This window comes from Aquarana catesbeiana, linkage group LG04 (genome assembly GCF_042186555.1).
Source record: "Aquarana catesbeiana isolate 2022-GZ linkage group LG04, ASM4218655v1, whole genome shotgun sequence".
NCBI lineage: Eukaryota > Metazoa > Chordata > Amphibia > Anura > Ranidae > Aquarana > Aquarana catesbeiana.
This window is the reverse complement of record NC_133327.1, coordinates 578,251,236-578,395,414: the sequence shown is the minus strand read 5'-3', so window position 1 is coordinate 578,395,414 and position 144,179 is coordinate 578,251,236.

Here is a 144,179-nt window from a genome sequence, read left to right as displayed (position 1 = left end):
TAGGTGTTGGTGTTGCCACATTACTGTAAGCCCTCACAGGGCCCTGCTGTGAAATATTAGATCAAGAATTGTAATTACATGCCCCTGTTGAACAGGGGCAGAAAAATTGGGCCTTTGGTGATGGTGGTGGTGGTGCTGGTGCCACAACACTGTAATTCCTCACAGTTACTCTTGGTGGGCACTGGAACAGGCCCTGCTGTGAAATATTAGATCAAGAATTGTAATTACATGCCCCTGTTGAACAGGGGCAGAAAAATTGGGCCTTTGGTGATGGTGGTGGTGGTGCTGGTGCCACAACACTGTAATTCCTCACAGTTACTTTTGGTGGGCACTGGAACGGGCCCTGCTGTGAAAAATTAGATCAAGAATTGTAATTACATGCCCCTGTTGAACAGGGGCAGAAAAATTGGGCCTTTGGTGATGGTGGTGGTGGTGCTGGTGCCACAACACTGTAAGTCCTCACAGTTACTCTTGGTGGGCACTGGAACGGGCCCTGCTGTGAAATATTATATCAAGAATTGTAATTACATGCCCCTGTTAAACAGGGGCAGAAAAATTGGGCCTTTGGTGATGGTGGTGCTGGTGCCACAAAACTGTAAGTCCTCACAGTTACTCTTGGTGGGCGCAGAAACAGGCCCTGCTGTGAAATATTAGATCAAGAATTCTACTTACATGACTCTGTTGTACAGGAGCAGAAAAATTGGGCCTTAGGCACTGGTGCTGGTGCCACAACACTGCAACTTTTGTAATAAAGCACAGAGACAGCAGCGCCCTGCACATGCGGAGCTCTGCCGTGTGATGCAGTCAGTGTGCTGCCCTTAGGCTGGCCCCTGGAGGGCATCCTGCCTCGTTGGTGATGTGCCTCCTCCTCCTCTTCTCTCTTATCAGGCACCCATGTTGAGTCAGTGACCTCATCATTCCCTCCCTCCTCATCACTGGAGCAAACCTGGCTGTATGCTGCAGCAGGGGGAACATGACTGCCAGATTGCTGTCCTTTTGGGCTCCCCCTCTGTCCGTGCTCACGTTACTGCCTTTATCTAGTTCAGTATCATCATCAGAGCCTTCAAAACGCTAGGCATCCTCCTGGAGCATGTACCCAACACTGTGGTCAAACAGTTCAAGGGACTCCTCAGGAGGACATGGTGGGGCTAGGGAAGTAGTCACTGATGCCATTGAGCCGAGGGAAGAGGCCGCGTTGGCAGCTGCTTTGCCAGACAAAGTACCCTGAGCCTGGGTGAGAGAGGATGAGGAGGATGAGCAGGATGAGGAGGATGAGGACGGCTTGGTCATCCACTCGACCAAGTCTTCCGCATGTTGCCGCTCAACATGGCCAGCTGCTGAAAAAAAGGCCAATCATGTCCCATGGCCACATGCTGATGAAGATGCACCGTGTCCATGACCAGCACTGTTGCCTCTAGACACAGAGCCTGCTTGCCCTCTTTTATTGGTTTGCGACTGTCTGCCTCTCTTTGTTGGCCTTCCGGACATACTATTGGCCTGCAGTAAGCTGCACAAGACTCGGATATATATATATATATATATATATATATATATATATATATATACAACACCTGGGATGCCTATATATACACAATACACTGTAACTGCAGCTAGCTGACTCGACATGCCTACTCTATCTAACTTAAATCAAATGACACTGTCTGTCTCTCTCTCTCTCTATCTCTCTATCTGAACGCCGGAACACACTACACAGGTTTGCCATGAAGGCGGCCTTATATATTGTGGGGCGTGTACTAAAGCCCCTTAGCCATAATTGACCAAAGCCTCCTTGGCTTTGGTCAATTACGGCTCTCTTTTCAGACGGCACTGTGATTGGCCAAGCATGCAAGTCATAGTGCATGCTTAGCCAATCATCAGCCAGCAATGCACTGCGATGCCGCAGTTAATTATGGGCCATGACACGCCATTCGAATTTGGCACGAACAGCCCATATCGTTCGTAATTCGGCGAACGACCGAACACACGATGTGGTTCGACTCGAACACGAAGCTCATCCCTAATCTAGACTCTAATAGACCCCAAAATAAAAAAAAGAGTACCTGTCAATACTAGGGATGAGCTTCAAGTTCGAGTCAAACTCATGTTCGACTCGAACATTGGCTGTTCGCCAGTTCGCTGAACAGCGAACAATTTGGGGTATTCACGGCAAATTTGAAAGCTGCGGAACACCCTTTAAAAGTCTATGGGAGAAATCAAAAGTGCTCATTTTAAAGGCTTATATGCAAGTTATTGTCATAAAAAGTGTTTGGGGACCTGGGTCCTGCCCCAGGGGACATGGATCAATGCAAAAAAAAGTTTTAAAAAAGGATGTTTTTTCAGGAGCAGTGATATTAATAATGCTTAAAGTGAAACAATAAAAGTGTAATATCCCTTTAAATTTCGTACCTGGGGGGTGTCTATAGTATGCCTGTAAAGGGGCACATGTTTACCGTGTTAATGACATTTCAAAGGAAAAAAGTCATTTAAAACTACTCGCGGCTATTAATGAATTGCCGGTCCAACAATACACATACAAGTTCATTGATAAAAACGGCATGGGAATTCCCCACAGGGGAACCCCGAACCAAAATTGAAAAAAAATGACGTGTGGGCCCCCCTAAATTCTATACCAGACCCTTATCTGAGCATGCAACCTGGCAGGCTGCAGGAAAAGAGGGGAGGATGAGAGAGCGCCCCCCCTGAACCGTACCAGGCCACATGCCCTCAACATTGGGAGAGTGCTTTGGGGTAGCCCCCCAAAACACCTTGTCCCCATGTTGATGGGGATAAGGGCCTCATCCCCACAACCCTTGCCCGGTGATTGTGGGGTCTGTGGGTGGGGGGCTTTTCAGAATCTGGAAGCCCCCTCTAACAAGGGGACCCCCAGATCCCGGTTTTCCCCCCTGTGTGAAATGGTAAGGGGGTACAAAAGTACCCCTACCATTTCACAAAAAAAGTGTCAAAAATGTTAAAAATGACAAGAGACAGTTTTTGACAATTTCTTTATTTAAATGCTTCTCCTTTCTTCTATCTTCTATCTTCCTTCAGTTTCTTCCTCCATCTTCTTCTTCTTCTGGTTCTTCTGGTTCTTCCTCCGGTGTTCTTGTCCGGCATCTTCCTCTGCGACGCCGGCATCTTCTTCCCTTCGTCTTCTGGGCCATTCCACATCCAGCATGCTAAAATGGGAGGCTCCCGCTGTGTGACGCTTCTCCTCTTCTGACGGTTCTTATCTAACGGAGGGCAGGGCCACCCCATTTGAGCCAAGCATAGGGATGAGGACCACCTGGTCTGTAAAGAAAGTCAGCAATGGTTCCTTATGACCCAAGGACCCGATCTCAGAGACCCTCTTGGTTGATGTGATGGCCATGAGGAAAGTAACTTTTGTGGAAAGATCTCTGATAGAAACCGGAACGGTTCCCGTGGTACTAAGTCCAGCCAGTGAGTCAAGAACAAGAGGGAGATCCTACTTGGGCAATCTTGGCCGCCCCTTGGAAGATCTGTTGGATTAGAGGGTGAACAGTCCATGATGTTCCAGAGAAGGCCGACAGGGCTGAGACTTGGACCCTGAGGGTGCTGATGGACAGAGCCAGATCTAGACCAGATTGTAAGAATTCCAGGATGTCTTGGATTCCGGCATCTCTGTATTATCTTCCCATAGAGGATGAAAATTCCACAAACTTGGCCCATATTCTCCCATAGATCTTATTTGTGCTTGCCCTTCTCGAACTCATGAAAGTGGAAATTACACCTGATGCACAGCCAAGGGTTTCCAGCCTCCCCCTCTCAAGAACCATACCATCAGTCTTAATAGCACCGGACAAGGGTGAAGGACTTCCCCCTGAGATAGAAGGTCCAGCCTGAAGGGAAGAGGTACCGGGTCTCAAAAGCTGAGCTGGTTCAGGAGGGGAAACCATGGCCTGTTTGGCCAGTAAGGAACTATCACCACCATCTCGACTGCTTCCGCTCTGAGTCTCTACAGAAATCTGAGAATGACCGGGAACGGGGGAAGGTGTATGACCTGCTGAAGCTCCACCGATCTGTCAGAGCATCTACCCTGAAGGTTTGGGTGCAACAGCCCTGGGTGTAATACTTCTTGATCTTGAAGTTGCAGGGGGATGCGAATAGGTCCACTTTGGGATTGACTCCCAAGGACAGGATCCACCTAAATGTCTCAGTGTGAAGGAACCATTCGTTGTAGTCTAGTTGCACAGTAAGTCCGCCTGGACATTCTGGTTTCTGGGAACAAAAACTGCCAAGATATTGGCCAGGTTTTTCTGGGCCCATGACATGATAGGCTCGATTTCTTGGAGCAAGGTGGAGCTCCAAGTCACCTCTTGTCACTTCACATAGGAGACTGCTGTGGTGTTGTCAGTTCTCAATAAAACTGATTCCCCTTTCAGGAGATGACGGAAGGCCTGAAGGGCACACCAGGCTGCCCGCAGTTTCAGGACATTCGAGCACGGGTTGTGGAGACAGGCATCCCACCTGCCTTGTGCCAGCTCTGACACCGCTGGCATCGGTCGTGACCGTGACCCACAAGGCTCGGGGCAATAGAGTGGCATGTGAGCAGGTTCCTGCATTGTAGCCACCAGAAGAGGCTGTTCCTCATTACTGTTGTTATGTGAATCAGCTGGTTGCTGTCTCCTGAATCTCATTGCTGGAGAAACCCTGTCTGGAAAGGGCGTAGCCTCCACAGAGACCCGTGACACTCTTTCTCGTATGACCTGGATATTCTCCACTGGCAGAGAAATGGTAATTTCACAGTGTCAATCTGGGCCTCTAGGCCCCTACCTGGCAATGTACTGGTTCCAGATGGCTTTTCTCTAGGTTTAGCAACCAACCAAACTCAAACAGTGGGGTGATGACCTGAGCTCTGTGGATCAACAGCTGCTCCTTGTCTTGAGACAGCAAGATGGTCGAGATAGTGGTACAGCCATATTCCTTTTGTTCTGATGAAGGCTTCCATGGCCAGAAGAACTTTCAAAAAGACTCGAGGTGAGGCAGGTAAACTGCAGATTTTCTTGCCCAACTGAAAACCAGAGGTATTTGCAAAATTATTATGCTACAGGCACGTGGAAATAGGCATCTTTTAAGCAGATTGAGACTAGTCAGTTGCCTTATTGCATGGCCTGCTGAATGGTAGAGTTTCCATCTTAAATCTTTTGTGATTTGTTTAAGTAGATTAAGTCTATCACGGGGCGCCAAGAGCCATTTTTCTTTGATACTATAGGAAAAGATGGGAGCAAATCCCTTGGGATTCTTCTCCTTTTGGAACAGGTACCACGGCTCCCTGCATCGACATTTAATCCACATAGGACAGTAGCACCTGCTTCTTTACTTCTGACCGTGGTAGCAGGGTAGGAGTAAACCTGAGGGGGGGAGTGTTGGTGAAGGATCATGTGTGGCCTCTGGAGACAGTCTTGATGGTCCAGTAGTCTGAGAGTGAGGCTGCCCAAACGTGCCAGAAGAGAAGCAAACGTGCCCCCACCCGACGCACCTGGACGTTCCCGATCTCAAAACTATTTAGTGGGCTCGCACCCACCAGACAACTGGTTTATGGTGGACTTCTGAAAGGATGTCTGACCCTTCTTCCAAATTTTTCTGAAGTCTCTGCCCAGCCAGTAAGAGCGTGCTTCCCTGGAACACTATGTGCTGCTTCTTCTCCGCTGAGGCCTTTTTTGGGCGAACAGGCGCCTATCATGGAGCAGGAAACCAGACTTCCCACCTGTGGCCCAGGCTATGGCACTATGGAGCATGTTAGCAAATAACAAGGGCCCCTCAAAGGGGATCCTACATCACGCTTGCTTGGATGCCAGGTCAGCCAGCCAACGGCGCAAACATAAGGCCCACTTAGCCGTGACCGAGGATAGCATAGTTCGGGCCAACAGGTGGATAAGGTCGATTGAAACCTCTCCCAGGAAGGCAGTTGCCAGTTTCAATTCCTGAATGGCTGAGCCTCTGGCCAGTTTTTCCAAAACACCTCTGAGCACTGAATCCACATTCTCTGTCCAGGCTTCTATTGCCTTGAACATGGCCACAAGGGCCAAGGCAGGCTTGCAGGCCATACCGGCCAGCCCGTAGATTCTCTTAAGATCCTGATCTATTCTCCTCTCGAGGCCATCTTTGAAGGACACAGTGTTCCCCAGAGGAGGAGTAACGTGTTTAGCCAGATGCATCAGTGCTACCAGGGGAGCATTTTCCAAGTGCTTCACATCATCTGCCTTGAAGGGGTAGAGTCTTGAGATTTTATTTGACAAAGAATTCTTCTTGTCCACTTTACCCCATCCTCATCTTTCAGCTCTGATAGGAGTGGAAAATTAGGGCGCTCCTTCTCCAAATGCTTAAAGAAGTTTCTATGATTAGTTGGGGGAGGGGAAGGGTCTTCCCACTTGATAGCCTTTTTAACTGCTCTAATGAGTGGTGAGACCAGGGCAAAGTCAAAGCCTTTGAGAAACTCATCTCCCTCCACTTCGCTGTCTGAAGATCCGGGAGATGCATCCTATAGCTGGGATAGGCCTGGATCCTCTTGGGCCTCATCAGCCAGGGAGCCTGATATAGTGGTGGACTGACGTGGGACGTACTCCACTTCTTCAGGGACTGCTGCACCACACGCTTCACTAGAAACTCCATTTTTTGATTTTCAGTCTCTTTTTCCCCAACTGCAGGGCAAAGCATGGATTGCATAAGGATTTGCCCTCCAGGACTCGTGCTCCACATCCCCAACAGGCTCTGTGATCAGAGCAGCTGTCATGGCAGTGGGAGTGGTGTCCGGAGGAGGAATGAGAGCTTCTCCTCTTCTGGTGGGTCCTAGATGGGGAGTCACATCTGGACCTGGATGATGAATGCTGATGTTGCGGCCTGGCAAGGTCTCTGTCGTCTCGAGCCATAACTTGGAGATCTAACCTGGAAAGGCTAAAAAAGGAAAAGATGAAAGGTAAAGGGCTAAAAAAGGAAAAGGTAAAAGGTAAAAAAAAATGCAGGGGGTGGCATTAGTATTGACCCATCAAGAGCTATCCCGGCCTCTCCCCCACACGTACCTAGTGCGTGAGGGCTGGCCACATGAAGGTGGTGACCTGTCCATGGCACCTTGGGGGAAGGTCAGTCAAAGGTCTCATGGCCTACGGGTAGCACCCCAGTGACCTAGGGGAAAAAAAAAAACAGGAAAGAGACAAATGACACAACCAAATGGTTGACACGTCCCCTTTAAAAAGGTCACTCTCCAGTGACCCCAGTCCCAGGCTAGAGCTTCACCTGGTGCTGAAAGTCTGAGGCTCGGGAAGCTGCCACACACTGCCCGCAGGATTTTCCCATCGAGACAGGGGCTGGTCAGCTTTTGAAATCCCCGCCAGACTGACTTCACCTCCTCCCCCTGTGCCTGGGACACAGAGAGTGACCGTACGGTGCCTGCGTGGCCGCTGGGACCTCCGCTGAACTGCGCATAAGTAAACCAAGCCTTAAGTTCGCTCATGGCTTTGCACATGCGCAGACACTCGTCGTGGCCATAACTCGGAAGTATGCGATGACCTGGAACGCAGGAGCACTCCAGGCGCCATGAGAGACCGATCACTAGAGTCAGGGAAAAAGGAGGCAAACAAAAAGACAAAGGACACAAAAAAGCACATAATCTGCTGCCATGAGGAGGACATTAGCTGATTCGAGACCTTGCTGGCTGACTGCACCTGATGGACATCCCGTCCTGGGCATACACAGGCAGCCCCCCCACTGAAGCTGAGGCATCACTGAGGCATCCATGCCTGAAGCCACTCACCCACCCATGGCTTGGCCCTGAGCTTACACCGCTTGATTGGTATGCCCGACACCGGCCCTTCAGGGCATATTCATCTGGACTGGATGCCATAAGAGCAAACGTAAGTGCATATCTTGTAGGTCCATACGAGGAGGACAAAAAAGGAACTCAGTATCTAGCTGGGAGCTCAAATTTACGGGAATTGGATCCTATAGCATTGACAAGGAGGCTGGGGTAACCCACACATAGGCTGCCATGGAGTCTGTCAGGAAAGTGTGTTTTTGTGCATTAAAGCAGAGTTCCAATTAAAAAAATAAATTAAAAGTCAGCAGCTATAAATACTGCAGCTGCTGACTTTTAAAAATCGGACGCTTATCTGTCCCAGGGTCCAGCGATGTGGGGGAACAAAGCCCTGCTCATCTCTCCCTCCTCTCTGTGGCCCCGGCATTGTCACTGTGGGCCCCCAGCTGTGGTTTCACAGCCGGACATGCACTGCGCATGCGTGAGCCGCGCTGCATGCTATGACTGGTTGGGCAGTCATCTTGGACCTGTGACGTGTCCCAGATGATTGCCTAGAGGGAGGGGGGAGAGGTGATTTTCCTTCTGGTGCCGCTATAACTTTTGCACAAACCAATCAATATATGCTTATTGCGATTTTTATTACCAACAATATGTAGAAGAATACATATCTGCCTAAACTGAGAAACAATTAGCTTTTAAAAAGAGAAATGGGGATATTTATTATAGCAAAAAGTACAAAATATTGTGTTTATTCACGGTTTCAGAGGCCATGAAATGCCAAGATAGCACAAAACACCCCAAATGACCCCATTTTGGAAAGTAGACACCCCAAGCTATTTGCTGAGAGGCATGTTGAGTCCATGGAATATTTTATATTTTTTCACAAGTTTCGGGAATCATACAAAATTTTTATTTATTTTTACAAAGTTGTCACTAAATGATATATTGCTCACACATGCCATGTGTAAATGTGAAAGTACACCCCAAAATACATTCTGCTGCTTCTCCTGAGTATGGGTATACCTCATGTGTGAGACATTTTTAAAGCCTAGGGTACAGGACCCCGAAAACCAATCACCACCTTCAGACTTTCTAAGGGCGTACATTGTTGATTTCAGTCCTCATTACCTATCACAGAGGCCATGAAAATGTGACTGAAAATTTTTTATTTTTTTGGCATTTTTCAATCTCTTGTGACAAAAAATAAAATATTCAATAGACTCAACATGCCTCTCAGCAAATTCTTCGGGGTGTTTACTTTCCAAAAAGGGGTAATTTTGAGGGGTTTTATACTGTCCTGCCATTTTAGCACATCAAGAAATGACATGAGAAATTAAATGACAAGAAATGAAATGAGATAGGCAGTGAAAAACTAAAATCTGTTTAAATTCCAGTAAAAACTGAAGATATACAGGTACAAACAACGTCGCCCCAGACCTGTATTTCCACCTCTGCGCTATACTTTATAAATGTCAAACCCCTACCGAAGCTGCCACTTTATAATAAAGTATATATGAAAACCGAATTCACCAAAGGAATATTTAGGATGAATAGTGGCGCTGATCCCCAGGTGGTGGGGAGATGTCAAACACTCCTATACAGCCAGTGAACTGATTATAGACGTGACTGAATCAACTAATACTAAATGGGGAAGATTGACATATTATAAATCAATAATCCCTAGTGCCCAAAAAAATTTATATTAATATGAGCTAGTGAAAAAAAGTATACATATACACAACATATTATACATATTATACATCAATAATCCCCAGTGCCCAAAAAAATTTATATTAATATGAGCTAGTGAAAAAAAGTATACATATACAAAACACCTTGTGAAAGTGGTATACAAATATATAAATCCAGAAAAAAATATATGTTTAAATAAAAAAAATAAACAAATCAATCGTGAAACAAAAAAAGAAGAAAGTCGAAGGAAAAGTGAGGGTGACTCCAAAACTGCTCAGCTGTGTTTCAAAACATCCACCACACCTCTGTGACGTGATTCCACTCCCTTCTGTAATTCAAACTCACCAGCTTTTAAGGCCTCTCACTCTCGTGTTTGGCCTGACAGAGCTTCTAACCCACCATCATGGGGGTCAATATGCGAACATACACATCCACTGCTCCATAGGACAACCGCTTTTCTTATGTTGGTAGTGTGACATATAAATAAAAGGAAGCTCCAATAGTGTAATCCCGTTTAAAAGGTTTAATCACACATAAAAACACTTTCAATTAACTCACATTTGAAATAAAAACAATGGGCAAATCACTTCACAGCAAATGGAAATATCTCACGGCAAAGCATGCGATGGCAACTGAAATAACAACAGGCGGCCACAATGTATAGCGCTTCTCTTCATTCTGGATTATGGTTCTGTACTGAATATATTTCAATCAATATTTTAAAGGTGAATCCGTGGCAATCAGCTAACAATATTCCTCCCCTTTACATTAGGACACTGCCCATCATACAGAGGGATTATTTACTTCCCAAATGTTTCTATATAATATTTTCATATTAATATAATTTTTTTTGGGCACTAGGGATTATTGATGTATAATATGTCAATCTTCCCCATTTAGTATTAGTTGATTCAGTCACATCTATAATCAGTTCACTGGCTGTATAGGAGTGTTTGACATCTCCCCACCACCTGGGGATAAGCGCCACTATTCATCCTAAATATTCCTTTGGTGAATTTGGTTTTCATAAATTCCAGTAAAGTATGCTATAACTTTTGCGCAAACAGATAAATATACGTTTATTGAATTTTTTTTACCCAAGACATGTGGCTAAATACATTTTGGCCTAAATGTATGATTTTTTTCCTTTATATCACAAAAAATAAAAATTCCAGAGGTGATCAAATACCACCAAAAGAAAGCTCTATTTCTGGGAAAAAAAGGACGCAAATTTAATTTGTGTACAGCATTGCATGACCGCACAATTACCAGTTAAAGCAGTGCAGTGCCAAATTGCAAAAAGTGCTCTGGTCATTAAGGGGGGAAAACCTTCCGGGGCTGAAGTGGTTAAAGACCAACTATATACTGTAGGTCATCACCCTCTGGAGGGATAAATATTGTTGCTCTTTTGCAGAAAGCTTTTTTGGACTTTGTTTTGTGATTAAACATTTGCCTTAAACTATTGGCATCTTATGATAACTTTTATGCCTTCGTACACACGGTCGGATTTTCGGTCAACAAATGTTCGATAGGAGCCTGTTGTCGGAAATTTCAACCGTGTGTAGGCTCCATTGGACATTTTCCATCGGAATTTCCGACAAACAAAATTTGAGAGCGACATGTCAAATTTTCCGACAACAAAATCTGTTCTCGTAAATTCCGATCATGTGTACGCAATTCCGATGCACAAAGTTCCACGCATGCTTGTAATCAATTACGAGACGGAAGCGATTGGTCTGTTAAAACTAGCGTTCATAATGGAGATAGCACATTTGTCACACTGCAAATTTTAAATTCTTTTAATGCAGCGCATTCTCTTCTTATTTATAATGCTGTAATAATGAAGTTGTTTTGCTGCTGATATTCTGACAGCCTGATTTCTTTATTATTTCTCGTGATTGCAGGAATATTTTTTTTTTTCATCAGATCTCCCTAATAATGTTTAGAATTTTTGTTTATAGTGTTTTTTTTTTTTTTTTTATCCAGATCTATTTTTTTTTTATAGTGATCTCCATAATTTTTTATTTCGTTTTGTGTCAAGTTACCACAACACTATTATTATCTTGTATTTTTTAACCTCAAGGAGGTTAGTGTTGGTGTCCCTTGCTAATTTGACATTGTATTTTTGAAATGTACCTGCCTACTCACAAACAAACTGTCCTTTTTGAAGTTAAACACATAGGCAAGTGTTTGTGAAAAATAAATAGCCATTTATTATGGGTCATAACAAAATAAAGAGGAAGGCAACGCTGGAGAAACTGGTGAAATTTGCAAAGCCTTTGTACCCCAGGGCAGACATCAATTATTTTACTGTCAAAATTGTGGCCTGAGGAGTCCTTATAATAGTGAGCACAATCCGCTCCAGGACTACAAGAGATCAGGAACAGCAGCAGATGACATATCTGTCCCCAGCCTGTGGTCTTACAACAGCCTGCATCTTTTGTCAGACCAGACAGAACTCAGGCCATCACTCTCTTGTCTTCCTTTCACGCTTGCTTCCAGGCTGTGGCTCTGGTGTTGTAGTTGTGGCAGAAGGTGGAGGAGGAGGACCATGGTTCAGCTCACAAACGTGGCTTTGACTTGTGAGTTTGCCCCTCAAACCCTTATTTAGGGCTTGTAACATAACTTCCTCACATAAGAGGCATTGGCCCTCTTCCATTTCCTGCATTTTGCAGGCTGCCATGTAGGCATAGTCATCTTGATTATTGGGAGGGTTCTGAGGGCTGCAGTAGCCTTCCAAATTAGGCCAAGTGCTGCCTCCTCCAGGTTACTCCTCTTCCTGGGACTTTTTTTTGGAAGGCGGAGGGGAGGTACCTGGTTTTCAGGCAGGCTACTGGGCCTGGCCACCTCCTGGCTGCCACTTTCCATGGCCTCCTCCTGGCTGAGACTTTCCTGTGTGTGAAAAAGGGACATAGTTTTAGTTTTTGGTTCATCAATCACACACAATATTCAGCTCATGACTGTTGCAAATTGAATGTTAATAAATAGAAATGACTATCATTCTAAACCCCAGCATTTTTCATTCTTGTCTCAATCATTTGTGGCTACTACTGTCTATTGATATGTAAAATACTTTGTAAAATCAGAAATTACTGATCAATAATAACATCTAGTTAACATCATTAATTATTTAACTAGAAATATGTTGAACAATGCTATACCTGGCTCAAGCTGGGCTCCTCCACTTCTTCCTGGCTGGAAGGCCCAGGTTGGACGTTTGGAAGCCTCAGCTGAGGTGGAAGGAAGCCTTGAAGAGATTGGAGAGTGCTGGCCTGGGTTCAGTATGGCCTGCCAGAAAATGCAGTCTGTCATAATACCACAGCCTGGGTACCTAAATGTCATCTGCTGCAGCTCCTGATCTCTGGGAATTGTGGACCTTCTTGTGCTCCCTATTATAAGTGCTCCTCATGCCACCAATTAGGGCCTTCAAATAGGGGATGTCTGCCATGGGGATCACCAGCTTTACAAATTTCAGCAATTGATCCAGCGCTGCCTTCCTCTTTGGTTTATTGATAAAAAGGGGTGGTTTACCTATCACAGACAGGGCAGTTCCCTGCACATAGCAATGAATTTGGGGATAAAGTCCTCATCATTGAATAGATCCATTTTCTCCGCAAGACACAACACAAGACAAACCCTAATGTCAGGCTAAACTCTCCTAATCTTGTCCTAATATAGGCCTCAATCTAGAGGCAGTATAGGCCACTGATGCACCAAGTTAAAATCGTATCTTTGTTCTAATGATCAGCACTTCCGATACTCTTTCCTTGCTTTGCTTTATATACACTGTGCATGTGTGAAACTCCTCCCGCCCCTGACGTTCTATCTAGTTTATTCCCCGCCTCTTGTCTTTTGGCACAGTGGGAGAGCACATGGCGGAGAAAGAGCAAGTGCATGCAGACAGCAACAGCAGCAATGACGAAAGACAGGAGCCACGAACGTCCTTAACCCAGAGGGGATTAAATGCTTGAATATGTCCTTTATAGAGATGGTGGACATCTTGAAGAGGGCCGACTATGACGGGAAGCATGGACCTTACCCAAACCCAAATGTGAGAAAAGGCCAAGATCATGACTAAAGTTGTGAAAAGTCTGCACAGGAATTTTGGGGTACGGCGATCAAAGGATCAACTGAGGAAACGCTGGTCAGACCTGAAATTGAGGGAGCACGATCAGTACAGAAAGATTAAGAGAGTTCTTCAAAAAAGTAAGTAGCTGTCATGTTTTCCTATTATTATTATTACTTGCATGCTGCTCCATGTGCTTTTCTTTACTGTTGTGCAGTTTAAAATGGCAAGTTTCAAGTTCACTGGCACAGTAATCGTTCATAGTAAACATCGTGCGTTCGCCCACTAATACAATGTTTTTGGCAGATCCAGGTTAACTACATTTGTTCAGGCCTATTTGTATTAAAAGAAGTTTGTTGTCTAGATCGGTTTGTAACTATAATGAAATGCTAACTTGATACAGTGTAAGGAGAGGACACTCAGCAGCTGTTTACACATCTGGATGCAGGAGCACTAGTGTGGGACACCAGAACAATGTTTCATATTACTATTTCTCCCATCAAGTATCTGTGTGCTAAATATACCTTTTTTTATTCACGTAGGGGAGAAAAGACTTGGGACATCTGAGGACACGAGGGACCCCCCACCTTCTAAAGAAAAGGAAATCCCCACACCACAACCAGAAGATGTGGAGGAAGGAGAGGTTTATGAAGTGGGCGAAATAGTGACCACAACAGGTGAATGTCTGAGACCACAGCTTCAGGTAATAGATGGATGCCTGTATATTTATAATACATGGTGTGTTTTTTTATTTTAGGTGATGTGGATGTTGTGGAAGAAGAATCTCATTTCACAAGTGCAAGTGCACACGTCCTCATCAGGGAGATCATAGTGTGCAATCGGGATTTACAGAAGACAGGAAGACATCAATGATGTGGAAAAAAGACTCAAAAACATCATTGATGTTTTAGGCAGAATCTAAAACACCCCAAAATTCTTCTAGTTTGTTTGTATTTTTATTATTTTCACACATTTTAAATATTTTTTAGAAAGCCAAATTTTGAAGATGCACACAGTTTGTCAACATGTGCTATCTGCCATCATGGAATATCAAAGTACGTAGGTGCAGTATCAAACTTTACTGCATTTAAATGATGCGATTTGAATCACTTTTAAACAGTATGAACTTTTAAATAAATTATTGGAATTACACCATGCGAGTTCATCTTTCTCTGGTCTTATGAGGACACCAGGAGCTGGCACGTTGGGAAAGCAGCAACGAAGTACTGCTACAAGATCTGGACAGTGGACCGGGAGCCCAGCAGTCTAAGTGGAGGAGCAACAGCCACACCGAGAGGAAACCAACATACTCACTTTTGCCCACTACCCCTGCAGGGGTACCTGGATCTGGTGAGTGGGGTATCATAGGGGGAGCACAAAAGTCACCCTGACCTGTACACTTGAGGATAAAATCTACATAGGACATCGAGAATAAGCACATATGTCATTTTTTGGAAGACCTAGTGAAAACAAAGTTTTCCCATTTCCATTTATCGTATGAATATTGGATACTGCTGCTGAACTCATATCTACCCAGTATCAATTTCCCTTGTGACTTTATCCCACTTGTTGACTTTTCCTATATAATTTTTTGTTTTGTTTTGGCACACACAGAACACAATTATTTACTTTGTATTTTTTGCTCACAGGTGTCTGACTGTAGGACACTTATGCTACTACACTATATGTCTTTCAGGTTGATGTTTATTTATTTTGATGTTTAACACATGGTGTTTAACTATTGGGTTGCAGTATTGGATACCATTTAATGCACTTTAGGGTTAATAGCACCCATTGCAGGTGACACCTGGCCTCAAGTGCACTTTAGGATGTATAATTAACCCTAGAATATAAATCACTCATTTTAAGGTGACACTAGTTTGGATAACTTTTTTAGGTTATTTATCACAAATTTGCTAACTCACCCATAGCAGTAATTACTTATTGTACACACATCCCCTGTTTGCTGACCCCTGGGAAGAGCGACCCAAATGTGATTCGCTCTTCATAGGTGGCATAAAGCAACGGGTTCAACCTGACACAATTATTAAATACAATTTTACCACTTTGGAGGGTTCACTATCACTTTGGATATAATCACCCAATAGGGAGAGGATTTTAAAATCACCCAATAGGGAGTGTATTCTAACTAATAATCACAGCATCACAAGTTAAACTATAGTAGGACATAAATACATCTCTACCCACATTATTATCTAATTGGAGTGCAGTGCCATCTACCCCAACACCAAACATACTTTATTACTAAAATATGTTGGTTGGTTTGGTTATTTACTAAAGGCAAATCCACTTTGCACTACAAGTGCACTTTCAGTGCAGTTTCAAGTGAAGTTTCATGTGTACTTTTGCAGTGCACTTGTAGTGCAAAGTGGATTTTCCTTTAGTAAATAACTCCCACAGTGCTTTATAATTTGCCACAATCATACCATTTTCTGGACTCACCTAAATTCATTCATGGTGCTGAAAATTATGTATATTTTTATCAGTAATGCATTACATACATTAACAACAAAAACAAGGTGTGTGTGTGTAGCAGACCCACAACATAATAATAGTTCGCTAAAGAAGAGATTGTCACCTCATGTATCAAATAAATAACATTTCCACTATTGAAGAAAAAAAAAAGAAAAGCCCATTGGAGAACCTAGGAGACAGCTAAAAGAAACACAAGCAGTGAATCTTATTTCAGTTTAAGTAAAAAATGTATTTTTAAAATGTTTCTTAAACATTTTCTTGCATATCAATAGCCCCCCTACCCGCAAAGTACTCAACATACCTCTGTCTTACTTCGCGGGTGCTTTGGGGGGCAAGCCAGGACGGCCAGCTTCAAGCGCCGTCAGGGTTTTTTCTTGAAGTCCGGCCTCAGGCCCAACTAAGAAGACATAGTTCATTGAATTTCTCCTTAAATAGTTGTGGAGAATGCAGCATGCAAGGATTATATGGTTAAGTTTATATTCCGCCATGTTGATCACCATAAGGTATAGGTAGAACCAGCTGGCCATTATCCTGAAAGTGTCTCCCACCACTTTTCTGGCTCTGGCCAGCTGGTAGTTAAAAACCCTCTGGTCCGGGTTGAGGGTCCTCATGGCTTCAAAACGGTCGGCTGGTCAGAACGAACTAACAGAAAGCACTGAAAAACGGAAAGGCCTGAGAAGAGCAAGCTGAAAATCAGAAACGAGCGGACAAGAACGCACTGGGAATCAAATACGTACTATAAAATACACACTGAAGTACAAATGCGAACTGACTACACACACTGAACACCAGATACGAACCCACAAGCACAAACTGAAGAGCAGTAAAAAGCATGAGGCTGAAAAGCACGAATTTCCCTTTTCTAATGCCGTCATACACGTTGTATGTCACCGCATTCTTGTTCGGAATTTCCGACAAGATTTGTGTGACCATGTGTATGCAAGACAAGTTTGAGCCAACATCCATCAGAAAAAAAACATGGTTTTTCTTGTCGGAATGTGCGATCGTGTGTACGCGCCAATAGTGTTCATCTTAAAGATGATGTATGACTATATAAAGTAACAACAACAAACAAAAAAACGAGCAGGTAGTAACGAAGGGGTGCAGCTGCCAAAGGTATGGTAGTGCTGCATAGAAAAGTTAGGGGATAAGTTTAAACAGCCAATACGAGTTGGCTGGCTGCTCCAAATAGGGGTTACTGCTTAGCAGGAGCGGCATAAGGTGTACGTTTGGTGAGATCACTTGGATCTGTGGCAGTAGTGGTCGATGGGGGTTTGCCAAGTTGGTGTGACTTTACCCAGATTTTTATGGGGTTCTGTGATAGGGGATGGCTCGGGGAATTATATCCCAGGTGTGAAGTAATGCATGACCTTCTTCCATAGAAATGATGGAGTGGGAGGACCCATTGTGTTTGACCACTAACTTGGAAGGCTGTTTCCACTTGTAATCAATCTTGTGGTTGCGGAGTGTTTTTGTGATGGTATTCAGTTGTCGTCTGATGTCTAGAGTGTAATTAGATTAGCAAAAATGTGGATGTTATTGTAAGGATTCTGCAGATTTCCCATGGTGCGAGCTTTGTGAAGAATTTGCTCTTTTATATGGTAGAAGTGAATTCTCATTATTATATTGCGGGGAATAGTGTTTGGAAGGTAGGGTGGCTTAGGGACCCAATGAATATGGTCAATTGTCAATTCAATTGGTGATGTCTCAGGTAATAGTACCATAAACAAGTCAGTGGTGAATTTTTTGATGTCTGCTGCCTGTACCAATTCAGGCACCCCCCTGAGCTTGAGGTTATTTTGCCTTGAGCGATCTTCAAGTGAGTTTAGCCTTGATACACTTGTGTTCCCCACATCCCTCATCGTGGGCCTCAACAAGGTCATTTATGTTGGTGGTCATTCCTTCCATTGTATTTTCAATGTAATGGACCCTGGTGCCAAAGAATGTAATTCAGTGTAATTTCAATGTAATTCAAATTGTTTTAAAGATTTTTGTAAACTCAGATTGAAGTGAGTGATGTAAAGACAGCAGCATATCTTTAAGTAGTGTGTCCACGACAGGCTGTTTATAGGTTGGAAAGGATGCAATAGAAGACTGCATGAAAGAGCTGAGTGGCAAAGAGTGTTCCCCCTTACTCACCTCTGTCACAGACAGGAGGAGATGTGGCGGAAGATAAAGATTTCATGGGGTACCCTTCAGTTGCGGCCAGATCATCAGACAGGTCTGTGTAATGTCTGTCACTGTGCTATGAGGATGCAGGGGCTGGGGCTTCGGCGCCATTTTGGCTGCTGCCTTGTGCTGGCTGAAGGAAAAAAGCAGTCAGTTTCTTAGGCTTTCTGTCTTCCTACTGTTTTGGAGACATTGTTGGCAGGCTCTGGAGAGGTTCCCCGGGTGCTAGGCTACAAAACTGCTTCTACGGAGTGCTGGAACTAGTTTCCCCCTAAAAGAGCCAGAGCTCCACTCTTAGGCTCCCATGCAGACCGCGCACTGGCCACTGTCATGTGATTAATTCAATCTTCTGCAGTGATCCCTCTTCCTAGGCTGCATCTTTTGAAATAGAAAGAAGACAGGTATAGTCACATGACTTGGCGTTAGAGAACAGCTTTGTGGCAAGGTCTTTATATTGGTGCCTTGACTTCCACTTTTAACTATATCTACAGCTACATCTATTTATACAATTATTTACATTAATAAATGATCACCACCCATTAAATGTACAAATAAAATGTTCATACTGTATGTGCACAGCAAGTTTGTTATTTCTTTGCTAGTACAGACAGCAAATAATAAAATTACTAGTCTTAAGTTTAAATGCACAATCTTTTATTCACTGTAAATATACATACCTGTATACAAATATTTGTCATATTTATTGCTATTTTTATACACTAATGACTGCAAAAAGGGCGAGTGTGAAAAAAGAAGATATAGCTTGCTCCTGATTTGTTATATTTATGTTCATGAGTGCACATCAAAATATTCTTGTTTACATAAGCAACAAAAAAAGAAAATGATATCTCTTTTTACAGTAGAAGTTTCTATGAAGACAATTTATTATTCCTTGAATAGTAATAAAAGTTCTTCTCAGTCTACAGATGCCTTTGTCTCAGGAGAAAACATTATAAACTTAGGTGCATTTATTCAAAATCTGCAAAGTATGAAAAAAATGATTTGTCAGCACATTTTCTTTTAGAAACAAGGGTCATATTTTATAGGCACTTAAACCATGCAATCACAAACTGTCCATGTCTTGTCCAAAGACTACAGACATCAGCATCCTTATTTCCATACAAATCTAGGTCAAGGCAATAGCTGTATGTTAAAAAGCTGGAATATCATTGACAAAGCAAGAAACGGCCAGAAAAATACCATGGCACCCAAAATGCAAACCTTTTCAAATCATACTTCATAAATCGAATTGACATTTACGAACTAGCAATCACATACCAAATTATTCTGTGAGTGACCATGTAATTATAGATTGAATAATTATTTAATTAACGCTTGAATATTCCTTTTTATATTTTTATTTGATTTCAGCATATTTAAACTAAGGTTTTATTCAAAATATAATAGATATGATCTCAACATTTTGTGCTTTTATATTTTTTCCTGTTTTTTTATGTAAGCCTTGACACATATATCTAGCCAATTATTGCCTTTTGTGACATCCCTGTACCAAGTTACGTTTGTTTATGACCTAGTTTTAAATAACGACTGTGTCTGTTTGCTAAATAGATTGTGCAATCTTTTGGCTTTAAGGGGATTTGCAATTTGTAGAAAGATTCCATGTTCAAGATTATTTTCTTGGCCCACATGCAACGCATTTTGTTCTCTTTCCCCCCATTCCTGCAGTTTAATGATCTTTGATTGGGCGGTAGAGATAGTCTGGCCCCTCCACTGATACAGGAGTTCTATCAGTTTATCTATTGCCCCTATTACATTAAGGAACACATTAGACGTAAGGAGGGAGACATAGTGCATTTCAGTATTGTGATTCATTCCCCATATCATCACCACAATGACATAATTGTAAATTGTTGCTTACATGTACAATATTATTATGTGAATATGTTGTTGAGCTACATAAGGCAAAGATGCTTTTATTGGTGCTGTATTGGTGTTGTAATGTTTCTTTTACCAATCCTGTAAAATCTATTTCACAAATCAAAGCTATAGTATCTTGAAGAAACACAGATCAAGATACTTTAATGCATCCAGAGGTATTTGCTTTAAAGTTCAATGGCCAGTTTATCAACATTTAAGACAGAACACACTTAGGTAAATGTCACCATAGTTGTTTCTGACCCTTTTGAATTTTGACATGCACATCCAGTATTTAGTGTTTTTGATGATCAGTAAGCAGAGAAAAATAGCTGATCAATTTTCGTGATATTGTGTGATGCCAGCTATGGTTTCACATCGAATGTGTAGGTTGCAGTGTCAGACCAAATTGTTCGAGTTATGTGGAAATGTCTTCTTGTATATGGCCACCCTAAATTACTGTGATAATTGTGAGACCCTCCACTGATTGATAGAGTACAGGAGAAAAACCTGTTCAATTCCTATAAGTCTATATGTTTGAAGTGTAGGAAATCCTTACACTGACCTACAGTAGCTGCAGAGTATACACGTGATGTCAATGGGTGGTAGTTGTGTAATGACTAAAACATACAGTTGCACAACTGGGTTATTTGTCTTCATTAGATAGGAATGTAGTGTACAGTAAACCTGTTTCAGAGGATGTGGCCTCTTACATCTTCAGGGCTAAAGCTGATTGGTTTCTATGCAGAGCTGCACCAGATTTTGCACTGTTCAGCTTTAGTAAGTCGACCCCATAGTTACTTAGTTAGAGTAATGGGTGAAGATTCTGCGCTCAGGAGTGGCTATGTTAGGAGTAGCTCCCAGCACATAAAGGTCTTGATATAATACCCAAACTAAATATTTGTAAAAAAAGTGCAGAGCTTCAAAAGCAAATTCTAAATAAATTCATATAATCACATAAATATCATATAAGAGTCAATAAAAAACTATGACCATCCAGAAAAGAATAATAAAAACTAAACCTCCACAGAAAGGTGAAAAAAAATATACAGAATCTGAGTTCATATGTGTATTAAGTCAATGCAGATGAAATCTTAATAAGAAACTCTAATGAGCAGTGAATGAGCAAGAACAGATTCCTTTCTCACAAACAAAGTTTAATAAAGCCTCCACAACAAACGTGCTATGGTAAACAAGTGCACCTTACCTGACCACCTATTACAGATGGCCAAACAGACTTTGTGTATAATCCATTTGTGTGGATTATTTGTGTATAATTTGTGTATAATCAATATAGCACAGTAAAAACGTCAGACCTCCAGGGAAAACACTCTCCTAGTAGTCACTCAGAAGTGTCCATTAAAATCAGGGAAGAATGGAAGAAACACTCTCATGGTGTAGTATTTAGTCAAACCGGTTTAATATAGAAGGTTAAAAATTCTCACAAAGCCAGCAAGTAAAACAAGTGGTATATTAACCACTTGCCGACCAGCCGCCGTAGTTTTACTGTGGCAGAACGGCACGGCACGGCTGGGTGAAACAACGTTATGTAACATCGCTTCGCTCTGTGGCCACTAGGAGGGCGCGCCCACTGCTCGCCCCCCCAGGGGATGTGAGTGCCCGCCGGGCTCCTGCCGATGCCAGTGCCTGCCAGGCTCCCGCCGGGCTCCCACGATCGCTCGAGACACACCGAGAACCGGGATCTGTGTGTGTAAACACACAGATCCCGGTTCTCTGAGGGGAGAAGGGACTGATCGTGTGTTCATACAAAGTATGAACAGTGATCTGTTATCTCCCCTAGACAGTCCCATCCCCCTTCAGTTAGAACACAGAGAGGGAACACAGTTAACCCCTTGATCATCCCCTAGTGTTAACCCCTTCCCTGCCAGTGTCATTTTTACAGAAATCAGTGCATTTTTATAGCACTGATTGCTGTATAAATGCCAATGGTCCCAAAAAGTGTCCGATGTGTCCGCCATAATGTCGCAGTCCCAATAAAAATCCTAGATAGCCGTCATTACTAGTAAAAAAAAAATAATAATAAAAATGCTATAAATCTATCCCCTATTTTGTAGATGCTATAACTTTTGCGCAAACCAATCAATATATGCTTATTGTGATTTTTATTACCAAAAATATGTAGAAGAATACATATATGCCTAAACTGAGAAACAATTAGCTTTTTTTTAAAAAAAAGGGAATATTTATTATAGCAAAAAGTACAAAATATTCTGTTTATTCACAGTTTCAGAGGCCATGAAATGTCCAGATAGCACAAAACACCCCAAATGACCCCATTTTGGAAAGTAGACACCCAAAGCTATTTTCTGAGAGGCACGTTGAGTCCATGGAAAATGTTATATTTTGCCACAAGTTTCGGGAAAATTACAATATTTTTTTTTTCACAAAGCTGTCACTAAATGATATATTGCTCAAACATGCCACGGACATGTGTGAAATTACACCCCAAAATACATTCTGCTGCTTCTCCTGAGTATGGGGATACCACATGTGTAGGACTTTTTGGGAGCCTAGCTACGTACAGGACCCCGAAACCAAGCACCGCCTTCAGGCTTTCTAATGGTGTAAAATGGTGATTTCACTCCTATCTACCAATCACAATTTCGGAAGCCCTGAAATGTCAAGCTAGCACAACCCCCCCCAAATGACCCCATTTTGTAAAGTAGACAACCCAAGCTATTTGCTGAGAGGCAAGGTGTGTATTTTGCAGCTCTCATTTGCTTTGGAAAATGAAGAAAAAAAAGGAAAATATATATTTTTTTATTTTTTAAATTTTCAAAACTTTGTGACAAAAAGTGAGATCTGCAAAATACTCAACGTGCCTCTCAGCAAATAGCTTGGGGTGTCTACTTTACAAAATGGTGTTTTTGATATCTGGGCATTTCATGGCCTCTGAAACTGTGATAGGTAGTGAGGAGTGAAATCACCATTTTATGCCATTAGAAAGCCTGAAGGCGGTGCTTGGTTTTCGGGGTCCTGTACGCAGCTAGACTGCCAAAAACTCCCACACATGTGGTATCCTCGTACTCAGAAGAAGCAGCAGAATGTATTTTGGGGTGTCATTTCACATATACCCATGGTATGTGTAACGAGCCCATGCTCGCTCAGTTCCACTCTCCCGACACTCCTCTGCAGCTATAGAATCAGATTGCAGATCGCACTTCTGATGGTTCAGTCATCCGATGCTCCGAGATTAGAACTACAGCTATGTGCTGTTCTAATCCAGTTGTGTAGCTCAGAACAAACACCAGGCAGGCTGTATGTAAGTTCAACCAGGAATCTCTTTTATTGAAAAATACAGGCTCTTTTATACAGTAAAAGAGGAGGTGTATACCTCCTGCTCATATTTAAGAAAAAAGAAAGTCGCGCTAATAAAAAGTGTGGTGAAAACTTAAAGGTTAAGTGCCACGAACAGTAATAATGATATTGAATGTTGAATATAGTGTTAAGATACAAAATATAAAACTGAAAATATCCAAAACAATTGTAATCAAACAAACGTGCAGGCGTGAAAAAAGTTCTATTCAAAAATGTCCATACATTGGATGCAAAGAAGAGTGAACTTAAATATATAATAAATAATAAATAGGAAAATCCATGTTGTAAAAGGCAAATCCCAAAGTGATATGTAGTGAAAATTCACACTGTAGAGACATGTGCATTGATGAGACCTCCTCCACAGGGAAACACTGCCGTTTACCAGAAAGCAATGGTCCCTTATTATAGGGGACCAAGCTGAGCAGATGGCTGTAACCCCAGCCCGGGATTTCACAGGCAGGCACTGGATACCACAGCGTCAGTGGGGATCGTCACCATAGATCACAGCAGAGTGATGTATTCACCAGAAAAAAACACACAAAGTACTCCACATAGCGTAAATCCTTTCACATTTAATGAAATAAATAAAAGCCAAATGAACACTTACAAATCAGCGAAATGGTAAAAGCAAAATAGTATGGGAAAGCCGGCCAGCTTCAGATCAGCCCGTAGCTTCTGGGACTGGACGTGCAGCGGTGACGTCAGGACATGGCGCCTCCTCCCTACGTTGTTTTGTCACTAGCGGACGTGGTCACGGGATACGGGTGGCGTCCTGACGTACCGCTTATGTACAGAAAAAACCCTGCCTCACTCAGGAGAGACACACTGGGCGCCATCCCACTTGAGGGAAAAACTAAGGGCAACTAGATCAATACACCTCAGAGCCCATATTAGAAATGAAAACCTAAATCAAAATTAGCACATAAAGAGCCGCAAACACATCAGCATTGAATGAGTGTCTGAAAAGCATTAAATGTGTAACTCATAAAAATAAAAGACAAAATTATAAACTATAAATGGGAAAAACATAATTATAAAATTATTTAAAAAAGGCCCTCCAACAATGCAGATACATCGTAAATAGGGGTCCCTGAAAGGTATAGACGCAATTAAAAATGGCTAGGTCAACCAAACCAAATCATTTATTATATAATTAAATAAGTAAAATTATGCACCTTAAGGGCTCAATTACCATAATGTACGATAATAAAAATGTCTAAAAGTTGGGAAAATTGGAGAGATATATAAAAATATAATATCAGTATCTCCCCAAAATGGAAAAGCGCCCCCTATCTGTCTCAGAACCCTAAAAAGGGCTACAAAGTAAAATGGGATTGAATTGTATTATCAATGTCAGATAACATGCCATCACATAGCACTAGCAATGAAAATCAAAAACAGTAGATAGTTAAGGTAGATATTGCAAGGACAATATAAGTACTCCATAAGTAATAGGGAAAAACAAAAAAACACAAACACAATTCAAGTGCACAGGCATAATAATAAAAATGGAATAAGAACAAATAATGGTACAGAATAACTAGGAGTTGTCAATGAAAGAATTGACATCAACTTCAATGTTGAGGCCAAAGGGGGTATAAGTTTTTATCTTATGAACCCAAGCCATCTCCCATCATGAGATGCTTCTGACCAGAACACTACCCCTCCAATGGGGCCTAAATCTATCGATCCCCAGAAAGATGGTACCTGAAGGATCTCTTCCGTGGGAGGTGAGATAATGTTTTGATACTGAGTGCTTGGTAAATCCCCTCCGTATGTTATTAATATGCTCATTTAATCGCACCTGCAGAGGTCTCTTAGTCTGGCCCACATACTGCAGGCCACACGGGCACTGCAGCTTGTAGACGACCCCAGATGTAGAGCAGGTGATAAAAGGCTCAATGGTAAAGGATTTTAAGGTACAGGTAGAGGCAAAATTGACAGACCTTCTGGTCCTGCACCCATTGATTGAACAGACCTGGCACCTCCTACATTGGTAGTACCCGGTTAGTTCAAAGAAAAAACTGGACCTAGGGATAGGAGGGTCAAGTATGTTGGGTGCCACTTTATCTTTAAGTGATGGTGCACCCCTAAAAACCACCTGAGGTTTGTCCGGTAAGATAGATGTCAGCACCCTATCATTTTTAAGAATGTGCCAATACTTGTTGATGATATGTTTAACCCTAGAGTGCTGGCAGGAGTAATCAATGATAAAGGGACAACGATAGGAGGCATCAACTGGACCCTCAGCTTGCACAGTAAGTAGGTATTTACGATCCACCTTACTCACTTGGTCCAAGGTACTAGCCACAAAAAAAGAAAGTCTATGTATTTGCCCACCCGGGAAGTGATGGAATCGATCCCACTCACTATGGGACGTCCCGGGGGGCAAATAAGGCTCTTGTGTATCTTAGGAAGATAATATATTATCGGGATCCTAGGCGCTTTAGGAACCAGAAATGCTCTTTCTTTTTTATTCAGGATACCAAGATTAAAACCTCTAGTAACCAAACCCTCTTGTTCAGTCCTATACTGGTCGTTGGGATTGGAGTGCAATCGGGTGTATGTGGTGTTATCCCCCAAAATACGATACATTTCCTGCATATAGTCATCCTTATTAAGGATGACTACCCCGCCCCCTTTATCCGCGGGGCAGATGACAAGTTGTTTGTTAGCACAAAGGGATTCTATACCCAACTCTATATCCCTCTTGTTCTTAACAAACTTGACCTCCATATCTTCTAGATCCCTCAGGGCCAGGTCCCTAAAAACTTTTAGTGAGGGGGATAGATGGCCAGGAGGGTTGAACAAGGATGCATTAGATAAACCTGAATGTACGAAACCGGCACAAGATGTCCTAGAGGGGTTAAATGGATTTTAATCCATATATCTCTGGATGTTAAGTTTACGGACATATTTCTGAATGTCCATATATGTCTGAAATTTACTGATGTTACGGGGTGGGGAGAATTTTAAACCCTTGTCCAAAACCCTAACTTCAGATTTAGTCAGGGCCTGAGAACTAAGGTTGAAAATGCCAGTGCCATCTACGTCCTTGGTCTTTTTGGACTTAATGCGCCTCCCCCCTCTAGTTCCTCTCTTAGTTCTACCAACCTTTTTGTTCCCTGATTGGGTCTGGGAAAACCCCAGTTGAATTGTCCAGGGTCATTTACATTGCTTGTCCCAACATAACCCGCATGATTGGGTGCATAATGACCCCCGGAGTTACCACTAACATCCCTTATCGCAGGGGATGGTTGGTAAAAGCCATCCTCAGGGCCCTGTATATCTCCTAGGGGTAAAAAGCTGTTCTGAACTCGTACATTATAACCGGTAGCATAGTCTTCCTCATAGTGTACCACATGTTGTTCACTATACGTATTAGGGTGAACATAACCAGGACCCCGAAGGTGGGATGGAACGGGCGCACAATGGTCAAAATAACCACTATGGGGATGGCCACTATTAGGATAGCAATTATTAAAGTTGCGTGCAGAGCCCCGCCCACAAGTGGGAGGTGGTCCCCGCATCCAACCTCTTCCACGGCCCCGCTGAGAGCTGCGGTAAGGTGAGCTGTGTTTATAAATCTGTGGAAATAAGGACCCATCATAGGGTCGATTTCCACCATGAATAGAATTATCAGGATGGGAATAAGGAACAGGAGGGCGTTTGCCACTCACGCTCTGTGGTTGTGGCTGCGCCCCCACCACAGTGGGGCAAACATGCTGGGGCAACGCTGGGCCATGGGTGATATTAATGGCAGGACCTCCCTGAGTGGGAATCGTAGACTGATTCACCACACAGGGGACAGTATCCATAGGTTGAATGGCCTCACCAGCCTGTTCAGCAAGTATTTTCTTCTGCCATTCAAACACCGTATGCGTTTCATAGTCTGCTACATCCCTGTTGAACTTCTTCCTTTTCTTAAACTTTTGCTCCCTTTCTTCTTTTTCTAAGTAGGTTTTTTGATCTAGCAAGATACTCCTCTCCCGATTGGAAAGGAGTCAGTTTATCTTTAATCTGCCTGATTTCTTCATCTAACCTAGCCAATTTGCTGGCTTTCCTTTCAAGCAAAAATTTAAGAAGGCTGATACCAGCCTCATTGAAGTGTTTGTACCAGCCTTCCAAATCAACCTCCCCTTTCTGCACCCAACTTTAATAATGGCTATCCTAATAGTGGCCATCCCCATAGTGGTTATTTTGACCATCGTTCTCCCGTTCCATCCCACCTTCGGAGTCCTGATTATGTTCACCCTAATACGTACGGTGAACAACATGTGGTGCACTATGAGGAAGACTATGCTACCGGTTATAATGTACCAGTTCAGAACAGCTTTTTACCCCTAGGAGATACACAGGGCCCTGAGGAGGGCTTTTACCAACCACCCCCTGCGATAAGGAATGTTAGTAGTAACTCCGGGGGTCATTATGCACCCAATCATGCGGGTTATGTTGGGACAAGCAATGTAAATGACCCTGGACTATCCAACTGGGGTTTTCCCAGACCCAATCAGGGAACAAAGAGGTTGGTAGAACTAAGAGAGGAACTAGAGGGGGAGGCGCATTAAGTCCAAAAAGACCGTAAAAAAAAGGACGTAGATGGCACTGGCATTTTCAACCTTAGTTCTCAGGCTGACTGAATCTGAAGTTAGGGTTTTGGACAAGGGTTTAAAATTCTCCCCACCCCGTAACATCAGTAAATTTCAGACATATATGGACATTCATAAATATGTCCGTAAACTTAACATCCAGAGATATATGGTTTCAAATCCATTTAACCCCTCTAGGACATCTTGTGCTGATTTCGTACATTCAGGTTTATCGAATGCGTCCCTGTTCAACCCTCCTGGCCATCTATCCCCCTCACTAAAAGTTTTTAGGGACCTGGCCCTGAGGGATCTAGAAGATATGGAGGTCAAGTTTGTTAAGAACAAGAGGGATATAGAGTTGGGTATAGAATCCCTTTGTGCTAACAAACAACTTGTCATCCGCCCCGCAGATAAAGGGGGCAGTATAGTCATCCTTAATAAGGATGACTATATGCAGGAAATGTATCGTATTTTGGGAAATAACACCACATACACCCGATTGCACTCCAATCCCAACGACCAGTATAGACCTGAACTAGAGGGTTTGGTTACTAGAGGTTTTAATCTTGGTATCCTAATAAAAAAGAAAGAGCATTTCTGGTTCTTAAAGCGCCTAGGATCCCGATAATATATTATCTTCCTAAGATACACAAGAGCCTTATTTGCCCCCTGGGACGTCCCATAATGAGTGGGATCGATTCCATCACTTTCCGGGTGGGCAAATACATAGACTTCTTTTTACAGCCTTTAGTACGAGCAATGTGGTCCTATATTAAAGATACTCGGGATGTCATCAATCTTCTCTCTAATCTTAAGCCCAATGAAGGGACTAGATTGGTGACAGCAGACGTCACTTCCCTATACATCCCTCACCAGTTGGGTTTAGAGGCCGTTTCTTTACATCTTAATCAGTCTTCCAATCTCCCTGAGGAATAAATTGGATTTATTATGGCTATGTTAGAATATGCAGCCACTCATAATTTCTTTTGGTTCGACGGTCACTATTACTGTCAGGACAAGGGGGTTGCTATGGGGGCTAAGTACGCCCCTAGCCTGGCAAATTTATTCATGGCCAAGTGGGAGGAGGATGTTGTCTATGCCCAGCCAAGGCCTCGGGTGGCCTTGTGGGTTTGCTACATAGACGACATCCTCCTCCTGTGGGATGGCACTGATTCCGACCTATCTGAATTCATGCGTTTTCTTAATAATAACAATAGAGGCATTCAGCTCAATTATGAGGCCAGCCCAGAGGAGATTCACTTTTTGGACCTTACAATTTCTATAAGTAACAACGAGTTTGTCACCTCCACATACTTTAAACCGATGGATAGAAATTCATTTATTCCCAAAGATAGTTGTCATCACTCCTCATGGCTTAGATCTGTGCCCAAAAGCCAGTTTCTCAGACTAAAACGCAACTGTACTGATACTGCTACTTTCCAGACTCAGGCACAAATCTTAACCCAGAGGTTTTTGGCCAAGGGTTATTCCCTGGATTTTGTGGCTAGTACCTTGGACCAAGTGAGTAAGGTGGATCGTAAATACCTACTTACTGTGCGAGCTGAGGGTCCAGTTAATGCCTCCTATAGCTGTCCCTTTATCACTGATTACTCTTGCCAGCACTCTAGGGTTAAACATATCATCAAGTATTGGCACATTCTTAAAAACGATAGGGTGCTGACATCTATCTTACCGGACAAACCTCAGGTGGTTTTTAGGGGTGCACCGTCACTTAAAGATAAAGTGGCACCCAACATACTTGACCCTCCTATCCCTAGGTCCAGTTTTTTCTTTGAACTAACCGGGTGCTATCAATGTAGGAGGTGCCAGGTCTGTTCAATCAATGGGTGCAGGACCAGAAGGTCTGTCAATTTTACCTCTACCTGTACCTTAAAATCCTTTACCATTGAGCCTTTTATCACCTGCTCTATGTCTGGGGTCGTCTACATGCTGCAGTGCCCGTGTGGCCTGCAGTATGTGGGCCGGACTAGGAGACCTCTGCAGGTGCGATTAAATGAGCATATTAATAACATATGGAGGGGATTTACCAAGCACTCAGTATCAAATCATTACCTCACCATCCACGGAAGAGATCCTTCAGGTACCATCTTTCTGGGGATCGATAGATTTAGGCCCCATTAGAGGGGTAGTGTTCTGGTCAGAAGCATCTCACGATTGGAGATGGCTTGGGTTCATAAGATAAAAACTTATACCCCCCTTGGCCTCAACATTGAAGTTGATGTAAATTCTTTCATTGACAACTCCTAGTTATTCTGTACCATTATTTATTCTTATTCCATTTTTATTATTATGCCTGTGCACTTGAATTGTGTTTGTGTTTTTTTGTTTTTCCCTATTACTTATGGAATACTTATATTGTCCTTGCAATATCTACCTTAACTATCTACTGTTTTTTATTTTCATTGCTAGTGCTATGTGATGGCATGCTATCTGACAGTGATAATACAATTCGATTCCATTTTACTTTGTAGCCCTTTTTAGGGTTCTGAGACAGATGGGGGTGCTTTTCCATTTTGGCGAGATACTGATATTATATTTTTATATATCTCTCCAATTTTCCCAACTTTTAGACATTTTTATTATCGTACATTATGGTAATTGAGCCCTTAAGGTGCATAATTTTACTTATTTAATTATATAATAAATGATTTGGTTTGGTTGACCTAGCCATTTTTAATTGCATCTATACCTTTCAGGAACCGCTATTTACGATGTATCTGCATTGTTGGTGGGTCTTCTTTTAATAATTTTCTAATTATGTTTTTCCCATTTATAGTTTATAATTTTGTCTTTTATTTTTATGAGTTACACATTTGATGCTTTTCAGACACTCATTCAATGCTGATGTGTTTGCGGCTCTTCATGTGCTAATTTTGATTTAGGTTTTCATTTCTAATATGAGCTCTGAGGTGTATTGATCTAGTTGCCCTTAGTTTTTCCCTCAAGTGGGATGGCGCCCAGTGTGTCTCTCCTGAGTGCTTTTTTTGCTTTTTGCTATTTTGCTTTTACCATTTCGCTGATTTGTAAGTGTTCATTTGGCTTTTATTTATTTCATTAAATGTGAAAGGATTTAAGCTATGTGGAGCACTTTGTGTGTTTTTTTCTGGTGAATACATCACTCTTCTGCGATCTATGGTGACGATCCCCACTGACGCTGTGGTATCCAGTGCCTGCCTGTGAGATCCCGGGCTGGGTTTACAGCCATCTGCTCAGCGTGGTCCCCTATAATAATGGACCATTGCTTTCTGGTAAGCGGCAGTGTTTCCCTGTGGTGGAGGTCTCATCAATGCACTTGTCTCTACAGTGTGAATTTTCACTACATATCACTTTGGGATTTGCCTTTTACAACATGGACTTTCCTATTTATTATTTATTATATATTTAAGTTCACTCTTCTTTGCATCCAATGTATGGACATTTTTGAATAGAACTTTTTTCACGCCTGCACGTTTGTTTGATTACAATTGTTTTGGATATTTTCAGTTTTATATTTTGCATCTTAACACTATATTCAACATTCAATATCATTATTACTGTTCGTGGCACTTAACCTTTAAGTTTTCACCACACATTTTATTAGCGCGACTTTCTTTTTTCTTAATTCTGATTGGTGTCGTATAACACCCTATAGTTGCAGCTCCACTCATATACGATAACTGTTAGCGCAGTATCCTACATATACATATCCTGCTCATATTACTCTGAACATACACCTGTGACCAGAAACCTAATTAACATGGGCTAATTAACTAATCCCTTTAGACAGCCTAGATGACTCAGACATGACCTTTAGGCCAGACTGGCTATCTTGTAGCTCAGAAAACCCAATCAACATTATCACAATAGCAGAGTTAATTAACACAAACAATAATGGGGATCTAATGACTCTTAGATCCCATACTAGAGACTTATTTACAATACACATTCTAGCAGGCAACAGACAGACAGGTGGCTGGAATTGACATCAGCATCTCCTAACAGTATTTGTCCCAGCATTATGACTCAGCCACTATTTCTAATATGGCAAATCCAGGGTCCCCAGAGTCTGTGTGTCCTGGGGGACCAGGACCCGAATCCACAGTAATAACACCTCAAGGGTCCCCAGGCCTACAGCTCACAAAGAGCACCATTCCCCCAAATGCCATGGCCCGCGATTAATCTGCAAGAGGCTAGCATTCAGTCCCCTCCAAAAGTCTCTCTCCCGGCTAGGTCTGTCACGTTCCTCCCCTTTCGGCAGGAGACTAACACAAGAGGAGACCCCAGACGGGTCGACTCCAAAGTTAGTCAGGAGTTCCAGTCCTCTAATACCTGTACCCACACAGTACCCCAAACAAATTGTTCCAAACAAAGCAATACTCACCCAGCCAACCTCTTCCTCTCTCAGAGAACATATCTGCCACTGGGGAGAGGCCTGGACTGGCCCTTCTCCCTGGAGTCCTTTCTGCCGCTGTAGAGAAGACAGGGTGTCTGGGCTCACTCCGTTATGCTGTTGGGGATCTGGGCCGACTGCCCAGCATCCCTGGGGTATACAGGTGGAGACTAAAGTCCCATCCACCTTCACAGGAAATCCATCCTCTGTTAGTTGAGGGCAGAGGCCAGCAGTACTCTGCCCTGTTGCCAGCCCCTCTGCTGGAAACCCCACACCATCTGCTCTGGCTAACTGTTGGGGAGGAAGGCCGACTGCCCTGCCTCCCTGGAACTCTGTAGTTGTTGCCGGTGCTGGGCAGAGGTTGTTAGCACTCTGCCCTGTTGCCAGCACTTCTGCTGGGGACTCCACATCCTCCACTCCAGCTAACCTTTGGGACAGGAGGCTGGCTTCCTCCACACCCAAACTGTGTAGCTGTCGTTGGGGAGGTGAGCCGGCTGCTTCCATTTCCATTCCCTCATCTGGATGTTGGGACGATATGTCTGCGGTACTGTCTCCCAGGTGCAGAGATCTTTGCTGGGGAGGAAAGGCCACTTCCTCCACCCTGGCCAACTGTTGGGGAGGGACAACGAACACCTCCTCTCCCTTCTCCCCCTGTATCCTGATCTGCTGCTGGGAAGTGACCACCTCCTTCTCAACCAGAGCCTCCGGAACGGCCGCAGGTGTAGGGCAGAGATCTTGGACCCTCTGTCCGGTTGCCAGCGCTTCAGCTGGGGAAGTTCCTTGTAACTTCCCAGATACTTCTGTTGGTGCTGGGCAGAGCACAGTGAAGTTTGGCCCTAATAACAGCTCTTCTTCTGCTGGAGGCTCACCAGGTTGTTCTTCCTCAGCAGAAAAGTCTATCAAATCCCCTGTCTCTGCAACTGGTGTCTGGGGATAACGGTTCATCATCTCCTGTCCCTGGAACCCAGAAGATGCTATCAGTGCTGAGCAGAGGTTAGCAGAGCTCTGCCCCGTTGTCAGCACTTCAGCTTTGGGAATAGTGATCTCCAGATTTTCCACTGCCGATTCTCCGGCATTCTGCTGGACAGGCACATTCCTCCATCCAAGATCATCCAATGCAGAAACAGGTTCATCAAGGTCAGTCAGCACTTGCTGCATCTGCCATAAGACCTCCGCCTCCATAGCTGCAGGGGCAGGATGGCAAAGCACACTGTTACTCTGCCACATTGTCAACTCTTCAGCCAGGATTTCAGAGTTGTCAACTGGTATTTCCTGATAGTCCCAGGCAAAGGGAGCCCCACCCTGCTGCTGAGCAGAGTCTAGCAGATGTCTGTAGGCAATATCAAGCTCCCATTCCTGAATGGCCAGAAACTCCAAATCTTCCTGTGCCCAGTGCACTTTTGAGACATTCAGTCTTCGCTCTCTGTGCTCCATTATTTCCTCCAAACGCCACTCCCAATCACTGCCAAAGTCAGGGTCCCAGGACAGCCTCCAGTATAACAATCCCAGGCCATCGTAGTCAAAGCCTTCCGTGGGGCTGTCATCCGCTGTCCACGGGCACACTTGGGCTACATACCACCGGAGGGCTCTGTAGCTCTCGTCCAACCGCATTTCTGCCAGATCAGCCTGCTTAACTCGGCTGTCCACTCCTGGTTTGGCTGTTCCTCCAATAAAAGCATTTGCACTTCATACTGCGACCAGTACCTTACATGGATGGAGGGGAGAACTTTTCCCTGGTTTCGCTGCTCATGGGCTAGTGCTTCCTTCCAGAGTTCGCAGCGGATAGAATCAAACCATCCTAGCAGGACCTGCTCTGATACTGGTCCTCTGTGCTGTATCTGCATCTCTCGCAACCTCCTTCTGAATTCCTTTTCCATGGTGGCTGGTATCTGTACCTCTCCTCTCCTGCTATCTGGACCTTGGATCCAGGTGATGGTTTGGATGTGTTCACGGCAAGGAAGCACGATCCCACCATTCCCTATACAGCTCTCAAGTAAGTCTTTCAGCGTGACTCTCCTGCAGGCTGGTTTGGAGTGTCCCAGTAACTTAAGAGCAAATCCCACCGCTGCCAACCAATGTAACGAGCCCCTGCTCGCTCGGTTCCACTCTCCCGACACTCCTCTGCAGCTATAGAATCAGATTGCAGATCGCACGTCTGATGGTTCAGTCATCCGATGCTCTGGGACTAGAACTACAGCTATGTGCCGTTCTAATCCAGTTGTGTAGCTCAGAACAAACACCAGGCAGGCTGTATGTAAGTTCAACCAGTAATCTCTTTTATTGAAAAATACAGGCTCTTTTATACAGTAAAAGAGGAGGTGTATACCTCTTGCTCATATTACTCTGAACATACACCTGTGACCAGAAACATAATTAACATGGGCTAATTAACTAATCCCTTTAGACAGCCTAGATGACTCAGACATGACCTTTAGGCCAGACTGGCCGTCTTGTAGCTCAGAAAACCCAATCAACATTATCACAATAGCAGAGTTAATTAACACAAACAACAATGGGGATCTAATGACTCTTAGATCCCATACTAGAGACTTATTTACAATACACATTCTAGCAGGCAACAGACAGACAGGTGGCTGGAATTGATATCAGCATCTCCTAACAGTATTTGTCCCAGCATTATGACTCAGCCACTATTTCTAATATGGCAAATCTAGGGTCCCCAGAGTCTGTGTGTCCTGGGGGACCAGGACCCGAATCCACAGTAATACTACCTCAAGGGTCCCCAGGTCTACAGCTCACAAAGAGCACCATTCCCCCAAATGCCAGGGCCGTGATCAATTGGCAAGAGACAAGCATTCAGTCCCCTCCAAAAGTCTCTCTCCCGGCTAGATCTGTCACAGTATGTTTGAGCAATATATCATTTATTAACCACTTTCTGGGAAAAAATAATTATTGTAATTTTTCCAAAACTTGTGGCAAAATATAACATTTTCCATGGACTCAACATGCCTCAGCAAATAGCTTGGGGTGTATACTTTCCAAAATGGGGTCATTTGGGGTGTTTGTGCTATCTGGGCATTTCATGGCCTCTGAAACTGTGATAGGTAGTGAGGAGTGAAATCAAAAATGTACACCCTTAGAAATCAAGAAGGAGGTGCTTGGCATAGCATGTTTGAGCAATATATCAATTCAATGACAACTTTGTGTACATTTTTTTTGTCATTTTTCAATCACTTGTGACAAAAAATAAAATATTCAATGTGCTCAACAAGCCTCTCAGCAAATTCCTTGGTGTGTCTACTTTCCAAAATGGGGTCATTTGGGGGGAAGGGATTGTACTGCCCTGCCATTTTAGCACCTCAAGAAATTAGATAGGCAGTCATAAGCTAAAAGCTGCGTAAATTCCAGAAAATTCCAGTTTGTAGATGCTATAACTTTTGTGCAAACCAATTAATATACGCTTATTGATTTTTTTTTACCCAAGACATGTGGCTGAATGCTTTGCACCACTATGCTTGATTGTAGGAAAGACACACTTGTCTTTATACTCCTCACCTGGTTGCTGCCACACACGCTTGACACCATCTGAACTAAATAGTGGGAGGTTTTCACATGTAGCAGCTCTGTGACTTAGAGGTTAGAACTTCTGTTTAGCAACTCTGAGGGTCTGGATTTTAATCCCAAACATGTAGAGAAGTTGTCTCATCTCCCAGGTCTAAATGTAGTATTTATGTGTAGGAGGGTTCCACCACCATTGTAAATCTTGCCAGATAGACGATCTAGCCAAAAGTATTGGGACACTTGCCTTTACACACACATGAACTTTAATGGCAGCCCAGGCTTTGTCTGTAGGTTTACATTTTGATTTGGCCCACCCTTTGCAGCTATAACAGCTTTTGGGAAGGCTGGGAAGGATGTCTACAAGGTTTAGTGTGTCTATGGGAATGTTTGACCATTCTTCCAGAAGCTCATTTGTGAGGCCAGACACTGATGTTGGATGAGAAGGCCTGGCTCGCAGTCTCTGCTCTAATTCAGCCAAAATGTGTTCTATCAGGTTGAGGTCAGGACTCTGTGCAGGCCAATCAAGTTCCTCCACCCCAAACTCCCTCATCCATGTCTTTATGGACCTTTATGTCTTTAAAGCCATTACTTTCAGCAAAAAACAAAACGGCACATTTTGAGTTTTCGAAAAGGCATGTGGGAGACTCCCAAAATGTATAGAGGAAGGTGCTCTGGTCTGATGAGACTAAAATTGAACTTTTTGGCTATCAAAGAAATTGCTATGTCTGGTGCAAACCCAACACATCACATCACCCAAAGAACACCATCCCCACAGTGAAACATGGAACCATTCCCAGTTGGGACCAGGAAACTGGTCATAGTTGAGGGAAAGATGGATGGTGCCAAATACAGGGATATTCTTGAGCAAAACCTGTACCACTCTGTGTATGATTTGAGGCTAGGACAGAGGTTCACCTTCCAACAGGACAATGACCCCAACGCACACTGCTAAAGCAACACTTGAGTGGTTTAAGGGGAAACATGTAAATGTGTTAGAATGGCCTAGTCAGAGCCCAGACCTCAATCCAATAGAAAATCTGTGGTCAGACTTAAAGATTGCTGTTCACAAGCAGAAACCATCCAACTTGAAGGAGCTGGAGCAGTTTTGCAAGGAGGAATGGACAAAAATCCCAGTGGTAAGATGTGGCAAGCTCATAGAGACTTATCCAAAGCGACTTGGAGCTGTGATAGCTGCAAAAGGTGGCTCTACAAAGTATTGACTTTAGGGGGGTGAACAGTTATGCACATTGACTTTTTCTTTTATTTTGTCCTATTTGTTTGCTTTGTCCTGCTCTGTGTATGTTAACTGCATATAATTCAAAGAAATTATTGTTTCAATATGTAAAAATATAGCACAAGACTTTTTCTGTTATTTTGTCCTATTTGTTGTTTACTTCACAATAATAAAAAAAAAAATAAAGAACATCTTCAAAGTTGTGGGCATGTTCTGCAAAATAAATGATGCAAATCCTCAAACAATCCATGTTAATTCCAGGTTGTGAGGCAACAAAACACTGCTGGCAAAATAAAAGTACATTATTGAGCTTGCTTGTTGTTCTCTTTTTTTTTTCTTCTTTTTAATTAGTTTTGGGAGTGGTGGTTTTGGGGAAGTACAATATCTTACTTATACCCATAGAAATTATAAAATATAATTGCACCAAAAAAACGAATCTCTTCAGCACACCTACAACTAAATGATAAAGGTGTTTAGGTGTGGCGCTGTAATTTCCAAAAGTAGTTTCTGTACAACTTTTCACGACTTCAAAGTGTGATTTCCATTGACATCTGTGCAGAAGCTCGCACAGATGTCTCTGAAATCCCTCCTGCGGTCGGGACTGACATGTGGGAATGGAATTGTGTGAGTTTAGCTGAACTCGCACAATTTCCTCACACTGTCAGTGTGAACCAGGGCTCAAACTGGGCCTTTGTCTTTGTAATTCACCTGCTGCAATCCCAGGGACACCATTTCTTATCAAACTCCCTTAAGTTTGCCTTCAAATACGTTATATGTAGAAATACAGATTTGCATATCTGCAAATAAACAAAAATAAAAAATACTAATCGTGGTTGTGATCAAAAGAGCGTGGTTTCACCTTCTGACCCGGAAATGAGTCATTGTAATTACCCAGAAGTGCCTGTGCTGGTCAGGATTTCCATTTAGGTGGACATGGTGGGGTCCCTCTTTATCAAATAGGCGGTGTTGCTCATTTGCCGGGTAAGTGTAGGATATGTACTTGTGCTTATTCAATATAGGGGTGGACGTGGTAGTTAGATTTGGTGTGGGTGGGGTTCATTGATTTGTTTGGCATCACCACACATTTGCTTCCAGCCCATGTGCACACATCCCTTCCTGCATCTGTTCTGCTTATGTAAATCAGTAAGGACTATGCAAATATAAATGAGAGCTCCTTTTATAAATATATATATATATATATATATATATATATATATATATATATATATATATATATATATATATATATATATATATTATAAGGCTTGTTTCACACTTGGGTGACTTCCAGCAAATTTGGACCTCTGAGTTGTATGACAAGTTGTACCCCATGATTCTCAATGATAACCATTCATATCTGTACTACTTCAAGTCGCACCAACTTCAAAGTAATCTCTGTACTACTTTGGTGTGACTTTCATGTGACTTGAGGTACATAGGTCGTGATATTACACAGGCATTCCCAGAAGTTGGGGCCAAGTTGCAACGGCAAAGTGGCAGCAAAATAGTGTGACTTTCAGGTTGCAGCAGTGTGAATGAGATTCAAGGATAATACCTTTGAATCTGGCCCTATTGTCACTTTGTGCATCCTGAAAGTCGGGCAAATTGGTCCCTGCAATACCTTGGTTTGACTTTGACGCGATTTGAGGTCAATACACCACAAGATTACACAGGCTTTGCTTCTCATCAATGGAAAGCTGTGCAATTTTAAGGTCGCACAAGTGCAAATAGGGCCTAATTCAAAGGTTTTATCAACTAATCTCATTAGGTTACTTTCACACTTGGGTGACTTTTCATGCAGCTTTGGACCTCAGAATCTTTGAAAAGTTGCCCCCCATGATTTCCATTCATATCTATGCAACTTCACCCATGTTCACATAGCTCTGAACATGTCAAATTGCAGGCCAAATCAGCGCCTATTGACGGCAATGGAACTGTCCAAATTGGTGCGACTTTGCACAGATTCCCAAAAGTAGTTCCTGCTCTACTTTGGGTGACTTCAGGGGGTGATTTCTTACCTGACCAACTTTTTGAGATGGGTATAAGGGATACCTACTAGCAAAAGTATGTAGGCATAGGAAACACCCCCTAAAACACCTCCTTAAAGAAGAATAATTGAAAAAAAAAAATTATTAGTAGACAAATTTGAAAAAATTCTACTGCATTCATAAATATTTGATCAAATTTGAAAAAGTAAACTATATTTAATCATTTTGCAAAATTTGAATTTCATATAGAATGAAATCGAATTCCAATAGAAAAGATTAGAATAGAATAGAAAATAAGAATAGCATAGAAAAGCAATAGAACAGAATAGAAAAAAATATAATACATTCTATTCTAATCTTTTCTATTCAAATTCGAATTCATTCTGTACCAAATTCCAATTCCGGAAGATGTTTATATATATATATATATATATATATATATATATATATATATATATATATATATATATATATATATATATATATATATATATATATATATATATATATATATATATACAGTTGCAATAAAAAAATAAAAAGTATGTGAACCCTTTTGGAATTATATGGATTTCTGCAAAAATTGGTCATAAAATGTGATCTGATCTTCATCTAAGTCCCAACAATAGACAATCACAGTCTGCTTAAACTAATAACACACAAAGAATTAAATGTCACCATGTTTTTATTAAACACACCATGTAAACATTCACAGTGCCGGTGGAAAAAGTATGTGAACCCTTGGATTTAATAACTGGTTGAACCTCCTTTGGCAGCAATAACTTGTCGGTTATAAGATTCTGGAAACCCCCTTTAACAAGGGGGCCTCCAGATCCTGCCCCCCTATGTGAATGGGTAGGGGTACATTGTACCCCTACCCATTCACCAAAAAAAGCAGTGAAATGTAAAAAAAAAGTTTTTGATAAGTCCTTTATTGTAAAATAGCTCCAAGCTGTCTTCTTCCCTGAGCCATCTTCTCCTGACGCTGTCTCTCCCTCCTTCATTTTCTCCCCTAGCTGTCTCCCCCCAGAGCCGTCTCTCCTGCCACCGCCGTCTTCTCCATCTGCTGTATTCTTCTGCACTGCCGGTTACCCGCAAATTAAACAAAAGCCGCTCTTCTTCTGTGGCGGTCTTCCTGTGTTGTCACCCGCTGTGTGGTGTCTCCTACATAGCCATGGGGTGGGCTCTCCACAATTACGTCATTGTATGGCCACAGAAGGCTGCCACAGAAGAAGAGTGGCTTTTTTTTATTAGCAGGTAACTGGCTGCATGGAAGAACACAGCAGTGGGAGAAGACGGCAGCGGCAGGAGAGACGGCTCAGGGAGAAGACAGCTCGGGGAGAAGAAACATTAAACACTAGTAAATGTATTTTCAATGGTTGCTTGTGCTATGTCCAATAGCCTAGTGGTCAGCACTTCTACCTTGAAAAACTCAGGCTTTGAATGACTCATGGGTTCAAATCCCACAGAGAGATACTAAAAGATTTAATTGGTGAAAAAAAAGATGAATGTCAATTAGCCAAAGCAGCATATGCTGAAATATGCCAATGCACTTTAATTTGGCTGATTCTATTATATTAACTCTTCAAATGCATGCAAAGGTATGTTAGTATTCAATAATATTATGGTGTGGAATTCCAAACACCCCACACTAGCAAACAGGCAGTTTACATTTCTTTGTTTGATTATTTTAATTTGCTTGTGCACTGAAAAAAAAACACAGCTGGTAGATGGTCTGGGATTTGAACTCACGCCATGACTGTTGTGGAGACATCTGAGCAGACCACCAAACCGTTGTGTTAAATACACTGAGACCTGCATAATAGTGTAGTATGATTAAAGAATGAACATAAATAATTACCACTTCATAGTCACCTACATAAAAAAATGAAAAAAAACATGAAATAACAACATACAACAAATAGGTAACCTAAATGTTCAATACATGTAACTTTACAGAATAGCAGACATTACTCTGTAATAATAATTTATAACTGCATTCGTTAGCAAAAGAAGGAAAAAAACTAGGAATACTAATTGCAATATACATCAATAGATGCACACAAGGTAGAGCACATCTCACATAAAAATGTTTCTTTCACATACAAGGATCATGCTTGCAGTGCAGTGCTGTATAATAACTTAGTAGAAATTGGCATTTTCATATACGCGGAATCGTTAATTAGCGCTGATTTACAAATTTACTGTATGTTTGCCACTAATAGCACTCTTTTTCATTCGCGTGTTCGCCTGTTGAAATCTTAAATGCCTAAAATGGGCGCTATTATATGCAATAGTGCCTAGTACTTTGCAATGCTATAGTAAATGACCCCCTTCAAAAAAATCATATTTTATAGGTATGTACCTTGCATCTACTCCTGAGGAAGTGGACAGTAATGAATTGCTGGTTGCAATATGTTATACAATCATGCTCTAATATTTGTAAAATAATACTATGAATATCATGACCAACAATGAATTTATATTGTCACAATGTTTATTTATTACATACTATGAATCAGCTCACCATTATCCTTTTTTAGTTAGATTTTTTTCTGTTTATTTATTGAACAATAAAAATTGTAATCATGTGTACTAACTACGCCATATTTTCTATGTGATGTGCCTCATTTGAAGTCCCAGGACCATTGTATTGGAAATAGCAATCTCTCTCAAATCTAAACCTCTTAATAAAAGAAAGTATTTTGCTAGCCTGTTCTTTGATCCAGATTGTTTGCACCAAAATAAGATATCTAGGGGGTAAGGCGAGAGATCAGCATCATTTGTGCTAGCCATTGGGGTGGGACATAAGGTTAAAGCCTTAAAATCTCAAAAAAGAAAGCAGAGTAGGAAGTGAAACTCCAACAGTTGTGCATAATTGTGAATCTAAATGCTTACCGGTATTTCATGCACTATGCACATTCTTTGTAAGCATATAAACAGTAGTAGATTTATAATCTAAGAATAATAGAAAATCTTCATACCTTTACAATCCATGTTTTACCTTTGTTGTGTATTTTTGTTGACAGCCTGCGCACTGGGATCCTTTGAAGTCAATATTATAACCATAATGGTACTAGAAATGCAAGTCAATCATCTTAACAGTACTTCCGCTTGAATTTCACCAGTACCAACAGAGTTAAGCATCTTGACTCTTAAATTCCTCAGGATCCCATCCATATTTATTTGTTCCAAGTGTTCATGAAAGCAGCACCAATATGCTCCCTCTGCTAATATATTTTTGAGCTTTCATTTTTATCCATAGGAAAATGGGTTAGAATATAAATACGTGGCATATGTCAAAGAACATTTACCTGTTCGGAAATTCCTGTAACCTGCAGGCAATTAAACCACTGTCACTAGAATTCAAATGACCAATTATAATGTTAACAAAATGCCCTCAAAATCACCTACAAGTTAGGACGATGAGGCTGCATGGAATATTGAAACCGAGCCTGTATAATTTTGATGGACTGATTTAGTAACTAAGTAAGGCGAAGTCAGTACTGTAAAACTGAAGTTTTTATGAGATGCTTTCATTGTCATTAAAGAAAATCCCACCTTAGCCCTTTGCCTAACAAGCCAATCTTGCAGTAGTCATTATGGGACGTGATCCTTGCTTGTCGTCAAGAGAAAAACAGCTTGCTAGGTCAATGAGGATTACACCAAGTTCATCTGAAGGATGTAAGGCACACACTTTGGTAGCTATAAGCCAGGTACGAAAAGAGAACAACCAAAATGATTTTTTTCATGTGATCTTGATATATTTTTCATCAAAAAGTAAAAAAAAATCAAATACATGAACATTTGGTTAGCAGCTCAATTATAAAAATGAGCTAAATCCCTAAAAGACTTTCATACATTAAAATGATCTTGGGGTTTTCAACATGTTTTTGTTTCATAATAAATGTGAGTGAATCAAGTACATTGTGATCAGCTTATATAGTCAGAAAGAAATATAATATAGTACCTACATCTAGGTAATACTGTGTTTCTTACCACTGCAATGAAGACAATGCTGCAAACTAAGCAAGATGCAAGAAACTGAGCATTTGGTGGTAACCTAGGAATAGACATTCATGGACCACTTCTTAGGATGACAAAGAAAAGGGTAACACAAAAGGACAACTTACTTGATTTACTATGGTTGATCACAGGGTTTTTAAGACCAACACAGCACAGATTCCTTACTGTAATTTACAAGAGGTGGAAACAATGCATGGGAGCAAGAGTGTAAAATCCGGTACCTTGCAAAAGTATTCACCCCCCTTGGCTTTTTACCTATTTTGTTACATTACAGCCTTTAGTTCATTGTTTTTTTAATCTGAATTATATGTGATGGATCAGAACACAATAGTCTAAGTTGGTGAGGTAAAATTAGAAAAATATATACAGAAAACTATTTTTCAGAAATAAAAGACTGATAATTGGCATGTGCGTATGTATTCACCCCCTTTGTTATGAGGCTCATAAAAAGTTCTGGTGCAACCAATTACCTTCAAAAGTCACATAATTAGTGAAATGATGTCCACCTGTGTGCAATCTAAGTGTCACATGACCTGTCATTACATATACACACATTTTTGAAAGGCCCCAGAGACTCATGCAACACCTAAGCAAGAGGCACCACAAACCAAACACTGCCATGAATACCAAGGAACTCTCCAAACAAGTAAGGGACAATGTTGTTGAGAAGTACAAGTCAGGGTTAGGTTATAAAAAAATATCCAAATCCTTGATGATCCCTAGGAGCACCATCAAATCTATCATAACCAAATGGAAAGAACATGGCACAACAGCAAACCTGCCAAGAGATGGCTGCACACCAAAACACACGGACAGGGCAAGGAGGGCATTAATCAGAGAGGCAGCACAGAGACCTAAGGTAACCCTGGAGGAGCTGGATAGTTCCACAGCAGAGACTGGAGTATCTGTACATAGGGCGGCAATAAGCTCCATAAAATGGGGCTTTATGGCAGAGTGGCCAGAAGAAAGCCATTACTTTCAGCAAAAATAAAATGGCACGTTTTGAGTTTGTGAAAAGGCAAACACAACACATCACATCACCCAAAGGACACCATCCCCACAGTGAAACATGGTGGGGGCAGCATCATGCTGTGAGGAGGTTTTTCAGCAGTCGGGACTGGGAAGATGTCAGAGTTGAGGGAAAGATGGATGGTGCTAAATATAGGGATATTCTTGAGCAAAACCTGTACCACTCTGTGTGTGATTTGAGGCTAGGATGGAGGTTCACCTTCCAGCAGGACAATGACCCCAAACACACTGCTAAAGCAACACTTGAGTGGTTTAAGAGGAAACATGTAAATGTGTTGGAATGGCCTAGTCAAAGCCCACACCTCAATCCAATAGAAAATCTGTGGTCAGACTTAAAGATTGCTGTTCAGAAGGGCAAACCATTCAACTTGAAGGAGCTTGAACAGTTTTCCAAGGAGCAATAGGCAAAAATCCCAGTGGTAAGATGTGCCAAACTCATAGAGACTTATCCAAAGTGACTTGGAGCTGTGATAGCTGCAAAAGGTGGCTCTACAAAGTATTGACTTTAGGGGGGTGAACAGTTATGCACATTGACTTTTTCTTTTATTTTGTCGTATTTGTTTGCTTTGTCCTGCTCTGTGTATGTTAACTGCATATAATTCAAAGAAATTATTGTTTCAATATGTAAAAATATAGCACAAGCTTAAAATAACGGTTCTTTAGGTTTGGGCAACAAAAGCCTGGCAATGTTAGTATTTGGCATAGGTTATTCTGTGTTGAAAAAAAAATAATTATAAAGTGCTTACATGCTCGAACCTCAAACCTGAAGGCTGACTGCAATAACCAAACCCTAAACTTTAACCTGGTCCCTAAATTTAAAGCGGGGGTCCACCTATCTATCGTTTTTTTTTTTTGGGAGTTCATTCACAAACTTTTCTTCTCATGATTATCTACTCACATGTTCTGTGTAATAAGTCCGCCTGTGTCCGATTTCGTTGTAAAGAATAACTTATAAAATTCACTGAAGGCAGTTTCCATCTTCATTGTGGGCATTTGAAGCCCACAAGCATGTATTTCCTGGATGCGGTGAATGCTGTGCTCCCAGCATTCACCGAGATGTTGTGATGACGCTGTTGCACAATGCATGCTGGGAAGCCTGTGACTAGCTCCCAGGGGACTGTGGGAGGTCTGGGAGAGGCTAGAAACACGCCTACTCCCATGGGAGGAAAACCAGGAAGTGCTAAGAAGATTAGAAAAAAAAAGGTAATTATTGCGATTTAAATTTTTTTACACAGCATGTCAGCATCTAGGCAAGGAAGAGAATGCATAGAGATAATGTTCAAAATTTGGGTGGAACCCCGCTTTAAGCCTTAACATGAATCAATGCGATTTTTTTTTTTTAAAACGGATGTTTTTTCGGGAGCAGTGATTTTTTTTAATGCTTAAAGTGACACAGAAAAAATGAAATATTCCTTTAAATATCATGCCTGGGGGATGTCTATAGTATGCCTGCAAAGTGGCGCATTTTTCCCGTGTTTAGAACAGTACTGCAGCAAAATTACATTTCTAAAGGAAAAATTGTCATTCAAAACTGATTGCGGCTGTAATGAATTGTCAGGTCTTATATAACTGAGGGCGGGGCCAGTCGGTGACGTAAACGGGTGACACCGGTTCCCTGTGGCGTCAGAGGGAGGTAGGGTTATCCGTTTACATCACCGGGTGGCCCCGCCCTCAGTTATATGAGGACTGTCACAGAGAAGATGCGTCAGTCGCCGGGAGCCTCCCATGGAGGCGGATCGGTTGTGGCTTTTTTTCTTTTCGGTCCGTCAGACGGCATGAAATTACATCTTGGGACATTTTTATTTTTTTATTTTTTAATAAAAAACTTGTCCCAAGCTGTCTCTTGTCTTTTTTTTTACCATCTTTGACACTTTTTTTGTGAAATGGTAGGGGTATGATGTACCCCATTACCAATTCACACAAGTGGGAAGCTGGGATTTGGGGGTCCCCTTGTTAAAGGGGGCTTCCAGATTCCAATAAGCCCCCCACCCGCATACCCCCACAACCACCGAGCAAGGGTTGTGGGGATGAGGCCCTTGTCCCCATCAACATGGGGACAAGGTGCTTTGGGGTCAGACCCCAAAGCACCCTCCCCATGTTGAGGGCATGTGGCCTGGTACGGTTCAGGAGGGGGAGGCGCTCTCTCGTCCCCCCCTTTTCCTGTGGCCTGCCAGGTTGCGTGCTCGGATAAGGGTCTGGTATGGATTTTGGGGGACCCCATGCCATTTGTTTTTTTAATTTTGACACAGGGTTCCCCTTAAAATCCATACCAGACCTGGAGGGTCTGGTATGAATTTTAGGGGGGACCCCTACACCATTTTTTTTTATTTGGCGCAGGGTTCCCCTTAATTTCCATATCAGACATGAAGGGCCTGGTATGGATTTTAGGGGGACCCCCACACAATTTTTTTTAAATTTTGGTTCGGGGTTTTCCTTAATATTCATACCAGACACAAAGAGCCTGGTAGTGGACTGGGCGGGATGATTCCATGCTCTGTTATTCAATGAGTTTTATCTATATTGCCGAGACCCACGTTTTAAATGACAATTTTTCCTTTAGAAATGTCATTTTGCTGTGGTACTGGCCTAAACATGGGAAAAATGCACCACTTTGCAAGCATACTATAGACACCCCCCAGGCACAATATTTAAAGGAATATTTCATTTTTATTGTTTCACTTTAAACATTAAAAAAATCACAGCTCCTGAAAAAACGGTTGTTTAAAAAAAAAAAATTTGCATTGATACATGTCCCCTGGGGCAGGACCCAGGTCCCCAAACGCTTTTTATGACAATAACTTGCATACAAGCCTTTAAAATTTGCACTTTTGATTTTACATGTTAGTGTCCCATAGACTTTAATGGTGTTCCGGCAGCTTTCGAATTTGCCGCGAACACCGCATATTGTTCTCTGTTCGGCGAACAGGCGAACACCCAATGTTCGAGTCGAACTTACATTTGACTCGAACATCGGGCTCATCCCTAGTCCCCAGCAGTAATCCAACTTTGTCGCTCCTCACTGTCCCAGGGCCATGACTTCACCAGAGTATTGTTCCCAGAATTCCACGAGGCTGCATCACCCAGCAGGGAGGAGGGATGTGAGGCTGCATTATCTGGTCCCCTTTCCTCTTGCAGACACTCTGAGCTGGGGGGGAGGTAGAGGAGCACACACAGCCATTCCTATGCACACAGCACAGCGGTGGGGGTGGGGGGTACAAGCAGAGAGTAGGCACTGCAAAGCACTCCTCTAGCCAGTAGAGCACCCAGTTACATAAAAGAGCCCTCTAATGCCCCGTACACATGGTTGGATTTTCCGATGCAAAATGTTTGATGGGAGCTTGTTGTCGGAAATTCCGACCGTGTGTAGGCTCCATTGGACATTTTCCATTGGAATTTCCGCCACACAAAATTTGAGATCTGGATCTCACATTTTCCGACAACAAAATCTGTTGTCGTAAATTCCAATTGTGTGTACACAATTCCAGCGCACAAAGTTCCACGCATGCTCGGAATCAAGCAGAAGAGCCGCACTGGCTATTGAACTTCAGTTTTCTCAGGTCGTCGTATGTGTTGTATGTCGCCGCGTTCTTGACGTTCGGAATTTCCGACAAGATTTGTGTGACTGTGTGTATACAACACAGGTTTAGCCAACATCCGTCGGAAAAAATCCATGGATTTTGTTGTCGGAATGTCCGACTGTGTGTACCGGGCATTAATGTGTGTGTGTGTTGTGTGTGTTTAACAAAGAATATGCCAAAATAGGTATCACTCAATGAGGTATATGCCCATCAAACCTGAATTTAGGCCAGGATAAATAGATTCCAATGCCTGTGTTGTAAACTTTAAAAATTATTTTCTAAGGGAAAGCCCCGTTCCCTAGCTGGATGCATCTAGAATGAGCTCCACTCAGAGTTTATAGGATCCAACTTAATCCTGCAGATAGATTGCACATCTGTTCTATGCAGTCATTGTGCAGGATCCTCAATACTATCCGACATGAGTAGAGACTGGCAACAATTGGCAGCAGAACCTCTCTGGAAGTTAGCTTGGCAGGACCGGCAGGAAGGAGGCCGCATACCCCTGAGTAATGCAAAGATGGCTCCATACATGCAGAAACCACCTGGGGCCCAGGCCAACAGACCACAGAAACTACAAGTAACCCACTGATGTCAACGGAATAAGAAATGTCAGACAGCAGAGCAGGCAGACTGTGGTAGCCTTTGACAAGTTTTTTTTTTTTTTGGGTGCGGTGGTGTGGCAGGCATCATGCTTTACCATGGCTCTACACCAGGGGATATTTTTTTTTTGTAAAGCAATTGTCAAAAACTTTTGTTGTGTCTTTACTTACTTTTTACACTTTTTTGGTGAATTGGTGGGGTTACTATATACCCCATACTCATTCACAGGGGGGGCAGCATGTCGGGGCCCCCTTGTTAAAGGGTGCTTCCAGATACCAATAGGCCCCCCACCCGCAGACCCCCACAAACACCGCACAGGGTTGTGGGGAAGAAGCCCTTGTCCCTATCAACATGAAGACAAGGTTCTTTGGGGTGGGGGGAGAGCCCCTCCACCCCAATGCACCCCCGCATGTTGAGGGTATGTGGCCTGATATGGTTCAGGAGGGGCGGTGCACTCACTCACCCCCCCTTCCCGTCCTGCCAGGCTGCATGCTCAGATAAGAGTCTGGTATGTTTTTTTCGGGGGGCCCTATGCTGTTTTTTAGCTGAATTTTTCATTCCTGTGATTCTTTTGTTCATTTCAGTTCTCAGCGGGGAATCCCGCTGACAGCTGATAAGTCAACGGTTGTTAACCACTTCAATACTGGCCACTTATACACACATATATTCCTGCCCAGACCAATTTTCAGCTTTCAGCGCTTTCGCACTTTGAATGACAATTGCGCGGTCATGCTACACTGTACCCAAACAACATTTTTATCATTTTGTTCCCACAAATAGATCTTTCTTTTGGTGGTATTTGATCACCTCTGGGATTTTTTTTCTGCTAAACTAATAAAAAAAAGACCGAACATTTTGAAAAAAATGTTTTTTTTTGTTTCTGTTACAAAACTTTGTAAATAAGTATTTTTTTCTCCTTCACTGATGCGCACTGATGGGGCTGCATTGACGGGTACTAATGAGGTGGCACTGATGGGCACAGATGAGGTGGCACTGATGAGGTGGCACTGATGGGCACTGATGATGGGCACTAATATGTGGCACTGATGGGGCACTGATAGGTGGCACTGATATGCAGCACTGATGGGCACTGAAAGGCAGCACAGACGGGCACTGATAGGCGGCACCAATGGGCACTGATAGACAGCACGGATGGGCACTGATAGGCGGCACAAATGGGCACTGATAGGCGGCATGGATGGGCGCTGATAGGCAGCACAGATGGGCACTGATAGGTGGCACAGATGGGCATGGATGGGCACTGATAGGTGGCACTGTACACTAATAAATGTTACTGATGGATGCCAATCAGTGCCAAACAATAATGCCTGCCAATCAGTGATGCCCATTGTGGGCACTGATTGGCATCCATTGTGGGCACTGATTGGCATCCCTGGTGGTGATTAGTGGTGGCATCCCTGGTGGTCCTAGTGGCATCCCTGGTGGTCCAGTGTGGGCATCCTCGGGGGGCTGCACTGATAATCGATCAGCACAGACCCCCCCTGTCACAGCAGCAGCCGATCGGCTCTCCTCTACTCGTGTCTGACAGACGCGAGTGAGGAAAAGACGATCACCGGCTCTTCCTGTTTACACTGTGATCAGCTGTGATTGGACAAGGCTGATCACGTGGTAAAGAGTCTCTGTCAGGGACTCTTTACCTAGATCGGTGTTGCGGGGTGTCATACTGACACCCCACAACAATGATCGCTGCGATGCGAGCCCTGGGGGCACGCAGTGGCTTGATATCCTGCTGGGCATCAAATGACGTTCAGTCAGGATATTGAAATCACTTTGCTGCCGTCATTTTGCTATACGGCAGGCGGCAAGTGATTAAGGACATGGCGGCCGGCTTCCCAGCCCACTCCTTAACAACCAGCTATTCTTCACACAGAATTTGAATCGGTTGATCATTTCTGACCGATCCGCATTAGAATCTTTCAGAAAATTTGGAATTCATTAGAAAATGAATATACAAAACAAAATTAAACAAATATATAGCTCCATTAATTTCCACAGTGATTTTACTGGCTGTAGGCAGGACTGACAAGCAGGGAATGCTCACCAGGATAGCCACTGTGGATTGATGAGTGCTGACAATTATCCGACAGCTGAGCAGCCTGAGCACAGAGAAGGAAGCTGCTGAGAGTCAAACCCTGACACATACTTGGGTCAATTTAGATGGGAGCCAATTAACCTACCAGCATGTCTTTTGAGTATAGGATGAAACTAGAGTTCCCAGAGGAAACCCACGTAGGTACAGGGAGAACATGCAAACTCCAGGCAGGTAGTGTCGTGGTTGGATTCAAACCAACAACCCTAGTGTTGCTAGGCAGAAGTGCTAACTACTTAGCCACGTGTCATTTTTATAACCTCCAGATACACAGGGATGGGCATATAGGCTCAAGGCTCCTTGAATTACCTTCATAAATGCATTCAGAGTATGCAGGTAATGTAATGCCCCTTTTACTTTATTTGTGCAGCAGTCCTGGGTAACATACTATTTATGACATGTCTCAACACCACCTTTTGGCTCAGACTAGGACCTTTTGGTGGGCCTGATAGCATCACTCTACCATTTACTACCTCCGCTTGATTGGATATTAATGGCTGAAAAGTTTACTACTTGTCCTGGAATGTCAGAGGAATGGGAACCTCTATTAAGCCTACATTAAGCTTACATTAGTTCAACAAATGAAGGCTAATATTTGCTAAAAACAAAAACTCAAAAATATCACCTTCATTATTTGAAAAAAAGTGAATGAAGTGGTCTAGCCACTCCTGCCATATTACTTACTCAAGAGGGGTGTCTCTGCTGATCTACCTCTCTGAGTTGTGGGAATGTATCCATACGTGATGTCACTCTGGGGCCCCATTCAAACCTGGGCATTTTTGTAGCTTGAAGCTCAAAACTTCAAACACAACATAATTCGACATCCAAAATCCGATAGTTTTCATTTGTGCCTTTTCACATCTGAGTGTAGTTTACTTGAAGCTTGGAGCATCTTTTGTGCTACAAGCTTCGATCATTTTTGACCTCAATAGATTTCAATAAGAGCTCATGAAAAGAACACGAACACACAGAAAAACACACATACCATACATTTTTTTCTCTTGGTAGCTTTCACTCAGCTTAAAATAATTTGAAAAAATATTAAAACCTCAGATTTCCACAAAAATACATGTAAAAAATTCCTGTACAAACTCTCAAAAAAAATTGCAGAACAGCTAAAGACGCTCAGCTCATGTGTGAATGCCCTTTGATTGATGATTTGTTTTTGTATATACTAAACTCTACTATTTATCATTGGCAATAATTGGTATCCACCCCCAGCCCAATTAAATGTGGTAAAGCCACAATTGGATTTCTAGCCAACCACTCATATGTCTTCTGTATGAGGTATTTAAATTTATTGCAAGATCTGATGATGATAATTATAGGGGCCACAATCATTCAACTGACATTTATATTAAAAGTTTCCAACAACTTATTATAGAAGTAGGATGGACATATCGATGGCAGTAGTCTTTTGCAGATACTAGGTCTTAGTTCTGAAATCAAAGTACAGTGCAACCACAATAAATCTACAAAAACATGAGTGTATTCCTGTAAAAAAAAATATTAAAACAATATAGATCATACATATAGTATTGCACAAAAGTGAATACACCCCTCACACTTTAAATTTTCTATTGTATATCATTTCATGTGACAACACTGAAGAAATTACACTTTGCTACAATGTAAAGCAGTGAGTGCACAGTTTGTTTAACAGTGTAAATTTGCTGTCCCCTCAAAATAACTCAACACACAGCCGTTATTGTCTAAACTGCTGGCAACAAAAGTGAGTACACTCTTAAGTGAAAATGTCCAAATTGGGCCCATATGTCAATACTTTGTGTGGCCACCATTATATTCCAGCACTGCCTTAACCCTCTTGGGCATGGAGTTCACCAGAGCTTCACAGGTTGCCACTGGAGTCCCTTTCCACTCCTCCACAATGACATCACGGAGCTGGTGGATGTTAGAGACCTTGCACTCCACCACCTTCCATTTGAGGATGCCCCACAGATGCTCAATAGGGTTTAGGTCTGGAGACATGCTTGGCTAGTCCATTACCTTTACCCTCAGCTTCTTTAGCAAGGCAGCAGTCATCTTGGAGGTGTGTTTGGGGTCGTTATCATGTTGGAATACTGCCCTGTGGCCCAGTCTCTGGAGGGAGGGGCTCATGCTCTGCTTCAGTATGTCACAGTACATGTTGGCATTCATGGTTCCCTCAGTGAACTGTAGCTCCCTAGTGCCGGCAGCACTCATACAACTCCAGACCATGACACTCCCACCACCATGCTTGACAGTAGGCAAGACAAACTTGTCTTTGTACTCCTCACCTGGTTGCCGCTAAACATGCTTGACACCATCTGAACCAAATACATTTATCTTGGTCTCATCAGACCACAGGACATGGTTCCAGTAATCCATGTCCTTAGTCTGCTTGTCATCAGCAAACTGTTTCCAGGCTTTCTTGTGCATCATCTTTAGAAGAGGCTTCTTTCTGGGACAACAGCCATGCAGACCAATTTGATGCAGTGTGTGGAGTATGGTCTGAGCACTGACAGACTGACCCCCACCCCTTCAAAGACAACCTCTGGATATAACGGTGAGCACATGCACTCAACTTCTTTGGTCGTCCATGGTGAGGCCTGTTCTGAGTGCAACCTGTCCTGTTAAACCGCTGTATGGTCTTGGCCACCATTCTGCAGCTCAGTTTCAGGGTCTTGGCAATCTTCTTATAGCTTAGGCCATCTTTATGTAGAGCAACAATTCTTTTTTTCAGATCATCAGATAGTTCTTTGCCATGAGGTGCCATGTTGAACTTCCAGTGACCAGTATGAGAGATTGAGAGTGATAACACCAAATTTAACACACCTGCTCCTCATTCACACCTGAGACTTTGTAACAGTAACGAGTCGCATGACACCAGGGAGGGAAAATGGCTAGTTGGGCCCAATTTGGACATTTTCATTTAGGGGTGTACTCACTTTTGTTTCCAGCGGATTAACATTAATGGCTGTGTTGAGTTATTTTGAGGAGATAGCAAATTTACACTGTTATACAAGCTGTACACTCACTACTTTACATTGTAGCAAAGTGTCATTTCTTCAGTGTTGTCACATGAAAAGGTATAATAAAATATTTACAAAAGTGTGAGGGGTGTACTCACTTTTGTGAGATACTGTATAAGGCTCTGGCAAGATATAAAGTACAAAGCAGTCCATATACATGTAAGGAAATATATATATAAAAGAAGAAATATAAACAATCTCCCAATAAGTGTCCATTGTGCTTCATTCTCAAAGTTATATATACAAAATGATCTTGCATGTAAAAATGTACGGTACTCCAAATTTAATATAAAAAATAATCTTGCTTGAAGAAAGTTCTCCAAACAGTATCTATCTTGCACCACGGCGCAACTCTCACTGTGGTCCATACCTCAAAGTTAGACCTACACAAAGATTAGGTATAAAAATGCTTGTCCCAGTAACTGGGTAGTATTCCACAGGTATCTTCAGACCCACTTGTATTATGTAATATATCACTTAAATGGCCAGAATCTAATCAACGTAAGTGCATGAAAGAAACAGAGAGACTATCATGGTGCAGTAAAAAACAAAGAAGAGAGCAGCACCATCTAAGTGTGATAAAAACATTTTAATATAGGACAGACTATTTTAAACTCACAAGATTGTAGAGATTACAGTGCATGTGAAATGGTATAGGAAGTTCATCCACTCCTGGGGGAAGGCAGTCGCCTCCTGGTTCTCAGATTCGGGTCAGGGGTGGCTGGACACGTCACTTCCGGATGGTCAGAGAGTGGGGTGGAGCGAGCATTCGGAGCATGCATGCTCCTTCATCAGGCAATAGTTTTGGCCATGTTTGGAGAGGTTTTATAGTCCATTCAGCCAGGGGATGTTGATATGGTGCCATGGCAACCGCTCGTGGGAAGGGCTTCTGATTACAGAATGGGCACTGGTGTGTCAGACTGGATTGGACTGATCAAGCTCATGTGAACAAAGATGAGATTTTTTTTACATAGCAATGGAGATAATGCAGAAAAGAGGGGGGGGGGGCATTGATGAAATACTTTTTTATATATAAAACAAGAAAGAATTAAAAATTCTATGATCTGGAAGCAGCTGAAGTGGGAGATAGGTGAATTGAGGTAAAGAAAGCGAATGGGAAGCGCTCTTACTATTTTTGGATGTCTAGGAGGGGAAACCCGTAAGGGTTATGGACCTAAAATGATTATGACATATTATGCCATATTATGACAAATCATAATATATGTTAGGCAACGAACAAAACAGGATTTCAAAAAAGAGAGAGAACAAAAAAATGTATATATCTAAACAAGCATGTGTAAAAATCAGATAAGGAATATGTTTTTCCTTTAGGGTGGAATTCTTTTTGTATTTGGGTGACATGTGAGCAGGTCAGGCATATGGGGCTTACGGCATTAGTACATGCCTCGGATATTGAAAAACTTAAATGGAGCACTAGTTGTGGGTGGATTTGATTTCATTTTGCTGGGGGCAATTCTGGGTTTTAGGTTCCTGGCATGAGATGAGGGGTCGTGCTGTGATGGTAGATTAGAGGTGTGGGTCTTCTTGTAAAATGGACCAATGTTTTTGGAAGATTCGTTCCATATTTTTGAATTTGGTGTGGAAGTTGATTGTGAATCTCAACGGTTGTGTGGGAGGGTTAGTCTTATTATATTTGTCTATTATGTTATGTTGTCTGTAAACCATGAATGCTTCATCTATGAGGATGGTTGGGTAATCTTTCTCTAGGAATTTTTGTTTGAGAAGTTGGCCATGTGTGGCGTAGTCTTCATCTCTGGTACAATTATGTTTACCATGTGCTGAGAGGTCGGATGGCCTTGGAGACAGAACAGTGGGCCGTGAGTGTGATTCCTTCTACCACCTTGGACTGGAAATACCATCACAAAGCATCATTGTGGAACTGATTACATTCACGAGATCAGGGCCTACTGCCAACATCATTCGTACCGGGGCCAGGCTGACAGGGCTTTGCTGGCGATCCCCTTCCTGGATATGGTATGAGGTGACAATCCGGAATTCCTGGGAGAGAGGCCATTCCATCTCAGCAACCACGGGATACCGGATAAGAGGACGGCTTTAGGATTCTAGAGTGTCTGTCACCCCTGCAGGGGTAGTGGAAGCTGGTGAGTGGGGAGCCAAAAGGGGAGCACAGAAGTCACGGATTTACCTCTGCGGGCACCAAAGTCACTAAGCTGTTGGAACTTTTTTTGCTGCTATTTAAAACTGGGACGCATCACTTGAGATTATACTTTCTTCTGTTTTTTGCAATTTTGATGCCATCTACAGTTTTTTTGGTTTTTTTGGACTTGATTGCACTATATTGCACTTTATTGCACAGTTATATGGTGGATTGCACGGTCATATATATACGTATGTGTGACATATATGTTTCTACATTGGTATATGTATATGTCACTAAATTTGCATACATATAAGTTGGATTTATTACATTAGCTGCTCAGCAGCAGCACCTAGTGGCACCTTTTGACACTATCTGTTACACAGAGTTATATGCAATTTAATAGGGGGTGCATATACATATACATATATTTTTAGGGTTTTTTTGATTTATAAATTATGGGTTCACCGAGCAAGAATTTCACAGTCTTTACTTTTTGTGTTTGGAACACTATGTAACCTATCTGGTTTAGTCACTGTCAAACGCACATATAATTAACTAGCCTACATTTCATAAGGAAGCGCCATACCCCCATACCACCTATAATCCATTACATGTTAGTCCTTTTGAGGACTTAACTCGGGGAGGCAGCACACCTTACAAATTTCTTTTCTTCCTTTCCCCTTCCCCCCTCCCATCCCTTTTCTATCTGCATCACTACTTGTCTATCATCATTACTCTTCTCCCCCCCCCCCCTTTTTTTCTGATATAGGTCCTAAGCGCAGAGATTTGGAGGCTTGAACAATTATGTTTAAGACCACAGTATTGGCTTTTGGGGATGTTTTTAATCCAGCGTGGATGGTGACAGCTTTTGTAGTGTAGGTATGAGTTTCCTGCGGTGGGTTTTGTGTAATTTTGTGATTGTATGATTCCATTATCATGACTAAGGGTGAGGTCAAGAAAAGCTAGGGAATTTTCTTCATAGACTGAGGTGAATGAGAGACCCGTGTCGTTGGCATTACAATGAGCTACGAATTGTTGGACTAGGAGTTTCAGACCGTCCCAGATGATGATGACATGATCAATGTAGCGACCATAAAAATCAGGTGTGAAGGGAAAGGATTATTATTCCAGATGTATTGGTTCTCCCACAGGTCCATTCTGAGGTTGGCATAGCTGGGGGCAAAATTTTCCCCCATTGCTGTGCCATGGGTCTGTAGGTAGAAGTCACCATTGAATTCAAAATAATTGTGTGTGAGACAGAATTTTGTGACTTCCAGTATAAATTGGGCCTGGCTGGTGTTAATCATGGGATCATCATTAAGAGATTGTAGTACGGCTCTTAGGCCTATCTCGTGTGGTATGGAGGTGTATAATAAGGCTACATCCAAAGAGAGCCATAAAAAGGATGGTTCCCAGGAGTAGTTTTGTAGGGTTTGTAATAAATGTATACTATCTTTAATATAAGAGGGTAACTGTTGCGCTAATGGGTGTTAAAAAATAGTCTATGTAGATGGACAAATAGCTGGTGATGCTCTCCATGGCGGCCACGATTGGTCTACCTGGAGGATGTGTGGAATCTTTATGGATTAGTTTGTGGGCTTCTACAATGAATGATGAGAGTGGATCTTTGCATAATTTTGTATATGTGTTGGCATCAGAGAGTAGTCGTAAAGACTCCTATAGATAATCAGATTTGTTCTGAATTACTAGGCTGCCACCTTTATCCGCTGTTTTAATGATTAGGTTGGAGTTTTTTGTGAGATCATTGAGTGCCGTGAGTTCAGAGGGGGTATTGGCATTATGTTGACACAGGAGGCGTATGTCTGCATACACTACTTGGTAGAAAGTAGTGTATGCATTAAAAACATGATTAAAAACATTCCCAAAAGCCAATACTGTCATCTTAAACATAATTGTACCAGTGATGAAGACTACGCCAAACATGGCCAACTTCTCAAACAAAAATTCCTAGAGAAAGGTTACCCACCCACCCTCATAGATGAAGTATTCATGTTTTACAGACAATATAACAGACAAATATAATAAGACTCCCATACACCCGTTGAGATTTACAACCAACTTTCACACCAAATTCAAAAATATGGAACGAATCTTCCAAAAACATTGGTCCATTTTACAAGAAGACCCACACCTCAAATCTACCATCACAGCACGACCCCTCCTCTCATATAGATGTGCCAGGAACCTAAAAACCAGAATTGCGACCAGCAAAATGAAATCAAATCCACCCACCACTAGTGCTCCATTTAAAGTTTTTTAATGTCCGAGGCATGTACTAATGCCGTAAGCCCCTGTGCCTGACTCACATGTCACTCACAGACAAAAAGAATTCCACTCTAAAGGAAAAACATATTCCCTATCTGATTTTTACACATACTCATCTGCGTTTGTGATATATTGCCTGTCCTGTGCATGTGGCCTATTATATGTAGGTCGAACGATCCGTATACTACGAAAAAGATTTGGGGAACACAGGCGTTTAGTGGACGAGGGGTCAGATAAACATAGTGTCCCCAAACATTTCCTAATTCATCATTAACATTCCTCTCATGATCTTAAAGTTTAGGTAACCAAAGCCATACCCAATACGTTTCCAGCAGCAGAACGCTACAAATGCCTGTGCGCACAGGAATCCTACTGGATTTACAGACTAGATGTTCTTACCCTTAGTGGGTTGAACGAGGAGCTGGAAATTAACCCTTTACTCTAAATTCTTGTTCAGCAAGCATTCTTCCTTCCCTCTCAAAAAGACAAGTAACAATTAGATATGTACATTTTTTTGTTCTCTCTCTTTTTTGAAATACTGTTTTGTTCGTTGCCTAACATATGTTTATGATTTGTCACTAATCATTTTAGGTCCATGACCCTTACAGTCTTTCCCCTCTTAGACATCCATCAATAGTAAGTACGCTTCCCATCTACCCCCCCCCACCCTCCCTTTCCCCCACCCCCCCTTTCCCCCACCCCCTCTCCCTTCATCCCAAGCATGTCTCCCTCATCATAGCTCCAGCCTCTCTTATTTCCCCCTCCACTACCCCCACCCACCCCCCCCCCCCTTCCCCACCTTGACATCCCCCCTTCCCCCTCTCATCATTTATTTGCTTTAAACCTCTTTCCTAGTTCTATCATTATGTATTTCACAAAAAGAAAAATTAAATCTCATCCTTACATCCATTTATATTACCCTCTGTTTCTCGCTCTTCCCTTTTCACTTTATCTTACCCCATTTCTTTTACTTCTCTCTCTCTCTCACTCTTTTCTTTCTCATTTTTTCCTTACCATTATTATTTCATTTGAAAATAATCTCTTCACATACATATATATTTTTCCCATTACTGTTCCACTTCATTGTCTGCATCATTATTTATTCCTTAACTCGTTTCATTTTCAATTTTTTTTATTTCAACTTAATTTTTATTTTTATTTTTACTTTTATTTTTATTTTAATTTTATTTTAATCCTTTATCTTCATGTCCATTTTTATTTTTAATTTTAACCTTTACTCATTTAGTTATATACTTTTTTCTTTACCTCAGTTCACCTATCTCCCACTTCAGCTGCTTCCAGATCATAGAATTTTAAATTCTTTCTTGATATATATATATATATATATATATATATATATATATATATATATATATGTATTTCATCACCCCCCCCTTCTTTTCTGCATTATCTCCATTGCTATGTAAAAAAAAAGCTTGTCTTTGTTCACATGAGCTTGATCAGTCCAATCCAGCCTGACACACCAGTGCCAATTCTGTAATCAGAAGCCCTTCCTACAAGCGGTTGCCATGGCACCATATCAACATCCCTGGCTGAATGGACTATAAAAACCTCTCCAAACATGGCCACAAATATTGCCTGATGAAGGAGCACGCATGCTCCGAACGCGTGCTCCTCCCCACTCTCTTACCATCCGGAAGTGATGTGTCCAGCTGTCCCTGAGTCAAATCTGAGAACCAGGAAGTGTTGGGAGCCACCAGCACAGCCAGGAACATCAGCTGCCTCTCCATATGCGAGCCGACCGCCTTCCCCCAGGAGTGGATGAACTTCCTATACCATTTCACATGCACTGTAATCTCTACAATCTTGTGAGTTTAAAATCATCTGTCCTATATTAAAATGTTTTTATCACTTAGATGGCACTGCTCTCTTCTTTGTTTTTTACTGTCTACAGAGCCCCTTCTAGCATGTTATGAGCCGGCAGCCATCCAGACTCAGCCCATCTGTGACCATCTGTGACCATCTACACACCTCTTGCTGCATTTGAACTCTCATGCATGGACTTCTCATTATAAAGAGTAGATTAATCGCCCATTTCTCTCTATTTGAGCTGACAGAGTGCACATGAACATATGTATTCTATTTCATGGTGCAGTAGGTAACACAATGTATTAAAATAGTTAAATTACTCACAAATATAGTGCACTACTAACATCCACTGCACCAGATTATTCTCATGCGGCATAGATGAAAATGACCATGGCCCCTTTAACCACTTGCCCACTGGGCACTTATACCCTCTTCCTAACGAGGGCAATTTTCAGCTTTCAGTGCTCACACATTTTGAATGATGACTACTCAGTCATGCAACACTGTACCCATATGACATTTTTTGTCCTTTTTTCACACAAATAGAGCTTTCTTTTGGTGGCATTTAATCACCACAGGTTTTTTAGTTTGTTTCTGTTATAAAATTTTGCAAGTTAGTAATTATTCGACATGAAGATTTGACGAAGCAGTCACCGCGAGCAGACAGTTATGGTCAACTGCTCTGCCCATAGGATATAGAAGAATTCTAATGTTGGTTGACTAGTAATAATAATTAATAAATATAATTATTACTAGTGTCATACAGCATTAGAATTCTACTATAGCTTGTAGGCAGAACATTTGACCGGAAATGTATGATTGTGGCATTGTACAGTTTAGCTGCTCCGTCGAATCTTCTTAGAACATTCGACAGACACAATAAACCTTCAATGACAGATACGACCTTAATTATTTTGGATTTTCGGATGAATGCATTTTTTACCGTAACTAAATAAATAAAAATGAATTTCGGGAGTAACTAAATAAATGTATTTTTCGGACGAAAACGAAATTCCGAAACAAAATATTTCAGTGTGCACATGTCTATCTGCTACTCCTCCTGAATATGGCAACACCACATGTGTGAGTCTTTTTCACAGCCAGGCCACATACAGAAGCCCAACATGTAGGGAGCATCGTCAGGCGTTCTAGGAGCATAAATCACATTTAATTTCTTGACTACCTATTACACTTTGGAAGGCCCTGGGGCACCAGGACAATGCAAACACCCACAAAATGACTCCATTTTGGAAAGCAAACACCCCAATATATAATCTAGGAGTCATAATCAAGGCAGACTTTTACACAGCCTGGCAACATACAGAGGCCCAACATGAAGAGAGCTGCCGTCAGGATGAGCATTGATTTGGCATGGATGAGGCATGGATGAACACTGATGTGGCATGGATGTGACACAGATGAGCACTGATGTGGCATGGATGTGACACGGATGAGCACTGATGTGGCATGGGTGGGCATGTATGAGGCATGGATGAGGCACAGATGAAGCACAGATGGGCATATATGAGGCAGGGATGGGCATGGATGGACATGGATGAGGCATGGATGGGCAGGGATGAGGCATAAATGGGCATAAATGAGGCATGGATGGGCAGGAATGAGGCTAGAATGGGCATGTATGAGGCATGGATGAGGCACAGGTGGGCATGTATGAGGCATGGATGGGTTATGGATTGGGCATGGATGAGGCATGGATGGGCATGTATGAGGTATTGATGAGGCACGGATGGGCATTTATGAGGCATTGATGTGCATGGATGAGGCACAGATGGGCACGATGAGGTACTGATGGCCATGTATGAGGCATGGGTGGGCCTGTATGAGGCATGTATGAGGCACGGATGGGCATGGATGAGGCATGGATGGGCATATAAGAGGCATGGATTGGCATGGCTGGGCACGTATGAGGCACAGATGGGCATGTATGAGGCACAGATGGGCATGTATGAGACACAGATGGGAATGTATGCGGCACAGATGGGCATGGATGGGCATATATGAGGCACATATGGGAATGTATGAGGCACGGATGGGCATGTATGGGGCATGGATGGACATCCATGAGGCACAGGTGGGCATGTATGTGGCACAGATGGGCATGGATGGGCATGTATGAGGCACAGTTTGGCATGTATGAGGCACAGATGGGCATGTATGAGGCACAGATGGGCATGTATGCGGCACAGATGGGTATGTATGAGGCACGGATGGGCATAGATGGGCATGTATGAGGCACAGATGGGCATGTATGAGGCACAGATGGGCATGGATGAGGTACAAATGGGCACGGATGGCATGTATGAGGCACGGATGGGCATGTATGATGCATGGATGAGGCATGAATGGGCATGTGTGAGGCATGGATGAGGCACTGATGGTCATGTATGAGGCATGGGTGGGCCTGTATGAGGCATGTATGAGACACGGATGGGCATGGATGAGGCATGGATGGGCATATAAAAGGCACGGATTGGCATGGCTGGGCACGTATGAGGCACAGATGGGCATGTATGAGACACAGATGGGAGTGTATGCGGCACAGATGGGCATGGATGGGCATATATGAGGCACATATGGGAATGTATGAGGCACAGATGGGTATGTATGGGGCATGGATGGACATGCAGGAGGCACAGGTGGGCATGTATGTGGCACAGATGGGCATGGATGGGCATGTATGAGGCACAGATGGGCATGTATGGGGCATGGATGGGCATGCATGAGGCACAGGTGGGCATGTATGTGGCACAGATGGGCGCGTATGAGGCACAGGTGGGCATGGATGGGCATGTATGAGGCACAGATGGGCATGTATGAGGCACAGATGGGCATGGATGTGGTATGGATGGGCACGGATGGCATGTATGAGGCACGGATGGGCATGTATGAGGCATGGATGAGGCACGGATGGGTATGTGTGAGGCACGGATGGGCATGAATGGGCATATATGAGGCACAGATGGGCATGTATGAGGCATTGATGGGCATGGAGGGGCATTATGAGGCACAGATGGGCATGTATGAGGTACAGATGGGCATGTATGAGGCATGGATGGGCATAGATGGGCATGTATGAGGCACAGATGGGCATGCATGGGCATATATAAAGGCACGGATGGGCATGGCTGGGTATGTATGAGACACAGATGGGCATATATGAGGCACAGATGGGCATGTATGAGGCAAGGATGGGCATGTATGAGACACAGATGGGAATGTATGCAACACGGATGGGCATATATGAGGCACATATGGGAATGTATGAGGCACAGATGGGCATGTATGGGGCATGGATGGGCATGCATGAGGCACAGGTGGGCATGTATGTGGCACAGATGGGCGCGTATGAGGCACAGGTGGGCATGGATGGGCATGTATGAGGCACAGATGGGCATGTATGAGGCACAGATGGGCATGGATGTGGTATGGATGGGCACGGATGGCATGTATAAGGCACGGATGGGCATGTATGAGGCATGGATGAGGCACGGATGGGTATGTGTGAGGCACGGATGGGCATGAATGGGCATATATGAGGCACAGATGGGCATGTATGAGGCATTGATGGGCATGGAGGGGCATTATGAGGCACAGATGGGCATGTATGAGGTACAGATGGGCATGTATGAGGCATGGATGGGCATAGATGGGCATGTATGAGGCACAGATGGGCATGCATGGGCATATATAAAGGCACGGATGGGCATGGCTGGGTACGTATGAGACACATATGGGCATATATGAGGCACAGATGGGCATGTATGAGGCAAGGATGGGCATGTATGAGACACAGATGGGAATGTATGCAACACGGATGGGCATATATGAGGCACATATGGGAATGTATGAGGCACAGATGGGCATGTATGGGGCATGGATGGGCATGCATGAGGCACAGGTGGGCATGTATGTGGCACAGATGGGCATGTATGAGGCACAGGTGGGCATGGATGGGCATGTATGAGGCACAGATTGGCATGCATGAGGCACAGATGGGCATGTATGCGCCACTTATGGGCATGTATGAGGCGCGGATGGGCATAGATGGGCATTTATGAGGCACAGATGGGCATGGATGAGGCACAGATGTATGCAGGAATGTATGCAGCACAGATGGGCATGGATGGGCATATATGAGGCACATATGGGAATGTATGAGGCACAGATGGGCATGTATGGGGCATGGATGGGCATGCATGAGGCACAGGTGGGCATGTATGTGGCACAGATGGGCATGTATGAGGCACAGGTGAGCATGGGTGGGCATGTATGAGGCACAGATTGGCATCTATGAGGCACGGATGGGCATGTATGAGGCACAGATAGGCATGCACGAGGCACAGATGGGCATGTATGCGGCACAGATGGGCATGTATGAGGCACGGATGGGCATAGATGGGCATTTATGAGGCACAGATGGGCATGGATGAGGCACAGATGAGCATGGATGAGGTACAGATGGACACGAATGGGCATGTATTAGGCACAGATGGGCATGTATGAGGCATGTATGCGCCATGGATGGGCATGTATGAGGCATGGATGGGCATGTATGAGGCATGGATGGGCATGTATGAGGCACAGTTGGGCATGTATGAGGCACAGATGGGCATGTATGTGGCACAGATGGGCATGTATGAGGCACAGGTGGGCATGGATGGGCATGTATGAGGCACAGATTGGCATGTATGAGGCAGGAATGGGCATGTATGAGGCACAGATAGGCATGTATGAGGCACAGATGGGCATGTATGCGCCACTTATGGGCATGTATGAGGCGCGGATGGGCATAGATGGGCATTTATGAGGCACAGATGGGCATGGATGAGGCACAGATGTATGCAGGAATGTATGCAGCACAGATGGGCATGGATGGGCATATATGAGGCACATATGGGAATGTATGAGGCACAGATGGGCATGTATGGGGCATGGATGGGCATGCATGAGGCACAGGTGGGCATGTATGTGGCACAGATGGGCATGTATGAGGCACAGGTGGGCATGGGTGGGCATGTATGAGGCACAGATTGGCATCTATGAGGCACAGATGGGCATGTATGAGGCACAGATAGGCATGCACGAGGCACAGATGGGCATGTATGCGGCACAGATGGGCATGTATGAGGCACGGATGGGCATAGATGGGCATTTATGAGGCACAGATGGGCATGGATGAGGCACAGATAAGCATGGATGAGGTACAGATGGACACGGATGGGCATGTATTAGGCACAGATGGGCATGTATGAGGCATGGATGGGCATGGGGGGCATGTATGAGGCACAGTTGGGCATGTATGAGGCACAGATGGGCATGTATGAGGCACAGATGGACATGTATGAGGCACAGATGGACATATATGAGGCGTGGATGGGCATGCATGAGACACAGATGGGCATGTATGAGGCACGGGTAGGCATATACGAGGCACGGATGGGCATGGATGGGCACGTATGAGACACAGATGGGCATGTATAAGTGGATGGTGTGACGGGAGTCACTGTTGGGCACAGGGTGACCAAGAAAAGAATGAACCCTGAGAATATGATTGGATTACTTCAAATGGGACAGTAATATTCATTAACAATATCTCTCAAGAATATATGTAAAGACTATTCTTGGGTTGTTTGATTCTGAACTCAACATGTTAGTTGAGAGAGCTGATCACATTAGCCTCTAGAACTGGGTAGGAGCCAGACAGTCTACTCCTACTATAGTTTGTTGCCTACTAGGCTGAGGAGGAGAGGAGATCACTGTTTGTATTGTTAATTGTAATTAGCTCCTGCTATTGTGTGAAGGTGTCCTGTGTTATACTTATGACAATGTTGATTGTGTCTTCTGAGCTAAAAGATGGCAAGTCTGTCCTAAAGGTCATGTCTCTAAGTCACCTAGTCTGGGTAAATGAGTTAGTAAATTAGCTCATGTTAATTAGGTTTCTGGTTACAGGTGTATTGTTAGAGTAATATGAGCAGGAGGTAGGAACCTCCTCTTTAACTGTATATAACGACTTGTAATTTTGGTTCTAAGAAAGAGTCTGATTCCTGTTTGACCCTCCGTACAGAGCCTCGTCTCATACTTGGGGGGGAAGAATTATTGGGTTTCTTGTTTAGCTGATTGGAGTGTTCGGTAGCTGCCTTGGTGTTCGGAAATGGAATGTCCTAAAGTGCTTTAACCCCTTTCATACTCGGGGTATCGTTACAGATGGGCATGTATGAGGCATAAATGGGCATGTATGAGGCACGGATGGGCATGTATGAGGCACAGATGAGCATGCATGAGGCACAGATAGGTATGTATGAGGCACGGATGGGCATGGGCGTGCATGTATGAGGCACAGTTGGGCATGAATTAGGCATAGATGGGCATGTATGAGACACAGATGGGAATGTATGCAGCACGGATGGGCATGGATGGGCATATATGAGGCACGGATCGGCATGAATGAGGCATGTATGAGGCACGGATGGGTATGTGTGAGGCACGGATGGGCATGAATGGGCATATATGAGGCACAGATGGGCATGTATGAGGCATTGATGGGCATGGAGGGGCATTATGAGGCACAGATGGGCATGTATGAGGTACAGATGGGCATGTATGAGGCATGGATGGGCATAGATGGGCATGTATGAGGCACAGATGGGCATGCATGGGCATATATAAAGGCACGGATGGGCATGGCTGGGTACGTATGAGACACATATGAGCATGCATGAGGCACAGATAGGTATGTATGAGGCACGGATGGGCATGGGCGTGCACGTATGAGGCACAGATGGGCATGTATGAGACACAGATGGGAGTGTATGCGGCACAGATGGGCATGGATGGGCATATATGAGGCACATATGGGAATGTATGAGGCACAGATGGGTATGTATGGGGCATGGATGGACATGCAGGAGGCACAGGTGGGCATGTATGTGGCACAGATGGGCATGGATGGGCATGTATGAGGCACAGATGGGCATGTATGGGGCATGGATGGGCATGCATGAGGCACAGGTGGGCATGTATGTGGCACAGATGGGCGCGTATGAGGCACAGGTGGGCATGGATGGGCATGTATGAGGCACAGATGGGCATGTATGAGGCACAGATGGGCATGGATGTGGTATGGATGGGCACGGATGGCATGTATGAGGCACGGATGGGCATGTATGAGGCATGGATGAGGCACGGATAGGTATGTGTGAGGCACGGATGGGCATGAATGGGCATATATGAGGCACAGATGGGCATGTATGAGGCATTGATGGGCATGGAGGGGCATTATGAGGCACAGATGGGCATGTATGAGGTACAGATGGGCATGTATGAGGCATGGATGGGCATAGATGGGCATGTATGAGGCACAGATGGGCATGCATGGGCATATATAAAGGCACGGATGGGCATGGCTGGGTATGTATGAGACACAGATGGGCATATATGAGGCACAGATGGGCATGTATGAGGCAAGGATGGGCATGTATGAGACACAGATGGGAATGTATGCAACACAGATGGGCATATATGAGGCACATATGGGAATGTATGAGGCACAGATGGGCATGTATGGGGCATGGATGGGCATGCATGAGGCACAGGTGGGCATGTATGTGGCACAGATGGGCGCGTATGAGGCACAGGTGGGCATGGATGGGCATGTATGAGGCACAGATGGGCATGTATGAGGCACAGATGGGCATGGATGTGGTACGGATGGGCACGGATGGCATGTATGAGGCACGGATGGGCATGTATGAGGCATGGATGAGGCACGGATGGGTATGTGTGAGGCACGGATGGGCATGAATGGGCATATATGAGGCACAGATGGGCATGTATGAGGCATTGATGGGCATGGAGGGGCATTATGAGGCACAGATGGGCATGTATGAGGTACAGATGGGCATGTATGAGGCATGGATGGGCATAGATGGGCATGTATGAGGCACAGATGGGCATGCATGGGCATATATAAAGGCACGGATGGGCATGGCTGGGTACGTATGAGACACATATGGGCATATATGAGGCACAGATGGGCATGTATGAGGCAAGGATGGGCATGTATGAGACACAGATGGGAATGTATGCAACACGGATGGGCATATATGAGGCACATATGGGAATGTATGAGGCACAGATGGGCATGTATGGGGCATGGATGGGCATGCATGAGGCACAGGTGGGCATGTATGTGGCACAGATGGGCATGTATGAGGCACAGGTGGGCATGGATGGGCATGTATGAGGCACATATTGGCATGCATGAGGCACAGATGGGCATGTATGCGCCACTTATGGGCATGTATGAGGCGCGGATGGGCATAGATGGGCATTTATGAGGCACAGATGGGCATGGATGAGGCACAGATGTATGCAGGAATGTATGCAGCACAGATGGGCATGGATGGGCATATATGAGGCACATATGGGAATGTATGAGGCACAGATGGGCATGTATGGGGCATGGATGGGCATGCATGAGGCACAGGTGGGCATGTATGTGGCACAGATGGGCATGTATGAGGCACAGGTGGGCATGGGTGGGCATGTATGAGGCACAGATTGGCATCTATGAGGCACAGATGGGCATGTATGAGGCACAGATAGGCATGCACGAGGCACAGATGGGCATGTATGCGGCACAGATGGGCATGTATGAGGCACGGATGGGCATAGATGGGCATTTATGAGGCACAGATAGGCATGGATGAGGCACAGATAAGCATGGATGAGGTACAGATGGACACGGATGGGCATGTATTAGGCACAGATGGGCATGTATGAGGCATGGATGGGCATGGGGGGCATGTATGAGGCACAGTTGGGCATGTATGAGGCACAGATGGGCATGTATGAGGCACAGATGGACATGTATGAGGCACAGATGGGCATATATGAGGCGTGGATGGGCATGCATGAGACACAGATGGGCATGTATGAGGCACGGGTAGGCATATACGAGGCACGGATGGGCATGGATGGGCACGTATGAGACACAGATGGGCATGTATAAGTGGATGGTGTGACGGGAGTCACTGTTGGGCACAGGGTGACCAAGAAAAGAATGAACCCTGAGAATATGATTGGATTACTTCAAATGGGACAGTAATATTCATTAACAATATCTCTCAAGAATATATGTAAAGACTATTCTTGGGTTGTTTGATTCTGAACTCAACATGTTAGTTGAGAGAGCTGATCACATTAGCCTCTAGAACTGGGTAGGAGCCAGACAGTCTACTCCTACTATAGTTTGTTGCCTACTAGGCTGAGGAGGAGAGGAGATCACTGTTTGTATTGTTAATTGTAATTAGCTCCTGCTAATGTGTGAAGGTGTCCTGTGTTATACTTATGACAATGTTGATTGTGTCTTCTGAGCTAAAAGATGGCAAGTCTGTCCTAAAGGTCATGTCTCTAAGTCACCTAGTCTGGGTAAATGAGTTAGTAAATTAGCTCATGTTAATTAGGTTTCTGGTTACAGGTGTATTGTTAGAGTAATATGAGCAGGAGGTAGGAACCTCCTCTTTAACTGTATATGACGACTTGTAATTTTGGTTCTAAGAAAGAGTCTGATTCCTGTTTGACCCTCCGTACAGAGCCTCGTCTCATACTTGGGGGGGAAGAATTATTGGGTTTCTTGTTTGGCTGATTGGAGTGTTCGGTAGCTGCCTTGGTGTTCGGAAATGGAATGTCCTAAAGTGCTTTAACCCCTTTCATACTCGGGGTATCGTTACAGATGGGCATGTATGAGGCATAAATGGGCATGTATGAGGCACGGATGGGCATGTATGAGGCACAGATGAGCATGCATGAGGCACAGATAGGTATGTATGAGGCACGGATGGGCATGGGCGTGCATGTATGAGGCACAGTTGGGCATGAATTAGGCATAGATGGGCATGTATGAGACACAGATGGGAATGTATGCAGCACGGATGGGCATGGATGGGCATATATGAGGCACGGATCGGCATGAATGAGGCATGTATGAGGCTCGGATGGGCATGTATGAGGCACGGATGAGGCATGAATGGGCACAGATCAGCGCTGTGGACACTTCAGATCCAGCTGCTGCACTGGCCCCTTCTCCTCACATGCTGTACCAATCAGTGTGAGGAGAGGAGAGAGCTCAACCCGACATACATTTGTTAGTTTTGCTGGTTGGTTAACAACTGGTCATTGGACGGAGTGATCTTGTGGTAAAGGGCGGCTGTCATCGGCCCTTTACTCCAGTTCGTGATCATGGATGCTTCTTGGTGTGCGCCCCAGGGGATGCGCAGGAAGCATGAGTTCGGGAGGACATCCCTGGATGCCCTCCCAGAACTAGCCGACCGCGCTGTAGCTGTCATTGGGCTATGGCCTGGTTGGCAAGTGGTTAAGGATGAGTGCTCCTGGATGAATGTTGGAGATGGCCGAATAGCACACAAACTGGCATAATGATGTCACGTGGCCCTATCCCCTGATGTATTTTGTCACGTGACAGTGACATAATCATAGGACAGGAGGCGGGGCCTGTGACATCATTAGGCCCATTTGTCTGTATTTCTTGAAGAACATGGGGTGCTTGTGATGAAGGCATATTTTGGGAAACTTTCAATGCGTTTTTACACATATCCTATATATAAATATCTTCCAGGAAGGTTGGTGAAGAGCTGGCCAAAGCATATGCAACAGCAGAATCTGAATATATAGCAAACCCCACAGAATCTACCCATCTGATCTAGAAAGACATGTCTCGGCTCTATATGAACAAAATGCATAGAAATGCTAAGTGAAAATTATTTTTCATTAAACAAAAATGTTTTAAATATGTCAACCAATCTAGAAGATTGCTAGCTCATATAGCTAGACAACAGCAGCCTAGTGCTACTATCTCCAAAGGGAGCAATAGCTCTGGTAACCGAGTTATACCAGTATGTAATATTATTTTATGCTTTTATGATTTATATATTGAAATGTATGCTTCCACACTCACCAGATCAGTTGTAGATATAGAGGTTGCAGATATTAACCCCTTCCCGCCGACCGTACGCAGATATGCGTACTCGGCTTTCCGGGGTTATACCGGGATGATGCCCGCAGCTGCAGGCATCATCCCGGTACCGTTGTTTACAGCGGGCGATCGGCTACCCATGTATAACAACCGATGCAGCTAAAAGCCGCTCGGCTGTTATACCGGAGGAGCGAGAGGGAACATCCCCCCTCCCGCCGCCTCCCGCCGCTGTTACCAGGCCTCCCGTGCGATCGGGAGGCCCGGTGTCCATTCGGCTGCCTTCAGCGGCTGGGGGCGGGCTGGGACGAAGCTGTGAGCGGCTTCGTTCCAGCCTTCTCATTGTAAACGCGGAAGCGACGTCATGACGTCACTTCCCGTTTACTCGGCTGCCAATGGCGCAGAATTTAAAAAAGTACACAGTATTCAGAATCGCCGTTTTCGGCGATCTGAATACTTTGAAGTGTAAAGGAGGGATGGGGGTCTTTTAGACCCCCCATCCCTACATAAAGAGTACCTGTCACCACCTATTACTGTCACAAGGGATGTTTACATTGCTTGTGACAGCAATAAAAGTAAAAAAAAAAAAAAAAAAAAAAAAAAAAATTTAAACACAATTTATAAAGTACAAAAATAAATAAAATAAATTAAAAAAAAAAAAAAATTTTTAAAGTGCCCCTGTCCCCGCGAGCTCGTGCAGCGAAGAAAATGCATACGGAAGTCGCGCCCGCATATGTAAACGGTGTTCAAACCACACATGTGAGGTATCGCCACGATCGTCAGAGCGAGAGCAATAATTCTAGCCCTAGACCTCCTCTGTAGCTCAAACCTGGTAACCGTAAACATTTTTTTAAAGCGTCGCCTATGGAAATTCATAGGTACCATAGTTCGTCGCCATTCCACGAGTGCGTGCAATTATAAAGGGTGACATGTTTGGTATCTATTTACTCGGCGTAACATCATCTTTCACATTATACAAAAAAATTGGGGTAACTTTACTGTTTGGATTTTTTAAAATTCATGAAAGTGTCACTTTTCCAAAAATTTGCGTTTAAAACACCGCTGCACAAATACCGTGTGATAAAAAATATTGCAACAATCACCATTTTATTCTCTAGATTCTCTGCTAAAAAAATATATATAATGTTTGGTGGTTCTAAGTAATTTTCTAGCAAAAAATACGGATTTTAACTTGTAAACACCAAATTTCAAAAATAGGCTTAGTCATGAAAGGAAATAGATTGTGCACTTTGCAAAGTGCAGTTGCACTCTGCAAGAGCAGTTGCCCCAGAGCCTAGTAAATGAGCAGACGCTATGCTGACTTCCATTATCCAATCATGTGCAAGCAAAAATGCAATTTTATTTTATTTTCCTTGCACGTGATTGGGTGCTTTTTGCAAAATGAAGCTTTACCTCATTTACTAAACTGTGAGGCAACTGCCCTTGCAGAGTGCGAATGCACTTTGCAAAGTGCAGTTTATTTGCCTTTAGTAAATCAACCATAGAGACTAGTACCTGTCCAATCTGATGTTTCCTTAGCTGACAGATGCTCAAGTGGCAATGCTGGAGAAGGCAATAGCCAAAGACATTGTCAAAGCAGCCACTGTGACACTAGCAATCTAGGCCTTGGAGCCTGATGGTCTACCCCTAGAAGTGTACAGCCAGTACCTGAATACAATGGCCCCTGTGCTGGTGCATGTGTATACAGAAGCATTTAAGTTAAGAGAGTTGTATGAAGACAAAGTCATTTTATTTCTCAAGCCAGATATAAATCTAACTGACTGTTTGTCCTCTCCCCTAGTGAGTAACTTGTGTTTATATTTTTGCCACCCAAATGCATTACAGGCATACCCCATTTTTAAGTACACAATGGGGTTTATTTACTAAAGCTGGAAAGTACGAAATCAGGCTCACTTCTACATAGAAACCAATGAGCTTCCAGGTTTTATTACCAAAACTTAATTGAACAAGCTGGGGTTAGAAGCTCATTGGTTTCTATGCAGAAGTGAGCCTGATTTCGCACTTTCCAGCTTTAGTAAATAAACCCCATTGCATACTTAAAAGTGGGATATGCCTGTACCTTACATTTTTCAACATTAACCACTTCCCGAACTCTGCACGGTGATATATGCCGGCAGAATTGCATGGGTGCGCAAAAGGGAGTACAGGTACGTCCCCTTCAAGAAGCGGCACTGCAGGTGCACCCGCCACGTTCTCCGTGACCGTGACCACAGGTCCTGTGGACTCGATGTCCATTGGGTGCCCGCGATCGTGTCACGGAGAGGTAAAATTGGGAGATGCCTTTGAAGAACAAAGCATTTCCCCGTTTTGCCTAGTGTCATGACAGAGATCACTGCTCTTTGTCATCGAGAGCAGTGATCGCTGTCATGTGTGTTGAAGCCCATCCCCCCCACAGTTAGAATCACTCTCTAGGACAAACTTAACCCCTTCATTGCCCCCTAGTGGTTAACCTCTTCACTGCCTGTGTCATTTACACAGTAATCAGTGCATTTTTATAGCACTGATCGCTGTATAAATGGTCCCAAAATAGTGTCAAATGTGTCCGATGTGTCCGCCATAATGTCGCAGTCATGATAAAAAAATCACAGATCGCCGCCATTACTAATAAAAAAAATTAATAATAAAAATGCCATAAAACTATCCCCTATTTTGTAGACGTTATAAATTTTGCGCAAACCAATCAGTATATGCTTATTGCGATTTTTTTACCAAAAAAAGTAGAAGAATACATATCAGCCTAAACTGAGGAAAAACATTGTTTTTTATATATTTTTGGGGGATATTTATTATAGCAAAAAGTAAAAAATATTGTGTTTTTTTCAAAATTGTCCCACTTTTTTTGTTTATAGCGCAAAAATTAAAAAATGCGCAGAGGCGATCAAATACCACCAAAAGTAAAGCTCTATTTGTGGGAAAAAAAGGATGTCAATTTTGTTTGGGTACAACGTCGTATGACTGCGCAATTGTCAGTTAAAGCGACGCAGTGCCGAATCGCAAAAAGTGCTCTGGTCAGGGGCAAATCCTTCCGTGGCTGAAGTGGTTAACCCTCATTTGCCATGTAGTTGCCCACTCCATAATTTTACTTAGGTCTTCTTGTAAGGATTCCACATCCTGCGCGGAAGTTATAGCCCTGCTTAGCTTTGTATCATCCGCAAATACTGAGATTGTGCTATTTATCCCATTCTCTATATCATTAATGAATAAATTAAACAGAATTGGCCCCCGGACAGATCCTTTGGGGACCCCACTTACCACACTGGACCATTCCCAGTACTCACCATTTATCACTACCCTTTGGACAAGCCCCTGTAACTAGTTTTCTATCCAATTACATACCCTATGGTCCATGCCAGAGGACCTCAGTTTGTAAAGTAAACGTTTGTGGGGAACTGTATAAATGCCTTTGCAAAATTCAGATACACCACATCCACAGGCCTTAATTTATCAAGATGGCAGCTCACTTCTTCATAGAATGTTAATAGATTGTTCTGGCAAGAACAATCCTTTATGAATCCATGCTGATTACTACTAATGATACTGTTTTCATTTCTAAAATCTTGGATATAATCCCTTATCGTCCTCTCCAATAGCTGACAGACTATTGATGTTAGACTGACTGGCCTGTAGTTTCCAGGGATATATTTCTGCCCTTTTTTAAATACTGGTACCACGTTGGCTTTTCTCCAAATAGCTGGTACCGTTCCAGTCAGTATACTGTCAATAAAAATTGGGAAGAACGGTCTAGCTATTGCCTGATTGAGTTCCTTAAGGACCCTTGGGTGTAAGCCATCTGGTCCTGGTGACTTAATTGTGTTAATTTGTTCAAGTCTATTTCTGACACTGACTTCAGTTAGCCACAAGGGTACATTCTGTGATGTGTTAATAACATTAAATTCTTGGTTACTCTATCCCTCTTTTTCTTTGTGAAAACTGAGAAGAATACCTTTGCCTTCTCCTTGTCTTTAGTAATCAAATTCCCTTAACCACTTGCCGACCGCCTCACGCCTATATACGTGAGCAGAATGGCACGGGCAGGCAAAATCACATACCTGATACGTGATGCCTTCCCACGGGCGGGGGGTCCGATCGGACCCCCCCCCGGTGCCATAGGCGGTCGGCTCTTGTTCGCGGGCGATGAGAGGTCAGGAGGAGGCCATCCATTGATGGCCACCCCCTCCCGATCGCTCCCAGCGAATCAAATGCTTCCTCTCCCTCTGTAATGTAAACAGAGGGAGAGGAAGTGATGTCATCTCTCCTCGAGCCGGTCTTTTCGATTCGGCGCCGAGGAGAGAAGACATCCAAGTAAGTTGCACCAACACCACACTTCCAGTAGAACACGCAGGCACACTTTTCACCCCCCTTCACCCCCCCGATCACCCCCCGATCACCCCCCCTGTACCCCCTGTCACACTGACACCAATAGCAGTTTTTTTTTTTTTTTTTTTGCATTGGTGTCAGTTTGTGACAGTTATACGTGTTAGGGCAGTTAGGTTAGCCCCCTTTAGGTCTGGGGTACCCCCCTTTAGGTCCAGGGTACCCCCCTAACCCCCCCTAATAAAGGTTAACCCCGTGATCACCCCCCGTCACCAGTGTCGCTAAACGATCGTTTTTCTGATCGCTGTATTAGTGACACAGGTGACGCTAGTTAGGGAGGTAAGTATATAGGTTCGCTGTCAGTGTTTTAGAGCGACAGGGACCCCCATATACTACCTGCTAAAGGTTTTAACCCCCTGATTGCCCCCTAGTTAACCCTTTCACCAGCGATCACCGTATAACTGTTACGGGTGACGCTGGTTAGTTAGTTTATTTTTTTATAGTTTATTATAGTTTATTATAGTTTTTTATTACCTTATAAAGGTTTAACCCCCTAATTGCCCGGCGGTGATAAAAGTTACGTTTTTAGGGTCAGATAAGGTCTGCGTCGCCCCAGGCAGCGTCAGGTTAGCGCCAGTACCGCTAAAACCCACGCACGCAGCATACACCTCCCTTAGTGCTATAGTATCTGAGCGGATCGATATCTGATCCGATCAGATCTATACTCCCCAGCAGTTTAGGGTTCCCTGAAACGCAGTGTTAGCGGGATCAGCCCAGATACCTGCTAGCACCTGCGTTTTGCTCCTCGGCCCAGCCCAGCCCAGCCCACCCAAGTGCAGTATCGATCGATAACTGTCACTTACAAAACACTAAGCACACATAACTGCAGCGTTCGCAGAGTCAGGCCTGATCCCTGCGATCGCTAACAGTTTTTTGGTAGCATTTTGAATCAGTCGCTAACAGTCAGGAGCTTTTTTGCCTGTGAGTCTCACTAGTGTACCCCTAAATTTAGAGCCCAAAATGGCAAATCGAAGGTACACTAGTGAAGAGGCCTACACGTTTCTGAGCATGACAGATAGTGAAGAGGAAGTCACTCATCTGTCAGATTCAGGCTCAGAATACGATCCTGTAGAGGACAGCGGCTCCATGACAGATAGCTCTGACGACGGAGTTGTGGTCCCTGCTAAGGTCAGGCGTACCAGACCCCGAACTTCTTCTGTTCTTGAAGTGCAAGAACCACAGGGCTCTCGTATGGAGCAGAGAAGTACTAGTGCCGCTATTCCTTCTGGTGAACTGGCAAGCACCAGTGGCCTAGTACACCCTGGTCGTACATCCAGCACTGCAGTAACACTTGGTGACGTGGCGAGTCCCATAAGTGCAGTTCAAGCTGGCAAGCACAAGTAGTGTCCCGCTGCCACCAAGAAGACGAACACAGGCCCATCGTGCCCATAGTGCCCTTCCTGCTGCACTCGCCAATCCGAATTGGGTACCCACCACTTCTGCAGCACCCGTACTTCCCCCTTTCACTGGCCAACCCGGAATTCAGGTGGAAACAGTTGACTTTATGCCACTGGATTTTTATTCGCTGTTTTTCACCGAAGATCTCTATAGATCAATTGTGGACCAAAGCAATTTATACGCTGGTCAGCACATCGCCACTAATCCCCAGTCCTCCCTTGCCAGAGATTGGAAACCAATTACAGTTTCCGAATTTAAGATCTTTCTGGGCCTTTCCCTCCTCATGGGCTTGAATAAAAAGAGTGAGTTGCGGTCATATTGGTCCACTGACCCAATTTACCATTCGCCCTTGTTCTCTGCTTCCATGGCCAGGGCACAATACGAGCAGATTTTGCGGTTCATGCACTTCAACGACAATGAACTCTGTCGTCCTCGTGGAGACCCTGGATACGATCGGCTCTACAAAATTCGGCCCCTCGTAAACCACTTCAACCAACGTTTTGCAGAATTGTTTACTCCCCATCAAGTTGTCTGCGTTGATGAGTCCCTGGTTAAGTTTTCTGGCCGCTTGTTATTCAAACAGTACCTTCCCAGCAAGCGTGCCAGATACGGGGTCAAGATGTATAAGCTCTGTGACAGGGCCACAGGCTATACATGTAGTTTTATGGTTTACGAGGGCAAAGATAGTCACTTAGAGCCGACAAACTGCCCTGACTACATAGGAAGTGCTGGCAAGATAGTGTGGGACTTGGTGTCACCCTTATTCGGAAAGGGGTACCACTTGTACGTGGACAATTATTATACGAGCGTGCCACTTTTTAGCCACCTTTTTGATCATCAGATTGGAGCATGTGGCACCGTGCGACCTAATCGCTGGGGCTTTCCCCAGCAGCTTGTAGATTCCCGTCTTAGGGTGGGGGAGAGAGCCTGCTTGCAGTGTAATAACTTGCTCGCTATGAAGTGGAGGGACAATAAGAATGTTTTCGTTCTTACCTTCCTTCATGCAGACACAACGGTCCAAATTCCTACGGCAACTGGTGTTGTGGAGAAACCCCTCTGTGTCCATGAATATAACCTTAATATGGGAGGGGTGGACTTCAACGACCAGTTGTTGGCGCCGTACCTAATTGCCCGTAAGGCCAGACGCTGGTACAAAAAAGTGTCTGTTTATTTATTTCAATTGGCTTTGCTGAACGCTCATGTGCTATACAGAGCTTCAGGACAGACTGGATCCTTCCTTAAATTCCAGGAAGAGATCGTCAGAGCCCTTCTGTTTCCAGACGGTGCTCCACCTCACCTTCCCCAACCAAATGCAGTAAGCCGGCTGCACGAGAGGCATTTTCTTTATGCCCTCCCGAGTACCCCTACCCAACGAACCCCTCAAAAAAGATGTCGTGTCTGCAGCAAGCGCGGATTTAGGCATGACACCCGGTATTATTGTCCCCTCTGTCCTGGCAACCCTGGTCTTTGCATTGGTGAATGTTTTGAATGCTACCATACATTAGTGGAGTATTAGCGTAGGGTACAGCACTGCACAGACTAGGACACACTTTCACAGGGTCTCCCAAGATGCTGTCGCATTTTGAGAGACCCAAACCTGGTACCAGTTAAAAAAGTTAAAGTTACAAAAAAAAGTGTAAAAAAAACAAAAAAAAGTAAAAAAAAAGAATAAAACACAAAAAAAATATAAAATAAAAAAACCAAAAATAGTTGTTGTTTTATTGTTCTCTCTCTATTCTCTCTCTATTGTTCTGCATTCTATACTGCAATGTTTTATTGTTATGTTTTTATCATGTTTGCTTTATAGGTATGCAATTTTTTTATACTTTGTTTTTTTATTGTTAACCACTTTTTTGTTTTCAGGTACGCCATTCAGCTGCAGAGCGGATTTATTTATCTTGACAGCAACAGCGTTTGCTCCCATGATACATAAAGCCGTGACTCCAGCACTGTCAGAGGTGATTTCACCACCACAGTTACATACTTCAGCATATATGCCAAAGCGTGAGGGGCAGCAGTGGGTGGAGGAGCGATTTGCTCCTGCCTTTTGCGGGAGGATGCCCCCATGCTTCGGCATATATATATTTTAGGTAGGCACAGGTTGCGTTAAATGTTTTATTTTTTACTATGTTTTTTTTTGTATTTTGCTTTGCAGGTATGGTAAGTATTACTGTTATACTGTAATGTTACTTTGTTTTTTTGTTAACCATCATTTGCTTAGCAGGTACGCCATTCAGTTGCAGCACGGATTTATTTATCTTGACAGCAACAGCGTTTGCTCCCACGATACATAAAGCCGTGACTCAAGCGCTGTCGGAGGTGATTTCACCACCACAGTTACATACTTCAGCATGTATGCCGGAGCGTGGGGGCAGCAGTGGGTGGAGGAGCGATTTGCTCCTGCCTTTTGCGGGAGGATGCCCCCATGCTTCGGCATATATATACGGTGCATGTATGCCCATCATTAGAAGTGGGTGGATGAAGGGAGGTATTCTAATGGTGGGCATACCCACCGATCAATATCTTTTTTTCGTTCAGCCCACAGGCTGCATGAAAAAAAAGTTTACAATGTATGCCCAACAAGGACCAGCAACGTACTGGTATGTTGCTGGACTTTGAGTGGTTATACCAGAATGATGCCTGCAGGTTTAGGTATCATCTTGGTATCATTCTTTTCAGCCAGCAGTCGGCTTTCATGTAAAAGCAATCCTAGCAGCTAATTAGCCTCTAGACTGCTTTTACAAGCAGTGGGAAGGAATGCCCCTCCCCACCATCTTCCATGTTTTTCTCTGGCTCTCCTGTCCCAACAGGGAACCTGAGAATGCAGCCGGTGATTCAGCCAGCTGACCATAGAGCTGATCAGAGACCAGAATGGCTCCAAACATCTCTATGGCCTAAGAAACTGGAAGCTACGAGCATTTCATGACTTAGATTTCGCCGGATGTAAACAGCGCCATTGGGAAATTGGGAAAGCATTTTATCACACCGATCTTGGTGTGGTCAGATGCTTTGAGGGCAGAGGAGAGATCTAGGGTCTAATAGACCCCAATTTTTTCTAAAAAGAGTACCTGTCACTACCTATTGCTGTCATAGGGGATATTTACATTCCCTGAGATAACAATAAAAATGATTAAAAAAAATAAAAATGAAAGGAACAGTTTAAAAAAGCAAAAAAATAATAAAAAAAAAAAAAAGCACCCCTGTCCCCCCCTGCTCTCGCACAAAGGCGAACGCAAGCGTCGGTCTGGCATCAAATGTAAACAGCAATTGCACCATGCATGTGAGGTATCACCGCGAAGGTCAGATCGAGGGCAGTAATTTTAGCAGTAGACCTCCTCTGTAAATCTAAAGTGGTAACCTGTAAAGGCTTTTAAAGGCTTTTAAAAATGTATTTAGTTTGTCGCCACTGCACGTTTGTGCGCAATTTTAAAGCATGTCATGTTTGGTATCCATATACTCGGCCTAAGATCATCTTTTTTATTTCATCAAACATTTGGGCAATATAGTGTGTTTTAGTGTATTAAAAATTAAAAAAGTGTGTTTTTTCCCCAAAAAATGCGTTTGAAAAATCACTGTGCAAATACTGTTTAAAAAAAAATGAAACACCCACCATTTTAATCTGTAGGGCATTTGCTTTAAAAAAATATATAATGTTTGGGGGTTCAAAGTAATTTTTTTGCAAAAAAAAATAATTTTTTCATGTACACAAAAAGTGTCAGAAAGGGCTTTGTCTTCAAGTGGTTAGAAGAGTGGGTGATGTGTGACATAAGCTTCTAAATGTTGTGCATAAAATGCCAGGACAGTTCAAAACCCCCCAAATGACCTCATTTTGGAAAGTAGACACCCCAAGCTATTTGCTGAGAGGCATGTCGAGTCCATGGAATATTTTATATTGTCACACAAGTTGCGGGAAAAAGACAATTTTTTTTTTTTTTTTGCACAAAGTTGTCACTAAATGATATATTGCTCAAACATGCCATGGGAATATGTGAAATTACACCCCAAAATACATTCTGTTGCTTCTCCTTAGTACGGGGATACCACATGTGTGAGACTTTTTGGGAGCCTAGCCGCGTACGGGACCCCAAAACCAAGCACCGCCTTCAGGCTTTCTAAGGGCGTAAATTTTGGATTTCACTCTTCACTGCCTATCACAGTTTCGGAGGCCATGGAATGCCCAGATGGCACAACCCCCCCCCCCCCAAATGACCCCATTTTGGAAAATAGACACCCAAAGCTATTTGCTGAGAGGTATAGTGAGTATTTTGCAGACCTCACTTTTTGTCACAAACTTTTGAAAATTGAAAAAAGAAAAAAAAAAAAGTTTTTCTTGTCTTTCTTCATTTTCAAAAACAAATGGGAGCTGCAAAATACTCACCATGCCTCTCAGCAAATAGCTTGGGGTGTCTACTTTCCAAAATGGGGTCATTTTGGGGGGTTTTGTGCTATCTTGGCATTTTATGGCCTTCGAAACTGTGATGGGTAGTGAGGAGTGAAATCAAAAATTTACGCCCTTAGAAATCCTGAAGGCGGTGATTGGATTTCGGGGCCCCGTATGAAGCTAGACTCCCAAAAAGTGCCACTCATGTGGTATCCCCATACTCAGGAGAAGCAGCAGAATGTATTTTGTGGTGTAATTCCACATATGCCCATGGCATGTTTGAGCAATATATCATTTAGTGACAACTTTGTGCAAAAAAAATAAATAAATAAAAAAATTGTCACTTTCCCGCAACTTGTGTCAAAATATAAAATATTCCATGGACTCAACATGCCTCTCAGCAAATAGCTTGGGGTTTCTACTTTCCAAAATGGGGTCATTTGGGGGGGGGGGGTTGTGCCATCTGGGCATTTTATGGCCTTCAAAAATGTGATAGGTAGTGAGGAGTGAAATCACAACTTTACGCCCTTAGAAATCCTGAAGGCGGTGCTGGGTTTTTGGGGCCCCGTACGCAGCTAGGCTCCCAAAAAGTCCCACACATGTGGTATCCCCGTACTCAGGAGAATCAGCAGAATGTATTTTGGGGTGCAATTCCACATATGCCCATGGCCTGCGTGAGCAATATATCATTTAGTGACAACTTTGTGCAAAAAAAAAAAAAATTGTCACTTTCCCGCAACTTGTGTCAAAAAATAAAATATTCCATGGACTCAACATGCCTCTCAGCAAATAGCTTGGGGTGTCTACTTTCCAAAATGGGGACATTTGGGTGGGGTTTGTGCCATCTTGGCATTTCATGGCCTTCAAAACTGTGATAGGTAGTGAGGAGTGAAATCAAAAATTTATGCCCTTAGAAATCCTGAAGGCGGTACTTGGTTTTCGGGGCCCCGTACGCGGCTAGGCTCCCAAAAAGTCCCACATATGTGGTATCCCCGTACTCAGGAGAAGCAGCAGAATGTATTTTGGGGTGTAATTCCACATATGCCCATGGCATGTTTGAGCAATATATCATTTAGTGACAACTTTGTGCAAAAAAAAAAAAAAATTGTCACTTTCCCGCAACTTGTGTCAAAATATAAAATATTCCATGGACTCAACATGCCTCTCAGCAAATAGCTTGGGGTGTCTACATTCCAAAATTGGGTCATTTGGGGGGTTTTGTGCCATCTTGACATTTTATGGCCTTCAAAACTGTGATAGGTAGTGAAGAGTGAAATCAAAAATTTATGCCCTTAGAAATCCTGAAGGCGGTGCTTGGTTTTCGGGGCCCCGTACGAGGCTAGGCTCCCAAAAAGTCCCACACATGTGGTATCCCCGTACTCAGGAGAAGCAGCTGAATGTATTTTGGGGTGCAATTCCACATATTCCCATGGCCTGTGTGAGCAATATATCATTTAGTGACAACTTTTTGTAAATTTTTTTTTTTTTGTCATTCAATCACTTGGGACAAAAAAAAAAATATTCAATGGGTTCAACATGCCTCTCAGCAATTTCCTTGGAGTGTCTACTTTCCAAAATGGGGTCATTTGGGGGGGTTGTACTGCCCTGCCATTTTAGCACCTCAAGAAAAGGCAGTCATAAACTAAAAGCTGTGTAAATTCCAGAAAATGTACCCTAGTTTGTAGACGCTATAACTTTTGCGCAAACCAATAAATATACGCTTATTGACATTTTTTTTACCAAAGACATGTGGCCAAATACATTTTGGCCTAAATGTATGACTAAAATTGAGTTTATTGGATTTTTTTATAACAAAAAGTAGAAAATATCATTTTTTTTCAAACTTTTCGGTCTTTTTCCATTTATAGCGCAAAAAATAAAAATGGTAGAGGTGATCAAATACCATCAAAAGAAAGCTCTATTTGTGGGAAGAAAAGGACGCAAATTTCGTTTGGGTACAGCATTGCATGGCCGCGCAATTAGCAGTTAAAGCGATGCAGTGCCAAATTGTAAAAAGTGCTCTGGTCAGGAAGGGGGTAAATCCTTCCGGGGCTGAAGTGGTTAATCATCCTTTATGGGGCCAATATGATCTGACCTCACTTTCTTACTGTTAATGTATTTAAAACATTTATTGGGCTTTTTTTTACTCTCCTTTGCTATGTGCCTTTCGTGGTCTATTTTAGCTGCCCTGATTGCGCTCTTACATGTGTTATTGCATTCCTTGTGTTGTTGGAATGCTGACACAGACCCCTCAGCCTTAGATTTTTTGAAGGCCTTTTCTTTTGCTTTTATATGCATTTTTACATTAGACTTTAGCCACCAAGGTTTAATTTGAGCTCTTTTATACTCATTGCCCATTTGCAAAGTGCACCGTTTATTTACCTTAAGTAAATCAACCCTAGAGACTTGTACCTGTCCAATCTGATGTTTCCTTAGCTGACAGATGCTCAAGTGGCAACGCTGGAGAAGGCAATTGCCAAAGACATTGTCAAAGCAGCCACTGTGACACTAGCAATCTAGGCCTCGGGGCCTGATGGTCTACCCCTAGAAGTGTACAGCCAGTACCTGAATATAATGGCCCCTGTGCTGGTGCATGTGCATACAGAAGCATTTAAGTGAGGAGAGTTGTATGAAGCCAAAGTCATTTTATTTCTCAATCCAGATATAAATGTAACTGATTGTTTGTCCTCTCCCTAGTGAGTAACTTGTGTTTATATTTTTGCCACCCAAATGCATTACCTTACATTTTTCAACATTAACCGCTTCCCGAATGCTGCACGACGATATACGACGGCAGAATGGCACGGATGCGCAAAAGGGCGTACAGGTACGTCCTCCTTCAAGAAGCGGCACTGCAGGTGTGCCCGCCGCGTTCTCCATGACCGTGACCACAGGTCCTGCGGACTCGATGTCCGTTGGGTGCCCGCGATCGTGTCACAGAGAGGTAAAACCGGGAGATGCCTTTGAAGAAAGCATTTCCCCGTTTTGCCTAGTGTCATGACAGAGATCACTACTAAATAAAGGCCAATACCTTTATTTAGTATGCTCTTAAAGCACTCCCATTTTTCCTCAGTGTTCCTTGTTCATAGGATTTTATCCCATTTGGTCTCGTGTAACATAGAGTGCAGTTTAGGGAAGTTGGCTCTTTTGAAAATCAGCATACTTGTATTACCCTTGTGCTTTTTATTTCTGGGATTTGTATTGTTTGTAATCAGTACAGTAGGTCTAGTAATGCGTTATCTCCTGTTGGTGCGTTCACCAACTGACCCGTGAAATTATCCTCCAAGACATTTAGTAAATAGTATATGCGCACTATTAATTTCCCATTATTTTCCTTCCTTTGGAGCTCCACCCACAAGGATTCCACCTCCTCCCTTCCTCCATTAGTAATGTCATCCCTCACGTTCACTTGCAAAATCATTTTTGATATACAGGCATACCCCTCCCCCTTTCCTACCCTGCCTGTCCCTATGATATAGGGAATACTCCTGAATGGTTGTGCAATCATGTGCAATTTGGATTTACCAACTCACATCTATTCATGAGGAAAACAAATCCTCATGCATACGTTGTACTTGTCTATCTGCAGCCCTCTCTACATTTATTTAAAGTGCTGAATTGTAAAGCTTGTCTGAAAATGTTGAAAAAGGGGGGCAGAGAGCTGAAGTTACACTCTGCAGAGCTCGGCAAGGAGAACTCAGCTGTTTAGAGGGAAGGGACCCTCCCCTGCACAAAGCCCACAGAAACAGAGCTGAGGCTGTTAATCAGCTAGAGGTCCCTTATCTGTCACTATTTTTCTCTTGGTGTCAAAAGTTGTTGATGCTGCAGAGGAACAAAGAAGCAGACAAAAGTGACACTTAGTGCTCTTAATTTAGATAAGTACACACTATAGATGGATATGCTTGGTTTATATTTCATGTCTGAGGTTTACAAGTAATTTAAAGTAACCAGTTTCCTATCCATGTACATAAAATTTCATCAACTCCAACAGACCTTATTTTTTGGATAAAACACTTATGATACAGTATCAAATGTTTTAGAATATAGAGTCCCTTACCATACACTTAAATGCTTTAAATGCTATTGATGTTAGGCTGACTGTATTTTCCTAGTGAACATCTCAATTCTTTGTTGCAATTTGTTATCACCTTTATTCTACACTAATCAGTTGGTACCATTTCATTCAGTAAGGTGTCATTAAAAACTAGAAATAGCAGCTCAGCTATAACTGGACCTGGTGATTTATTAACATAAAGTTTCTCTAGTCTCTTTTGTACATGGTTTTCTGTTAGCCATTGGAGTTCCTTTGATGAAACTTCATTAGCAATACTATTACGACTATCAAATGTGCTTTTTTATCTGTAAAAAGTTGAAGAAATATACATATGCCTTTTCCCTGTCATTTGTGACCAACTTCCAATGTTCATCTGCTTTCATAACATTTTTACCAGTGATAAACTTGAAAACCTTTTTTGAATTTGTTTTACTTGCTGTAGCAATGTATTTTTTGTATTCTCTATTAGCCACCCTGAGTGTTGCCTTGCATTTCTTGTCTTGCCTGTAAATCTGGAATGCAGACTGGGTCCCTTCTACTTTATACTTTTTACTGGTCTCTTTTTTCTCATTTATTTGCTTTTTTTAACAGTGGAATTTAGACACATAGATTTTAACTTTGTTAACAGCTGTAATAGCTTCAACTCTTCTGGGAAGGATGTCCACAAGGTTTAGAAGTGTGTCTATTTGAATGTTTGACCATTCCTCCAGAAACGTATTTGTGAGGTCAGGCACTGATGTTGGATGAGAAGGCCTGGCTCCCAGTCTCTGCTGTAATTAATCCCAAAAGTGTTCTATCGGATTGAGATTAGGACTCTGTGCAGGCCAGTCAAGTTCCTCCACCCCAAACTAGCTCATCCATGTCTTTATGGCCCTTGCTTTGTGCACGGGTAGGCAGTCATGTTGGAACAGGAAGGGGCCATCCCCAAACTGTTCCCACAAAGTTGGGAGCATTAAATTGTCCAAAATGTCTTGGTATGCTGATGCCTTAAGAGTTCCCTTCAGTGGAACTAAGGGGCTAAACACAACTCCTGAAAAACAACCCCACACCATAACCCCCCAAATGATTTGGAGGGGTGGCCCAATACTTTTGGCAATATAGTGTGGATGAACTTGTTTGAGGTGGGAGGACTTGACTGGCCTGCACCTCAACCCGATAGAACACCTTTGGGATAATTTAGAGCGGAGACTGCGAGCCAGGCCTTCTCGTCCAACATCAGTGCCTGACCTCACAAATGCGATTCTGAAAGAATGGTCAAACATTCCCATAGACACACTCCTAAACCTTGTGAACAGCCTTCCCAAAAGAGTTGAAGCTATTATAGCTTCAAAGGGTGGGCCAACTCAATGTTGAACCCTACGGACTAATGCCCTGTACACACGATCGGACATTGATCGGACATTCCGACAACAAAATCCATGGGATTTTTTCCTACGTATGTTGGCTCAAACTTGTCTTGCATACACACGGTCGCACAAAGTTGTCAGAATTTCCGAACGTCAAGAACGCGGTGACATACACCACATATGATGGGACTATAAAAGGGCAGTTCAACACCAAGCGCCACCCTTTGAGCTCCTTTTGTTAATCTCGTGTTAGTAAAAGTTTGGTGAGAGACGATTCACGCTTTTCAGACTCATAGTTTTCAGATCGTTTTTCTACTGTTCAGTTTGTGCTTGTGGGTTTGTATCTGGTCTTCAGTGCGTGTAGTGAGTTTGCATTGATTTATCAGTGTGTTCTTGTCCGCTCATTGCTGATTTTCAGGTCGCTCTTCACAGGCCTTGCTGTTCTTCAGTGCGTTCTGTTACTTCGTTCTGACCAGCCGACCGTTTTGAAGCCATGTTGCTTGTACGTACTCATCATAGAGTTTGTGCTGTGTGGGGGCTTGATGTTGGGGTTCTTACTTTGACACAAGCCCAGTCCATGAACAGGGTTGGGAGGAATTCATGGACCAAGAATTGGTTGCTCCAGCATGACCAATTCTGTCACATGCCTTTGCTCCGTGAGATCCATGAGAATAATCCTGATGATTTCAGGAACTTTCTCAGGATGACGGACCCCGTTTTTCACTGTTTGTTGGATTTGCTGACCCCTTATATCAGCAGGCAGGATACCTGCCTGTGGCAAGTCATCACTCCAGAGCAGAGACTAGTCACCACGTTGCGGTACTTGGCGATGGGGAGAAGCCTGCAGGACCTCAAGTTCTCGACAGGCATCTCCCCCAGGCTCTGGGGATCATTATCCCAGAGACCTGTTCTGCCATCATCCAGGTCCTGCAGAAGGACTATATTAAGGTAAGATTTTTATCCTTTAACATCACATTTTATTGTATTTAATCTTTGCTAATGTATTGTATTTCTTTCATCATTCCCTAATTACCATGATTGTAATATGCTGTGAATGTCCCTTTTATCCTCATGCATGCTGGAATTTTTTAGTTTGTTTTTTGTCCCTCATGCATATTTGCCTTCACTTACCTCCCTAGCATGCTATCCTGGGCCCATATCCACCTCACCTAGTCACTTAACAATGTATTTTTTCAGCATAGTAGTGCTTTACCCTAAATACCCCTAAAATGTGTACAAATGTTATTTGTGTCCTTAAATTCAGGCAGAATGCCAGAGGCTTTTTTTGGGGGTCCCAAAATCATTTGGAACCCTCCTTCCCCCCAACCGCTAACTCAGCTGATACCAATCCTCTATCTGTTGACTTTGCCAAACCCATACACACTATACCTACCTCTTTTGTGTTCATATTTATGGATCAATTCACCAAAGCATGTAATGTAAGGCCTGTCTGAATACTTTCAAATGGTACAGTTTAAAGTTTTTGTATCTTATTATTATCTTGATAGGTAATTTCAGAATGTAAAAATGTGCTTTGATTTGTACAGTCCGTATTCATATTTTTGTATTATGATACTTCTTACCTGTCCAGTGGGCTGCCAATAGTGTAAGGAAGGAGGGGCTGGGAAAAGTAACACATATTATTTATGCATTCATCTCTCAATGAAGTGGAGAGGGTTACCTGTCCAAAACATCTCCCCCCCTAAATTTTTTTCAATGGGCCATCAGAGGGGGTGAGGAATCTGATAGGTGGACCTTATACTTTTGTCTTTAAATACTCCCTAAAATAAATGTTATAGTGATTTTGGTCAAGAATATTTGTGTCTAATCTGCTTTCAATGCTTCTGTGCAAAATGAATATTTTTTTTTTCTTGTTTGACTCTACAGTTTCCTTCCATGCCACAGAAATGGCAGACTGTGGCCTCCCACTTTGCCCAGCGGTGGGACTTTCCCAACTGCAGAGGGGCAATTGATGAGAAACACATCCACATCATTCCACCCCCCAACTCGGGGTCATACTATTACAACTACAAGGGGTTCAATAGTATTGTGATGTTGTTGGTGGTGTCGGCTACTTACGTGTTCCTGTATGTGGACGTGGGGAAGAATGGCCGGATGTTGGATGGTGGAATTATCGCCCAGACCGAGTTCTACAGGTGTCTCCAGAATGGCAGTTTGGGCTTGCCACCTTCAGAAAACAATGCAGAAGGACTTCCATTCGTCTTCATTGCAGATGAAGCGTTTGCATGGGGGACCATCTTATGCGGCCATTCCCTATGAGGACCCTCACCCCAGACCAGAGGGTTTTTAATTACCGGTTGGCCAGAGCCAGAAGAGTGGTGGAGAACATGTTTGGAATAATGGCCAACCAGTTCTGCCTATTTCTTACACCGATACACATGGCGGAATATAAACTCAATCACATCATCCTGTCTTGCTGTGTTCCACACAATTTTTTAAGGAGAAATTCTGTGAACTGTGCTGCCTCAGTTGGGCCTGAGGCCGGAATTCTGAATGAACTAACCCTGACGGTGCTGGAAACTGGCTGTCCTGGCTTGCCCCCCCCAGAGTGCCCACGAGGTCCATTTAAGATACCTGGAATACTTTGCAGGTAGGGGGGCCCATCGATATGCCAGAAAATGTCTGAGACAATTTTAAAATAAAAATATATTTGAAACTGAACAAATATTTGCTTTGAAAAATTTGTTTGAGACATGAGGTGACAATCTCTTCTTCAGCTAACTATTATTATTATGTTGTGGGTCTGCTACACACACACCTTGTTTTTGTTGTTAATGTATGTAATGCATTACTGACAAAAATATTCATCATTTTCAGCACCATGACCAAAATTTGGGGAGTCCTGAAAACGGCTTGATTGTGTAAAATTATAAAGCACTGTTGGGTGTTATTTACTAAAGGCAAATCCACTTTGCACTACAAGTGCACTTGAGACTGCACTGAAACGTCACTTGTAGTGCAAAGTGGATTTGCCTTTAGTAAATAACACCCATTGCCACAGAAAAAAAACAAGTTTACTCCAAAAAATGCTTTTGAGCATTGAAAGAAGAAGCCACACATTGTTGATTAACAAAATTTTTACTGAAAGCACAGTCACATGTGCGTTTATAAAAGGGTTTTTGAACAAACCAACATGTTTGTTGTATAACATTTTTTTAGGTCACATTAAGTAGAAATCGCCTTTTATAGGTAAAACAGGCATGTTTAAAACCTCAAAACAATACACAACTCTGGAACTTACAGAGTTCAACTTTGATAAAGTGAAGGCAATATCAGACATGAGTATGTACAAACTGTGCTTGATATTGCCTTCATCAGATGGGGTGATGTCACCCCTGTAAAAGCCAGATTTTGAATATGCACACAATTTGGGATTCTAAATGGAGATTTTCCTCCTGATCCCATGCCTAATGTCAACATGTGCTAGCTCCCATCATGGGGGAACAATGGACATGTTTTGGTGGTGCAACCCCTTCCTCTCACCTACTTTATTATCAAGGAAGGGGTTGCACCCACAAAACGCGTACATTGATCTTCCGTGATGGCAGATAGCACATGTTGACACACTGTGTGCATCTTCAAAATTTGGCTTTTCAAATATGTAAAAAAAATAGTCATAAAAAAAAAAATTATACGAGAACAAAGTTAGGGATTTCTGGGTGTTTTAGATTCTCCCTAAAACATCAGTGATGTTCTTCATTTTGTTTTGAACGTCATTGATGTTTTGCTTTAGGTTTTCTAAATCCCTGTTGCACCCCATTATCTCCCCGATGAGGATCTGGGCACTTTCACTGCTGAAATGACCTTCTTCCCCATCGCCTAAAAAAAAAACCACACCATGTATTATAAATATGCAGGCATCCATCTCTTACCTGAAGCTGTGGTCGCAGACACTCACCTGTTGTGGTGACAATTTTGCCAATTTCAACAACGTCTCCCTCCTCCTCCTCCTCTGGTTGGGTTTGGGGGATTTCCCCTTCTTCCTGAGGTGGGGAGTCCCTGGTCTCCTCTGATGAGTGGTGTCCTTCGAGTATTTTCTCCCGTATGTGAAAAAAAATAGGTATACTTAACACACAGATATTTGAGGGCAGAAATAGGAATATGAAACATTGCTTGGAAGTGTTGTACAATTGTCTGTTTTGGCAGAGTTCCAAGCTGAAGACTTTATTTTTTACCTTTGTAAAGCTGGAATACTTACCTGTTTTGTGCAAGCTTCACAGATGGAGACACCCCATTATTATTCACTGGAGCACCTGTGTGGGACACCCTAATAAAAAGTTTGTTCTGGTATCCCACACGATGTGTAAACAGCTGCTGAGTGTCCTCTCCTTACACAGAATCTAGTTTGCATTTCATTCTAGTTACAAACCCATCTAGACAACAAACTTTTTTTAATAGAAGTAGGCCAGAAAAAACGTATTGAACTGCATCTGGCCAAAACATTGTATTTTAGTGGGCGAACGAACAATGTTTCCTACGAATGATTAATGTGCCCATGAACATGAAAGTTGCCATTTTAAACTGTACTAAAGTAATAAAGAAAACCACATGGAGCAGCACGAACGTAATAAAAAGAAAGAATAGGAACACAGGACAACTACTTACTTTTTTGCAGCACTCTCCTGATCCTTCTATACTGATCATGCTCCCTTAATTTGAGGTCTGACCACCGTTTCCTCAGTTGATCCTTGGATCGTTGTACCCCAAAATTCTGGCGCAGACTCTTCACAACTTTAGCCATGATCTTGGCCTTTCTCACATTTGGGTTGGGGTAAGGTCCATACTTCCCATCATAGTCGGCCCTTTTCAAGATGTCCACCATCTCCACCATCTCTACAAAGGCCATATTTGAGGCCTTAAATCACCTGCAGGATCGTGACGTTTCTGGCTCCGGGCTTTCCTCCTCCTCGTTGCTGCTATTATCATGCACCAGCTGTTTCTCCGCCATGTGCTCTCCCCCACTGTGCCGAAGGAGAAGGGGCGGGGAATAGACTAGAAAGAAAGTCAGGGGCGGGTGGAGTTTCACACATGCACAGTGTATATAAAGCGTAACACGTGTACAATCTGTAAGCAGAGGAAGGAGTATCAGAAGCGCCGATCATGATAACAAAGGTACAATTTTCAACTTGGGCCTATACTGCTTATAGATTGAGGCCTATATTGTGTCAAGATTAGGAGAGTTTGGCCTGATATTAGGGTTTGTCTTGTGTTGTGTCTTGCAGAGAAAATGGATCTAGTCGATGATCATGACTTTATGCCAATATTCATTGATTTGTTCACAGAGCTGTCCTGTCTGTGGCAGGTAAACCACCCCGATTATAAGAATCAAACAAAGAGGAAGGCAGTGCTGGATCAATTGCTGGAATTTGTGAAGCCGGTGATCCCCACGGCAGACATTCCCTATTTATAGGCCCTAATTGGTGGCATAAGGAGTACTTATCTTAGGGAGCGCAAGAAGGTCCAGGATTCCCTGAGATCAGCAGCTGCAGCAGATGACATTTATCTCCCCAGGCTGTGGTACTATGAGAGACTTCATTTTCTGGCAGACCAGAGAGAACCCAGGCCAGCACTCACCAGTCTTCCTTCAAGGCTTCCCTTCACCTCAGCTGAGGCTTCTGATGCCCAACCTGGGCCTTCCAGGCAGCAACATGTGGAGGAGCCCAGCTTGAGTCAGGTATAGCATTGTTCTAAATATTTCTGTTTGTCAAATTATTGATGTTAAATATATGTTACCTTTGATAACTAATTTCTGATTTCACAGAGTGTTTTACATATCAATAGACAGTAGTGGCCACAAATGATAGTGACAAGAATGAAAAATGCTGGGGTCAGAATGATAGTCTATTTATTAACATTCAATTTGCAACAGTCATGAGCTGAAAATTGTGTGTGATTGATGAACAAAAAACTAAAACTATGTCCCTTTTTCATACACAGGAAAGTCTCAGCCAGGAGGTGGCGGGGGTAAGTGGCAGCCAGGAGGTGGCCGGGCCCAGTAGCCTGCCAGATACCCAGGTCCCTCCCCTCTGCCTTCCACAAAAAAGTGACAGGAAAAGGAGTAACGTGAAGGAGGCAGCAATTGGCCTATTTATGAAGGCTACTGCGGCCCTCAGAACCCCCAACAGTGTTCAAGAGGACTTTGCCTACATTACAGCCAGCAAAATGCTGGAAATGGAGGAGGGACAACGCCTAATATGTGAGTATCTCATCTTACAAGCCCTAAATAAGGGGTTGAGGGGCCAACTCACAAGCCAAAGCCAAGTTTGTGAGTTCAACCATGGTCTTCCTCCTCCTCCTCCAGGTCCTCCTCCATCTCCTGCCACACCTCCAACACCAGAGCCACAGCCTGGAAGGAAGTGTCTAAGGAAGGCAAGAGAGAGATGGCCTGGGTTCAGTCTGGTCTGGCAAAAGATGCAGGCTGTTGTAGTACCACAGCCTGGGGACATAGATGTCATCTGCTGCTGTTCCTGATCTCTTGTAGTCTTGGACCGGATTGTGCTCACTATTATAAGGACTCCTCAGGCCAGCAATTTCCACTGTAAAATTATTGATGTCTGCCCTGGGGTATAAAGACTTGGCAAATTTCACCAGTTTATCCACCGTTGCCTTCCTATTTATTTTCTTAGAATAAATGGCTATTTATTTTTCACAAATACTTGCCTATGTGTTTTATTTCAAAAAGGACAGTTTTATTTGTGAGTAGGCAGGTACATTTCCAAAAGACAATGTAAAATTAACAAGGGAGACCAACCAACCTCCTTGAGATTCAAAAATACAAGATAATAATGGTGTTGTGGTAACTTGACACACAAAACCCACAAAAATAAATATGGAGATCACCAAAAAAAATTAACAAAAACAGGAGATCTTGATTAAAAAAACAAACAACAAATTATAAAAAATATAAATACATAAAACTAAAAAAATTATTCAGTAGATCTGACTAATACAAATATTATATTCATGAAATCACGAGAAATAAAGAAAGAAGTTTGTGAGAAGTCTGTGTGAATATGAGAAGCAAAACAACTTCGTTCTTCTAGCATTTTAAAGAAGAAGAGAGTGTGCTGCATTAAACAATTTAAAACATTGCAGCCTGATGAAAGTGCTATATCCATTCCGAACGCTAATTTTACCAGACCGAGAAGTTCTGTCTCAGAATTTATTTTTGAGCATGCGTGGCACTTTGTGCGTCAGAATTGTCTACACACGGTCGGAATTTATGTGAACAGATTTTGTTGTTGGAAAATTTTATAGCCAGCTCTCAAACTTAGTGTGTTGGAAATTCCGATGGAAAAAGTCCGATGGAGCCCACACACGGTCGGAATTTCTGACAACAAGCTCCGATCGCACATTTTCCATCGGAAAGTCTGACCGTGTGTACAGGGCAAAAGACTGGGATGCCATTAAAGTTCATCTGCATTTAAAGGCAGGTATCCCAACACTTTTGACAATAAAGTGTATATGCATACCCCTCCACATTCTGCCAATTCTGTCCCTCCAAAATATAGTGTACCCCTCTATATTAGCAACCCAGTCATTTACACTGTTCAACTAGATTTCCAGTTTTCCCATAAAGTCCTCCTTGAATAACAGAAGTTCTAGTTTATCAATCTATCCAGGCATCTTGCATTTGTGAACATACAGTTTCATTTTAAATTAACAACCAATATTCTATTATTACAAATTTTTAAGCTATAACTTGATTCTAATAATCTTTTTTTCTTGAATCCTAGTATGAATCCTACTCCTACAGATCTTCCAGAACTGTGGACCTTTTTTTCTGGAATGTTCAGCACCTGTACATTCCAGGAAATTATTTTAGTTGGGCTTTTGTCCCTTAACCATGGAGACACTTTGGAGAGGGCTAAGGTATTGGCGGGCGAGGACAGAAGAGAAGTGGGAAAATAAGCAGGAAAATGAGCTTGACAGATATTGTGCTAGAATAATAAAGCTATGAGAAGGCTGGAAAAGACCATAGTCGGTAGGTGGGGATGAAACAGGAATACTGGAGGTTAGAGGGAACTGTTCTAAGAGCAATAGAAGGAGATAGCTAAAGTGGCTGAAAATACAGCCTTGTATCTTCTCCATAAACCAATATTAGGCAGGACCCAGTAAGGAATACAGTCCTACATGACAAAGTTAGACAGCTAAGCAGCATATGACCAGAGATGTGCCAGCTGGCTCATGGTGGACAGTAACATATACAACCAGTATTCAAGCTATAGAAGTAAAACAGCAAATTTATACCAAGAAGACTTGAAAATTCAAATAGGCAAGATCAAAATATATGTTAAGAACATATATTAGGTTAACAATACAGAGGTAAAGAGCACATAAAATATGTTCAATACATTTACCCAGCTGCAGTCATGATCCTTTTATCAAACATTTTTGGTGACAATGTTTTTTTGTAAAAGTGATCAGAGAGGCTATGCAGCTGCCCAATCACTTGTACAAGAAATAGAAGAGGACCCCCTTTCCATATGAGCCTGTGGACATACCTCTGCATTGGGCAATACAATCAATACAGCACCCACAGTCTTGAAAATAGGAATTGTTTTTAAGATCCCATATGTGGCCTCCTTAGTGGGTTTCATAGATAATAAAGCATTAATCAAAGGGCACCAAGTATAATCCAAGGATGACAACATTGAAGCTGCTTTGGCTTGTTAGAATTGGTCTAAAAGTAGGCAGAATCCAGATTGTGAGAGGTGAATTTAACACCTAGCATTACAAACATCCATAGTAAATCCCTTGCACATATGAGGTTAACAATACAGAGGTAAAGAGCACATACAATATGTTAAATACATTTACCCAGCTGCAGCCATGATCCTTTTATCAAAAATTTTCGGTGACAATTTTTTTTGTAAAAGTGATCAGAGAGGCTATGCAGCTGCCCAATCACCAAATAGAAGAGGACCCCCTTCCTGCCATCATCTGCTGCTGTTCCCAGGATCTCCCGTCCCACTGGGGAGCCTGAGGCCACTCTGGGTGGTCAGGTTGGCTTATCATACAGAAGAATGAGGAACATCCATTACCCAATCTTCTCTATGGTGTATTAAACCGGTGGTGACTAGGATTTTGTCACTTCCAGTTTCTGTTGTTTGTTTACTAGCCATTACTGGCTAGTTTACTACCTGATCAAACCAAGATCAGTTTAATTGGCTGCTTTACTAATCATTACTGGCTAGTAAAGCATCCAATCAAAATGATCTCGCTTTGATCAGCTGCTTTGGAGGGCAGAGGAGAGATTTCGGGTCTAGTAGATCCCAGATCTCTCCATAAAGAGTAACTGTCACTGCCCTAGCTATCACTTGGAATGTTGTTCATTCCTTGTGATAACAAACACGAAAAAAAGAAAGAAAAAAAGAAACAATGTAAAGAAAAATTAATAAAAATAAATAATAAAATATAAAAAATGTTTAAAGAGTCCCTGTCCTCCTCACACGCAAATACGAATGCACACGTACAGTATCTCACAAAAGTGAGTACATCCCTCACATTTTTGTAAATATTTTATTATACCTTTTCATGTGACAACACTGAAGAAATGACACTTTGCTACAATGTAAAGTAGTGAGTGTACAGCTTGTATAACAGTGTAAATTTGCTGTCCCCTCAAAATAACTCAACATTAATGTCTAAACCGCTGGCAACAAAAGTGAGTGCACCCCTAAGTGAAAATGTCCAAATTGGGCCCAATTAGCCATTTCCCTCCCCGGTGTCATGCAACTCAATCATGTTACAAAGTCTCAGGTGTGAATGGGGAGCAGGTGTGTTAAATTTGGTGTTATCGCTCTCACTCTCTCATACTGGTCACTGGAAGTTCAACATGGCACCTCATGGCAAATAACTCTCTGATGATCTGAAAAAAATAATTATTGCTCTACATAAAGATGGCCTAGGCTATAAGAAGATTGCCAAGACCCTGAAACTGAGCTGCAGCATGGTAGCCAAGACCATACAGCGGTTTAACAGGACAGGTTTCACTCAGAACAGGACTCACCATAGTTGACCAAGGAAGTTGAATGCATGTGCTCAGCTTCATATCGAGAGGTTGTCTTTGGTAAATTGACATATGAGTGTTGCCAGCATTGCTGCAGAGATTGAAGGGGTGGGGGTCAGCCTGTCAGTGCTCAAACCATACGCCGCATGTCTGCATGGCTGTCATCTGCAATTGGTCTGCATGGCTGTCATCCCAGAAGGAAGCCTCTTCTAAATATATTGCACAAGAAAGCCCACAAACAGTTTGCTGAAGACAAGAAGACTAAGGACATGGATTACTGGATGTCCTGTGGTCTGATGTGACCAAGATAAACGTATTTGGTTCAGATGGTGTCAAGTGTGTGTGGCGGCAACCAGGTGAGGAATACAAAGACAAGTGTGTCTTGTCTACAGTCAAGCATGGTGGTGGGAGTGTCATGGCCTGGGGCTGCATGAGTGCTGCCAGCACTGGGGAGCTACAGCTTATTGAGGGAACCATGAATGTCAACATGTACTGTGACATACTTAAGCAGAGCATGATCCCATCCCTTCGGAGACTGAGCCACAGGGCAGTATTCCAACATGATAACGATGACCACTGCCTTGCTAAAGAAGCTGAAGGTAAAGGTGATGGACTAGCCAAGCATGTCTCCAGATCCAAACCCTACTGAGCATCTGTGGGGCATCCTCAAACTGAAGGTAGAGGAGCACAAGGTCTCTAACATCCACAAGCTCCACGATATCATCATGGAGGAGTGGAAGAGGACTCCAGTGGCAACATGTGAAGCTCTGGTGAACTCCATGCCCAAGAGGGTTAGGGCAGTGCTGGAAAATAATGGTGGCTACACAAAATATTGACACTTTGGGCCCATTTTGGACATTTTCACTTAGGGGTGTACTTACTTTTGCTGCCAGTGGTTTAGACATTAATGGCTGTGTGTTGAGTTATTTTGAGGGGAAAGCAAATTTACACTGTTATACAAGCTGTACATTCACTACTTTACATTGTAGCAAAGTATCATTTGTTCAGTGTTGTCACATGAAAAGATATAATAAAATATTATTTACAAAAATGTGAGGGGTGTACTCACTTTTGTGAGATACTGTAGGTCCTGCAGGCATATTTAAATGGTGATTGCACCACATATGCTGATGATCATAGGAAATACACATATTAGACCCATTGCAGGGATTATTTGCGATCCCATAGAGTCTAATATAAACAAATCTCTTATGATATATACTAATAGATTGCACAAAAGGAAAAATATAATTGTCAATTATAAAAACAAATAGGGGGAACCTATCCTAGTACATAAAGCCGACCATACATGGATTTGAAATTCATCTGGTTGAGCAGGGAGCAGCCGAATTTTGACCCATGTATGGGCAAGGTGGTAGTACAGAAGTTGATCCACCAATTGATGTCTGTACAACCTCCCTGTTGAATTTCTGTCTCTTGATCCACACTGTTGGTAATAGCCTTATCAGTAGTACCATGTGATCCTCTTGCTGTGGGTTTTTTAAAGTAGTGAATACACTACTTTTGGTTTGTGCACGGCAATTTCAGTCCATTCAAATGAATGGGCTAAAATCAAAGTGCACCCAGATCGCATGTGAATTGCAAAGGAATGCACAGTACATTCCTATGCAATTCATGATGGGCACTGGCCTTTAAGTACTGAGAGGGTGAGGCAATGCCAATATAGATATTGCTAACATCTTCTTTGCTAGACTTTTTTCTTTATATAGGCTTCTTTATGCCTATTGTAGTTCTTATCAATGTAAATCTAAAAGACAGGGGTGCCAGAGCTGCTAATATGCTCAAGGCTTCATTCTGCCCTAATCCATTTCTGCTACCTGGGGTCTTGTTTTGCTGTAATCTTGTATATAGGTCCTTTATGAGAAACTATAAATTTAAAAAAAACAGACACATTAGACCTTAAAAAATTTGAAAGCACAAGATCTATTCTTAAAATGCATCACTATACACAAAGTCCATAATTTGCAGCTCCACTTGAAAACAGTTACATGTCTTTATCCGTTAGCTTTTCTTACTGTATTTCTAAATAAAACCTAATAGTTTTGGATAGCTTTATCTTGTACTGCCCAGTGACATTAGGATTGCATTCTTACACTTGTCATAACATTTATTGCTGGATTTTTTAATGCACGTGCTATATTTTTTTAAAGAAATCAGCCATAAGCTTTTACCATCTTGAATTCAGATACTGGTGTTTACAAAGGACAAAATCATTAAAAGCAGTTTTTGAAAAAAATAATGAACAAACATGCAGTATTGACCCTTATCAATTTGGTCACCATTTCTGTAGATGTTAAAAAACACTGGCTGTTCCTCTTCTTCGTGCCTGTCATCAATCCTCGTGAAATGACAGGAGACAGATGTTAGCCTTTACAAAGATCACATAGAATTCATAGCTCTAGGGCTGTTCACAAAGGAGCATAGTAGTCTGTACTAGACATGGGTACCTGCAGCAACCCACTCTTCATCAACAATGCACAAATCAATTTGGCAGCCATCACAGTAATATCAGCCCAGAGAAAGAGAGTTCCAAAATGTGTTTTGACAAAGTGTAATTTTTCGGTTCTCTAATATTTTGCTATTCTAATTCTCTGATATACCTTGATTCTGAAAATTCAAAACCTTAGAGCGGCTTTATACTATACTTATACCCAGAGGTGAAGCATGCCTTTTTTGGTGCATAAGCTAAACTTGTGTATTCACCTCCAATATATAGGAATCCAAAGCTGATTGTTGTATTGTTACTTTGTATCTTGCTTGAGAAGCAATAAAGAATAAAAGTTTTGGTTCCATGCCCTTTCTGCTTATGAAATGGCAGAAATGCCTAAAACTTCACTTCTGTGATGTATTTATGAATGAGCAACATATTGTGCACTTTTACGATATGTATAATTCTGCGCTTAGGTATGAATGTGGCTGCTGCCTCCCCTAAGAACTCCACTAGTGAAGTTTTTTTATATAATATATACGTGTAGAAGGGTGAAATGGCACTGCCAAAAAAACTCAAAAGTGTAGTGACCACTAACGGTCAAAACAAAAACCTGATGTGTGCTGCAGTGCATGAACCTTCATAAATGTGCAAACTCTTACCAAAAAAGTGCAAATGCTTGTATGTACTACACATAAAAAAATCCTTAAATAAACATCTATATAAGTGCTGACAAAAATTATATAGTGATATTAAAATTTATGAATGGCAGCATAAGAAGCATATGTATAAACGTTCTTTAAATAGTTCTCTAAAGTGACTAATATATCCTTATAAGTGACTTTTCAAAGTGTCTTTGTGCAGAATTCCAAGGTGACTTATGCAGAAAATCGATCACAGCTCTTGTGCAGAAAAGTGAATAGCACTCCTGCTCCCCTCTTGGTTCCACACTCACCAGATATCTACACCCCTGCAGGGGTAAAGTGCATGTAACCAGATCTGCCTTTGATCCTGGTGTCCAGTAGACAAGCCTCCTCCACGGCGTGTTAAATAATAGGATATTTCACATGTGGATGGATGGAAAAAGGGACACTCATAGTGTAAGTCCGAAAAACAGAGATTTTATTAAGTTAAAATAGGCACTCAATCATGCCAGGAACAATTCCAAAAAAATCCATAGGTCTGGGCTCTAGGGGAGCGCGGGGTGTATTAGATACTGTACATAGTTAAGGACAGCAAAAAAACAGATCACACACGTATAATCCTTTATTTGATTGTTGATGATATATGTTATGTACTTTGTCATTTTACCCCTAATATGTACCATAATATATACTAACAATGACATATACACTATTTTACAGCTTCCATTATGCATTCATTTGGCATGCTGTAACTGTGGATTCTTTTTTCTGCTTTCACACTATCTGTAACATATTTGTTAAACTTGCTATAAAATTCTATATTACCCAACCTGTGCAGTAAAATGAAACAAAACTGCCCACTCTCCTTTCAACCATTAGCCAGTTTAATATTGCTGATATGACAATAAGTATTTGAGACCACAATGTTCTTTAATGAAATTAGTAAGTGAACTATAACATTACTTGAAAAGAAGTGTCTTTGCACCTGTTCTTATTCTTATATCACTTTTTTAGCAGTTAAAAAAAATGGAACATGTTACAAAAGCTATCAGCTAATCATACCATGTAAGCTAGATGATACACTGGGCTGCAAGTGAGTGGATCCCTTCTGTGTTTGCCTGACTGCCCAGATGATGTATTACAGGGCAAAAAAATCTGTTTTGCCAAATTGTAATTTATTTATTTTAGTGATGGTCTGGGAAGATTGGGTTTACACTGAGGTGACACATAACAAAAACATTCCTGACTTCCAGTTTTATGAATTCTAAACCTAGGGATTGAGGATTTTTCCTCTCCATTCCATATAGTAATCACCCGCATTTTATTAGCAGCCCAAATCACTATTACCAGGCTAGAAAAATAACCTCTTATCCAGTCCCTACCAAACTATTGAAATAGTCAAAACAAACTACATTTTTGAAAAAATTCTAGTTACCAGATATGATAAACTTCTACTTCTCTATACTTTTCTATTCTTCTTGGAATTCTTGGACGCAATGGTCAAATCAAGTTTGAATGTATTGCACACTTTGTTGTTGTTATTGTTATGGGCAGGTCATAGTGTTTGTGTCGAGGTGTCAGTGGGGCATCTTTCAGCATGACTGATGACGAATTTACATCACTTGATGATATTAACAATGGATTTACACTGCGGGACTTTTGGGGGCTTTGTTGTGTGTATATTTTTTCTTTCCCTTTCTTGTGTGTGTGTACTATGTGCCCTTACTCATTCATCTAGGTGACTCCTTATTCTAAAGGGGGCTTCCATATTCCAATAAGTCCCCCTCCCCCCGCAGACACCTACATCCACTATATCCACTGTGCCAGGGATGTAAGGATGAGACCCTTGTCCCTATTAACATGGGGGCATGATGAGTTGCCAGAGGGGCCCTAAAAAATGATGCTCTCTTTGTTGAGGGCAAATTACATGGTATGTTTAAGAAGGGAGGAGCCCACTTTTGTTCCCCCCCATTCCCAAATAGATAAGGGTGTAGTATGGATTACTAAGAAGGACCCCACACAAGAAAACAAATGAAAGGAAGGGACCCAACTGAAATTAAGGGGGGATGCATATAATCTCACAATCAGATAGCAAACAATTGTACTGCAAGTTTGAAAATGACCTGCTGGCCCTGTGGGGGGAGATGGGCGGAGCCTAGCGGAGCAGACATGCATTGTTAGAGCTCCACACCGCTGAGGAGAAAAGAGAAGGACAAAGCGGAGCCTGCAGATTCAAAAGGTATCCATTTGAACCTTTTTGCCCCTGGGAACAAACTGTGAAAGTTTGGGCAGGAAATATGGTACTGGGAGGAAACTGTGGCAGAAATAAAAATCACCTCACAAAGAGCTCACAGGCACTCACTGCAGCTGAAGCAGCTCCAGTCACCTCACAAGATACAGCATCAGGGCGCTCTCACAGACAGAAAATGTCACAGCAAGACTCTCCATTTGAGTCAGATACAGAACAAATCTTCTCACAAACTTCTCCACAAGCCTCCTCAGCATCCCCAGAAATATTATTACAATTTGAAAAGATACTTCATAAGGCTTTAAAACAAACCTCAGACCAAATAACAAAAAGCCTAACCAAAGAAATAAGAGAGCTGGGAAACTGCACCGCAGCCCTAGAAATAAAAATGGATGAAATTGAAATTACAACCCAAGAAAATATAACAGAATTGGAACAATTAAAAGAAGAGAATTTAATACTTCAAACTAAGCTCGAAGATTACGAAAATAGAGCCAGACGTTCAAACTTGCGCATAAGGGGAATACCTGAAACTGTGACAGACCTGCAATCTACTATTACTGCTCTATTACAAGAACTAAAGCCAGATATCCCTATTGAACGTTTAGAACTGGACAGAGTACACAGAGCCCTCACAGCCAAAAAGAAAGATGGACCCCCACGTGATATAATCACAAAATTTCATTATTACAGAACGAAAGAACAAATACTAATTGCTGCAAGAGAAAAAATGGAACTTAATTTTCAAGGACACAATTATCAAATTTTTGCTGACCTATCCCAACTTACTATTACTAAAAGACGATCCATGAAACCCCAACTAATGGAACTGCAACGCCACAACATGGCGTTGTATCAATGGGGCTTCCCCTTTTCAGTCAGATTTAACCACCAAGGTACAATTTACAGAAGCAGATCAGCAGATGAACTACAACAAACCCTTTTAAAATTAAATCTGACAGAACCCACATGCAGCAACACTCCCACACGCAGAAGAATGGCATCATCTTCACCTTCAGGCAGCACCCAGAAAATTCCAGAACAAAATGGGAATCATCATTCTCACAAAAGAGGCCGTTATGCCACATCATCCATGGACCAAGAAGATTCAATGGACTGACATCCTAATTCCTGATATCTCTTCATTTATTATACTAAGAGATGGTTCTCTATAAAAAACCTGTATTTATAACTGAATGTGACTGCATTCTGATAGTCACACATTGTGTTGGATCATGTTACATTCCAGTTATATTTCTTATTGCTTCTGATTCATATAGCCTTAGAATATATAAGTGAAATAAGGAAATTCTTGTTCAGTTATATATTATCAGGTAATAACAATAGATTTATTACTTTTTAGGACAAATATGTTCAATAATCCAGAAGTAATGGAAGCTTTTTCTTTTTTTTCTTAAAACAAATATATTATTACCTAACTAGTTCCTAGAATTATGTTTTTGTTTATTCTAATCTGAAGCAATACAACCTCAATTTTATGAGTTAACATATCTAAACAGTTATGGGGCGTACACACGGTCGGACTTTTCAGCTACAAAAGTCCGACAGCCTGTCCGACAGACTTTCGACGGACTTTCGACGGACTTGCGGCGGACTTTCTAACGAACAGACTTGCCTACACACGATCACACAAAAGTCCGTCGAATTCTTACGTGATGACGTACACCGGACTAAAATAAGGAAGTTGATAGCCAGTAGCCAATAGCTGCCCTAGCGTGGGTTTTTGTCCGTCAGACTAGCATACAGACGAGCGGATTTTTCGACCGGACTCGAGTCCGTCGGAAAGATTTGAAGCATGTTTCAAATCTAAAGTCCGTCGGATTTGAGGCTGAAAAAGTCAGTTGAAAGTCCGGAGACGCCCACACACGATCGGATTACCAGCCAGCTTTAGTCCGTCAGCGTCCGTTGGACTTTTGTAGACGAAAAGTCCGACCGTGTGTACGCGGCATAACATATGAATAAAATATGTAATTGTTTACTCTAAAAGGGTTAAAATCCCAAAATAATTCAAACTATCTTCATCAATACCAAAGTTATTAACAGTACCTTTCTAACTGAATTATTTAGCCTAGGGCAAGACTAACCATATACAACCACCCTGGAATAAATAATTTAAAAAAAAACTATATTTTGCACTCCAATTAATGAAACATCATTTTGATGTCTTTTGACATAGCACTTCTCTCCTGTAAGTGGAAGATCCGTGTACCCCCATTAGCCTTCTTCATTCTCCCAACCATATTATGTGGGAGTGTGACGAAGGCACTTATTCCCCTGAGAGAGATATTTATTCTCTTTCACGGATAAATTGTGATTACTTGCAAAAAATAATTTATACAATGTATCATCTAATCTCATATGTTTTTTGTTTACTCTTTACTCCAGAATTCACTGGTTTCTTTTCTATCTTTTCGTCTCTTCAGTCCACACAGGTTGATCTGCGCAGTCAGCTCTGCATAACAAAAAGTAAGTCAAAACTATTTGATCTGTTGCCATGGCACCACTGAATATACTTTCCCTGAATGTTCAGGGAATAAATGTCCCTCAAAAAAGGACCAAAGCCTTCCGTACTTTCCATAACAAGAAGGCTCACATAGTATGCCTCCAAGAAACACACTTCACCAAAGATTCTACTCCAAAATATATTTCTCCTTTTTATCAACAAATTTACACGGCTTCTGCCTGTACCAAGCATAGGGGAACTCTAATTGCATTTCACCGATCCACACCATTCACCTTATCATCAGAAATTAAAGACCCAGAAGGTAGATACCTGATACTCATGGGTTATATAATGGATACAGCAATCACGGTGATTTCCTACTACGCTCCTAACAAACAACCTACACCATTCCTCTCACATATATTACAAGTGATTAATACACACAAAATAGGAACAGTGATAATGTGTGGGGATTCGAACCAGGTTCTCCTCCCATTTCTAGATAAATTACCTTTTACACCATCCAAAATAACCTCTAGATTACCTTTTTCTCAACTTCTTTCCAAATACAATCTGGTAGATTCGTGGAGGGAAAGTAACCCAATGAAAAAGAAATTCACTTATTTCTCGCACCCTCATCAAACCTTCACCAGAATAGATCATATTTTTCTAACAATAGGAATGCTACCAGAAATTATTGCATCAGATATAATTCCGATTCCGTGGTCTGACCATAATGCAGTATACACTTCTATAGCCTCAGCCATACCAAAAGCGCATGACCCAACGTGGTACTTACCGGACATAATACTCAAACACCCACTACATCAGATGGCCATTGAACAAGCTTTAAAGGAATACATATCAATTAATAATACAGACATCTCCCCAATAACACTGTGGGAAGCTCATAAGCCTGTCTTGCGTGGTACAATACAAAGACAAATGGCACTATTTAAACGGGAACGCAAAAATCTAGCAAAAAAAACTAGAACTCAATTTTAATGCAGCCTACATATCATTTCAAGATAATCCATCTCAGAGTACAAAATCTCATCTGGAAAAATCTAGATTGGAATACGATCTATTTCTCACTGAGTCAGTTGATAAATCCCTCAAACGCTCCAAACACAATTTCTACATGAATACAAACAAACCAGGTACATATTTGGCTCGGGCATTAAATTCAACTAACAAATCTTTCAAACCAATACGTTTGAAATTATCAAAAAATGTTTATACTTGTAATCCAGTTAAAATAGTCCATAAATTTCACTCACATCTCGCAACTTTATACAAGACAAACAATTAATTTAATCCTACAGAGGCTGAATCCTTCTTCTCAAAAATAACCTTACCTGAGTTATCTCAGAATCAAAAAAGCAGTTTGGATGAGCCTATAACTATAGATGAAGTTGCTAACGCCATAAAAGACCTAAAACTTAACAAAAGACCAGGCCCAGACGGCTACTCGGCTTTATACTATAAAACATTCTCAGAAATACTCTCTCCCATTCTCACTGAAACTTTTAACAAACTTCTAGATGGACATTCTTTTCGGCAAGAAACACTAATGGCAATTGTTTGTATGATCCCAAAACCCCTTTCTGATGATACTTCCTGTGTGAATCGGCCTATCTCTCTGTTAAACCTTGATATTAAATTATTAGCAAAAATAATAGCAAAACGCCTCAATAGCATTATAGGAAAATTAATACATAGAGATCAAGTAGGCTTCATGCCAAATAGACAGGCAGGCGATAATATACGCAGGGCAGTGTTATTGGCACATATTGCTAAAAAACGGAAAATCCCTTTATGTTTTCTATCTCTCGATATTAAGAGGGCATTTGACACAGTATCCTGGCAATATATGCAATATTCATTACAAAAATGGGGTTTTGGACCCCACTTTTTAACATGGATCAAAGCATTATATAATAAACCCAAAGCCTATATAAAATATGCTGGATACAAATCTGAAGCCTTTAATATCGAAAGAGGTACCCGACAGGGTTGCCCATTATCTCCCTTATTATTTCCCCTTATACTCGAACCCATGGCCCAATACATCAGAACAAACCAAACTATAACTGGCATTGAAGTAGGAGGTATTACACACAAATTATGTATATTTGCAGACGATATATTACTTTTTCTATCATCACCACAGGTCTCTGGTCCTAACTTAATACCAACTCTTGATGGATTTGCAGCCCTATCCGGCCTTATGATTAATCCTAAGAAATGCCTAGTGCTTAATATTTCACTCACAAACATGGAATTGATCCCGGCTAGGGCTGCACTCCCATTCACATGGGCAGAAAAATCAATCCCATATCTTGGAATTCATTTAACAGCATCTCATTCTGACTTATTCTCAACCAATTATCCTCCTGTATTAAGACAGATCACAAACCTAATAAAACAATGGTCGTAACTTCCTTTATCCTGGATAGGGAAGATTAATGCAATCAAAATGACTATTCTACCCAAATTGCTTTATCTATTCAGAGTCCTCCCTATTCCAATTCCTTCCTATTTTTTGAGAACAGTACAAAAAAGAGCAACTTCGTTTATATGGGGCTCTTCTAAACCACGTATACCTATACACACACTACATCTTCCCAAAAATAAAGGAGGCCTGGGATACCCTAATTTTACTAACTACTACAGAGCAGCACATTTGGCCAGTCTGTCCAAATACCATGCAAAACAGGAAATCCCATTATGGGTATTTATAGAGGCTTCAGAAAATGACCCTCTATTAATATCAAACTTATTATGGCTTGATCCTAAAGACCGCTTTAAAATTCATAATCCCATAACTAAACACTTCTTATCTCTCTGGGATAAACTAAAAAACAAATATCAGTTACAATCTCCACACAATCCTCTCCTTTCTTTTATCAGAAATCCGGCCTTTTATCCGGCATGGATCTACCCAAATTCTTTTAAAGCTTGGACAACATCAGGCATTCAGACACTAAATGACTTCATAGCATCTAAATCATTCCTTTCATTCCCATCGCTTAGAGAAAAATATGATCTACCAAACTCTGAGATATTTAGATATCTCCAAATCAAAAACTTCTATACACCATTCCTAAAGGGGGATACACCATTATCCCAATTATCCATTTTTGAATCAATCTGTACAAAAGATCCATTTGCTAAAGGTACAATTTCATCACTTTATAATCAATTATATGGAGTAGCAAATCTTAATAGACCCTCTTATGTTCAGAGGTGGGAGGAGGACCTGGGACGAACTTTAGAAGACACGGACTGGTCTAACATATGGCTCACATCTAAGTCATCTTCACCCAACATCTTAGCACTGGAGACAAATTATAAAGTCCTAACTCGCTGGTACCTTGTACCCGCTAGAGTGGCAAAATATTCACCTAATACCTCAGCTCTTTGTTTTCGAGGATGCCCAGAAATAGGCACACATTTACACATGTGGTGGACGTGCCCAGTAATCCAAACCTTCTGGAAGGAAGTCTTCGTGATTGCATCTAAAATATTTAAAAAAATAATACAACCAGATCCATATATAACTTTACTTAATCTAAAACCGGAATGGTTAACACTCTCTCAATTCAAACTTATGATCCAACTAATAACGGCTGCAAAACAAACAGTGGCCAAGGCATGGAAATCTCCTACATTGGTACTAGCAGAAACAATTCACAGAATGAATAATACAATATCCCATGCTAAGATGGTAGCCATCGATCAAAATCAAATTCCAAAATTTGAAAAACTTTGGCATCCTTGGATAAAACAACAGCTCCTGTCAAACTTCAATGACTCTGTCCTGTTGCCATGGTAACAGATTAAATGACTTACAGAGACACCCATTCTAAGGCTTCAAAGAGAACTAAAAAGAATAATAAACTGACGAGCGGGACAACCTTGTGGACCATACCTCTACCTTTCTACCCTTTTTCTTCTTTCTCTTTCCTTTTCTCCACTTTACGATTAAAGCTCATTATCAGAATTTATTTGACCTATATAAACTCTACCTGTAAACAATATGTATTGTAGGTATAAATCATTTAAATACCTACAAAAGTAACTAAGGAAATGTCATATATCTTTAATTTAGGTTTACGTGAACCCAATGTTTAATATTTGAAATTTCATGATATTTACCTATATAAACCCTACTGTAAAACAATGAGCTTACTTTATAGATCCTTGTAAACTTACTTTATGTATCTTTATAACATTGTATACTCAATAAACTTCTTTTGACAAGGAAAATGACCTGCTAAGCTATTGCTAGACTTGCCAGGCTTCACAAATTTGTTGCACAATTGCAGCAAGTTCGCATATCATGATTCCAGATCAATTTTCTTTGCAAACATTCTGCAAGTCTTCTGCAACTTCTGGTCCAGTTATGTTGTGCAATAGTCATCACACCACAGGGGTCACTGTGGCTGAATTTTCATGCTGTAGACTTGCAGAGCTCTTGCTGTAGACCCACCACTGCAACTTTGCTCCTGCTAGAGACTTGCCACACAAATTTGCTACAAATTGGAAAAGTGACAACTAGAACTTGTGCTTCAAGTCCTCTGCAAATGTACAACTTGCAGTGAAAATGTGCAGCAAGTTAGCAGGTTTACAAGCCAACACTGCCATAAATGTGTGGCAAGTTATCCTTGCTAACTGAGTGCTACTGCTCCTCAGTGCAACTGTGTTCCTGAAAAATGTATACAGAACTGAATGGGACTTTAATTGTGCCTCTAAGAAGTAGGAATAGATGAAAAACAATTAATGAGAAAGTACAAGATTTTATTCAATATAAAAACAATTAATAATACATTACAGTTAATATGTTTGAAGTGGATTCAGGGTGTGCAAATCCCTGATTTTAACAGAGGTATGGCCTACGCATTTCATGGATGAGGCCGCTTCATCAGGGCCTTTGAGAATGGCACAATATGATCACTTGTAGATTCAACAAATAAAGCATCAATTAATATTGCATAAATTTATAAAATTACAATGGTATGGGCTAGAATATGAAGTGTATATGAACATTAATACATAGATTTATACATAGGTATGTGTTGATGAAAAGTAGTTATCAATGATTACTGAGCAAATCTGGGTGTTTTATAAAGTATTTGCTCTGTATCTGTGAGAGAGCTGATCAGTGAGTGGGGAGATTGCGGCGTTCTTCATCCCTGTCACCTTGGCAACAATAGAAGATCAGCTGGTTTGGATGACCTTAAGTTTTGGGGAGACTTACAAATTCCTTGTGCTGGGCGAGACTGTTAGCAGCAGTCATGGCTTTTTGGTAAGCAAGCTACCTCACTTTTGGGTGTTGACCTGAACACACTTTTGCTCTGGGAAGTTTGGTGTCACAGCTTTTGTTTCCTGCAATTCATCCTTTCTCCTCTGGAGGCTCAATATACATGGATTTTTTTATTTGATCACTTTTGGACATTGCTTTAGTTTTCCCTTTTTTTCTTTTGTAAAAAAATTTTTTTTTTTCTTTTTTCAACGTAGTGGTTTTTGGTTTCACTCATTATTGTATGTATCACTGTGTTTTTTATTCTATTGGAAGTTTTTTGGTATTGAACTTTTGGGTGTTGACCTGAACACACTTTTGCTCTGGGAAGATTGGTGTCACAGCTTTTGTTTCCTGCAATTCATCCTTTCTCCTCTGGAGGCTCAATATACATGGATTTTCTTATTTGATCACTATGGGACATTGCTTTAGTTTTCCCTTTTTTTCTTTTTAAAAAAAAAAAAATTTCTTCTTTCAACGTAGTGGTTTTTGGTTTCACTCATTATTGTATGTATCACTAATTCATTTATCACTTTATAATTTATTACCATAAGGATATCATATTTTATTTTATATCAATATTAGCGCTGCACCCACTGTGTTTTTTATTCTATTGGAAGTTTTGGGGTATTGAACTTAGGTGCTGGCTGCTTTACACTTATTATATTTTTATCATTTATTTATTACTGAGTTTTTATCTAGCGCAGCGTTGACCTTAGGGTTTTTTGGTAGACAAACATAGCTACATTATCAATCCATTCAGGGTGTGTATGGCGATGCTAGTCAACGTGTGAGGTTAAACAGTGATCAACTCTATGCTGTTGTCTAAACAGGTAATGCTGTGGTTTTGCATAGGGAGAAAAAGAAAATGTATATATATAAGTATGAATCATATTATTCTATCAAAGAGTTTCTCCCACTCACCTGGGAACTGTAATTAGGAGGATAACGGCTTGGAGGGACAAAAGGAGGCCTTTGTGCTCGTGGGAATACTCCAACCCCAAAACTCCTCAACCAGGAGGGAAGGGCAGACCCCTATATATGCAGATGAAAGAGCATAGTAAACTAAAGGTTTGAAAGATGATAGTAATAATAATAATAGACACCTCCAAAGACAAGTGGAGGTGTCAAAATCAACTGGGAGAAGCAAAGCAGAGTGGATGTGAGTATGTGGGGAGTGACAGGGGAGAAGAAACAGGAGAGTGAAATCAGAGGCAAGGGAAGAGACGGTGGGGTGAGGGGGGAGAAAAGAGGGAAAGGAGGAAGTAAGAAAGGAGGAGAGGGATGAGAGAGAAGAAAGGGAAAGGAAAGAAAGGGGAGGAAAAAAGGGGAGCAGAAGGGGAAGAAGAGGGGGGAAGGAGAGAGAAGAAGAGGGGGAAGGGACTCCTTCCCCCTCTTCTTCTCTCTCTTCCCCCCCCGACACAGCTACTGCTCCTCAAGTCACCACATCCTCCTTCTTAACTTCTGTATCCCCAAGTTCACATACTTCCAATAGCTCTTCCTACCCTATGAGCACCTCTTCCCCAATCACTCTTGTTCCAGTTACAGAGGTATCATTGATTATCAAAATAGTGTATTGAAAGCTGTACTCCTTCTACCTTTTAGTCTTGCACAGTTTTAGAAGCTCCTCTTCTGTAGTGAAATGTTTTACTTTGATACTTTGATTTCACTGTACATTGTGAGCTTCTCATTTCCTGGCTGGAGGATGTCCAGCATTCCTAACCTTATTGTCCCTGGCCTACCATTTTCCTTGATTGGAATCCAGTTCTTTCAATCATAGAGGTTTAGCATTACATGTGGGCTTTATCTAGGACAGACTGCATCCAATGAAGCCTGTCTAGAATTGCCTACACCACCAGAATGATATCCAACCATGAAGGCATTTTGATATTTGCATAACTCCTTAAAATCAACGCAGTGTTTGCATCAAGACTGAGTGGTCCTAAGATTAGTACCAAAGCAAGGTGCTGTGATGTTTTTAGGAAGCTATGTAAGAAACCTGCTGATCGTCTTCACCAGCCAGGATTACATAGCACAATGGGCTCAGTGATACAGTCTAAAATAAAGTATGCAAGGAAAATTTCATTAGTTTATTGATTGGGGGGGTAACATATAAAATATCATTATACTTCAGCTTTAAAATCTTACTGTCTAATAGGACTGTTTTCCCCATAATGACAAGAAAACTTGTTGGAGACCTTGTAGGTTCCTCTGCTGGCTAACTATGCCTTTTCTCCAATCACCAGTGCAGCCTACAGGACTTCCTACCTGCTTTTTTCTCTAGGAGGTAACCTGTTTACTTTACTCTTTAGTGTGAAATATTGCCTACAGTTTCTTTAGAATGGAACTTTAGTCAAAAAATTAAGTCCTGCTAGATCACTTCAGGCTGGCCCCTTTTGCAGGTGAAGCTATGTAAAACATTACAAATAAGTACCTATACTGTTTAAAATCCAGTAATATGCTGTCTCATCCCACACTGCACATGCTCAATTGCTCTCTATTTTTAGGCACTGCCAAATTTGTAGAGGCCGATGTGCTGACAGCCATAAAGCAGAAATAGACCCTCCTATCATTTACAGCCAAGGAAGCTGCTTCTGTTTGATCTGCAACTGCCATGATGATCAGTTATGACACCAGCCATTTGATGGTTTGACAGTTTAGTTGAGGACACAAGCAAATGTGACAGTTAGCAATTCCGGCATTCCAGGAATGTAACTGTTTTTTGAAACCATTAAATTGCTGAGTTTTGTTCTGCTTTATGATTTACTTCTGCTCTGGGTTTTAGCAAAATATCAGCCTCCAGCAAGAAGAAACAGGAGCAATGCTGGAGGCAATTTACAGCACACACTAATTTTGGTAACATAATTATTCATGTGGAATGTATGTTCCTTGATAAGGAACATTATTTTTTATCAAGTTGTTATAGGTAAAGTTCTGCTTTAAATACAATATTTGCCAAGCATTTTGTTTGGCCTTTTACACTGCTTGAAAGTCTTATCAGCTGATGTTACAAAGAATATACCAGATCAGCAAAGGGAAGATGTTATTTTAACATGGTATAATATCAAACAATAAATGATCATTGGAGGAGTTCCTGGCTTCTAAGATTTTTGATCAGTTTGGCATTACATAATCAGCATAAATAATACTGGTCTTATTATCATTATTTGGGAGTCTATTCTGGAATAAAGAAGGTTTTACTGAATATAATAACTCCTGGAAGATCTATATTGATCATGTTGTGAGTTTAGCCACATCACTACTGGATTTTGGTAGTCATTATTTGGCTTTAAATCAACGTGATTATACGTTATTTTCTGGGGCACCCTGCCAGTGCAGCTGACAACCCCCCCCCCCCCGTCGAGTGCACTTATAACAAGCTGCTTGCTATAGGGAAACTCCTGCAGGCTTGATCCAGGGCTGGGCTCTGTGTGTCCATTGACACACATAGCAAAGTTTGACCCCAACCTCCGCTGCCTCTTCACTGGCTGTGATTAACAGCAGCAGAAGCCAATGGCTCCCACTGCTGCCTTCATGTCCACTGAGGAAAAAAAATGAAGATATTCTTTGAATCCTTTTTTATGTGAGGGGCAGAGAGAAATAATATTGGGGACCTGGCCTGGTTGGAGCAGAACATGCGAACAGGCAAAAAATGTGTTCGAACACGCGAACACCATGTTTATGGGACACGAATGTGAAAATCAAAAGTGCTAATTTTAAAGGCTTATAATCAAGTTATTGCCATAAAAAGTGTTTGGGGACCCGGGTCCTGCTAAAAAGTGTTTGGGGACCCGGGTCCTGCCCCAGGGGACATGCAAAAAAAAGTTTTAACCATTTCAGTCCTGGAATAATTTACCCCCTTCCTGACCAGAGCACTTTTTGCGATACGGCACTGTGCCGATTTAACTGACAATTGCGCGGTCGTGCGACATTGCACCCAAACAAAATTGACGTCCTTTTTTCCCACAAATAGAGCTTTCTTTTGGTGTTATTTGATCACCTCTGCGGTTTTTATTTTTGCGCTATAAACAAAAAAAGAGCGACAATTTTGAAAAAAAAAGCAATATTTTTTACTTTTTGCTATAATAAATATCCCCCAAAAATATATAAAAAAACAAATTTCTCTCTCATTTTAGGTGGATATGTATTTTTCTACATAAAAAATCGCAATAAGCGTATATTGTTTGGTTTGTGCAAAAGTTATAGCGTCTACAAAATAGGGGATAGATTTATGGCATATTTATTATATTTTTTTATTAGTACTGGCGGCGATCTGCGATTTTTATTGTGACTGCGACATTATGGCGGACACATCGGAACACTTTTGACACTATTTTGGGACCATTGTCATTTATACAGAGATCAGTGCTATAAAAATGCACTGATTACTGTATAAATGACACTGGCAGGGAAGGGGTTAAACATTAGGATTCTAACTGTGGGGGGATGGGCTACCACTGACATGACAGCGATCACTCCCAATGACAGGGAGCAGTAGATCTCTGTCATGTCACAAGGCAGAATGGGGAAATGCCTTGTTTACATAGGCATCTCCCCGTTCTGCCCCTTCCATGACACGATCTGAGGGACACCGACAGACATCGGGTGCGGTCACGGAGTATGCGGCGGGCGCGCGCCCACAATGCCGTGTCTTAAAGGGGACGTACCTGTACGCCCAGTTGTGAAGCCGTGCCATTGTTTCCATTGTGCCATTTTTCCCATGTTTATAACAGTGCCACAGCAAAATGACATTTCTAAAGGAAAAAATGGCATTTAAAACTGCTAGCGGCTGTAATGTATTGTCGGATCCCAGCAATATAGATAAAAATACCAAAAGTATAAAAAAATTGCATGGATGTCACCCCCAAAATCCATACCAGGCCCTTCAGGTCTGGTATGGATATTAAGGGGAACCCCACACCCAATTTTCTTTTAAAAATGGTATGGGGGTCCCCCAGGCTCTATATACTCTAAACAGCAGTATATATACTATACGAAATGTGCTATATACCCTGCAGAAAATTGGGTCTTAGGTGTTGGTGGTACCAGAACACTGTAAGCCCTCACAGTTACTCTTGTTGGGTGCAGGAACGGGCCCTGCATTGAAATATTATACAAAAAATTGTAATTACATGCCCCTGTTAAACAGGGGCAGAAAAATCTGGCCTTGGGCAGTGGTGGTGGTAGTGCCACAACACTGTAATGCCCCGTACACACGGTTGGATTTTCCGATGGAAAATGTCTGATCGGAGCGTGTTGTCGGAAATTCCGACCGTGTGTGGGCTCCATCGGACATTTTCCATCGGATTTTCCGACACACAAAGTTTGAGAGCAGGATATAAAATTTTCCGGCAACAAAATCCATTGTCGGAAATTCCGATCGTGTGTACACAAATCTGACGGACAAAGTGCCACGCATGCTCAGAATAAACAAAGAGATGAAAGCTATTGGCCACTGCCCCGTTTATAGTCCCGACGTACGTGTTTTACGTCACCGAGTTTAGAATGATCAGATTTTCCGACAACTTTGTGTGACCGTGTGTATGCAAGACAAGTTTGAGCCAACATCCGTCGGAAAAAATCCTAGGATTTTGTTGTCGGAATGTCCGAACAAAGTCCGACCGTGTGTACGGGGCATTAGCCCTCACAGATGCTCTTGTTGGGCACAGGAACAGGTCCTGCTGTGAAATATTATATCAAAAAATATAATTACATGCCCTTGTTAAACAGGGGCAGAAAAAATGGGCCTTGGGTGGTGTTGGTGGTGCCACAACACTGTAAGCCCTCACAGATACTCTTGTTGGGGGCAGGAATGGGCCCTGCTGTAAAATATATCAAAAATTGTAATTACATGCCCCTGTTAAACAGGGGCAGAAACATTGGGCCTTTGGTGGTGTTGTTGGTGGTGCACAACACTTTAAGCCCTCACAGCTACTCTTGTTGGGTGCAGGAATGGGCCCTGCATTTAAATTATATATGAAAAATTGTAATTACATGCCCCTGTTAAACAGGGGCAGAAAAATTGGGCCTTTGGTGGTGGTGCCACAACACTGTAAGCCCTCACAGTTACTCTTGTTGGGCACAGGAATGGGCCCTGCATTGAAATATTATATAACAAATTGAATTTCCATGCCCCTGTTAAACAGGGCAGGAAATTAGGCCTTGGGTGGTGGTGGTGGTGCAACAACACTGTAACCCCTCACAGATACTCTTGTTGGGTGCAGGAGTGGGCCCTGCTGTTAAATATTAGATCAAATATTGTAATTACATGCCCCTGTTAAACAGGAGCTGAAAACTATGCCTTGGGTGGTGGTGGTAGTGGTGGTGGTGCCTAGCTAGCATAATCATGATTGAGGAGGATTAGGATAGTCAGCATAGGCAGTCTTCAAGGGAAGATCCATAGCAAATTCAATCAGTTACATCAGCATCAGGTGCTTGATAGCTTCTGATCCAAGACTGATTCATTTTTATGAATGTGAGCATATCAACGGAGTCTGTGGACAGGTGCACTCTTTGATCCGTTACAAACCCTCCAGCAGCACTGAATGTGCATTCAGAAAGCATGCTGGATGGAGGACAGGCCAGTAGCTCAACTGCATATTGAGCAAGTTCTGGCCAGTGGTCCACCCTCAAGACCCAGTAACTCAGTGGATGCTCTGTTGGAAAGGTCTCCAAGTCTGCTCTTGCCCCTACACATTCCAGCACCATGTAATGCAGATGCTGGCGATGGTTGCTTGAACTGATCAGACCTTGGCACTGAGGACTGAAAAATTGTTTAAAGGCATCGGTCAGCCGGCCACCTTCTCCACTGCTCTTCCTCTGACTGAATGAAGCCTCCACAACACATTGTCCAGCAACAGGAAATTGTAACCCAGGGTCTGGAAATGCGCTGCACAAACCTTTTTTTAAGGCCTCCTGATGATGTTTCATCCTCTGCTCCCTTGGCAAAGGCAGGATGAGTTCTGCAACCTTACCCTTGTAACTGTCAGAAACCAGTCATGAACCAGACCGAGACAGAAGTACAGTTAAATCACACTTGTTTATTAATAAAAATAAAAAGGTAAATAGAGTAAGCATAGTCAAAGCATAGCCAGAGTCCAGTAACCGGATCGGGTAGTCAGCCAAGCCAGAGTTCAGTAACCAGATCGGGTAATCAGCCAGGCCAGAAGTCAGGGATCCAAGTGGAGGAACAGCAAGCAGGATAAGGAGCCAGAAGGGATTAGAGTAAGCCGGTCTTTAAACAGGAACGCAGGAGATGGTTTCTTGTGATGTGACCAAGGCGAAGGCAGGAAAGAAGTGAGCTGGACGTCTTTAAGTATGCGGGACTGACGAGCAGATCCACAACAGCTGGTTAACTGTGGAGAGAGATGAAAGCTGGCAATTAGCCGACAGCTGAGCGGCCTGCTCAGAGAGGGAAGGGCTGAGCCAGCTCTGACAGTAACGTGGATTTCACAGGCTTTGCAGAATCAAGGAGGCCATGCAGCGTAAGTTTGTAGAGGCATTTGATTCTGAGTTCTCTGGGTCACTAAGGAGCACATGATCCATAACTACCTCCTCCCAGCCACGTACAACTCCTTGGGTTTCTGGGGACTGAAAACCATACCTTGAAGACTGCTGCTGAGTGTTTTCCTCTACATCCATGCTGACACAGCCCTCCTCCTCCTCCTCTTCCTATGTGTTTGGGGGGCCCACAGAAATGCTATCTGGATAAAGGGGGCCTTAAGAGGTAAGGAAGTCCTCCTCTTCCTCCTGTTCTGCCTCAAGTGCCCTGTCCATGATTCTACGAAGCATGTGCTCCAACAAGAAGACTAGAGGTGAAAAGAAGCCAAGCTCCCCTGACCCTGTCCTGGTGCCATGCTCGCACAGATACTCATTCATGGCCCTCTGCTGTGTTTTCAGCCCCTGCAGCATTGCCGACGTTGAGGTCCACCTGGTGGGCATGTCACAAATGAGGTGGTTGGTGGGCGAGTTGCATTCCCTTTTAATGTCAGCCACCCAAGCACTGGCATTGTATGACTGGTGGAAATGACCACAGACTTTTCTGGCCTGCCTCAGGAGATCCTGTAAGCCTGGGTACCTGCTCAAGAACTGCTGCCCCACCAAATTTATGATGTGTGCCAAACATGGAACATGGGTCAAGTGTCCCTGTCGGAGGGTGGAGAGAAGGTTGGTGCCATTGTCGCATACAACCTTTCCCGGCTGAAGCTGGCGTGGCGTCAACCACCTCTGAGCCTGACTCAGACCAACTCAAGCACTGCATGGTGTCTTTTAGCCTGACTGCTTGCATAGCCCCTTGAACGCTTATGGAGCACTGCTGGTTCAGAGGACAAATCTGCAGAAAGGCTATAGAGCAGGGATATGCAATTAGTGGACCTCCAGCTGTTGTAAAACTACAAGTCCCATCATGCTTTTGCCTCTGGGTGTCATGCTTGTGGCTGTCAGAGTCTCGCTATGCCTCATGGGACTTGTAGTTCTGCAACAGCTGGAGGTCCGCTAATTGCATATCCCTGCTATAGAGGAAGAAGAAGAGGAGGGGGTGGAAGAGAAAGCTGTGGCAGAATCACCACTAGCATTTTGGAGGCATGGTGGCGGAACAAGTTCAAACAACACTGAACTCTGTCCTTCATGCTTCCCAGTTGCCAGCAGAGTTACCCAGTGTGCCGTGAAGTAAAAGATAACGTCCCTGCCCATGCCTGCTGGACCATTAATCAGCGGTAATATGAACCTTATTGCTGACCGCCCTGTCCAATGAGGTCAAAACATTGCCTTCCACATGCCAGTGGAGAGCCGGAATGGCCTTCCGTGAAAAGAAATGGCATTTTGAAACCTACCACCGAGGTAAAGCACATTCCTCATATTCACGAAAGGGGGCAGAGTCTACCACCTGAAAAGGCAGTAGTTGCAGTGCTAGAAATTTGCCCAACCTAGCATTTAGACACTTAGCATGTGGATGGCTGGGACCGAATGTCTTTTTATGGTTCAGCAACTGGGGTAGGGAAATTTGCCTGCTAAAATCAAATGGTGGTGTACTGTGCTGTTGCCAATGGACTGCATGTCATCATATGTCTGGTCCAGCATATGGTGCCCAAGCAGCTGCTGTTCTGCCAATGCTTGATCCGCTTCAGACATAGGTTGCAAACAGCAAAGGTGCGATCTGCTGCACACATGTCGAAAAGGGCCCACACCAAGGAACTTTTAAAAGTAAGCGGGGAGTCAGCAGCGCCCTGCAGTTGCAGAGCTCTGTGGTGTAATGCAATAAGGTGCCTGCCTTTAAGCTGCCCCCAAGAGGAAATCTTGCCTCGTTGGAGTTGTGCCTCCTCCTCCTCCTCTCTTCTCTCAGGCACCTAAGTACAGTCAGTGACTTCATCATCCCCTCCCTCCTCGTCACTAGAGAAAAATTGGCAGTATGCTGCAGCTGGGGGAACATGACTACCAGTTTCTTGTCCTTCTTTGGCACTTCCTCTCTCTAGGCTCATGTTACTCCCTTCTTCAACCTGGGAACCAACATCGGAGCCTTCAAATCGCTGCGCATCCTCCAGCAGCATGTACCTGACACTGTGGTTGAATAATTCGGGGGACTTCTCCATGCATGATAGTGGGGCTATGGAAGAAGTGACTGTGGACAAGGAGCCAGTGCAATAGGCCGCTTTGGCAGCTGTGTTGGAAGGCAAAATACTCTGAGCCTGGGTGACAGAGGATGGGGAGGATGAGGATTGCTTTGTTATCCACTCCACCAACTCTTCTGCATGTCCTGGCTCAATGACATGGCCAGCAGCAGCAAAAAAGGACAGGTGTGCCCCATGGCTACCTGCAGAGGATGCACCATGTCAACGACCACCACTGTTGACTGTAGACAAAGAGGCTGCTTGCCCTCTTTTAGTGGCCTGTGAGCGTCTGCCTCTCCTTGGTGGCCTTCCGGACATGATGTATTTTTTGTTTTGTAACACCACACTACACTGTATTAGATACTGTGTATACCACCTGAAGTGTATTCGAAACTGTACACACTGTATTAGATACTGTGTACACTGCCTGCACTGTATTAGCAACTGTACAATGGCCGCACTGCATTGTATACTGTGTACACCACCAGAAGTGTTGTAGAAACTGTACACACTGTATTAGATACTGTGTATACCTCCTGCACTGTATTAGAAACTGTACTGCGGCAGTATATATACGAGACTGTATATATAATACACCGCCTGAAGTGCATTAGAAACAGTACACCACATAATTCACTGTAGATATAGGCTACACTAGATGCAGAGTATATGTTAGAAGGCTGGTCAGAGGCTAGCCTGCATTTGTAGGAGGAGTCTGAGGGGTATATATCCCTCCTCCTCTGTCTAGGGCTGCGTCGGCTCGCTTATATATATATATATATATATATATATATATATATATATATATATATATATATATATATGAGACTGTATTTATACATTAATACACCTACATTGCCTGCACTGACTGAATATCGAGTAAACACTGAGTCTATGCTAAATGTAGAGTATATATATATACACATCTGTGCATTGCTGTATGATGATTGGCCAAAGCATGCACCTGACCTACATGCTTTGGCCAATCTGTACACACTGTAAGTATATATATATATATATATATATATATATATATATATATATATATTTCACTGCCACTAACTGAATAACCTGCCTGCTTAATCTAAATCAATCTCTCTTTCCATGCCAACAACACCACACACTGCCTCGGTGTAAGCAGCCTTATATAGTGTGGGGTATGGACTTAGTCCCCCTGAGCCACGATTGGCCTTTGGCCAAGTATGGGTCTCTTTGCAGAGCATGCTTTGATTGGCCAAAGCATGTAGGTCAGGTGCATGCTTTGGCCAATCATCATACAGCAATGCACTGCGATCTTACAGTGCATTATGGGGCATTCCGCGGCACTCTAATTTTCAGCGAACGCCCCATAATGGCTCTTGTCAACTGCAAACAGATATTTAAAATGATTGTCAAGTCTTGTTTTTTTTTTCTATAAAAATAACAAACATGTTATACTTACCTCCTCTGTGTAGTTGTTTTGCACAGAGCAGCCTGGATCCTCCTCTTCTTGGGTCCCTCTTCTATGCTCCTGGCTCCTCCCACCTGTTGAGTGCCCCCACAGCAAGCAGCTTGCTATGGGGGCACCCGAGCCGAGTCACAACTCCCTGTGTCCATTTAAACATGGGCCGCGCCCGCCCCTACTCCCTCTCTCTTCTGATTGGCCGACTGCCTTTGATTCACAGCAGCGGGAGCCAATGGCGTCACAGATGTGTCTCAGCCAATCAGGAGGGAGAGTCTTAGATGGCGAAGAAACTCATGGACATCGCTGGACAGAGATGGGGCTCCGGTAAGTATTAGAGGGGCCGAGGGGGACTGCTGCACACAGAAGGCTTTTTATCTTAATGCATAAAATGCAAAGAAATGCAGAAAAAAAAAACTTCTGACTTTACAACCACTTTAAGTTTTTGTTGGATGCTCAAGAGCTCTAAAAGTGTGTGTATATTGCGATTGTAAGAATTCTTTGTTTAGGCTTCAATTTCTGTGTATTGTACATGTGTATTGTGGAGAAAGGAATAAGAGAGTAAGGACACATAGACAGGAATACCTCAGACTAAGACTCTGCGTGGAACAGAGGGCAGGATTTGTTCTTAAAAATATAAAATTTGTGCTACTGACTAGCAGCCATATTAATCCAAACATTACATACACACAACTTACCTTTTAAATTCATTCTGCAAATATTTTTTTTAAGAAATGTGTTGAGATGTTAACATCTAATAATTTGCTTCTTGAATCATGATCATATTTTATTTCCTAGCAACATGACTTGTGCTCCATGTGTCCCTATAAACCATAAATACCAGCATGTGCACTATATGTTATCCATCATTACCAATAAGACAGGAATTCCCCAGACAGAGCAGGGAGTTTCAGAAAAGTGACACATATTTTCCCAGGAGAAGCTTCCTTTATAACTCCTCACTCACGATGCCTGTACTTACATATACCCCTGTGCATTAATCACCTACAAGTTAACCATATAGTCTTTTTCCATAACACAGAACTGGAAATGATTAATTCCATGGGGGAAATGACATCAGCAGAAATTAATATTTGGCACCAAACAGACCTCTTAGCTTAGAATTTGACAAAACCAGGACAAAGGCTTTACCATACTGAACCAAGCAGCAGTATTTAAGGATACAAGGTCTTTCTCTCAATCAGGCAACTGCTGGCTTATTTTAAAATGACAAATGTGGACAGTACAGCAACCACTAGCCACTGAGTATAATTAAGATATGATTCAAGTTAGGTGAAGTCTGATTAGTTGCTCTGGGTTGTTGCACTTTGTACACCATTGCTCTTGCAATGTCCTATTAAATAAGCTTTGAAATGCGATTTCTGATTGGTTGCTTTTGGTCACTACACTTTGTACATCAACATTAATCTTTGCACTGATGTGTTAATTAAACCCAAAATATTGAAATATTCTCCAAGAAGAGCTATTTGTATTTTACATAGTCATAACAAAGCCAACACTATTCCAGAAAGATTAAAAAAGGATTACCAGTAGAGGTTACATGGTTCCACACATAATGGCATGAAAGAATGGGAGGTATCCTCATTTATTTATCCAGTACTCATGGCCCTAAATAATTCAGATTCCCTTTCTAGAAAGAATGTTTGCTTCTGTGCTCCTGTGCCCTAAGCTAGCAGATTCTTCATAGTGGATGTAAAATAGTAAATACACATGCACAAACTTCACCCAACATGTTCCCATTTGCATAGCATAACTTAAAAAAAAATAGAAATAGCTGCTTACCTTTTTTAAGGAGAGTGTAAGGAGTTATGTTTATTATAAATACAGTACCTCAGTCTATACTGTGCTTGCAGATCTCATAATCAGTTGTAAACTAGAAGTACACACTGTCAGTCTTTTTTTAGATGATTGACTCAGAAACTATTGAAGCCCCTTAATCAGTTTGACATGCAGGCAGTTAGGATTTTTAGGAGAGGCTTGCAATGGTAGCCACCATATGATTTCACTAATCATGCATGCATGCAAAGGTGCTTTATTAACATACCTCCCAACTATTTGAGATGTGAACGAGGGACACCAATTAGCAAACGTATGTAGGCGTAGGACATACCTCCTGTCACATCCCTTTAAAGGAGAATTATACGGAAAAAAAGAGTAGTTAAATCCACAAGTTCCTTTTTTACCACTATTATTGCTTTACTCTAGTTTTTGAAATTTACGAATGCAACTATTTAGATATTGGATGAAAAGGCTTAGCACTGGGAAACTCTTTCTGAAAGAGAAAAAGTGCATTTTATATCCAACTATATAGATCAGACCATGAGGAGGAAAGAGGGACAGAGGGGCTTTGTTCCAAATATGGGACAGTCCCTTTAAACCAGGGACAGTTGGGAGCTATGTATTAATACTAATATTCTCAGGATAAACAAATAAGTAGATCTTCAAGACTCGTTTAAAAATCAGACTCAGAGTATTGTCTCAAACCTCAATCTCAAGTTTATCCACACAAAATTCAGTTTATAAAATATGCAGTACCTGAACAAAAGATAACACTGCAAATTAACAATATTGTTTACATGCAAAATAATGGTGATAGAACACATTTGCAGATTCTAGTTTGTTGATTAATGCATTGTATTAAGCCCTCTGTTTCATCATCCTCCAACATGACCGTATATGCATATGGCTGGTATCTGCATAAGTCTTTTGTGTATTGCTAATGGAGTAGTGAAATTGTGGCAGATCAGAAAAGGCAATACACGTGAGCAACAATATGCTGACAGACCCCTCAGTGGAATCTAATCTGTTCCAGCTCATGCACTCCTCTGAATCTATTTAACTTTCATTAAACTGTGTTTGATATCAGCTAAATGGAATGCATACGGCTCCAATATAGCTCATATGGTCTCATTCTTTCGATCACAGCAGTGCTTCTTCTTGTATTTTTCTCCTTACTTATGTTAGTATCCAATATAGTAAAGCAAATAGAAGATCTCTAAAGATGTAGTCCCTGCTGAAATTTCTTTATTCTTTTGTGTTGCTGATTCAGTACTAAAATGATGATTCATGCATATACCCTTTACAGAGGTGTTCCAGTTAGAAGAAAAAAAATATTAGAAAGCACAAGAAGAGCCTACCTGTAAAATGTTTTTCTTCTTTTTCATGAAACTAATCCATGGTTAAGTCAGCATCCCCACACCCCCCAACATACATGATTTACCCTAAAGAATAGAACTCTGTTTGTTGTTCTTCAAACCTTCCATTAGGATGAAAACTCTAAACATAACAGCAAACTCCACTGAAGTCTATGAGGAAATAAGCCACTCTTTCTATTGCCATTTGATTTTTTTTTTTTTTTACCTTTACCTTTAGCTTGGCTTAATTACAGCAGTAAAAAGCCTACATTTCCATAACTGGTCTAAAAGTTATAGGAAAGTTGAAGTCCTTGACCTGGTCAAATTGGTCAGTGACAAAATAGTATAGTTTGTGAGCTTTTTCACAATACCACACTGCATTATTTTAAAAGTTTCATACATTGTCAAAAGCGAGAGCAAACAAAATAATTCAGAAACAACCCCACATTCCCAAAATCACTTCCGTACTCCCAATGTATCCCCAAAATTGAAAATATAGAATTTAGGTATGCACTTGCTATAGATTGGTTTATGACAGTATGTGAACATTTGAATAGGCAACACTGAGGGAGACAAGGCAGGTTTTATCTCAGTATAAATTAGAGCGTATTATCTGAGAGACAATAGTCACAAATATTGTTCAGTGTGTAAGCAGTTTGGTTAGGCTACAGTATAGGAAGTAAACATGAGGCAGGATTTATCTTGCAATAAACATTAGAGTATATTATATGACAGACAATTGCCATAACTTTTGCTCAGTAGCTGGGCAGTATGTAAGCAGGTTGATAAAGCCACAATGTAAGAGGGAATGATAAGGCAGCTTTTCTCTTGAAATAAACATTAGCGTGTATTACTTCAGAGACAATTGTCACACAGTATAAACAGAGGCTAGGCAGTATGTAAGCAGCTTGATAGGTGTGCAGTGTAAGAGAGGTAGACAAGGTAGGTTTGAAATAAACATTAGAGTGTATTATTCCAGATTAAAAAAACACAAATATTGTATAGTGGATGGACAGTATGTAAACAGCTTAGTAGGGCTGCATTGTAAGAGGGAGAGACGGGACAGGCTTTATTTTCGGTTTCAAATACTTTACTGAATTTTATAATTATCAACAAAATTCCATTAACAGAGCATGTACAATAGTATAGTAGAAAAAGGTGGAATCATTCAGGAAAGTAACTCTTAGAAAGGTAAATGAAAATAGATAACATAGTGGGTTGTAGGATAAGATTATGTAATATGAAGGGTCATAATCATAGCTTCATGGCAGCTATTTGACGACAAATAATTGAGAAATTAAGTTGATTGAAATAATATAATCATGTCATCTATGAGGAGAATAGAAGTGAATGAACCTATAAAGAAATATAAAGTTAATGTGTTGTAGAATAGCTGGGGGAATAAATTAGGCTAAATCAGGGCCAAGTTCCTTCTTTTGGCTTGGCTTTATCTGGTGCGAAAGTCAAAAATCCCAACAATTCAAAGCATCTTCTATTACAGTTAGTATATCAGATAATTAACAGGAATAAACCAAGTGGAGGAGATAGGACACAGAAGGGAGAGAGAAGGAAATGTCCAGGGGGACCAATGGTTTAGAGAATCAGGTGAAGGTAATCATAGTAGCGGGGTGGACATTATAAACTCTCAGGGAAAAATTTGTGAACAGTCCAAACCAGGGGGTAAATAATATTTAATCCAAGGTCTCCATAAGGATTCAAAATTAGAAACTTTATCTAGCAGGATAGCTTCAGTTTTTGCATGTATCATAGATTGTGTAACTCTTTGTTGGATTGACTCCATGCAGAGTGAGTTCGATTTCCACGCTTTTGCTACAGTTTGTTTAGCTGACATGGTTATAAAAAGAAGTAATTTGAATTGGCGGTGTGTTATGATTTGTGGTTTTCTGTTTAGAAGTGCTACTGAGGGATCGGGTGTTAGGGTTATGTTGAACATAGTAGAAAGAATTTTGAAGATTTCTGACCAAAAGGAGCTTACTATGGGACATTCCCAGATATGTACATGTGAACCCGGGGTAGTACAGCCTCAAAAACAGTGAGGGGGATATTGGGGGGAAAATTTGGATATTCTGGATGGGACCAGATACCATGTAGTTAGTACCTTATAATTTGTTTCGAAAGCCACTATATTTGGTGTGGCTGATTTAGTTGTTTGCTAAATTTGAGTCCAGTCTAGTTCATTTGGTTGAAGATAAAGATCATTTTCCCATTTGGTTGTGTATGTTGGAGGAGAAGAGGTTACATAAGAGAGTAATTGTTCATATATGGCAAAAAAAGGGTACACGTCTATGGGGTCAGATTTGCAAGCATTTTCAGGGGTTTGTATGTCAGTGGGTTTGTTGTTCCAAAAAAATTTTAATTTTAAGATATCGAAAGGTTTCTGTGGATGGAAGGGAATATGTTTTGCATAAGTCTGAAAAAGGTATGATATTTTGAGATTTTAAAAAATGATAAACTCTAATCAAACCTATATTTGACCATGCTGAAAAAGAATTTGGAAAGGACCAGGCTGGATAAAAGGAAGGGTTACGTAAGAAGCAGAGTAGGGGATTATGTTTTGATATGAGTCCAAATCTGGTTTTCAATCTGTCCCAAATGGAAAGGCTGTGTTTGGTAATAGGATTTGTGAGTTACTTCCGCTGTGTGGGAGTTAACCATAGTAAATTTGCAATAGAAAGAGGGTCACAGTCGATTGACTACAATGATACCCATAATGGAGTTTCCTTCGTAGCGTGATATTTGGGTAATTTTGAATTGTGCTGCGTAATAATATTTGGTGAAATCTGCCACACTAAGACCACCTCTAATACCGGGGGAATATAAAGTTAATTTGGGTAAACAAGGTTTGAGTGAGCCCCAAATGAATTGATTGGTTGTTCATTGTAAAATAGAAAATGTGAAGGGATCGTTATGGGTAGTACTCTAAAGAGGTATAAAAGTTTAGGGAGGATAGACATTTTGATCACTGTTATTCTACCCATCCATGCCAATGGGAGAAAAGACCAATTAGCTAGGAGTTTAGTAATTTGTATAAGCATAGGTGGGTAGTTGACTGTGTAGAGGTCAGATGGATTTGCTGTAAAATGAATGCCTAGATAAGAAATATGTAAAGTCGACCAGACAAACGGGAGAGAATCATGAAGTTGAGTTTGGAGAGTAGGTGGTAAAAAAATGTTTAGGGCTGTGGATATGTTGAAATTTATTGTTAGGCCTGATAATTGCCCGAATTTGGAAAGAATGTCCATGAGAGTTGTTGCTGATAACAGGGGCAAAGTAAGAAATATCAGGACATCATCTGCAAACAGGCATAATTTGTGGTGATGGCCCCTGAGTTCCAGTCCTTTGATGTTTGGGTTAGATCGAATGAGTTGTGCTATGGGTTCCTATCTGGTACCTCTCTTAATATTAAAGGGGTCGGAACGGTATCCTGAGTAAGATATAAAAGCTTTTGGGTTTTGCTATAAAGTATCAATCCAACGCAAGAAACTTACTCCGAATCCCCGACACTGGAGAATTGTATGTAGATAAGGCCAAGATAGCAAGTCAAAAGCTTTTCATATATCTAACGTGAGGAAACAGGTAGGGATACGAGAGCGGGCTGTATGTGCCAGTAGTGTACCTCGGCGAATATCGTCACCAGTTTGTCTGAAGGGGATAAATCCAGTTTGATCCTTGTGGATCAAAGTACCTATTATGGGATTAGGTCGGGTTGCAAGAATTTTGGCCAATATCTTAATATCTAGGTCAAAAATGGATATCGGTCTCTAATTTGACCATGAGGTATCATCAGTATTTGGTTTAGGTATCATAGAGATGGAAGCTGTGAGAGATTCAGTTTGAAAGGATTGTGCATTGAGCAGAGAGTTGAAGGCCTCAACCATAAGTGGTGATAAAATTGTGGAAAACTATTTATAATAAGCAGATGAAAAGCCATCTACACCAGGACGTTTATGGGGTTTCAATGTTTTTATTGTGGTCTTGATTTCTGTTAGTGTGATAGGTTTGTCCATAGTTTCCTGATGTGATAGGGAGAGAGAAGGAAGGTTAATAGAGGATAACAGCATGGTCAAATGAGATTGATCAAATGTATTTGTACTTTTGTATAGCGTGATAAGTTTTCTATGAAATTCGTTCAAAATTTTGAGTGGATTGCTGGTATAGTCATCTTTTGTTAGTTTTAATCAAATAGGTTTTGGAGTATGATCAAGTTTTCTGATTGCTAGGGCTAAAAATGTGTCTGGTTTGTTTGCCTTCATATAAAAGGAATGTTTGGATTTACGAAGAATATTTTCTGCTGATTCTGTCAATAATAGATCTAGTTCTAAACGTGCTTTGTCATAGTTTAATTTGTTTGATGGAGAGGGCGTTGTTTGGAAATTCTCAGAAGCTTTATAGAAAGCCTCTTCTAATTGTTTATGGAGTTGATGTTTTGTCTTATGGTGGTGAGAGGCTTGGCTAATGCAGACCCCTCTAATATATGGTTTGAGGGCTTCCCAGCCGATTAGAGGGTCTGTATCAGTAGTACTGTTATTCATAAGATAATCTTATATGGCTGTTTCTATTTGTAATCGATATATGGGTTTTGTCAATAAACTATCGTTTATGTACCAAGTGTGGAGGTTGGATCGGGGAACCAAAGAAGAAAGAATTGTTATAACTGCATTATGATCTGACCAGGTACAAGGCATAATAATTAAGTTAAGAATAAGTGCTGAGGTACTAATATTCACGAATAGGTGGTCTATTCTGGAAAACTGTTTGTGGGGATGGGAATAATACGTATATATTGTCCTCTAGCTGGATTATGCTCTCTCCATGTGTCTAAGAGAGAGTATGGGTTAAGGAGTCTTTGATAAGAGAGTCGAGGGATCCTAGTTGGGGTTGGGGATTTGTCCAGAAATGGGTATAATATTAGATTTGAATCACCACCAAGAATGAGTGTGCCGCATTTATGTGTTTCTACTACTGATAACAAATGTGAGAGGAAAGATAAAGGATTCCTATTGGGAGCATAGTAAGAAACTATAGTAACTTCATCATCTAACAAGAGACCAGAGAGTATAATGTATCGACCTTCAGGATCTCTGAGTTCTTTCCATAGGGTAAATGGAGTAGTATGATGGAAAGCAATCAATACTCCCCTTTGCTTAGTGTTCGCTGATGCAGTGAAAACCTGTGGGTATTTTTTACCAAAATATTTAGGTGAGGACTGTGTCATGAAATGTGTTTCTTGTAAACAGACAACATGAGCTGAGAGTTTAGAAAAGAATCGGGAAGCTTCGGTACGTTTAGGAGGAGAGTTGAGACCCTGAACATTGAGCGTCAAAAGGTTTAGGGAAGTAATTTCAAAAAGAGGTAAGGACAGAGAATCTGATTATTGGGTAGCAAATAATAGGATTACATTAAAGTATTCAAAGGGTAGTGTAAGAACACTAACCAGAGGATAAAAAAAAGTTCAAGGAGTGTCCAAACACCTGAGTTGGGCACTCAAGGAAACTGTAAAGGCACAGTGTCTGTCTCCGGGACTACGACAGCCAACAAATAAATTATACATATAATAAGTTAGAAGTCTAACAAACCTCAAATTTTAATAAAATTTGAAATAACTTTCAGGAAGGAAGTTATATTGTAGAGAAAGATTGTCATAACTAAAGTAGTGAGTCAGAGGTTTTATAAATTCATTTTGATATATCTCTTACATTTGTTTTGAGGGAAACTATATAACAGAAAGAATCAAATAGCTAGGAGGTAAACTGACTATATAGAGAACCCAATCAGTAATTTTAGTTATTGTTAAACTTCCTAATAGAGAAAGTATAAAGTGTGAATCTTGAGGATGTTGTCAAAAGGATATAGTGTGATAGGTGTGAAAGAGGTAAGCCCTTAATAGAATATATCACCTATACGGGATTCATCAGTTTATAGATATTTCAGTCCATTAGATCTCCTTCTTCAATGGGCGGTGAAGCAATGCAACTTCTCTTGGAGGGGGTTTGTTGATCAGGGGAGTCTTGTAAATTCTGAGGAGGACCATAGGACTCTCTACATATGGGGTCCTCTATTGATGCTCCAGGTGTTGACAGGCGAAGATCTTGTATGATGTTTATTAGGTCATCAGTTGTTTTGCAGGCATATGAAGTTCCTTTATAAGAAAAGCGGACAACAAAGGGAAAACCCCATCTATAAGATATGCGGTGATGCTAGAGCACTTTTAGATGTGGTTTCATTGCTTTATGTTTAATGAGTGTTGAGAAAGATCTTGAAAAATGTGGTATTTATGACCCTGGAATGTAAGGGATTCTTTATTGTGAGCAGTTTCCAATAATTGCTCCTTAGTACGGAAATAATGAAACTTTAAGATTATGTTTCTGGGTGGTCCAGAATCCTTGCGGGGGACCAGGGATCTATGTATTCTATCCATTTCTATGGGAATAAATGGAGCAAGTTCCTGAAAAGGTGCTGTAACTGTTGATAGAAGATCCTCAATTACCTCAGGGATACTGCGTATCCGTAGGCTGGACCTCCTGGCCCTTGTCTCTAAGTCTTCAATGCGGTTTTGAGGTAGACAATATTCATCTTTGATGGATTCTAATTCTTCAATCCAGTTAGATGTAGTGACATCCACTTCATCCACCCTTTGTTCAAGGATAGTGGTGCTGTGGCCCACCTCACGAATCTCCCTTGTCAGTTTGTCTGTGATATTATCTGAGGTATTCTGTAAGGCTCTATGGAGAATCCTTTTGAATTGATTTAATAAGTCAGAACCATTTGTAACATTCTGTATATCTGTGGCGGTCACCCCAATGTCAGAAAGGGCTCACCTTTTGACAGGGAAGAAGGAGACCGGAGCTGCAGCTGTGGATGTGAGCATACAGTATGAGGGGATGCTGATGCCGCCGTTTCAGCTGCGGTTTTAGTCAATGATTCCTGAGCCTTCTGTGGTTTCAGCTTGGTTTTCCTCACACTGTGCATCCTGTCAGAATGTGCCCGGGAGTCACAGATATGTGACAGGTACTGTGGGGAGGTTGAGGACTGATAGAATTTGTTAATATCTGGCCGTCTGGTCCCGGTCGGTGCGGATCGCTAAGCGGACATGTCCTACTCAGTCAGCATCGCGCATGCGCATCCAGGCTTTATTTTCAAATGAAAATTAGAGTGCATTATTTCAGAAACAATAGTCACGAATATTGTTCAGTAACTGAACAGTATGTAAGCAATGAATAGGGCTGCAAACTTGGGGACAGAAATCAGAATTTACCCTGCATCAAGCATTCAAAATTTGGCAGCTGAGGTTCAGCTGTAAATACATTGTGTTGCACCGTTACAGTTCCAGAGCACTTGAAGAGGCCACAAATGTTGGGAAGCAATTGGGAATTTACCCTACAGTAAACATTGCAAATTGTTCACCTGAGGTTCAGCTGGGTAAACATTATCTCTGACACCTTTGCAAAAAAGTGGCATCCACTCCAACCTATAACTAGCCTTTGCAGGGCAGGGCACCTTCCATGTGTACCTTACTTCAAAGGCATGTTTATAGGTTGGGGCAGTTGCCACTTTTTTGTACAGTTGGTTTAATTGTGTGTGGGGATGCACTGGATGTCTTCGCTGCCATGTGCTCTTTCTTGGATGCAAGTGTGTCCCTGTGTCTTTAAGGAGGGGTGGGCTCCATTCAAGCACACCTGCCCTTAATCTGTTCACTGCTATATGTCATCCTACTTAGGAGAGTCTGAAAATGATAGAGCTAAGACTGCAGGATACAGAGAAGCCTTTACTTGGGCACTATGGCTTACGCATATACTGTATGTGCAAATGTGTGCAAACAATACCCTCTGTTTTAATGTAAAATGTTGGACAGGGTCAATGTGGTTGTTTTTCAGGCTGACTGGTAAGTGTGCTGGGAAATCTTTTGTTTGTTGGTGATGTCTGGTGCACCACAATAAGCCAGGAAAGGTGGAAGTGGCTGCTAATGGTGGCAGATACCCTTTTTTGGCGGTTGGATGATACTGACATATTTGGTTGGTAGCATAAGCAGCAGGGCTTTATACTCACTGCTTATAAACTGGATCATTTTAAAAGTGAGCTGGTTTACAGTCTCAGGGGACTTGCTTATTCTTCTCTCAGTAATAAAACCTCCTGCTGCACTGAAGGCACTCTCTGACAGCACAGAAGCTCCAGTGCATACTGCGCATCTCCAGACAGTGTTTCAGCCTAGAAACTGAATAGTCCATAAATTCTTTATGTCTAAGAGTGTTCACATTAGCCCTAGGCCCTATGCAGTTGGTAGTCATGGGTTCGAAAATGGCTTCTTTATTTTAGAAAAGAAAATGAGAAAAGGAAAATCACTCCCTTGTAGAGTAATGGAATTTTCATGAATGCATTTTTTTTTCTGTCACCGAGGTAAGCACAATCACAAGAAAATAAATAAAAAAATAATTTATTACAAAGTGTACATGATTTAAAATAGATACTATAATAACATTCGGTCATATGTGTATTTGACCAGAGTTGATACTCAGTCCCAAGAGCTTGAATAGATGCTTGCGTGTATGGATAGCCAATGCATTTCCCAGACTATCTGCTTCTTCGGGGCTGCTCACCATGCATCTGTATCATTGTCCAAGTTACAAAAAGATATGACATTAGTATCAAATTAGAAAAGATTCAATTATCATATTCACAATATTAACAATGTTTTATTAAAGTGCTCACCAAATCATTTTAGCATTAATCGAGAAGTAACCGCAACATCAGAGGGAGCAGAGACGGACTACATCCAGTGATTATAAGGTGATATCAGAATCACCAGTATGGTCTAATGGATGTCGGACCATGTACAAGGAATAAATAGTAGGATCAATAGTAATCTAAAAATCGAAACATATATGTTCAGATGTAAAATATCTTATATTGATATATATGTACACAATAGATACAGGAAAGATTCCAAAAAATGCATTGATCCGGGGGCATATATCTCAATACAACTATAGCTATAGGTAAAAACTATAGCCAAATGCCTCACGTAACTAGCTAAAATATAAAGAAGCTTGTTCCATATATTCATATCAAAAAGCATAAGCGGGGTATATAGGTTGTCCAGCAGACAACCATCCAATATCCCCATACATATCACATAATTAGTGTGTTTGGTTAAAGGTAATTGAAAAGACAAGGGAAAAATGATTAATGATCCACTGTTGATAGTTGAAAAATATAGCAACCGGATACCATTGCATAGAACCAGATATCAATCTAATAAAGACAAAGTAAGGATACAACAAAGAAAGTCAAAGATATAGTTAACTACCTGATTAGTGTCCGCCAGAGGAGGGAGGGGAATGCATGCATGTAATGCTGATAAACAAGGTGCAATTGCACCACCATCTAGAGCCGATCCTCCCTCGTTGCTGTAATTTGTGCGTCCTGGCAGAGGGATAGTCAAGGCCGCCCTTAAGTACATGATCCCACCAGAAGTGAATGAGCCGGAAATGGCTCACCAACATCACTTCCGGTGCGGATGCCCCTTGTATTGTGCATGCGCCATGACCCCACATCCGCCAAGTAAACAGTGGACGAGGGGCCGGAAGCTAAACCACCGCCAAGCTGCCAGATAGAAACTGCAGATGGTCATTGAGTAGAAGGGAGCCTCCTCATCCACAAGGGGCAACCGAGCGCCACATCAGAATAACCAACACTGATATGCAATCCATCCGCTCTCAATGATGCATAAAAACGGCCGCAAATCACCAGCCAAAACATTTGCCGAATTAAGATAAACACACCATCATGATAAAATACAATTACATAAATAAAGAAATAGCAAATATACGTGATGTCAGTAGGCCGTTTCCGGCTCATTCACTTCCAGTGGGATTGGGTACTTAAGAGCAGCCTGGTGTCTGAAATGCCCATCCTATCCTGCTATGGAAAGCGTAAGTTGGAGACTCTGAACTCCTAAGCAGCCTGTGTACTTTATCAGTGAATGAGAAGAGGCTGATTCTCATTCACTGATCCAGTACGCAGGCTGCCTAGGAGTGTATATATATATATATATATATATATATATATATATATATATATATATACATATATGTGCCATGTGCACATTAAAGCCCACCCTATTAGCAGCTGCACATATGCATTATGTAAGCAGCAACAAGTTAAAGTAGTCTTTTCAGTAATTTTACAAGTCTTTTCCTGCCTTCCTTTGGATCAACTATGGGTATATGATAGTGTATAACTAGATACCTGTGTAACTATGTAACTATATAACAAGTCGACATGAATGAATACCTGTCACCATACACACATTTATAATGGGACAGTAGGCAGAACATATATATCATATTAAATTATAGAAAAGATATAACAATGGACTCATTTTTTTCTTTGTGGATTCAATTGACCGCGGCCCTTTATTATAGGTGTTAAAATTTATTAACAACATATAATGTATTTAAAATTTTACCAACAGCATATTTAGCTTAGCTATTACAAGCTCAAGCTAATAAACATTACAACTCACAGTCCCCTTTCATAAGAAAACCTTTATAACTCAAGCCATGACAAGGGAGGGAGGGTGATATGTGCTTTCCTCTTTAGTCCCCCCTGACTGCATCATTTAATGATGCATTTTCTTTCTTTTATAGGTAATAATATAACGTAATATAACGAATTACAGGCAAGTACAACCGACATCTAAATAAAATTTTATATATATATATATATATATATATATATATATATATATATATATATATATATATATATATGCAGTTCTTGGATGTAATGAAAGTGGAAGGTGGGTCAGTGGCAGACAAAACAGTTAAAAAAAAAAAAAAAAATATATATATATATATATATATATATATATATATATATATATATATATATATATAAACTGTTTTGTCTGCCACTGACCCACCTTCCACTTTCATTACATCCAAGAACTGCATATATGTATATATATATATATATATATATATATATATATATATATATATATATAAAATTTTATTTAGATGTCGGTTGTACTTACCTGTGATTCGTTATATTATATATAATTTGTTATATATATATATTCGTTATATATATATATAATTTTTTTAACTGTTTTGTCTGCCACTGACCCACCTTTCACTTTCATTACATCCAAAAACTGCATATGCACCAGGATTTATGTATGTCCTCTCTGAGCCAGCATCTCAGTCCAGAAAGTAGATGCTGACCCAAATAGCACCTGAAAAATGTATTTATGATGGATATTCTGGACATGTGGTATACAAATTTAATTTAACTGACATTACATCACCTTTCTTTCTTTGTTACATTTTGGAAACAATTCTTTTATATTTCTCATTTGCCTTGCTACTGCTTTCTGTGTCACACTTGTTACTTGTTTTTAATTGCACAATTGGTTTATTGATTGATGGAGAGGTGGAGTTTTTGCACTATATATGCTCTGTATTTTATTCATGTTTTGTGCTGTGATCAAGGCTACCTGCTGAAATGCGTTAGCCCCTTTTATACGCGCTATCATGTAAGCCAACAAAATCATTTGTATGGACTTTGGAGTTGCTGGCTCTATAATTTATTTGTAGCACCTGAAAAAAAGATAGCACCATACTTCTGGAGAGAAAAGTATATGAAAGCATTGTTGGGACAGTACAATTTTGTGACATGTAATAAAAACCTGTAAAAATTGGACTTACACATTACGTAGCATACATAAAAAAATATACCTGATGCTAGGTCCACTTTAGACTGGAACAAGCTGGTACTTGGAAGTAGTCAGCGGAAGAGCAGGTCCCAGTGGCAGATGGACAGATACTTGCAGCTAGATAGCTCTGTATAGATTGGAACATAAACAGAATCAGACAGGCCGGGTCATACACAGTGCACTCAGATAAGGTACAGATGCAGAGACTGGAAAGGGGTCAAAGTACAAGCCAAGGTCGGTGCAGGTGGAGAGCAGGAGTAGTCAGAGCAAGCTGGGTAGGTAACTGGAATCGCATGCAGATAAACAGGGAACATGACAATCACAGAAACTCTGTAGACAAGAAAGCACTGATCCTGGTTAAATTGCCCATTTGCCACCCTCATCTGTCACAGGATGCGCCACGCACACTAATGCACATGCACATATGCAAATGCACATTAGAACACGCCTTTTCTAAGACAAATTTAGGGAACAGAAGTTAGCCTGCGGGAACCATCTCGTCTTCTGGCAAGCCTTTCCTGACAGGTATGTCATTCTTTTGCTTCCCGTGTTTTAAGTTTTTATTCTGTCTTCATCTAAAGCTGTGGAAACATTATGTGGTACAAATAAGATACATGGGAATTGCTTCTAAAGTTGTCAAACCTTTCCTGTGATGATAATAAAAGGCATAGGAAATATTTCACAGTATGAAGATGCATGTTTGTACATGAAATTTGGTTAGAAAACAGTGGTTCATTTTCAATAATGAGAGTTGTTTGGATGCAAAAAAAATCAGTCTTATTTAAACAGACCATGTATAACCATCTGCCAGGATACCTCAACAAAACAAAATGAAACTTTTTACTTGTAAACATGAATCTAAAATATATTAGCAAGATTTTTAATTATATTTTTTCCATCTTGAAGTGTCTTGTTTTTCATTTTATTGCAGGCTTTAAGATGATGAAGCAGCCATACTACAACAGCGCTTAAACATGACAAGTGCTTGGGATTTATAAACAATTCTCTTTACTGCAAGAAAAATGATAGCATATGGGTCGTATTTGCTGCCAAGCATCGTGGCCATGCCCTCTCCACAGTGTCCAAATACCTACAAGCTCCATGCAAACAGAAGGGTAACTGTGGTTGTTATTGTGATTGAGTTGACATATGTAGAAAGCACCTGAGCGTCTATCCTTTGTCAAGTCTTGGGGTCTGTGCGCTTATACCTTTGCTCTTCTTATTCAAGGGTTAATTTCCCAATGTGTTTGCTGCTGCTGATACCAGCCAAGCCTCCCATTGCCAGCAGTTTACCTCATGCTGCGATTTGAAACCAGGAAATGTCATTAATTTTCCAAATAGGAAGAGCTACATATGCAAATTGTCTGGATTCATTACTTTGTCATTAAAAATTCCTAAAAGCACAAAAAAGGTACCATGAATCTGCTTTGCCTTACGCACGTTATTTTAAAGTGAACTTGTTATAATTGTAGCAAAATCCCAATGCTTAAGAGAAAAACTAAAACAATGTAAAAATCACTTTAGGAAGTAGTGGTGGAAAACGATTGTTTGGGAGCCTTTTCTATTTGTAAATTTTTATTTTAACCACTTTAGCCCAGGAAGGATTTGCCCCTTAATGACCAGGCCATTTTTTTGCGATACGGCACTGGGTCGCTTTAACTGACAATTGCGCGGTCGTGCAACTTTGTACCCAAACAAATCTGCAGTTTTTATTTTTTGCGCTATAAAAAAAGAAAAAAAAAGCTACAAAAAAAGAGCGACAATTAAAAAAAAAACAATATTTTTTACTTTTTGCTATAATAAATATCCAAAAAAATAATAAAAAAAAAATTTCTTCATCAGTTTAGACCAATATGTAATCTTCTACATATTTTTGGTAAAAAAATTGCAATAAGCGTATATTGATTGGTTTGCGCAAAAGTTATAGCATCTACAAAATAGGGAATAGATGTATGTCAATTTTATGGCATTTTTATTATTCATTCATTTTTTTTACTAGTAATGGCAGTGATCTGTGATTTTTAGTGGACTGCAACATTGCAGTGGACAGACCGGACACTTTTGACACTGTTTTAGGACCATTGACTGTTATACAGCGATCAGTGCTATAAAAATGCACTGATTACTGTGTGAATGTCACTGGCAGGGAAGTGGTTACCACTAGGAGGTGATCAAGGGGTTAATTGTGTTCCCTAGGTGTGTTCTAACTTTGAGGGGATGAGACTGACCAGAGGGGGAGCCAGATCTCTGGTACTACTTAGTAGGAACAGACGATCTGTCACTCCTCACATGTCAGAACAGGGATTTGTGTGTTTACACACAAATCCCCGTTCTGGCTCTCGTGCCCCTGATCGTGGGTGGCCAGCGGTGATCGCACCCGCCAGCCACGCGCATAGGGTCACCCGCTGTGCAGCGGGTGCGCGCCTGCGCCTGCTATGGCTCTTAAAGGAGCCGCAATACATATACGCAGATTCGCGCAGGAGAGCCAACCTGCCGCCGTATATGTATGTGAGCCAGTAGGGAAGTGGTTAAAGCAGAACTTCAGCCAAAAGCAAGATAAAAAATGAATATCGTATTAAAAGTTCAAATAAAAAAATATCTTTTGCTGCAATATTCAGCTTCAGTCCACAAATTTCCTCTACAATACTTATTTTCTGCTGCTAGATATCCTCAGTCTGATGGGCAGCATCATTCAACCCAATATCCTCAGTCTGATGGCCAGCATCATTCAACCCAATTCCTGTGACTGGACAGTGAAAGCAGAAGCAGTATAGTGATTAGTTAACCACATGACCTCTGGAAGGTTTACCCCCCCCAACCAGGCCACTTTTTGCAATACGCTACTGCGTTAATTTAACTGACAATTGCATGGTCGTGCGACACTGTACACAAACACATTTTATGTATCTTTTTCCTACTAATAGAGCTTTCTTTTGGTGGTAGTTGAACACCTCCTGTGGGTTTAAATTTTCACGCTATAAACAAAAACAGACCGACAATTTTGAAAAAAAACAAAACAATATTTTTTACTTTCTGCTATAAAACATATCCAATGAAAAAAATGAAAATTTTAAATTTCTTCATTAATTTAGGCCAATATGTATTCTGCTACATATTTGTGGTAAAAAAATCACAATGCGCGTATATTGTCTGGTTTGCACAAAAGTTATCGTTTCTACAAACTATAGGATATTTTTATTTTTTAATTTTTTTTACTAGTAATGGTGGCAATCAGGAATGCGATATTGCGGCAGACAGTCGGGACACTAACTGACACTAATACAGTGATCAGTGCTAAACATATGCACTGTCACTGTACTAATGACACTGGCTGGGAGGGGGTTAAACATCAGTGGCAATCAAAGGGTTAACTGTATGCCTAACCAGTGTTTTCTCACTGCTTGAGCAGTGCTTTTACTAATAGAGGGCACTGATCCATGTTCCTGCTTAGCAGAAACACAGGATTGATGCCTTCCCTACTGACAGAATGGCAATCTGCCTTGTTTACATAGGCAGATTGCTGTTCTGGCTATCTGCCCAATGATCGCTGTCTACCGGCGGACATCAAGCATGTGGAATCCGCAGGTCAGCTCCTGCTGTGTATAATCACAGTGGGAGTGGGTCGCAGGAGGCGCGCATGAGTATCCCAGACCCAGAAGTGTCAGATAACAGACTAGGTACGTGATCTGGTGCAGAGCGGTGGGCAGTCAGGAACAGGTTAAGGTAGAAATTCACTCTCTCAATCAATATTGACTACTTTAACCGTTATGCTGCTAGTAAATAGATAGGAAAGTGCATCATATTTACTTGTTTTAAACTCTTTTTTTTTTACATTTCTTCAGTTACTTCCTGGTTTCCAGGCTTAGGCAAATGATGTTATACATCCCAGGAGTCCTCGGGGGGGGGGGGGGCTTTCTTAGTTAAGAACACCCTTCTTGCCTGCATGCCTGAGCTAAAAGCAGACAGATTTCAGGAGGTAAATGCTACATGAAGCATCTGCCCTTATTCAAGATGGCCTCAGCAAGAAATGCTAGAGGGGTGTTTTTCAAAGTGATTTCTCAACAAAATAAAGCATGGAGACATTGATGGATGGGTGAGTTTGCTTTGAATAGTAAAACATACATTAAATAGTGTTTTTGCAGTGTAGTTCAGGTTCAATGTTCCTGTTACACTATTTTCTCTTCCTATCAGCATGCTTCTTGTTAGCACATGATCTGATTGTCTCCTTGTACTGCTTCTTTCTCTCACATTCCAGGCCTGCTGTACAGAGACTGCAAGAGGGTGACCCTAGGTGAAATTCAGTAACTACACTGTTTGAATTTAGAAATACATCAAATGATGTTTGTATGATTACATTGCTGCATGAATGTGTATCTTTTTTTTCTATCTGCCTAGTGATTAGCTTTAAACAGTTGCGGACCACTCACAGCACATTTACTACAACAGGGTGGCCCGGATGCGCGAACAATGTACCTGTATGTTGCTCACACTTTCTGGTCTGGGGCAAGCGCGTGCGCTGCCAGCGATCCCCTCCTGCTGTGATTGGACAGAGCAGGAGCCAATCAGCGCATCCAGGGGCTGCGATGGCCACCAGCCACCCGCGATCGTTACGGGGAATAACAGAACGGCAGTCTGAATATGTAAACATAGGCAGACAGACTCGTTCTGTCAGAGAAAGAGCAAGATCTGTGATTCTTACTAATCAGGAACACCGATCTCTCTCTTCATCTAGTGTCAGCATCCCCCACACAGTTAGAAAGCACACATAGGGAATAGGGATGGGCTAGATGTTTGAGTCGAACGTAAGTTCGACTTGAACATCAGCTGTTTGTTAGTTCGTAGAACAAACAAACATATGGGGTGCTCGCAGCAAGTTCACCTGCCGCGGAGTGCCCCTTAATGCACTGCGACATCGCAGTGCATTGACGGCTGCTGATTTGACAAAGCATGTACCTGACCTGCATGCTTTAGCCAATCACAGCGCGATGTGCTGTGAGAGCCATAATTGGCCAAAGGCAGGTTGCCTTTGGCCAAATTATAGCTTAGGGGCTAAGTCCATGCCCCACACTATATAAGGCTGTTTACACTGCGGATGTATGTAGTCTGTTGGAGTGGAGATAGCGTAGGCAGGTTAGTTAGTGCAGGCAGTGTAGAATATACTGTATACTACAGTGTAGTATATATATCCCAGTGCAGTCAGTGTAGTATATATATCACAGTGCAGTGAGTGTAGTATATATATTACAGTGCAGTCAGTGTGAATATATATTACAGTGCAGTCAGTAGAGAATATATATACTGACTGCACTGTAATATATATTCACACTGACTGCAATATATATACTAAACTCACTGCTACACTACACTACACTGGGGGATGCTGAATACAGCACAGGCAGTGTATAATACATAATACAGGGCAGTATATAATGCAGTGAATAGTATATACTGTACTACAGAGCAGTGCATAGTGTATATAGTGCAGCGCATAGTATATAGTACAGTGCAGTGCAGCGTGTATATACTGCAGTGGAGAGTATATAGTGCAGTGCATAGTATATACTACAGTGCAGTGCAGAGGGTATATAGCGCAGTGCATATTATATACTACAGTGCCGTGCAGAGTATATAGTGAAGTGAATAGTATATACTACAGTGTACAGTGGTATGCATAACACAGTATAGTGCAGCATATACAATACAGAGCAGTGTAATGTGAATAACACAGTGTTGTAGTGCTACTGAAGTGACGGTGTGTCACCACTGATTCTTTTTCATTTTTTTTTTTTGCAGTATCAGGTTCTGCTGCTGCATTATTAGTACTCCCCCTTCTGTGTCACAGGTGTTATTCCTTCAGCATCAGCACAGCAATGTTTTGTTTTTTTGTTTTTTATTTTTTTCCATTGCGCAGCAGCACTAAGAAAATTTAGGGCATAATTGCTGTCCCCCCCCCTTCTGCATCGCAGGTTTTTCTCTTTCTGCATCAGCACTGGTTCGCTTTTTCTTTTTTTTTTACATTTATTTTTTGCAGCAGCAGTGAAAAAAAAATTCTCCACAGTTGCTGCATAGTTATTTTCTTAATAAAAAAATATAATAAAATGGTTTTTAGTGCATCATGCACACAAAAATTGCACCCAATCACCATATTCCCTTCCCACACTACTTTGTAATAAAGAGTTATAAAACTCCCCCCTCAAAAAAACAATAAAAAAAATAATAAAACAGTTTATAGTGCACCAAGCAAAGAAAAAAACCCCATCGTGTCTGGAAGGCCAACAAAGAGAAGCAGACGCTCACAGGCCACTAAAAGAGGGCAAGCAGCCTCTGTGTCTACAATGAAAAGTGGTGGTCGTGGACATGGGGCATCCTCTTCAGGCAGGGCACGCTTGTCCTTTTTTTCTGCTGCTGGCCATGTTATTGAGCCACAACATGCAGAAGAGTTGGTGGAGTGGATAACTAAGCCATCCTCCGTCTCCCAGGCTCATACTAGTTTGCCTTCCACTGCAGCTTCCAAAGTGGCCTATTCCACCGGCTCCTTGTCCACACAAGTCCAACTTTTTCCATAGCCCCACCATTATGCATGGAGGAGTCAGCAGAATTATTCGATCACAGTGTCGGTTACATGCTGCTGGAGGATGCGCAGCAATTTGAATGCTCTGATGTTGATTCCCGGGTTGAGGAAGGGAGTAATGTGAGCCTAGAGAGAGGGGGTTCCACAGAAGGACAAGAAACTAGCAGTCATGTTCCCCCAGCTGCAGCATACTGCCAAGTTTGCTCCAGTGAATAGGAGGGAGGGCATGATGAGGTCACTGACTGTACTTGGGTGACTGAGAGAAGAGAGGAGGAAAGTGAGGAGGAGGAGGCACAACTCCAACCAGGTAGGATGTCCTCCAGGGGCCAGCTTAAGGGCACTCACCCTATTGCATCACACCACAGAGCTCCACAGGTGCAGGGTGCTGCTGACTCCCTGCTGATTTCCAAAAGTTCATTGGTGTGGGCTTTTTTAAAAACATGCAGTAGATTGCAGCGTTGCTGTTTGCAATCTCTGTCTGAGGCAAATCAAGCGTGGCCAGAACACCAGCCACTTGGGCACTACATGCTTGATAAGACATATGACGACCTGCCGTGCAGTCTATTGGCAACAGCACCTGAAAGACCCACGCCATAAAAAATGCAGACTCCTTTTTGCTCCTCATCTGAGATCTCTACTATACCTCAAGCCTTCTCAAAAACCTGCACTGAGAGAAATGATGGTGTCAGGGATCTGTCAGCACCAGACTGGGACATTTGCATGTGCCTATGCACTGGCGCGCCCCGGTCCAGATGATGCAGCAATCTTCAGCTGTTACTGTGCATCAGCACGGCATTCAGGCGCGTGCAGGTGTGCGGCGCGTATGTGCACACGCGCGTTCACATTCGTGCCATTTTGGCGCCAAGGGGCGCATAAGTGTTCTCCTGCTGCAGGGGTGCGCTGCTGTTTTGTCTCAGCTCTGCAAACCTGTTAACCTGCACCTGATTGATTGATTACCATATTGACCCAGCTTGTCTGACCATCCCTCCTTCTCCAATCCGACCCGGCCTGCCTGACCCTGCTGCTGTTTCTACTATTCCGTTGCCGACCTCTGCCTGCCTACCGACTCTGCTTTTGCCTGCCGTTATTACCCATCTTGTTTGCCTGCCGATCCGGACTGTCTGACCTTGCTTTTGCCTGCCGTTTCTTCTGTGCTGTTGTGCCTTCAGTTCCAGCTCCAGTGATCTCTGCATCTGCATCTTCAGTGCTGTTGCCTGCTGCTCTCTGGTTACCACCTTACCTGCAGTCCAGCCATCCCTGGAGGGATCTCTACTCTTCTCCAGCATCAGAGACTTCTACCTCAACAGGCACTCCTACCCCACTATGCTCATGAGATCACTGTCCCCACTCCAGTGGCTCCTGAACCAGCGTTGTATGAGAGGTCTTCTCCTACAAGTCAGGCTCTACTACCAGGTACCTAAGAGTACGAAACAGCCACGACTGAGCCTGCAGGAGATACCTCCCTGATGAAGGAGATCTGCACTCATCTTGTGGCCCTCACTCAAGCGGTGAAATCCCTTCAGGACAATTATACCAGACTTGAAGGACATGTTCAGAATCTCGCTGGGCCTAGTCCCATGGCTTCCTCTTGAGCCGCAGCTCCAGCACAGCCTGCTCTGGCTCCTTCCGTTGTGATGCTTCCACCTGAACCGAGGGTCCCTATCCCAGAGAGGTTTTCCAGAGACCGGACCAAGTTTCGGGCCTTTCGCAATGCCTACCAGCTTTTTTTTGCCTTACAACCCTGAACCTTCTCACTGGAAGTTACTAAGGTGGGGTTTGTGATTTCCCTCCTACAAGGGGAATCTCAGACCTGGGCTCACCGTTTACTTGAGGGGGACTCAGCCTTAACCCAATCTTTACCCTCCTTTTTTGAAGCCATGGCCCAGATCTATGAGGACCCTCAACGGACTGCCACAGCCGAGTCAGCCCTGTTCACGCTCCAGCAAGGCCGCAGACCGGCCGAGGACTATGTCACAGACTTCAGACGCTGGAGCGCAGACATGCAGTGGAACGATGCGGCCCTACAACATCAGTTCTGCATGGGCCTATCTGAAGGGTTGAAAGATGAACTTGCTCGAGTTGGCATACCAGATACTCTTGAGGCTTTGATCTCCTTGGCAATCCAGATTGACCGTCGCCTCCAGGAACATCGATCTGAACGCTCCGCTCAGCAAGCCCGCCCAGCCTGGATGACAGCAAGGGCTCTGGTTCCTGTAGCATGCTAC